Raw genomic sequence first — 121896 nt, 5'->3', positions numbered from 1 at the left:
CAATTCCACCACTGATTAGGAATACAGCTGCCCATTTTCAATAAGGAGGCTCGATTCTGTGTTATCTGAAACTTCTTACAGATCAAATGGTCATGATGGGGTCCATGACATTTAAGGATCTATACCAGGACAATGAAAGACAGCATGCATGTACATGTTTTTGTTAGTTTTTAGATTTGAGGTACAACACAAAAGACTTATGTACAATTTCAATCTTGATTCTGTATTTATCAACAACTGCACAATACCTCAGCTGTATGGTAATCCTTCCATCATTTACGAGGGCTATCCACAAAGTACATTACATTTTGGAATTAAAAATAAATAAAGTATTGGAATTTTTTTTTATTATATACAGATGAAAGCCACACTTCAATACTACTTTTCTACATAGTTGCCATTTAAATTAAGGCACTTATCCTAGTGATGGACAAGCTTGGAAATTCCTTCATCATAAAATTTGGCCACCTGCGCCTTCAACCACGTGGTTACCTCTTCTTGAAGCTGTCCATCGTCATCAAAACGCTGCATAGCCAACCACTTCTTCATTGCTGGGAATAAGTGGAAGTTGCTCGGTGTCAGGTTGGGACTGTACGGCGGATGAGGAAACAACTCCCACTTAAAAGATTCGAGAACTTCATGAGTGGCATTTGCCTTGTGGGCCCGGGCGTTGTCATGAATCGGGCAAGATCTTTGAGCCCAACTTTCCCCTGTGCTTGTTTTGTATTGCTCTTCTGAGGTTGTGCACAGCTTGGCAATACCTTTGAGAGTTTACTGTAGTGTCTCTTTTTCAGGAAATCCACAAAAATCATATTTCTACCTGTTTACTGATTAACCACGTGGTTGAAGGCGCAGGCGGCCGAATTTTACGACGAAGGAATTTCCAAGCTCGTCCATCGCTACGATAAGTGCCTTAATTTAAATGGCAACTATGTAGAAAAGTAGTATTGAAGCGTGGCTTTCATCTGTATATAATAAAAAAAATTGCAATACTTTATTTATTTTTAATTCCAAAACGTAATGTACTTTGTGGATAGCCCTCGTATAATAGAGCTCTAATGCTGCTGTCAAATCCTTGGATAATTTTGAGTGTAACAACACAAATAAATAACATGAAAAATTATGGATTGCATGTCATATTCATTTCACATTAATTACTTGTAATGTGGATCCACTGTTTCTATAATTTTTAATGACATAAATGTAACATACAGCACACAAAACATCAAATCAAATGGCAAAATTTCAAAACTGAAATAGAAAGGTAACAGCTACAAGTGAGTATTACATCATTTAAGAAATTAATTTCACAGCCTCCTTAGGAAGTACAGTAATATTTGTCCACAAGTTTCATTTTGTGTAAGTATTTTATAGTTTTTACTCGACAAAGGAACAGAAGACAAATATGCCCATAATAAAACACTGCTCCACCCAAATCTGTGAACACTTTCCTTAATGTGCATATTATTCATACTTTTGCATAAACTCTTCATGATAAGCCTTAAATTTCTTCATAATACTCTTCAGTTTATCTTGCTGAGGCAAAATAGTAGTTCTGGAAAAGTAAACATGCATGACTGTTAACCTTCCAAGAATCTATAATGCACCAGTAAACTAATGAAATACCTCTAGTTCAAATTTTAAACAATGGATACATGGTGAAAAATGCAAAGAAAATGAAAAACTAAATTGCTTAGAAAAACAGAGTAGAATTTCACACCTTTCACATTCTCTAAAAAATTCTGTCTGCTAATAACATGAATGAACAAGGAAAAAGGGAAATATGAACAGATGCTAAAAAGAATAAAATTTCAGTTACACCAAACCTCTGAAGGTGGTCATTGCTTTCTAATCATTTCTGCATCTCATGTAGCAACTATACTGTAATTAATCCTATTTCAGTGACTGGCAGGTAAATACTTCTCTCTTCCCACATACATAATTTACATCCAACATTTCATATCAGAACTGATAACTGATTTCATACCTGAAATGATAAGTTCCTGGTTTTTGCCCGAATCCTGATCCTGGTACAACAGAGATACCAGTTGCCTCCAGTAATCCCAATGCATAAAATGTATCTGGTGGTAAATTATTCTGTTTAGCTGCCTTTATAGCATTGGGTGGAAGATGTAACTGAAATTAAAGTTGATAACAGGACATGAACAATAAATAAAGAAGAATAAAAGAGTAAAAATTGGCTGTTTCACTACAGAGTAAAGGAGATACACTTGCTATCTGAATAGGGAGGAAAAGGGTTGGAGAAAGCTGGCTCCATTCAGCAAACAGGTTGCAATAGGGAATGGAGCAGCATAAAGATAACATACACTGACTTCTTTACTTCAGTGCTTAGTGATCTTCACCAATCATCTATGACAGTAAACAAGAGATGTGCTTTACTATGTATTTCAACTGTTGTCCTCCGAGGAATTGCAGCTAACCCCAACTATGGGCCTCCAATAATTTAATCACTCATTTTCAAACCAACAGTGCAACATGGCATTCACTACATAATGGTTTCTACAATGCTAGGCATAGTATTTTATCACTACTACAATAAGAAAAATTCCAGAAAGGGAACCATGACCAAAAATGAGGAAAGGTCTACCTCACTCACATGTATCTGACTGACGCAGTGTAGAGAGACATTTGATAGTAGAAATATTTTACTACATTTCCAAGCTCATGTATGTGCTTATGCTATAAAAAGAGCAAGTGGTAAACACTATAAAACATATTTTCCAGTTGCCACATATTTTAAGAGTGTTGGAGTTTTACCTGCGGGAATGCATACATGGCGCCTTGCACTTTGTTGCAGGACATCCCCTTCAGGCTGTTGAATGTTTCTACAACAATCTTTGCTCTTACACTAAGTGAGTTTAAAATAGCCTCTTTTTCTACAGCATACTGCTTGTATGATGGAGCTCCTGGCTGAGGTGGTTTGACTATGCAGTCGATTGCAACCTGTACACAAAATCACAATATATACACACACACACACACACACGCAAATGAACCACCCTTAAAAAAAGAGAGAAAGAGAAAGAGTGTGTGTGTGTGTGTGTGTGTGTGTGTGTGTGTGAGAGAGAGAGAGAGAGAGAGAGAGAGAGACTAATCATTACAGCATACTGCTAATTAAATATGAGCATCATTTTAAATGAAGTGATGAGTCCATTGTCAAAGTAAAACATACACTAACATGTGGCTCAATGACTTAGTGGCTAGGCATCAGACTAAAGATATACAAGTCTGATGTTCAACATTCTGACAGTTGTAGGATCTTTTCTTCCAGTTATCTCTTCTTTTACATTTGGCAAAAATTTGCACGTAGAAAATGCTTAGATGCACCATGATTTGAAGTCCACATTAAACTCTAGGTCCCCTTATAACTGGCTGGGTCAATCATTCATGGTAGGTTAGAAAGAGAAAACAATTCTGCTTCCAAAATGATTATGCAAATTAAAGTGGTATAGTGTTGAACCTTTGGATTGAGTACAGTTTTATCTTACATACTAAGCTAAAATTTAAAAAAAATTTCTTGTTAAACAGTCAGGCTGTGACAATTTCATGTGCAGAAATCTATGTACTTGCAAAATAAATTTAGAAATCGATTATCATATTTTATGAAAATATGTCATTGTGTGACCATTAAATATAATTATCTATTGCTTCAGTAATTATTACTGTAAAAAAAATTGTTCTTACAATGAGGTACTAGTGAGCTTTTATACTACTTACTTAAAATTTGTGTTTTATTTGGCAGGTTTACACTTGTTACTATTTGCATATTAATCTGTAAATGTAAAGCTGTGACCACCCCAAACCTGAAAGATGCTGATGTTAAACTGAAACTAAGAAACTGCTGAGTGACATTTTTGATGAAGTTCTAAATAAAAGAACAATTAACTTGATAAACCTTTAATTATAATGTGTAAACACCTACATCTCGCTCTATTTAATTTCCATTATGTTTCACGCAATTTATTGATGAATCTGCAGTTCTGAGCTTACAAGTTTAAGATACACAGTCCCAATAGGAGTCTCGTTGATACACTTGTAGAAGTGATTGAAATAGATTGATGAATGACAATATTATGAAAAGCATAGATTGTTACTCACCTTATAGTGGAAATGTTGAGTCACAGCTGGGCATAACAGAAAGACTGCTAAACAAGTAAGCTTTCAGCCGAAAAGCCTTTTTCTGAATTAGACAAAACAAACTCAGAAGAGGGCTTTTTGACCAAAAGCTTACTTATTTATCAGTCTTTTCATTGTGCCTGTCTGTGACTCAACAATTCCATTGTATGGTGAGTAGCAATCTATCCTTTTCATAATATTGTCATTGTTCTGTCCTGGATTTTCCATTGTTTGATAGATTGAAGAATGATACACGAAAGATGTTAGTGCTCTTTTCTGTGCAGTATGAAGGTAAGTACTTGCCAGACTTACTTTCTCTTTGTGAAATTGATACAAAAAGTTCACCATACACAACAACAAAATAGTGGACACGTAACAATCCATTTTTAGCTATACATTTGACGAGTAATATTGTTTTCTTAATAATAATTGCCACATTTAGTATATATCAGACAAAAATTACCTAAAAAGAAGCAGAAAGAAGGTAAATAACAGAAACTAGCAACAAATATTAATCCAAAAATACTGAACTGTATTCATTTCCTGTTTTTAAGTATAAAAGCACATTGTGGGCTCAGAATCTACAAATGAAAGTTGATTAAGTATTTAACACCCATTTAGCTTTCTGCTTCCCATGAGGGATAGCATAAACAATTGTATATCCAGTAATCTGTGGTATTAAATATGATCTCGCATTAAATTATGTTCTTGTACATAAATTAAAAAGTATTTCATCACGCAATTACTGTAAAATAAAATCAGTTAGCACTCAAAAACTTTTTCTTTTTAAGTAAGGGAGAGTACCTGTCCTGGAAGAGTAGCACCTGACAGGACACAAAAGCCTTTCAAGCACATTTCTTTCACGTCTGGATCTAGGTTGATCACCTCACAGTATCCTCCTCGTAGTCCACACTCACCCATGTATCCTGTAATAAACAACATGCCCTAACAACACTAATACTATTAAAGTTAGTTGAGGTATTATTTTGTACTTTCAGTACTAAAATCCATGACAAACAAAACTATGTCTAACTGAATATACATTTCACCTTTTGATGCAGACATGAAAGAGGCCAGCTCCATCTCACTATATGGTGGTCCCATTTCCATCATAACCTTTTTAAATGAATAGAATTTACTTTCTTCTGCATACACATTGTCCTGGTACACCTAAGGAGAAACACATTACAACTGCAACTGCAAAGAAAAGTAGCATGTTCTTCACACATGTATAGAATGTTAAGAATGCAATATAAAATGGCAGTCTCCTGGTTATTATAGTTCTTATATACAAAAAGGGTATTTATCATTTCAGTTTATTGTAATGAAGCCATTCCAGCAGTGAATGTTAAAACCTGCATCATTCTCCCTCTTAATTTACTCTTAGTTGTTTTAAATGTAACAGACACTGACTGTAGTAATATACTTGTATAGATGAAATATGTTTTAAAACGTGCAATCTGTTATGAATATTTGAAAATTCAAACAGATCTTTACTTAAAAAATATTAAAACTGAAATCACATTTGCCTCAAGAAATTTATCTGTTTATTATGTTTTGCATCAAGGCATACATATGACCTCTCACCCCAGCCAAGCTGCAGGACTGTAGTCCCAGCAAAGTGTATTCATCTGCCACAAAGCTGCAGTTGTTAGCTTTATTCCAAAGTTACATACATTGTACCAAGTAAAACTTCTTTGCTGAAGCATGCACTATATGTGAACCCTTAAGCAGGGGAAGTTAAGTAGGCAAGATATCTCTTTTTGTCTGCTAAATTTCTCTTGATTTTCAATCAAGGGCAACTTTCCCTACAGCCTTTCCTGCACACTAAAGCTATGTACTTCTGTTTATCTCTAACTCTTTCTTCTGTTCTGCCAGGAGCAATAGTCCTTGTTTGCAAAAGCTAACAGTTTTATGTCTTTCTGTGTTTTCATCTCCCGTCATTTGGTGAGTAGATTTTCTCTGTTGTACGTATAAACAAAATATTACATTAAACACTGGATAGATTGAAAGTACCATAAAATCAATGAAGTGCCTCCCCTTGAGAATTTCCTTTCAGAAAACTGGTAGGCGTTATTAACTGGTTTCTCACTGAGGGCAAAAATCACACTCTTATAGTGAATCTCTACAAATTCCTGGAACATGGGATTTTCACAATTTGCAAGATGAATATTTAATACAGTTTCCATTGCATGTTTTTCTGGAAAAAATGCAAGTCTCTTTCAGATCTTCATTTTATTGTGAGTTAGTTTCTTGACATCACTGGATAAGTGGATGTCATGTGGCTTAGAAAGCGGCAAAGTTTGTAAAAATCTAAGGCGAAGTGACATACAGTTTAAGTTTCCTCCATGTTCATAATTAACTTCATAAGGAGTAGATGCTTTGTGTGACTATTAATATGTACGTCTGGTTAAAGGCTCATCCAAAAGAAACTAAGAGTGGATACCCGATATTATTATCTCATTCTGGATACCAGATATTATTTTTATTACATACTTCTGCAGTATGAATACTCAATTGTGAATTGCCCCAGAACATGATGCCATAAGCCATCAGTGAATAAAACAAGAAAATTATAGCATTACTACGTATACATTGAGTTAGAAAATCACACGGAGCACATACAAAACAAATTGCCATCTACTGGAACTTATTGTGGAGCACCCAATGTGCTTTTGGTCAAAAAATTTTAGTCATCTGAAGATGGATATGGTAGCCTTAAACTAGTTATGAAACTAAAATAAAAAAAGCATGTATGGCTGATTGTGTCATTCACTCACTATCATTAACAGCTGCGGAGTTGACAAGATCAAACATTGCAATATTTGTTTGGGAAGTGAGTGAATTCTTTTGATCACTGCATGTGCACAGAGTGCCAGAGAGTCCCCCACCCCCACCCCCCTTTCCCCTCATCTACTCTGCTGAGGTTGTGAACTGCCTGATCAAGCATGAAAGTAGAGATTGTGCAAAAACACTCAAAAAGACATAATAATTAATATAATCCAAATTGTAGCCAAAATTGTTCAGAGGTAATAAAAATTCCAAATTCTGAGTTTGGCAGAGATTTATGTAATGGTTTCAGTGGAAACCAATGTTTTTTGTAATTTTTAGAGTAATGGGATATAAAACCTACAAACCTGAAATTCAGATAGCAAATGAATTATATCATAAATTCACCACTCTGAAGTTTCTGTTATGCTACTAATTATTATTTATTGAGTTACTGGTGAAAATATAAATTCTGGCCCAAAATAAGCTGAAGTGTTGCAGATTATCTACCACCTTAGAGATATGTTAGAAGTTCCTGTTATGAATTAATGAAGCTACAGTATCCCGAGAAAACCTACTTACAGAGTTTCAAGTATGGGGTTTAAATGATGACTCTAGAATTATACTACAATCCTCTAAATATCCACTTCTGTAGATATCATGAGGACAAGATGAGATTAATTACAGCATGGAAGGAAGCATTTAAGCAGTCTGTCTCTCCACGCTCCATATGTGAATGGAATAGGGGAAAAAACCTAATAACTGGTAAAATGGGATGCACTCTCTGCCTTGAACTTCACAGTGGTTTTCAAAGTGTAGATCTATATGTAGATTTACAAGATAATAAATGTAACATTGCTTCGTACAGAGTTGAGGAAATGGCAAATTCGGAGGAGAAAGGCTGTGAATAGTGCTATTAAAATTTTGTAAAAGACATTATTATAGGCTCCAAACTTAGAAAGTATATTATTGAAACAACTATCTAGTATAGAAAAAATTAGCAGCTAGAGAGAATCCCAGTTGGAAAAGATATTTGAGATTTGGAGTTGCACAAATAGGTTGACTGAGCTGGCAGATCCACTAGTCCTAAGAAGTCAAGTGTTCCCATCACCATCCACACCAAATCACAAAACAAGCTCTGTTATAGACAAAGAAGTCTGTCAGTGTGAGCGCTTCCCCATGGGGCAGTGGGGACTATGTTAGTATTTCATTTTTATTTCATGGATTTTAACTCTTTTTGTGCGAGTTTTACAAATGTCTAAAGAGATGAAATGGCTTTATTGCCTCAGATTTTTCAGTGTGTGCTGATTTTTATGTGCCATATATATAAAAACCAGCATGATGAATAGAGCATTAGCTTTTTAATGGGTGAGCAAAACGGCTTATGTTTAATACAAACAGTAACTGCTATTAACCTGTAACTATTATAGTGAAATTTTTGTTGCACTGCTAGTATTGTGGGGTCATGACCCAGTGTTATTTATATTAAAATTAGGTCAATGAAAATAAAGCTAACTCCTGTAATCAACTTAATAGGTATCAATAATTGTAGGTGAAAACATTGCAAAGAATTGAATTAGGACTTTACAACACACTGCAATGATTTTCTTGATAAATAAATATTTTAAAGTAACATAAATTCAGTGTACAAAATATTGGTGTGTGTTACCATCACAATATTATTGACACTCAGAAATGATTAACTGAATATAACAATAAGGATCAATGGTAACCCACTGGGCTACCACCTAAACATTGGGGAACAGTCAACATCTCCGACATTGGTCATAGTCACGCAAATGGCACATATGATGCAACAGTCACTCTGTGTCCACTGTTGTGAAGTACAGCCTCCAGGGGGAGGCACCCCACAGCCTGCTCATCATGCTATTTGCTGCACTAGCTAGAACTGTACTGTACCTGGCTTGCCTCATGGCTACACCATACATTGTATATGTTGTGAACTGCAGTCCTGTGAGATCATTAAATATACTTTATTTGTTATGTAATCATGGACCCTTTGCAACAGGCTACCTTACTGGGTGTGTTGATGGAAGTCATGCTACAGCAAGTTCTGCAACAGCAGTTAGAAGGACACAAAACATCAGGAAGCCACGCTGTCCAACTTACGATGAGATGGCAGAAGAGCAGTAAGCATACATAAGCTAACTCCTGTAATCAACTTAATAGGTATCAATAATTGTAGGTGAAAACATTGCAAAGAGTTGAATTAGGACTTTACAACACACTGCAAAGATTTTCTTGATAAATAAATAATTTAAAGTAACATAAATTCAGTGTACAAAATATTGGTGTGTGTTACCATCACAATATTATTGACACTCAGAAATGATTAACTGAATATAACAATAAGGATCAATGGTAACCCACTGGGCTACCACCTAAACATTGGGGAACAGTCGACATCTCCGACATTGGTCATAGTCGAGCAAATGGCACATATGATGCAACAGGCACTCTGTGTCCACTGTTGTGAAGTACAGCCTCCAGGGGGGAGGCACCCCACAGCCTGCTCATCATGCTATTTGCTGCACTAGCTAGAACTGTACTGTACCTGGCTTGCCTCGTGGCTACACCATACATTGTATATGTTGTGAACTGCAGTCCTGTGAGATCATTAAATATACTTTATTTGTTATGTAATCATGGACCCTGTGCAACAGGCTACCTTACTGGGTGTGTTGATGGAAGTCATGCTACAGCAAGTTCTGCAACAGCAGTTAGAAGGACACAAAACATCAGGAAGCCACGCTGTCTAACTTACGATGAGATGGCAGAAGAGCAGTAAGCATACATAAGCACCACTGGCAGGACTTTGCTGCATTCCGAGTAATGGATACAGCTTTTTCTGGCATGGATCTGACCGAGTACATACCAGGTTTTGTGCCAACTGACCCACCTCCCTGAACTGTTACACCTGACATTTGACAAAATGTGTACTCTCTTAGGTACCTACTTTCACCAACACTACCACATTATTGCATCCCGTGTGGAATTTTTTATCAGTGTTGTTAACAGCCTAATCAGTCACACTGCACATGGCTGATTTTTATGTGCCATATATATAAAAACCAGCATGATGAATAGAGCATTAGCTTTTTAAAGGGTGAGCAAAACGGCTTATGTTTAATACAAACAGTAACTGCTATTAACCTGTAACTATTATAGTGAAATTTTTGTTGCACTGCTAGTATTGTGGGGTCATGACCCAGTGTTATTTATATTAAAATTAGGTCAATGAAAATAAAGCTAACTCCTGTAATCAACTTAATAGGTATCAATAATTGTAGGTGAAAACATTGCAAAGAGTTGAATTAGGACTTTACAACACACTGCAAAGATTTTCTTGATAAATAAATATTTTAAAGTAACATAAATTCAGTGTACAAAATATTGGTGTGTGTTACCATCACAATATTATTGACACTCAGAAATGATTAACTGAATATAACAATAAGGATCAATGGTAACCCACTGGGCTACCACCTAAACATTGGGGAACAGTCGACATCTCCGACATTGGTCATAGTCACACAAATGGCACATATGATGCAACAGGCACTCTGTGTCCACTGTTGTGAAGTACAGCCTCCAGGGGGGAGGCACCCCACAGCCTGCTCATCATGCTATTTGCTGCACTAGCTAGAACTGTACTGTACCTGGCTTGCCTCGTGGCTACACCATACATTGTATATGTTGTGAACTGCAGTCCTGTGAGATCATTAAATATACTTTATTTGTTATGTAATCATGGACCCTGTGCAACAGGCTACCTTACTGGGTGTGTTGATAGAAGTCATGCTACAGCAAGTTCTGCAACAGCAGTTAGAAGGACACAATCATCAGGAAGCCACGCTGTCTAACTTACGACGAGATGGCAGAAGAGCAGTAAGCATACATAAGGACCATTGGCAGGACTTTGCTGCATTCCGAGTAATGGATACAGCTTTTTCTGGCATGGATCTGACCGAGTACATACCAGGTTTTGTGCCAACTGACCCACCTCCCTGAACTGTTACACCTGACATTTGACAAAATGTGTACTCTCTTAGGTACCTACTTTCACCAACACTATCACATCATTGCATCCCGTGTGGAATTTTTTATCAGTGTTGTTAACAGCCTAATCAGTCACACTGCACATGGCTGATTTTTATGTGCCATCTATATAAAAACCAGCATGATGAATAGAGCATTAGCTTTTTAATGGGTGAGCAAAACGGCTTATGTTTAATACAAACAGTAACTGCTATTAACCTGTAACTATTATAGTGAAATTTTTGTTGCACTGCTAGTATTGTGGGGTCATGACCCAGTGTTATTTATATTAAAATTAGGTCAATGAAAATAAAGCTAACTCCTGTAATCAACTTAATAGGTATCAATAATTGTAGGTGAAAACATTGCAAAGAGTTGAATTAGGACTTTACAACACACTGCAAAGATTTTCTTGATAAATAAATATTTTAAAGTAACATAAATTCAGTGTACAAAATATTGGTGTGTGTTACCATCACAATATTATTGACACTCAGAAATGATTAACTGAATATAACAATAAGGATCAATGGTAACCCACTGGGCTACCACCTAAACATTGGGGAACAGTCAACATCTCCGACATTGGTCATAGTCACGCAAATGGCACATATGATGCAACAGTCACTCTGTGTCCACTGTTGTGAAGTACAGCCTCCAGGGGGGAGGCACCCCACAGCCTGCTCATCATGCTATTTGCTGCACTAGCTAGAACTGTACTGTACCTGGCTTGCCTCATGGCTACACCATACATTGTATATGTTGTGAACTGCAGTCCTGTGAGATCATTAAATATACTTTATTTGTTATGTAATCATGGACCCTGTGCAACAGGCTACCTTACTGGGTGTGTTGATGGAAGTCATGCTACAGCAAGTTCTGCAACAGCAGGTAGAAGGACACAAAACATCAGGAAGCCACGCTGTCCAACTTACGACGAGATGGCAGAAGAGCAGTAAGCATACATAAGCACCATTGGCAGGACTTTGATGCATTCCGAGTAATGGATACAGCTTTTTCTGGCATGTATCTGACCGAGTACATACCAGGTTTTGTGCCAACTGACTTACCTCCCTGAACTGTTACACCTGACATTTGACAAAATGTGTACTCTCTTAGGTACCTACTTTCACCAACACTATCACATCATTGCATCCCGTGTGGAATTTTTTATCAGTGTTGTTAACAGCCTAATCAGTCACACTGCACATGGGCAGCTGAACTGCAGGGACTCAGTAGGAAATGCTGTTTCATGACTCCAGTGAATATAAGGAATCATATGCAGTGTAAATGATCAGGAACACTATCATTCAGGTGGCTCTGGATAAGGAGGTGCATCAGAAAGCTCTACAATTTGAGGACCCTTCTTTGTATTATGTTCTAACATGGGCTGAATCCTTCAAAATTTCCCAGGCTGTGGGCCGTTGATTAGAATACTGGAGTGAAGTGGTTATCATTGTGTCAGATCAAGGAGAGGGAGCCAATGTTGCCAACAGGCTCCCTGACCAGCACTTGTATCTGCAGTGCCTGTCCTGTTTTGAAACACATGCCAGTGTAGGTGGCCATGACAGGTTCTTACAGTGTGAGGTGTGATGAAAGGAAGGACATCCCACATCGGTCTGCCATACTCTGGACAATAAAATCTCATTTTGATAGGAACTGATGGATATCAATGTGATTACATCAGATTCTCACACCACAGTGATATTACCTAAGAAACTATTCATCACACTCAAGTTGCACTGTAAACAAGTTCAGCTACAGGTTGACACTGGTGCTTGTGTGCCCCTCCTAAGCACTGAAAAGTATCTCCAGCTAGGTGCACCACCCTTTCAATCCACAGCTCACTGCTGAGTGGCATATAACAAACAACACATTCCACTCAAAGGATAACTCACAATTGCGGTGATATACTAAAAAGTCATATGACATCTCACCTTCCTTGTGGTTCACAACACAGATATAGAAAGTCTATTCATCCTTGATGCTTTTTCACCTTTCACATTTGTCATCAATTGCTTGGTCCACCTGGTCTTAGAACAAGTACTGGTTTGGGACTTGGAAACCAGAAACTTAACAGTACACATTACATTAAGGAAATCAGCACGCCCTTGCTTCTTCCATGGATGACCCGTGCCCATCACACTGTGGGATGCCGTCAAGAATGAGGTAGACAATGACAGTCTTGGATGTAACTGAAACCATGTCTGCAAGTGAGTGGGCAATACCTTTGATTATTACAAGAAGGGTGTGATGAAGCAAGCTGGGATATTTTTACTGTCCCTCTTGTTTTCCCATCTGCCCCCTTAATATTCGTTTTTTTCAATTTTAACTAATCACCATTAACATACATAAGTATAATCTGCATTTTCATAAAAGAGAAAGGTTGGCCCTCAGTTTTAAAGCAAATAGCACCATATCTAATTTTGTGCCTAGTGTTATGTATGTAATTGATTTTCTAATTTATTTTGGCCATTCATAGTTAGTATCTTTCATTATAGGGAGAAATCAGTAATTGTTTTGTAACTTAAATTCTATTGTTGACGTATAAACATATATAAATTCTATATATCTAAAAACAAAGATGATGGGGCTTACCAAACAAAAGCGCTGGCAGGTCAATAGACACACAAACATACACACAAAATTCTAGCTTTCGCAACCAACAGTTGCTTCTTCAGGAAAGAGGGAAGGAGAGGGAAAGACGAAAGGATGTGGGTTTTAAGGGAGAGGGTAAGGAGTCATTCCAATCCCGGGAGTGGAAAGACTTACCTTAGGGGGGAAAAAGGACAGGTGTACACTCGCTCACACACACACATATCCATCCGCACATACACAGACACAAGCAGACATTTCTCTTGGAGAGTAAACTCTTTGCCTTTACAAATGTCTGCTTGTGTGTGTGTGTGTGTGTGTGTGTGTGTGTGGAGAGAGAGAGAGAGAGAGAGAGAGAGAGAGAGAGAGAGAGAGAGAGAGAGAGAGAGAGAGAGAGAGTGTGTGTGTGTGTGTGTACACCTGTCCTTTTTTTCCCCCTAAGGTAAGTCTTTCCACTCCCGGGATTGGAATGACTCCTTACCCTCTCCCTTAAAACCCACATCCTTTTGTCTTTCCCTCTCCTTCCCTGTTTCCTGAAGAAAGCTAGAATTTTGTGTGTTTGTTTGTGTGTCTATCGGCCTGCCAGTGCTTTTGTTTGGTAAGTCCCATCATCTTTGTTTTTAGATATATTTTTCCCACATGGAATGTTTCCCTCTATTATATTCCTATATAAATTCTGTACTAATTATAAACATTTGCAAGACAAAATGCTAGTATTCTTAAAGTATCTATTTGGCTTTAGTTGGAAACATGTTAGCAAAACCAGCCCTTCATTAATTCCAAAGTAATTAACAGTTTTGTCAGAAGTATTGTTTGCATAACTATATATGTAAATTTCATGATTTAAACAAATAATTTGGCTTAACCCTTGTTGTAGAAGAAACTATTAAAAAGAACCATTTTTTCAATGTATTCAGTTAATTTAATGAGTTAAGTTTTAATTGTAATTTCTGTTAATTTAAATTTAAACAATGTGTAGTTTAAGTACCTATTATTGTGATGATATATAAGGTCCTGATGTTTAGTCACAATACAGTCACTCTACAGCTGAGTTTCAGATGAGGAACCTGTGTTGGTTAGAACAACAACAATGCATCGACTTAACAGTGAAATAAGTGTTACACCAATAGGCCGTGTGTAAAAGCAATGACATTGTCTGTTTCCATACGTACCTGTTTATTCTTCAAGAACTGTGAATTATGTGGTTATGTTTTTATTGTGTGTTGATGTTCAACAGGAAACTATTGTAGCAGTATGTGGATGTGGGCCTGCAAACTAGTAATGAGGCTTATCAAAAGATGAACAATAGTGCACTCGTCATATATAACTGTGTATTATTGGGGGTTGTGAAAAATGAAAATAAAAGACTGTGAAATGCAACTGGGCATCTGTTGGCTACATCATTTTCAGAAGATAGTACTGTATGTCCATCCCCTATTTTTTCAGCCAGTATGTCGATGCCAAGGACAACAAATAAAGAAACAAAGGAGGCAAACTGCTACAGGGGGAAATAAGAAAAAAACAAGAAAAGAAAGAGTAACATTGGAAAACAGCACCTGTCTGGAGACTTACAGTCCTGCAGCAAAGGTACCTGAGAGGACTGCCCACTGACTCCAGCATTGGGCACTCTTCCTTAGCAGGTACAATTACAGAATTTCCTTCAGCAATACCACTCAGCATGCCGCTGACACCCTGTCCCATCTTCCAACAGACCTGAACACAGAGTTCTACCAAGATGAGGTTTTGTGCTCCCAGTTGGACGAAGAGGCTCAAAAGGCAGGAGATACTTTTTCCATCATGGTACCCAATGTGGCCATGGCCATGACCAAAGACATCATTTTACAACAAGCATGGTGGTACACACAACAGGGCTGGTTGGACGGCATTCCCAGTTGAGGCTCAAAACCATTGTAGAATTACTTGCACCTGTGTAAGTATTCTGGTGGATAGAATTATCTTACTAACCATGGATCAATGGTGTCCCTGGGTAGTCCCACCAGAATATATGCACCTGAAAATCCTACAGTTCTTATACCAGTTAGGCAGACCAGCAGATTGAACATCTTGTCCACAACTGCTCATCAGTGTGGACAACAACAAGTGGCTCCCTGCCAAATGTTCTCACCCTGCTGGATGCCCTCCCACCCTTGGGAGAATGTTCATATTGACTTTGCAAGCCCCTTCCTGGATACTGCCAGGTTGACTGTCCTTAATGCATACTCCAACTTTCCATATGTGGTCAACTTTCAGTCCTTAATAGCAAAGGTAACAGTCACAGCAGAATTTTTGGTATCAAGAGACATCCTCTCACAATGGTGTCAAAGAGTGGACCTCAGTTTCACTGCCAGGTTTTTGGCAAATTCTGCTGGAGAAATGGAATTCAACACCTTTCTCTCTACTTTTTCTCTCCCCATCAAATGGTGAGACTAAGAGAATCGTACAAAATTTTAAAATGCAGATGGAGAAATATGTGGCTGACACTCCTATGAATGAGGCTGTAACACTTCTTTTGAATCCTACAGGTTGTGCCAGTAGGGTGGAATTCCTCTCTCCCCATCAGCCTCGCATAATCCAATGCCTGTGTGAACATTCATGCTGCTACCTCCACACTTGTGGCTGTGCACCCACATGTGGACGCAGTGGCGTTCTAGGTTTTGGAGTCGGGAGTGTTAGATCCCTTACTCTGGTAGGTAACATAGAGAATTTAGAAAGGGAAATTCATACGTCAAAGGGAGATATAGTGAAAATTAGTCAAGTTTAGTGGCTGGATGAACAGAACTTCTGATGAGGTGAGTACAAGCTTTTAAACACAAATTCAAATATGGATAAGAGTAGGTCAAAAATAAATAAGAAAATATGAATGTGGCCCAGCAACTATGAACAGTATAGTGAATGCATTATCAGAGCCAAGATAGACAAGAAGTCAACACCTGACATAACTAGCTGTTCAGATAAAGAAAAACTGGGAAAATGTGTGATGAGACAAAAGAAATTGTTCAGATGGTTAAGAGAGAGGAAAATTTAATTTTGATGTAGTATTGGAAATCGGTAGTATGAAATGAAATAGCAGAAATATAGTAGCAGGAGAATATGGTAAGACAGAGATTTCAAAACAAGATTTTAAACTGTGACACATTTATAGGAGCCAATGTGGAATCAGACAAATTTATTGGTTTTGATCTCCAGATTAACACTGAAGAAATTACAACAGGGTAAGAAACAAGTAGATGGGACCTGGATAAGTTGAAAGAATCAGATCTTGTTGAGAGTTTCAAAAGGAGCAACCAACAGTGACTGACTGAAACAGGGTGAAGAAATGCAATAGAAATAGAAGTAACATGGATAGCTTTGAGAGATGAAATAGTGAAAGCAGTAGAGGATTAAATAAGTAAAAAGATAAGTCCTAGTAGATATATATTGATAACACAGCAGTCATTGAATTTAATTCACAAAAGAAGAAAATATAAGAATGAAACGTGTGAAAGGGCATACAGACAGCTGTAAAATGAGATTGACAGGATATGCAAAATTGCTATGCAGGAATGGCTAGGGGACAAATGCAAGGCTATAGATGTATGTGTAACTAGAATAAATGTAGATGTTGTCTATTAGAAAGTTAGAGAGACGTCTGGAGAAAAGAAATGCAGCTGTATCGATGTCAAAAGCTCAGATGGAAAACATTACTAACAATGGGAAGCCACGATGTTGGGATCACAGATTTACTTCAAACTTTGTATGCCTTTAGTAGGCTATTAAAACAACACAATGTGCAAATAGTAAGGTGCACTACTCTGGCAATTCTGAGAAAATGCAAGGGACGTTTTATATGTCTGTTACATGGCTTACATATTTTTGCGTAGGTGCTGGATGTAAGAGTTCATGGTGGTCAAATGATTAGCATTCAAGCTTCATAAAATGAATGTGTATGAGGGAATGGTTCGACTTCCACTCAAACTTAATTAGTAATCTATTCTTTTTTCATCACTTGTCATATTATTTAATTTGTATGAAGTTTTGAGAGATAATGTAATGAAAAAAGGTGTATTTGCATGAAGTTTCCATTTCTCTTTTCCATGTCTACATGACAAATACCACCCTGCAACATGTGATGTCAAGAGCACATCTGGCAAGTAATTGTACATTACTTTTGTGATCTGGAATATTGCGACTTACTATATTACTGATTACGGATAATATCATTTGCAGCATTATTTATCAAGGTTTGACTTGTTCCTTCCGTGCCTGTCCATCAACCTTGAAAATTTAATTACAAACAGTAAATAGTCAAATAACAAATGAAATTCACAACAACTTCATGAGAATGCATGTGGTTTTTTTTGTTACGTTACATCTCAAATGTCGTATTAATTAAATAATATGACCATTGATGAAAAAATATAGATTAAAAGGTAAATCAAAGCAGGATTTGAGCTGTCACCTTGTCTATGACCCACTTGCCAAGTGTGAACACTCACCACTTTACTGAAGTGACACATGTCCCTTCGCTTTGGTACCTCAGTTACGTAATAGATGTGTAAAACTTCTCTCTCAATTTTCTCAGAATTACCAGAGTAGTGCACCTTCCTACTTGCACATTATGTTGTTTTAATGGTCCACTAAAGATGTACAAAGTATGAAGCAAATCCATGATCCCAACATTGGAGCCTCCTGTTGTAAGAAAAGAAGGGAAGCAGAAAGGTGAAAGGGATATATGGAGGGACTAAAAAAGGAAAGTGATGTAAAGGCAATGTTATAAAAAGGGAACATGAAATAGATGGAAATGGAATGTGTAATATGATACTGCGAGAAGAATGTGAGAGGGTGCAGAAAAACCTATTTGGAAACATAGACCATGAAATAAAAAATATTCCCTCAGAACTATTAACACCTTTTGGAGAGCCAGCCAGGACAACACTATGCCACATGGTGTGCAGTATGTATGATACAGGCTAAATACTCTCATATTTCAACAAGAATGTAATAATTGCAATTACAAAGAAAGCAGGCACTGACAAGTGTGGATATTACTAAACTACCAGTTTAATAAGTCATTGTTGCAAAATACTGACACAAATTATTTACAGAAGAATGGAAAAACTGGTAAAATTTAACCTTGGGGGCGATCAGTTTGGGTTCCAAGAAATATAGGAACATATGAAACAATTAATTTTTAAATGTATATGGCTCTTTTGAATTTCCATGTTATTTGCTTATGTGCTTCTTTCCCTTAATAATGTGAACTTATTTAGAAATACATACATAAAAAAAAGTTTTGCATCTCCCCGGTTCCCAGAACTCCTGAAGGTAGATGTTGACTGTTGATATTTTATCACAGACACAGTCTCTTTGACTGTTCAGAGATCTCACTAAACCCACCCAAAGATGTAAACAACCATGCATAAGCAACGCCTAGCAGATGGAGGGGATCAGACAGCCTTTCAGTTCTAGTCATTCCACCAGGAAGGAGGTACATGACTTGTGTTATATGTAGTTCAACCATGCCAAGATGGTCAGTACCATGGTTTGATTGTGTCCACATTGTTACTTTGTGCCAGGAAGGTCTCTCAACAAGGGAAGTGTTCAGGTGTCTCGGAATGAACCAAAGCAATGTTGTTCAGACATGGAGGAGATACAGAGAGACAGGAACTGTTGATGAAATGCCTCGCTCAGGCCACCAGAGGGCTACTACTACAGTGGATGTCCTCTACCTACAGATCATGGCTCGGAGGAACCCTGACAGCAATGCCACCAAGTTGAATAATGCTTTTTTTGCAGCCACAGGACATGACTCAAACTGTGCGCAATAGGCTGCATGATGCACAACTTCACTCTCAATGTCCATGCTGAGGTCCATCTTTGCAACCATGACACCATGTAGTGCAGTATAGATGGGCTCAACAACATGCCGAATGGTCAGCTTAGGATTGGTGTCACATTCTCTCCACCGATGAGTATCGCAGAAGCCTTTGACCAGACAATCATCGGATACGTGTTTGGAGGTCACCTGGTCAGGCTGAACACCTTAGATGCACTGTCCTGCGAGTGCATCAAGGAGAGGTTCCCTGCTGTTTTGGGGTGGCGTTATGTGGGGCCGGCGTATGCTGCTGGTGGTCACGGAAGGCGCCATATTGGCTGTACAATACATGAATGTCATCCTCCAACTGATAGTGCAAGCATATTGGTGATGAATTCACCTTCATGGACAACAATTCACTCCCCCATCATGCATATCTTGTGAATGACTTCCTTCAGGATAATGACATTGCTCTACTAGAGTGGCCAGCATGTCCTCCAGACATGAACCCTATCGAACATACTTGGGACAGATTGAAAAGGGCTGGTTATGGATGATGTGACCCACCAACCACTCTGAGGGATCTACGCTGAATCGCCATTGAGAAGTGGGACAGTCTGGACCAACAGTGCCTTGATGAACTTGTGGATAGTATGCCACAACAATTACAGGCATGGATGAATGCAAGAGGATGAGCTACTGGGTATTAGAGGTATTGGTGTGTACAGCAATCTGGACCACCAACTCTGAAGGTCTCTCTGTATGGTGGTACAACAACATACAGTGTGTGGTTTTCATGAGCAATAAAAAGGGAAGAAATGATGTTTATGTTGATGTACTATCCAATTTTCTGTACAAGTTCCGGAAATGAGGTGATGCAAAACATTTTTTATGTGTGTATTATGCAGTTCTGAATTTTTCATAAAATATCCATCTATATGCTTTTCTGTTTCTAGGAATTACATATTTATTATATGAGCATTTGTATCATTATAAAATCACTCTCATAATAATTTTAACCATATATCATCTCATTTCCAATTTTGACTTGTCCTTTATAATCATGTGCTCCTCTGCACACAATGTATGATCTATAGGATAAATAAAATTACAATTACAATTACAATTACAATACTGCCTCTATGACTTATATTATAAAGGTAGGTTAAAGAAAGGCAAACCTACACTTATAACATTTGTAAACTTAAAGAAAGTTTTTGACAGTGTTGACTGAAATACACGTCTTGACAATCTGAAGGTCGAAGGGCTTAAATACAAGGAGCAAGATGTTATTTGCAACTTGTACACAAACCAGACAGCAGTTGAAAGAATTAGAGAGCATGAAAGGGAACCAGTAGTTGAGAGGGGAGTGAGAGAGAGTTGTAGCCTATCCCCAGTGTCCTTCTATCAGTTCATTGGACAAGCAGTAAAGAAAACCAAAGAAAATTAGGAGAAGGAATCAAAGTGCTGAGAGAATTAAGTTAGGAAACGAGACTCTAAAAGTAGTAGGAAAGTCTTGCTATTTGGACAGTGAAATATTTCTTAATGGCAGTGGCAAGTAAAGTGTTTGTGAATAACAGAAATTTGTCAACACTGACTGTAAATTTAAGTGTTAGAAAGTCTGTTCTGAAAGTATTTGGCTTTAGTATAGTCTTAGACAAAAGTGAAATGTGGATGGTTAACATTTCAAACAAGAAGAGAACAGAAGATTTTGAAATGTAGTGCTACAGAAAAATGCTGAAGATCATAGGTGTAGATCATGTGACTAACGAGGAAGTACCATAAATTGGGCCAACCTTGGTCATTTGGGAAACTTGGTCCCACATACAGTGAAAAGATGTTTTTTTCCTCCAGAGACTATTCTTAAGATGCTGGAAATCCACGTGTTCTATTCTCTTTTGCTAGTATGTATAGTCTCAACCAAAGCTGGTTACAAGGGAGTCCCCTCTTTTGTCATGGTAAAGTAGTACAACAACTTTCTTGTCTGTGGATCTCAATTTCACCCTTAAAATTCAAGTAACTATCAGTTTATTTACATTATTTAATGACATTACCTCATTAGTAAATTTCTATGTACTTTCTTCCAACATTTTGAAATTACACTTGATGTTGCAATGTAGGTTCTCTAAAACAACTTTGTTGTGGGCCAAAGTCACACTAGTTTCAAATAAGTACACTTACTCATGGTGCAAAACTACAAATGAAGAAAATATCTAGACTCTGCCTAAGGATGTGTTTCCAAAATTGCTTAAGAGGCTAGTGACAAAATCTCATTAAAGCAAAGAAGAAAACAGGGTTTCAGATTTTAGAGTTTATGTAGCTATCCTTTTGATGCAAATGCATTTCTGAAAAGACTGTCTGGTGCTGAAAGGTCTGTGAATACTGAATGCACCACTGAAGCATTCTTTGAAACAGCAATTAGTCTGAGGAGAGAGGCTACACCTGTTGTAAGAAAAAAATGGAAACTGGTAAATGTGGAGCCTGGAAAACGAATCACCCCTGAAGACATGGAAGTGCAAATGCTTGACTGACCTGTAAATGAGAGAAAGAGAAATGAGGGATGGCCATGAAAAAAATTACTGGTGTATTAGTTCCTCCAGTGATGAGTTTGACTTCAGTGTTGTTGATTCTACAAATGATAACCTGGAGGGTGGGCAGCAAGACTGTGACACTAATGAATACCCTAACTAAAAAAAATACTTACCACATGGGATGGGAAGAGTCCTAACTAAAAAAGAGGATAAATCATGCAAAGAAGATCTGAAAGAAAATGACTACATTGCAGTCAGTTATAACAGAAAACTCCATCCTGGCACAGAAGACGGAATGAAGAAAATTACAGTGATGTCCATGGAGAAAATTATGAGTTTCTGGAAGTGGCCACTATTAGAGAAAGAAGATGTAATGACCTGTGATTTTTCAGATATAAAAATGAGAATAAATGAGTCCAGACCAATTAGGAGAGGATATTACTGTGTTCTGAAACTGGCTAACTTCATTCTTTTCTCAACTCATAAATAAACTTGCCCTGTTTGTATTACACAGGTTTGTATAACATTTTCATTCAATAAAATGTTCAGTGAAGTATCAATACATAACTTTAACTACCTTTCTTCTACCTTACTTTAGGTTATAACCTGGATTAATATCATTTTTCATAACTTATGTAAAATTTTGAACAACTAATAAAAAATGTTTTCCAAAAAGTCAAACTGTTCTCCTATAATGGGGCAATATTAACTAATTTCAGATTTTTTTTCAAACAGTAATGATTAAATACACCTTCTGTGTCAATATGTACTCAGAAAATCATCACTTTTATTACAGGATTTTTTTGGAATTTTTAGAAGCAAAAATGAAGGACATAATAAATTTTAACCCTAAAAATCCGAAAAATGTGGTCCAAAGTTGGCCCAGTTTACAGTGTTGAATAGAACTGGGGAGAAATTAAATTTGTGGTACAACCTTATGAAAAGAAGTGATCAGTTGAGAGGATACATTGTGAGGCATCAAGTGATGACCATTTTAGTATTGGCGAGAAGTGGTGGGGGTATGAATTGTAGAAGGAGACTAAGACATCAATACAGTAAGCAGGTTCAAGAGGATGTAGGTTGCAGTAGTTATTCATAGCTGAAGGGACTCACACAGCTTAAACTAGCTGGGAGATCTGCAGTAAAACACTCTTTGCACTGAAGACCACAACAACAACAACTACTTGTCATGCAGCTCTGCAATAGACACCATTATAGAACATGTAGCAAGAAAATATTTCAGTCACTAAATGTAAATATTCAGATAATTTGTAGAAACAGGAGCTAGTGAAGAATGTTCTTAATTTTTTTATTGAAGCTCAAATAAAATGGTTCAAATGGCTCTGAGCACTATGGGACTTAACATCTGTGGTCATCAGTCCCCTAGAACTTAGAACTACTTAAACCTAACTAACCTAAGGACATCACACACATCCATGCCCGAGGCAGGATTCGAACCTGCGACCGTAGCAGTCTTTATTGAAGTGAAAGGGAATTTCTTGCTTTATGTGGGACAGGAGTGTGTTGAATATCTTCCCACAGGAGTATAAGATTCAATTCGGAATAATACACAAGGAGGCCAAGTCCACATGAAAACTGGTTTTGTTGTGTATTGTGACCATTAATCACAGTTCAATTGATATTAATTTCTATTAACAGCTACAAAAAAACATTAAGAAATAGGTGGTTTGGGAAGCGATCAAGAATCCCAAGATCCTTAAAAAGGCTTCTGCAAGAGATACACTAATCAACAATATCCAGACATCATCATGTAATGCGGAATTAACCACTATATGTCACAAGTGGCAGACCCACCAGCATAAAAAGAGGTGGGGAGTAATGTGCCATCAGTAGAAAAGCAGTAACACCAGAATGGGTTGATCAGAAAAGCTCAGTGATTTTGAACATGGACTAATTTGGATGCCACCTAAGTAACAAATCCATTATGAACTTTTCAACCCTTCTAAAGGTATGAGATTTACACTCTGCAGCAGAGTGAAAATCTCATTCTGGAAACATCCCCCAGGCTGTGGCTAAGTCATTTCTCTGCAGTATCCTTTCTTTCAGGAGTGCTAGTTCTGTAAGGTTCGCAGGAGAGCTTCTGTGAGGTTTGGATGGCAGGAGACGAGATACTGGCAGAAGTAAAGCTGTGAGGATGGGGTGTGAGTCGTGCTTGGGTAGCTCAGATGGTAGAGCACTTGTCTGCGAAAGGCAAAGGGCCGGAGTTCGAGTCTTGGTCCGGCACATAGTTTTAATCTGCCAGGAAGTTTCCTTCTAAAGGTGTTAAAGTGGAGTGTTGATGATGTGATTGTGAAGTGAAAATGTGAAGGTGCAACCACAGATAAATAAAGATCAAGTAGACCTCAGGTACTGACGGACAGGGACCGACAAGCATTGCGGAGGTTAATTGTAAGAAAACTCATGAAATCAGCAGTACAAATCACTCAGAAATTCCAAAGTGCTACCAGCAGTCCAGCTAGCACAATGACTGTGCATAGGGAGTTACAAATAATGGGGTACAATGGTGAAGTTGCTGTTCATAAGCAACATGTTTCTGTAGTCAGCACTAAACAGCCCTTGAAGCGGTGTAGAGAGTGACGATACTGGACAGTGGATGACTGGAAATGAGTGATTTGGAATTATGAATCATGCTATACACTGAGACAATCAGATGGAATGGTTTTTGGTTTGGGGAATGCCTGGAGAACATTCCCTGCCATCGCGCATAGTCCAACAATGAAGCAGGGTGTGGGGGTGTTTTTCATGGTTACAGTAAGGTTCTCTTATTGGGCTTAAGGAAACGGTTAATCCAGAAGGATATATGTATATTTTACAGCACTTTGTATTGGTTAAGGTACAGGAACAGTTCAGAGATGATGATTGTTTGTATCAGCATGAAAAGGTACCCTGTCATAAAGCAGCATGAGTGAGCCAATGGGTGGTGGACAAAACATTCCTGAAATTTGCTGGTCTGCCCAGAGTCTCAACCTGAACCCAACTGGAACACTCTTGGGATGAGCCAGAAAACTGACTTCACTCCAAACCCCAGTGTTCAACATCACTACTATATCTGGTTTCAGATCTTGAGGAAGAATGGGCTGCCATTCTTCCACAGACATTCAGACGCCTCACTGGAAGTGCCCCTGGAGAGTCCAAGCCATCATAAAGATGAAGCATGGACATAAACCACATTAAAGTTCACTAATAAGTGTCTGGATGCATTTGATCAGATAGTGTACACTTATTGGTATAAGGAAAGTTCTGGCATAATGTAACTAATTTAACAGTGAAGGAGACTACTCATCAAAACAAAGTGACACAAAATACTAATTGGCTATATTTTGTCATTTAATTTTTGTGTAACCCAATTCTTTACTTAAAAGATAGCATGCTTTGTGGAGAAATCCTTTTGAAATACTTAGTGAAACAAAGCTTCTTAATTTGGGTTAGCTGTGTTCTTGTGTACATAATTTTTTCCATTATTTTAAGGGGTACATGATGAGACATCTCAGTATTAATATCTGTCTTACTACATTTCTATTAAAGGGGAGCAGTCCTAGAATGTACCCTGTGAAAGTGATGTACTGCATATGTAACTGAATGTGAAGAAGAGCATTTGAGTAATTTACTTCACACAATAACTCCATGAGGGATTTGCTTCTGAGCGAATTATTTACAGTATATCCCTGACAGAGCATGAAGGAATTGCGATCTGGTTGTATATATGTTAATTGGTGTTGCTTCTTGCATATGTGCTATTGCTTTATCCCACAACTGTCTACAATACTGTTCTAAATTGATTCCAGGGAGCAACTAATAAATATGTTGGCTTTCTGACTGCTGTCATTTATTCTTTCACTGTATTCTTTATTACTGAAGTTCTCTCATTCTTTACTGATTTATTCCCCATGTAACTTTTATTATCTGAATTACAAATTTCAGACCTACAGAGGTTCATTTTTAATTTTTTCATAAGATATCAGAGTATTTATTTTAATCTGAAATTAGTCCTGCTTCTCTGTTTGTCTTAAATGTATCACATTATATCCTTTTTCTTGCACACAGTATTTTGATTCCTTCTGTAATACATGACTGGTGCATACTTTATTATTTTCTTTGGAAAGCAACTGTTAAAGACTGACAGAAATTTCTCTATAAATACATCAGATTTAGAATAGATCATACATTATACACATCAAACCATTCAGCTTCCTGTCAGACTGGCTGAAACTTTCTATTATCAGTTCATTACTTTTTTTGTTTTGTACTATACTACTTCATTCTAATCAGATGGATTATTCAATGTACACATTAAGTCGTTTGTAGAGAACAGCATGTCAGTGATGCACATTATGGAGGGTATTTCCCAGTGTACCACACTCAGGGTGTCCTGCCTTTGAGTATAATTAGGGATTTTTTTTGTATATTCCTTGATATATTCATTTGTCTGCCCGTTCACATTTTTCAGCCTTTCCAAGTCCCATGGGCCAAGGTAACCTGTGCTTGTATTTGTATACATTCAATGACTCCCCTTACTCCTATTTAGTATCGGTCACACAAACTTGAAGAATATTGTGAGAGAGGGCATGTAATCGATCTATAACCAGTTGCCTTTGTAGGCTGACTACGTTTTCAAGGGAAAATACCAATGAATTGAAGCCTACCACAAGCATTACGTGCCTCTGTGCATATGTTGTCTTCAATTTCCTGTCTCCACAAACTGTTCTCTCAGGTATTTGCATGAGTTGACTGATTCCACTTGTGATTCATTGACATTGTAGTCCTAGGATACCTCCTTTTCTTTGGTTTTGTAGAGTGAACAATTTTACATTTCTGAACATTTAAAGCAAATTGCCAGTATTCATATGACTTTAAAATCTTGTCAACACCTGTCTGAGATTTGTTCAGATTTTTTGCAGATTTCATTATATAGGATTTCCCAAAAGATGTTTTATAACTTCAGAGTCCTATAACTCAGCTTTTAATTAAGTTAGAGAAAAACAGTGAATTTTGTATGGTTCATCAATAAAAAAATAGTGAGGTCATGAGTAAAAATTTTGCCTTTCCAGGTGGCAATAGCAACTAACTAACTAACTAACAGAATTTTTTTTTTGGAGCATGGTGGTAGGAATTGACAAATAGTTTGTACAGGAAAAGGCAAGGTGTGTGGCTTGGTTCATTAAAACAAAGTCAGACATCCAAGTTCAGAGAAATTGCAGAAGGTGCTACGAAAAATCCTGACCTCTTCGCCATCTAAAAGAAAATAGCACAGAAACTTCATTGATAGAGGGAGTGTGAATTTGAAGCAATATACAGGCAACAAGATGATGCACTTCTACACTGAGCTTTGCCAGTGAGACATTATCTTACAGGACTCTCCCAAAACAATGGACTGGAAGAGCTGATCAAATTCCCTGGCCTCCTTGATCCCCTGACATTACACTCCTTGACTTCTTTGAGTGGGATTATGTCAGTGACCTAGTGTACTATGGCCCTAAGCATGATGTTGCCAGTTTGAAGGCAAGAATACTGGTAGATACTGAGACAGTTAATCTTGACATATTAGAATGGACTTGGACTGAGTTGGAATATTGTCTAGATACAGTATGTGGCATAAGGGTGGTGCATCTAGAGCTTGATCAAAGAATGATCAAAAAAAATTTTGAGCTGGTGCATGAAACAAACTTTTTTCTCTCTAAAATGGTTACTACAATTTGAGTTACTTGATACTGAAGTTGTAAAGTCTCTTTTGGGACAACCTGTAGATAACTGCATCTTCTACAATAAGCCTGAGGTTACTTTTAATATTGTCTGCAAAAAGATTAACATAAATCAGGAACAAAAAGTGCCCTGGTACATGCTACAATTTACTTCTAAATCTGTTAATTCTCAATTGTAGATAATATGCTGCATACTGTACCAAGAATTCTTCAATCCATTCCCAAATTACATTTGATATTTCACATTATTGTAATTTTGTTAATAACCATTGATGTGGTAGTGACTCAAATGCTTTTACGAAGTGAAGAAATACTGCATTCACCAGACTGCTTTGTTCCATAGCTTTCAGCATGTTATTTAAGAAAAGTGTGAGTTGGGTTTTGCATGATTGCTGATTTTGGAAACCATGGTGGTAGAGGTCGTATTGTTTGGGATACCCCATTATATTCAAACTTTGAATATTCTCTAGGGTTCTGCAATAGATGAATGCCAATGATATTGGACAGCAGATTGATGTAACTTGTGCTTTCCTCCGATTATTGGGCACAGATTCTTGTTTGAAGGATGTGTGATGTATTACAGTTAAAAGAGAGACTAACTCAATCACAAATTCTGAGTAATGGTTAGTTATGCATCAGGGCCAGGGAGGCCACTGAATTCAGATAAATATTTACATCATTGATTAAGTGTTCATTTACAAATATATTATCTATTAGTGTTGTATATTCTGTTCAGTTCTGCTGGGGAAATCAACTATAGAACTCAGGTTGTAAGTGTTAAGTAACATTTAAATTTTTTCCATGATTATTTTCTTTTAGAAAATTACTATTAAAAATATATAATTTGCTCTCTTTTGCATGCTTGGAGAGGCAATATGGCTTCAAATTTCTCCAAAAATATCTGAAAATTTTCTGTTGTAAATCTTTATACTGTGGTAATTATGAATGATTTTTGTTAACAACTAATCTGTAGCACAATCTTACAATTATTTATCTAAGCAGAAACTGCTGATTTCAATACCCTTAAATGTTTCAAAGCATATTGGTAAACTGACAATATAATTCATGAATCCACTCTTACATGCATCCACACTAACATTTCATTCATTCATCGTGTTCCACAGCTCCCATAATGCTTAATGCTATTCCCACACACATCATCTAAATTTAAGAAAGCAAATTAGAAAAAGTTGCTTCTTTTTAAAAAAAGCTGCTGCCTCCTCATTTTTATTATATAGGCTGCTGTATCTGCTATTAGTAGATTCATATGTACTTTATGAGAATGGTATTTTTCATATATATTTTCTATAAATACTTATCCCTATTCATAGTATATTATTACTTGTCATCAGCTTCTTTATAATGAGCACTGCTGCATACCATAAAGCTAACAGAATATTTCAATCCTCTATATTCAGATTGTTTGTATCAGTAGAAAGAGTGGCTAATGCATTATGTTTTTAATTTTGTTTTGGACTGGTAGAGACCCAAAATTTCTTGTTATATGTTAGACACGAGCTTGAATATCTTACCACTAGAGTACATAACTCCATTCTGAAACCTCAACAAGGAGGTAAAGTCTACATTAAAATTATATTTGTTTGCTGTGTTGTGAGTGCATGTATTGGAATTGTTGAATTATTTTTACTATCACCAGCAACAATCTCAGAATATAACTCATTCCTTAGATGAGCAATCAAGGACACTTGTGTAATTTGGTGGAAGTTCAAATGTGTTTTTGATTTCACAGAATTTTGCAAAGTTAATTGTAAAAACTCTTTCACTCCTAATGACAACCTACCATGGATCAGTGGGAGATTAGTGAGAGGGTGGAGAGGGGAGGAAAGCAACTTTTATGTGACGATGAAAGTCCAAGTTCACAATTTCATAATTTGAAGCTAATGGGAAATGGCCTAGTTCAGCAGTAGATTTTATTTTTCCCGTTTCATTTTTCTGTAGAGCTGTGCACTGTGTACTCCGAGTTGTTGTTGTTGTTGTTGTTGTTGTGGTCTTCAGTCCTGAGACTGGTTTGCTGCAGCTCTCCTTGCTACTCTATCCTGTGCAAGCTTCTTCATCTCCCAGTACCTACTGCAACCTACATCCTTCTGAATCTGCTTAGTGTATTCATCTCTTGGTCTCCTCTACGATTTTTACCCTCCACACTGCCATCCAATACTACAATTGGTGATCCCTTGATGTCTCAGAACATGTCCTACCAACCGATCCCTTCTTCTGGTCAAGTTGTGCCACATACTTCTCTTCTCCCCAATCCTATTCAATACTTCCTCATTAGTTATGTGATCTACCCATATAATCTTCAGCATTCTTCTGTAGCACCACATTTTGAAAGCTTCTATTCTCTTCTTGTCCAAACTATTTATCGTCCATGTTTCGCTTCCATACATGGCTACACTCCCTACAAATACTTTCAGAAATGACTTCCTGACACTTAAATCTATACTCGATGTTAATAAATTTCTCTTCTTCAGAAATGCTTTCCTTGCCATTGCCAGTCTATATTTTATATTCTCTCTGCTTTGACCATCATCAGTTATTTTGCTCCCCAAATAGCAAAACTCCTTTACTACTTTAAGTGTCTCATTTCCTAATCTAATTCCCTCAGCATCACCCGACTTAATTCGACTACATTCCATTATCCTCATTTTGCTTTTGTTGATATTCATCTTATATCATCCTTTCGAGACACTATCCATTCCGTTCAACTGCTCTTCCAAGTCCTTTGCTGCCTCTGACAGAATTACGATGTCATCGGCGAACCTCAAAGTTTTTATTTCTTCTCCATGGATTTTAATACCTACTCCAGATTTTTCTTTTGTTTCCTTCACTGCTTGCTCAATATACAGATTGAATAACATCGGGGAGAGACTACAACCCTGTCTCACTCCCTTCCCAACCACTGCCTCCCTTTCATGTCCCTCGACTCTAATAACTGCCATCTGGTTTCTGTACAAATTGTAAATAGCCTTTCGCTCCCTGTATTTTACCCCTGCCACTTTCAGAATTTGAAAGAGAGTATTCCAGTCAACATTGTCAAAAGCTTTCTCTAAGTCAACAAATGCTAGAAACGTAGGTTTGCCCTTCCTTAATCTAGCTTCTAAGGTAAGTCGTAGGGTCAGTATTGCCTCACGTGTTCCAACATTTCTACGTAATCCAAACTGATCTTCCCTGAGGTCGGCTTCTACTAGTTTTTCCATTCATCTGTAAAGAATTCGCATTAGTATTTTGCAGCTGTGACTTATTAAACTGATAGTTCTGTAATATTCACATCTGTCAACACCTGCTTTCTTTGGGATTGGAATTATTATATTCTTCTTGAAGTCTGAGGGTATTTCACCTGTCTCATACATCTTGCTCACCAGATGGTAGAGTTTTGTCAGGACTGGCTATCCCAAGGCTGTCAGTACTTCCAATGGAATGTTGTCTACTCCGGGGGCCTTGTTTCGACTCAGGTTATTTTGTAGATATCTGCACGTTTCTATGTCAGAAGGTTGACAGCTATCACCTGATAATATTAACAAACATGTAGCATGGCCAAGTGCAGTTCTGTGTCATCATTTCTTGCCAGTGTGTTTTTGGACCAGTTTGAGAAGACTGCTCTGAACTTAGTGCAATTGAATTCAACTGGTTTCCTTGACTACATTCAGTACTTACGTGGTGTGGTCACAATGGCCTGTAGAGATGATGACTTTTTCAATCACCTGAATTCTGTATATTTAAACATCAAATTGACGACAGGTGGTAGCAAGGACAGTATCTTGTGAATGGGGACAGAAGTTACAACATCATAGAAGTTTTAGACCCTACACTGTAGTTATTGCAAGCGACATGCAACTGATCCCAGATCCTGTATCAACAGTAGCTCATGGGGTCTGTTGCATAGTCCTTCCTGGGTGCAGATCAATTGATTGTATTTTTATGGATCCTAGAAATCCTGCTGTGTGTCATTACACATGGACATGGGACAAGTCATTATTACAATTTATATAAATATTACAATTAAGTCTTACTAACAAAAATGACAGTTACATCTCTAAGATGAACCTTATCAGCTAAAAGCCTACAGTGATAAAGAAAACACTAAACTTAGTTGTTTTAGAATAAAAAATAAGTTACATCTGCAACCCCCTTGTGCCTTACACTAATGTGTCCTTTACATAACCATTGATTAATTATAGATACCTCATTGGAATGATGGATCTGTTCATGTTGCATATCTATCTTTTAGAATAATATGTAAATTTGCATGAATAAAACACACTGTTTCAGGAACAGAAATGTAAGGCACAGATGTTTAATGTGGGAGGTTTGAAGCACATGTCATATTGTCTTTGCTATCCACTTTTGCATAGTAAATTTCTCTGTGTGAGATACTCCAAAGCGGAATATAATATGTGACTACTGTGTGTACAAGTGCAAAGTATGTACATTTTAGTGTTTTGGTGTCATAAATGAAACACTTACACCTAATTGCTAGCTCCTGTAATCATACCTTCTGATTTCAGGTGAAAGATGGTGTATCTGGAGTGGATACAAGAAGTTATTTATTGCAACAAAGTATCTGATGGCAGAAGGTCAAAATCTCCATCTAATTTTTTATACCAATGACTAATCCACATTTAAATCTGTTGCTTTGAGGCAAGAATACAATCCTGATGTTTGTTTCATATCTTCTAGCAATAATCTCCAGCCATTAGCAATCACACAGAGAGTTCTGTCTGACTTCCCACACAGTCAGCACTGTCCAGTAACACTGAAAGCAGGCTTACTCATCTCACTGGTAACTTCCATTTCCCAATGATACTGGAAATTTCAGAAATCAAACTTGTCCGATTTCATCAAAGACCTTGATAAGACCTCAGGATGGATTCCTTCCTTGAGCAATAATTGTGGAAGATTTGTGGGTGTGGTATTAAGCACAGGAAGAAAGTTTATTACCAGAGGTTACAGAAGGAGTACATCCCTGGACAATATGAGGTCAGTGAGAAAATGTATGAGGACATCCTCACAACTGGAGAGCAAGAAATAGCAGACAACTGCTGCATAGTCTTGATGCCATGGACTAGCAGAAGTGGTTGGACCCAGTTGAAAAACTAGGCTTCAAACAATCACCTCTCCTAAAGTGGTACTCCACTGCTCAACAAACCTCCACAACATCCTAGTCCACCCTTATGCCACTCCCAATCCTAACACCTTGCCACAAAGATCACATCCCTGTGGAAGGCCCAAGTATAAGACCTGCCTAAATCATCCACCCAGCACATCCTATTCTAGTCCTGACACAGGTTTATCCTAACCCATCAGGCACCAGGCCACCCTTGAAAGCAGCCATGTCATTTTTTCAGCTCTGCTACAATCACTGCACTGCTTTTTATATTAGTATGACTAACAACCAGCTGTCCACCAGGATGAGTGGCCACCACCAAACTGTGGCCAAAAGTAGCTCATCCTGTGGCACAAGACACAGCAGAACATAACACTCTTGATTTCAATGGCTGCTTCACTACCTAAGCCATCTGGATCCTGCCGTCCAATTCCAGTTTTTCTGAACTGCATAAATGGAAGTTATCCTTACAACATATTCTCCACTCCCATAATCATCTGGCCCCAATTTACAGTAGAATACTGTCCCCACGCCCTCCACCCATCAGTTTCCAACCACTTTGTTCTATCATCTCCTCCTCATTCTTGTCTCCCATCCTCCTTTTTTGGCACCCTCTGCTAATACATCTGCCCATTTTTTGTAGTTTAGTTCCTCTTCTTTCTTGCTCCTTTTCTCCTGCCTCACTGCCCCACAACCTCCTGATGCTCCACCTGTTGAATCCCTGCACAAACAGTCAGACAGCATTCCCTGTCCTCCCAACCATGTACTATTATTGCTTCCCCTTCCACTTCCCTGCCCGTCCAAATTGCTGCTTCCATCCCATGTGATAGTTGCAATCTGGCCTGAGATTTGGACTTGGTAGTCATGTGTGCATGAGGTGTGCTTACTTGTGCATATGAATGACATGCATTTATCTTTTGCTAATGAAGGCTGTGGCCAAAAGCATTGTGTAAATGTCTTTTAATTGTGCCTGTCTGCAACTTAATGTGTCGTCTTTATGGTAAGTAGCACTCTATCATTTCCTCAGTTGTTGTTTATGTAAAATGAAATTATTTCTACTGGCTGATCATTTTGTAGATGATACTGGCCCACAACTACTATAACAAATTGTCCAAATTTGAGTTTTCTTTCAATGGACACAAATCACTTCCAAAAGAAAAGAATACCAACAGTGTTTTTGCTAGGTTATGAAACATTCAAATTTGGTGTAATTTCCAATTGTTGATTGCAAGGAACAAAGGCTGGTGTATCAGTGTCTATCATGGATCATTGCTGAGAAATATTGTGATTAGTTTCAAGCAGGTTCCAGAACTGTAATGATCAACATTCAACTTTTCCTTAAATAGTTGTGTAATATATATTTTACTCAAAAATTCCAATGCACCCTAGCTGAGAAACAGACTGCTAATGTAGGTCTGGGATATCTTGTCTACAAACCACATAATGATTGTATAAGCTGCATTGTTATATCGAACTTTATTAGTTCTTTCCAGTTCAATATTAATTACTTGGTCACATGAATGTGAATACATTGAAATGAGTTTAGTACAATGCACTGCATCAGCATTCCTAAAGAGAACCATCCTACATTGTCTGGTTAGCCATCTTGGATGCCGCTTAATAGCATGATTAGTGATTTTCGCATAAACTGATATTAGAATTTTTTTAAAAAACTTACCTCATCAGCAAAAATAAATAACCTCTCCTGATGTGCAAATTTAATTATCTCTTCAATGTTATTTCGTGAAAGAACTTGGCCTGTAACAAGGAGAGTACAATTCACTATAAGGTAAGTACTCTGAAAACAAAATAACACAACTATCACAATCAGTGAATTGGAAAATAACAATTACCTCACACCTACCCAGAGTTAATGATCCTCTCATCTTTAAGACTTGTCAGTTTTCTGGCACCTAACTGAAATGGCCTGGTATTTTTTTTCCCTGTCTCTCAAGATATCACAACTGCTAGCTGTATTATTATGATAATGGAAAAACAAACAAAAATGATGGAGCATCTTTTGGAACATTGTTCCTGGGAAACAGCATTCAAAAATTAGAATAAACGTTTTCTAAAGAAGAACAGTCTAAGAATGCACTAAGTTGTTAAAATTTATTAATCAGGTGACCAGTTTTGATTTTGTTACAGTCATAATTAAACTATTAAACTCTGTGGAAAGAGTCATCAAACCATTAAAGTCTGTGGAAATAGTAATTCATAGTTTCAGAGGACAAAACTTAGGTATAAATGTAAATAATGTAACCAACTTAAAGCATGGTTCCATAGCTATTCACAATAATTACACTTTACTGCAACCTATTATGAAATTATGTCATAATCTGTAACTATTTGCTATAAATGACATTGTGTGGGAGACAGTGGGTAAAATCTCACCTACTTAAGTGCAAACAGCCGTACTTTGATGAGCAGTGTTTATCACTGTTACATAGTGGGCTGCTCTTTGCCACTCTCTCTACCTGTGATCATTGTTAGGTATGGAATCTTATATAAATTATTAACATTATTTACATTTATATCTAAGCCTTGTCCTATGAAACTTTGTATTACTATTATCACAAAGTTTTAATGGCCTTATGATATTGTACCATGATCAAAACCAGTCACCTGAGTAATACATTTTTTCATTTTAACAACTTACATGTGATCTTAGACTGTTATTATCTAAAAACTTTGTTTAAAAACAATGGATGTCTAAGACTCATTACCTAAGCTTCCCCTATTTTTATAGTAGAAATACTCTCCCCTCCTATTATCTCCAGAGAGCTTCTAGTATTCCTGCCTTATAGGGAAAGTGTAGCTCACCAGTACAAGAGACCATGTGTAGAACACTATTGTGACACATTCTTGAGTGTTCTTCAAGTGTTTGGAATACCCACCAGGTGAGACTACAGGAAGATATCAAGGCAATTCAGAGATGGGCTGCTAGATTTGTTACCAGTAGATTCGATAGAGATGTGAGTATTACAGAGATGCTTCGTGAACTCAAGCAGGAATTCCTGCATGGGAGGAGGTGACATTCTTTTTGCAGAACACCATTGAGAAAATGTAGAGAACCAGCATTTGGAGCTGACTGCTGCAGAACAATTCTGCTGCCACCATTGTACATTTAGCATAAAGACCAAGAAGATAAAATAAGAGAAATTAGGGTTCATACTGAAGCATGTAGATGGTTGTTTTCCTCTCACTCTGTTTGTGAGTGCATCAGCAAAGAAAGTGACTAGTAGTGGTATGAGATACTCACTGGCACCCACCATATGCTGTCTAGAAGAAATGTATGTACGAGTGTTGGAACTTAAATAGTGGCAACTATTTATTCACAACCAATGCAAAAGACTTCCATGTTTGCACCTATTACTGTCCTTAAAAGTAGTCACCAGCATTGTGTAGAACCCATTCCAGTGACGTGGAAGGTGTAGTGTACCGTTAGCAGAGCATGTTCTGTTGATGGTGGGAATGGAGCTGTCTACTGCCTGTTGAATCTCTGGAACAGTTCTGAAGCGAATGCCACGAAGCCAAAACTAAAATTCCAGTCCAACAATTGGCATCATTATGGGTCACCGCAAAAGTCAAAAGTGCATCAGAGCCCCAATATGGTGAAAGTTATGGCGATTCTCATGTATGACTGTGATGAGGTTATCCTAATGCACTACATTCCTCCATGGCAGACCATCAATGCACAGTATTACTGCTCATTTTTGGAGCATCACCTGTGACCAGCTTTGTGAAAGAAGCAGTGACACTTACTGTGTACCCCCCCCCCCCCCCCCCCCCCCCCCCCCAGGCCGTGGCTCCTCTGTTCAGTCGATGGGACTGGGAAGTACTGTACCATCCACCATACTCCCCGGACTTAAGTCCTCATGACTTTCATTTGATTCTGAAGATGAGGGAACCACTTCTTGGCATTCACTTCAGAACTGTTCCAGAGATGCGACAAGCAGTAGACCGCTCCATTCGCACCATCAACAGAACAGTCTCTGCTAATAGTGTACTACACCTTCCACATCACTGGTAATTAGTTCTACACAATGCTTGTGACTACCTTGAAGGACAGTAACAGGTGCAATCATGTAACTCTTTTGTATTGGTTGTGAATAAATAGTTGATACTATTTAAGTTCCAATTGTACAATGTAATTGTACTGATAAAAAATCTACTCACCAAAAGGTGGTAGGAGAACACACATATAAAGATATTTAAATTGCCAAGCTTTCAGAGCCAGTGGCTCCTTCTTCTGGCAGAAGGGTTGAAGGAAAAAGAAGTGAGAAAAAATACTGATAAGGTTTAGAAAATGGGGAGAGTTCAGAAAAGTTATCCAGAACTGTGGACCAAGTGAGACTTACCATAGGGGATGAGAAGGAAGGACAGATTGATGGAGACTGCACCTGATGCAATTTGAAAACCTGAGAGCTTAATGGTGGAGGATGGGTAATACACGAGACCGAGATTACTGCCAAAACTTTGTGCACAAGTTAATAAGAGTGGAAAGTTAAGTGCATTTTATGTAGTAGTGGCGTGGGAGGGGGGGGGGGGGGGGGGGGGGAGTAGGCAGGTCATAAAAGGAAAGACATAGAAAACTAAAAGGGATTGAAGAAAGGAATGGTTACTAAAAATATATCCCGAGACCAAAGAAATTAACGTAAATTAAGAGAGAACCAAGGACTTGGTGTAACACCAGTTACCATCTGTGTAGATCTGAGAAACTGGTGTGAGAGAGAAGAATCCAGATGACACATGTGGTGAAACAGGCACTCAGATCACAACTGTCATGTTGTAGAGAATGCTCTGCAATAATATTATGTATGTTGCTAGTATGCACCCTCTTCCTATATCCATACATCCTAACTAAGAACTTGGTGTATGTAAAAGGCTGAACAATGTTTACATAACAGCTGGTATACAACATGTGTCATTTCACATGTGGCTCTTCCTTTGATAGTACATGATTTGCCAGTTACAGGACTAGTATAGGTGCTGTAGAAGCGTGTGAAGGGCAGTTCTTATGATGGGGACAGTCACAGGAGTAGAAGCCATAGGATGGAAAAATGAGTGCAGAAGGAGCATAGTGTGTGCCATAGATGTTGTGGAGATGGTGATGAAAAACTGTTCATGGTGTGGTGAGCAAAATGTCAGACAGAATGGACCTCATTTCAGGAATGATTTAAGGAAGTCATAGCCTTGTCAGAGTAGCTGATTATTATCCTGGTCTTGAATGTATTATCAGCACAGTCAGTAGAGTGTTTGCCCACAAAAGGCAAAGGCACTGGGTTCCAGTCTTGGTCTGACATACAGTTTTAATCAGCCAGGAAATTTCAACAGGTATTTTCAGCCCTTTGTTCAAGGATGGACCACACAAAATTATTGCACCAGCATACAATAGTGCAGCTGCAATGAGTGGTCGTACAGGTGGCATGCAGGTAAAAACTAAAACAGTGTATCCTAACTGTTGTGCACACCAATTAAATTTGACAAGGGAACATGCTGCTTCACAAAATCAATTATCTACAGTGTTCTTTTTAAATCTGTCAGTTTTTTCATCCTTCTTTTCAAAGTCACTGGGACAACTTTCTCCAGTATAGGTACTGACAGCATGAAGTATTCCTAGTGGGTTAGTTAGTTGATGGAATTTTTAATCATGGATCACAAATGAGATTCACAATAATAAATCCTTGCTGATGGATGTTTACCAACACTGCAAGAAACAATGTCTATCCAAACTTGTTGTCAAGCAGTTTAGCTCCACCAGAATCTAGAAGATGAAAAATTCTTCTTTTGGCTATTGTCAAAAAGCAATGCCTCATGTGGATATCATGTACACTCAACTGCAGGCAAGATCTGTTGATGCTGTAAAGTAAAAAGTTCAGCATCCCATTTCACACAAGTTAGTAATAATATAAGAGCCTCAATTGATGACCATCATACCAGAGATACAACCACAGCCACCTCTCACAGCAAGTGCAAGATAAGTGTATGCTGACATTCTGAAGCAAAAGAACTCTGTGACAGGATTAACAGAGAAGTCCTTGATTGTTTCCAAGATCTAGATCATCCAGATGCAGCAATGTTGTTGGATTTCTCAAAGTTTGAAGAATACTCCAATGTTTTTCCCAGAGAGAGAAATTAATGCTGATATCCAGTTGTAGCCCATGTTGGAGATATGGACTTTAACCTCCATACCTCCAACATTGTTGGTATTGTACCAATGGCCACACTTAAGGAATATTGCTGGATCTGTATCATTACTCCAATTCATTTTGAACAACAACTGTTGAACCTGTAAGATGTTTTTCATCTTTGAACAGAATTAAGACCTTTCTTCAGAATACTATGTCAGAGCAGTAACTTAATGCCCTGCCAGTGCTCTCCATTGAAAAAAAAACATGGTAACCAATGTTGAGAGTACAACTCCAAGGTTATATATAAAGTCTGCAGCAGAAATTGGCAATGTATAGACTTCATTTTTCATCACTGAATAAGTACTACTTCTTATTTTAATATACTTTTATAAATCTGTTTATATTTGTAATATTGTAGCACATGGGTAAAATTTTTCATGAGCTGCCACTGGCTTTATCATTACCTGTCGGGTTTCCAGGATTTATAATGACTATAGCACGAGGATTACATACTTTTTTAGCTTCACCTATGGCATGTTGCAGCTCAGTTACATCCAAGCCCCAGCATCTTTCTTCGTCCAGATAATATGGTATCTAAAAAAATTGCAAATGCAGTTATTTGCACAAGTAATTTATGTATAGCTTACCAGATACAAAACACCCACACTGAGCGATTATAGCACAAGAAGACAAAAGTAAATGCGCTGACCTGTACCATGTTAAATTCTGAAAGAGTAGCAGAGTATAAAGGATACTGGGGAATTGGAATCATAACACCAGGTTTTTTTCCATTTATTTCTCCAATCAGCAACTTCAGCACTACCTGGAACATTAATAACATTCATAATAAAATATTTTCCACCTTTCAGTTCTTGTTTATCAACAAATATGTGTGTGTGGGTTTTGAAAGGGAAGGGTGGTCACTGTAGGTGGTGGGTGTGGGCATGGAGAATGTGCACTTGTGTGTGCTACCAAATTCTGTAATAATTTAATGACAGCACAAATAGCAGTTTGTTACCTTTATGCCTACAGTTGCACCAGATGTCAACACAATGTCCTCCCAAGAACTTGGGGCACCATCTCTCTTTTCTATAAATTCTGCTACATGTCTACGAATTGCTTCATTTCCAGCAGTTTCAGAATATGAACCTAGAAAATTTTTCAAAGTCCTTTGAAAAATACTGATGTGGCAGTGGTGTGCTGTAAGACAGTGAACTGAATAGCTTAAATGGTCGGAGTAAATAATTCAGTAGTGCAGTCATACAAACCAACACTGCCACCTGGACAACTAGCCAGGATCTCTTTAGCTTGATGTTTCACATCATAGGGAAACATGGGGTCATCTAGTAACATTGGATATGAAACCAGAGCAAGCACCTGAAATAAATACTGCAGTAAAATGAACTGTATATATGTATTATCATATATATATATAAAATAAAATACAATTTTCAAGGGAAATTCATTTTGAAATTTCTGATTATATGAACTAAAGTCACCTGTCTAATAAATGTAATAGGCACTTGTCCCATGGCATGGCAGTCACCGATGTTTGCTTTAATAACTTCTGTAAATGGTTTCTTGACACCCTAGGCAAAACAACCAAACAGTAACAAGTTAATGAAAAACAAGAACTCTTTTTACACTAACAACATATGTAGGCTTTACATGCCTTGAGCAAAAGAGGCACAAAAATTTAGTAAACTGTTTAGATTTCAGTCATTTGTCACACAGCCAGTGTAACACTAAACTAATGATGGGTGAGGCACTCACAATTAAACACAATAAATTCTCCAGCCACAGAGTTATAACTGACCAAACATAATTTTCATATCTGTGCAGTACTCAGCATGTCATCTGTAGTGATTCGAGAATTTCCACATAAATTCTGGAACTACTCAACCTTCTGCTGCCTTGAACACATGATGTTTTAAAGATAAGTGTGAGAGAGAGTCTATTTACTGTGTAACACGTGTCTGTGGATGTTGGTCATGAGAGGACAGGAGCTGCATGAGACAAGTGACACTGACAAGTGTTTGCCACTCATGCCATAGAACCTGTATGGAAAGTACAAGCAGTAATTACATGTTATTCCTTGGTGGTTGAATAATTGTAACTGTTACAGACAATTGAAACATGTTTTGTCTAGCGACTCTTACTTAATCTTGATGGTAGACTTGCTAGAAGCAAGACCTGTCTTTGAATTTCTGGTGGTTATTAAACCCACATATTGAATAGTATCTAATGGTTAACAATGCAGTTGACTTGCAAGAGTTTGTATGCTTATGTGAAACTTGTGGAAATGAAAATATACCTGAACAGAACTTAAAGTATTAAGAGAGTACCAAGTTATTTCAAGAAAGAGAGAGTATTTTTTAGTTCCTCTAACCAGCATTATTTCTTCAGAGAAGAAATTGTGGAGATTGACACAGCCGGGTATCCAAAGAAGAGGATCTTCTAAACGTTTCAAGTAAGTCAATTGTAGTAAGAGAAGTGTTAAGTTCACAATACAGTTTTGAACCGCTTCTCTTGTTGCTGAAACCATTAGACATCTGCAAAACAGGGGGCAGATTTCCACTTAAAGTTACAGTTACACTGATGAGCCAAAACATTATGACCACCTGCTTAATAGCTTATTTGTTCATCTTTGGAACAAAATATATCACTCATTCTGCACATCAGGTATCCAACTTTTTGTTGGTAGGTTTAAGGTGCTATGTGGCAGTATATGTTTATGCTCAGGTCATGTAATTCTCATAAATAACAGCCCACAGTTTGCATACACAGTGATGGCACCTGATAGCGACTCAGATGGGTGTTGAAAGGAGGGAGTACAATGAGCATCAACAAGAGCAAAACATGGATAATGAAATGTAGTCAAATTAAATCAGGTGATGTTGAGGGAACTTTATGTGATCGCTCTAAGCTTGTTGATACCAGTGCTTACCAATTTTAATTGTATATTACAGCACTGAGGATGGTCACGAAGTGACCGAAAATCGATTTTGCAGATAATAAAACAAAAAAAAATACGACCAATGCTGTTTCTCCTTCCAATTATCCTTTATCTGGCTGTGGTGCACAGAACACTCCATGGAATCCCCAATCAACTATTACATAGTTACAATAATCATGTTGTGCTGTCAGTTGGTTCATTTATTGTTATGAAACGATACCTCAGCAATTTTTGGTCAACTTCAAGAACCACTTACAATTTGGAGAAAGCATTTTCGTGATATATTTAAGCATACGTGATACATGTATCTCTGTTTTACTGTCATAGATGCATGGTACAAAATACATGTGTAGCTCGAGGACTAGTTGAGGCAGATACTGTTCATAAAGTCATCTCACAAGATGTAAACTTCTCCATATTGCGTCACATCTTAATGCTAGTATATGAAAAAAAGTGATTATTCTTAACTTATTCTTTTAACTGAAGGCATTGAAATATCTCAAAAACTACACATTGTATAAAAAAGTTATAATCCAATTTGTTAGTCTCAGAGCTTGACATCAAATCATACCACACTTGACACCCCACTGCACTCTATGCATGGGTGATGGGGGCCAACTTTGAAATCTTCAGTAGGAACCCCCATTTTTATTGCAGATTATGGTTGTATGGCAAAATCTACATACATTTTGTCTGAAACATTTTCTTTGTTTTACCACAGATGGTGCAGTAATAACAGAAATAGAAATGGGTACACAATTGTAATTTACAGCATACTACTCAATGGTACTTGAATATGCAATGTCATATGTGACCCCCCTCCATACTGTGAGGGTAGGAAAGGTTAATATCTTATAATTTCTAATCAGAAGCCCCATTTGCAATATTGCACTCCTCTGACATATCAAACAGGGGACTATTCATTGACATGCATGTGTAAATACATCCATAAAACTTTTTTGAGGATTGTTACAAATTTATTTCAATATACGCTGTCCACTAGTGGTTAAATATCAAATAAAATTACAGCGGTCTTCAAAAAATTACAGAAATGACTGATACACTACAAACACACTATTAACTTATAATTGCAAGCTACCATAACAAAGAGAACACAGAAATTGGTGTGCTTGATTTATTAGTATACATCACTAGTCTTATCCCATTCTACTTAGAATAGCAAAGGAAGTTGTTTTAAAAGCTGTTCCTACATGAATGGGTTAATAGGTGGAAGTTCATTATCTACTGCAATATCCAAGTGAATGCAGATTGTTTTCAATAGAATAATGCCTGCAAGAAAACTGCGTTACAAACATAAACATACATGGATTCTTACAGTTTTTACAGTTCTTATAATTACTTTACAGTAACTATAGTTGGATCATATACATTGTGCACTCATGAATGTTAAGTCATTATCTATAATTATTTATGATACTCATTCACAACAGAAAAGCTTTTACTTGATAAATACACTGCATAACACAAGTAAAGGGTCACTTTTTCAAACCCCATAAATTGTGTCCCATTACTAAGCAGATCTATGAAATTTGGCTCAAAGGTGCCTACAACCTTCCACTGTAATGATGAAACAGCATTACTCCCTATGATACCAGTGGGCCTGGTGACAAACCATTCTGCTGTGGACATGTCACATGTAGGGGAGGCCATCATGCCTACTCTTACCCAGATTTCACCCCTTTTTTGGCATCTCTTTGATAGAGGTCAGAACAGCAACACCCAAAGTTGAAATCATGCTGATTTTTATGGGTGGCTGAGGAAAACATTTCAGACACACTGCTGCTCACAATCAACACAAAAAGGCCTCAGGCGAGGGCATAAAGGTTGTCAGCAAAACCACCCATTTCCTTCAGGCGTTGATTCCCACACATTTCACTGTGGAGAATGACAGTTCACAATGCGATGAGAAGCAGAACGACATTCTTGACAAACTTTGTTACTGATGACTCCCTCAGACAATTCAACCCACTAGAGAGGATATTGTTGGCATGCTATCCCACTAAATGTAAACACACTCCTTTGTTCTGAAGTGAGACCACACTTTTTGCTCTGGTGTACAGTGTGGTACATTTGGGGACCATTCAAAACCATTCAACAAAATATCGACTTGATCCAATGCAGGACATGGTGCTTATTCTTTTTCAGCCATCTGTTTTGTGCCCTCCTGTGGCGTGACTGTGAGGGGGGGGGGGGGGGGGGAGGGGCAGCAATCTGACACGTGTGAATAAAACAGAAAAGTGTCTCTCTAAGGCTACCCAATTGAGCAACTCCTTTGGTGTTACCCACCTACCTTTTTTGAGCACCTTAATAATATACATGTACCAAAATGACACACAACAGACCCCTTGGTGCCTACAGACCTATACACTCCACCAATTCACCAATTCTGCATGTATGCTAGCAGGGGCTAAAGCAGAAGCGTAACTTGCTTGCAGGTATGTAGGACTCCAACATGTGTTGTTCAAAAATGGTTCAAATGGCTCTAAGCACTATGGGACTTAACATCTGAGGTCATCTAGACTTAGAACTACTTAAACATAACTAACCTAAGGACATCACACACGTCCATGCCCGGGGTAGGATTTGAATCTGTGACCGTAGTAGGCACACGGTTCCAGACTGAAGCTCCTAGAACTGCTTGGCCACAGCAGCCGGCTTCACATGTTGTCTCTTTACAGATAGAATGGGTGAGTTGTTCCATGTGTACGAACTCTGCGCATTGATTTATGACAACAAACAGAACAAAAAAGGTCTAATGGACTTAGGTCTGGAAATGTGTGGTTTCCATGCAAGAGATCATTTATTAAATCATACTTCATTCCAGAGACTGTGGTCTGATACACCCTGTACCATGGACCCACAGTCACAGTATGCATGGTTTCCTCCTAGATGATAGTACTGTTCCTCATACATCATGCCATAGCACCCTCTGCTGCCACAGTAATTGGTAATGTTGTGTCCAATTCACTTCTCTTGCTGACTCACCTTGTAGTGGATTTGACAGAGTATTGTAGACAATGCTTCCATATTCAAATTGAGGGCTTTCCATTATGGTGTTTACTTATGGAAAGGCAAATGGCAATGGGTGGAAGGCAGCAAGGTTGTATCATGAGATCTATCCCCGCCGACAACAATCACAGAATTCAATGTTTGAAACTGTGTTTCGCCATTCATCTGAGAGAAGGTCACTTCGGGAAGCAGGAAATCATGAAGGACATACTCAAAATGAAACTTCCTGGCAGATTAAAACTGTGTGCCCGACCGAGACTCGAACTAGGGACCTTTGCCTTTCGCGGGCAAATGGTCTACCATCTGAGCTACCGAAGCACTACTCACACCTGGTCCTCACAGCTTTACTTCTGCCATTATCTCGTCTCCTACCATCCAAACTTTACAGAAGCTCTCCTGCGAACCTTGCAGAACTAGCACTCCTGAAAGGAAGGATACTGCGGAGACATGGCTTAGCCACAGCCTGGGGGATGTTTCCAGAAAGAGATTTTCACTCTGCACTGGAGTGTGCGCTGATATGAAACTTCCTGGCAGATTAAAACTGTGTGCCCGACCAGGACTCGAACTCGGGACCTTTGCTTTTCGCAGGCATTCTGGAAACATCCCCCAGGCTATGGCTAAGCCATGTCTCCACAGTATTCTTCCTTTCAGGAGTGTTAGTTCTGCAAAGTTTGGAAAGTAGGAGACGAGATACTGGCAGAAGTAAATCTGTGAGGACCGAGCGCGAGTCGTGCTTCGGTAGCTGAATACTGAAAATGTTTGGACGCCAGACTTGGAGGAAAATGAGATTAACAGTGTGGAAGGCAACCACTGAGTCAGTATCAGGCAGTTGGCCCAACAGTGCAGGTTAAGCCAGACAACCGTCTGGAATTCTCTATCACAATTGTTACAACCCTTATCATCTACAGCATGTGCAGGGATTATTAGTTACAGACTTGCGGGTGACTTTGTCTCCCCTGCTGGAAGAAGTGTCATTGATAATTCGAAGGGTTATGTGACTGCTACATTGTGGTGCTCCATCCCAATTATCCATTAAAGTCCAGACACATCTCAGTCATGTAACCTGTGGTCAGTGGATCAGACGAGGGAGTCCAGTTGTATAGCCTGCCCATTCCCCGGATCCCAACCTGTGCGATTTCTAGTTATGGGTGCATCCCAAAAGTATTGTGTATGCAGAGCCCATTCTAGATGTGGAGACACTGGAACAGCGTATTGATGCTGCCTTTGGCACTGTTCGGAAGCAGCCTACCCGACGTGAACGTGTGAGACAGAACATGCTACGGCGCATACAAACATGTTTGAGGCGCATGGAAACCCTTTTCAATACATAATGTAACTGTGGCTGCGTGGTACAGCGCATATTAGAGCGCAGTCTCTGCAACAATGTATGACTGAATAAATTGTCTCTATCATGGAAACCATACATTTCTGAACATAAGTTCATTAGACCTTTTTTGTTCTGTATCCTCTCTTCGATCGATCCCAAGAAAGAATCATCCTGTATTTTAAGGTGCTCAAAAAAGTTCAGCAGGTGGCACTGAGGGTGTTGCCGAACTGGGTAAGCTTAGAGAGAATCCTTTACATCTCCGGCCCCCCTTGCGATCATGTTACAAGAGGATGTGAAACAGTAGGGATGAAAAAGCATAAGCATCCTTTGATGCAGGGCATCACGTTCAAATTTCGTAGAATGGTTTTGGACAGTCCCTGGCGGATCCATTTGTACGCCAGAGCAAAAATAGCGGTTGCACTGCACTCTAAGGGGGTCAGACCAGGTTCAGTGGAGTTGCTAGCCCACCATGTCCTTAGAGTAAGACTGGGTCGTCTCGGGAGTGTCACCAGTGTCAAAAGCTGTCAAGAACGTCGTCCTGCTTCTCATCGCACTGAGAAATTTTGTTTTAGACTGGGAAATGTGTGGGAATAAATACCCAAAGGAGAAGGACTGTTCCATTGACGCACTTTATGCCACCCTGTGACGCCTTTCCGTTTCGATACTGAGCGGCGCTGTGTCTGAATGTTTTTTCTCGGTCACCCATAAAAGACCGCTTGATTTTAACACTGCCTCCGTCGTAGAGGCATCGAAAGAAAGGGTGAAATATGGGTAAGAGTAGGTGTGACGACCTTCCCACTGTGAGACAATCCACGGTGTTGTTGTGCATCACCTGGTGAAATTTGGCGCCAATATGACATCATTAACCTACCTCAAAGCTATCATGAACTTCTGAACTCTAGCTCTTTTTCACATGTGCGGACACCATGCTATTTGAAGTATCACTGAGCCAGATGGGGACGTCACAGGGAGCCACGTTTTTCCATTATTGTAGAGGAAAGTTGCAGGCGTCTTTGAGACAAATTTCAAACTTCAAATCACGATGGGGGACAGTTACGAGGTTTCGAAGAACCGGCCCTTTATCTGAGTTGCACAGTGTTTGTTTTTAGTTGGCTAAAAGTATGAGCTTCATTTACAACTTCATTTTTCGGTGGTAGCCTGTTGTACATTTTGAGGCCGCTATATACACTCCTGGAAATTGAAATAAGAACACCGTGAATTCATTGTCCCAGGAAGGGGAAACATTATTGACACATTCCTGGGGTCAGATACATCACATGATCACACTGACAGAACCACAGGCACATAGACACAGGCAACAGAGCATGTACAATGTCGGCACTAGTACAGTGTATATCCACCTTTCGCAGCAATGCAGGCTGCTATTCTCCCATGGAGACGATCGTAGAGATGCTGGATGTAGTCCTGTGGAACGGCTTGCCATGCCATTTCCACCTGGCGCCTCAGTTGGACCAGCGTTCGTGTTGGACGTGCAGACCACGTGAGACGACGCTTCATCCAGTCCCAAACATGCTCAATGGGGGACAGATCCGGAGATCTTGCTGGCCAGAGTAGTTGACTTACACCTTCTAGAGTACGTTGGGTGGCACGGGATACATGCGGACGTGCATTGTCCTGTTGGAACAGCAAGTTCCCTTGCCGGTCTGGGAATGGTAGAACGATGGGTTCGATGACGGTTTGGATGTACCGCGCACTATTCAGTGTCCCCTCGACGATCACCAGAGGTGTACGGCCAGTGTAGGAGATCGCTCCCCACACCATGATGCCAGGTGTTGGCCCTGTGTGCCTCGGTAGTATGCAGTCCTGATTGTGGCGCTCACCTGCACGGCGCCAAACACGCATACGACTATCATTGGCAGCAAGGCAGAAGCGACTCTCATCGCTGAAGACGACACGTCTCCATTCGTCCCTCCATTCACGCCTGTCGCGACACCACTGGAGGCGGGCTGCACGATGTTGGGGCGTGAGCGGAAGACGGCCTTACGGTGTGCGGGACCGTAGCCCAGCTTCATGGGGACGGTTGTGAATGGTCCTCGCCGATACCCCAGGAGCAACAGTGTCCCTAATTTGCTGGGAAGTGGCGGTGCGGTCCCCTACGGCACTGCGTAGGATCCTACGGTCTTGGCGTGCATCCGTGCGTCGCTGCGGTCCGGTCCCAGGTCGACGGGCACGTGCACCTTCCGCCGACCACTGGCGACAACATCGATGTACTGTGGAGACCTCACGCCCCACGTGTTGAGCAATTCGGCGGTACGTCCACCCGGCCTCCCGCATGCCCACTATACGCCCTCGCTCAAAGTCCGTCAACTGCACATACGATTCACGTCCACGCTGTCGCGGCATGCTACCAGTGTTAAAGACTGCGATGGAGCTCCGTGTGCCACGGCAAACTAGCTGACACTGACGGCGGCGGTGCACAAATGCTGCGCAGCTAGCGCCATTCGACGGCCAACACCGCGGTTCCTGGTGTGTCCGCCGTGCCGTGCGTGTGATCATTGCTTGTACAGCCCTCTCGCAGTGTCCGGAGCAAGTATGGTGGGTCTGACACACCGGTGTCAATGTGTTCTTTTTTCCATTTCCAGGAGTGTAGCATACTATTCTGTGTTTTGACTTGTTTAGGCATAAGTAATGACTAGATCTTGTTTCGTGGTCATGCATTGAGCTGTTTGGTATACAGGTGAATATTTTTTTATTATGTACCTTAAAGTCTGGAAGATGTATTCACATGGGAGTGCTAGGATTTCCAACTTTTTGAATAAATCGGTACTGGGGTCCTTATTTTTAATGTTTGTTACCTACAGCCCTTTTCTATACCTTGAAGACAGTCTGTATGTTACCAGCACTTTTTCTCCAAAATATGATATCATAACTGTAGATTAAGTGCACATTTCAAAAACAGGACACTTTGTGGCATGAAATATTGCACACCGGTGGAGGTATTCGCAGCGCACAACATGCTTTGGATAATCTCTTTGCCAAAGCCTTTACATGTTCTGTCCACTTCAGCTGCCAGTCTGTAGTCAACCCCAAGAATTTGGTTTCCATTACACATTCTAATAAACCATCATTAAGTTTTGATCGAGCATCATTTTGTCTTTTATTCAACTGTAAGTATATAGCCCACAATTAGTTTCCTTACCATTAAACGTTACTTTATTTTTCAATGACCGGTTGTAGACATCTTTGAGGATTGAATTAGCCTTTTCCGTCAAGTGTGTTCAAGTTTTACATGTGATCACAGTGCTGCTGTCATCATCAAACAGTATTCTTTCTCCACGTCTGACACTCTGCACGAAATTATCAATACACACTGGTGTCCGAAATTAAAGCAACAAACCGCTCTTTCCCCGACCTGTGTCTATCACGATACAGTCATACAAACTGTCAACAGATGTCCGTAGGATCTTCTGCATGGAAGATGGTATTCAACGGACAACCACGCCAACAATGACGTCAGGGCACCTGTCAAACTGGGCAGTGTTTGCTACAATCGATGTGTGCACTGTCACAGACGGTGCAGAGTGGCACAGAGCGCCGTAAGGAAGAATGGAAGTAGGACAGTTGCAAACTGTTGTGGCCCGATGGCTTAATGTGAATCGTTCCGTTGTTTCTCGGATGTTGCGACAGATTATAGAGATCGAAACTGTGTCCCGAAGACCAGGGCAGAACCGACCAAGTGTGACATGAAAAAAGAGAGGACCGTTATTTGGCTGTACGGGCACTACATACGGTCTTAGTATTGGACTGCAACTGCCATCTGATCTCGGAGCACCCATTGGACGTGTTGGTCTAAGGCACTGCAGTCGTGGACTGTGAGGCTGGTCCCGATGGGTGTGTTTGTTTGTCCTTAGGATAATTTAGGTTAAGTAGTGTGTAAGCTTAGGGACTGATGATCTCACCAGTTAAGTCCCATAAGATTTCACACACATTTGAACTCTTTTTTTTGCGGGGGGCGGGGGGGGGGGGGGGGGAGCGGGGGGCGGGGCGGGGGGTGGACGTGTTGTACCGAGGTAAATGGTGTACAGGAGGCTTTAGCAGAGACCTGCTGTATTGTTTACCTCCGACGCTTCTTCACCGGCGGGAAGGTCTACAGTGGAGTCGTCAACACGCTACCTGGACGGTCGAAAAGAGGACCAATGTTCTCTTTACAGATGAGTGGCGATATGGTATGGAGAGTGATTCTCGACGGATTCGTATCTGGAGGGTACGTGGAACACGAGTTTGGGACTCAAAGATTATGGAGAGAGACCAATATCGAGGGGGAACCCTAATGGTGTGGACAGGGATTACGTTAACCACTCTAACGCTTCTTTATGAAACTGTGCGGGTGAATCGGCAAGGTTCACCTGCTGTGAGGTATCGTGGCGAGACCTTGAGACCGCATGTACGGTTGTTCGAGGTGCTGTGGGCTCAGACTTCGTATTCAAGGACTACAATGCTCGACCTCATGGAGCATGGGTGGCTGATGTTTTCTTGGAAACGGAAGATATTCGACGCCTGGCGTGGCCTTCTCACTCTCCTGATTTGAGTTCCATATGGCATGTCTGGGATGCACTAGGGAGATGGGCTGCATCACATTAGCATCCACAAATTAATTTCCAAGACATGTGAGCTGCTGTGCAAGAAGAATGGGCCTTGTTGCCTCAAAACGAGATTGTGACATCATTCAGAGCATGCCCCGTCGTTCTCAGGCCTGTACTCCCACCAGAGGTGGCCACACCTCATACTAGCTGACCGGTGTGGCCGAGTGGTTCTAGGTGCTTCAGTCTGGAACCGCGCGACCGCTACAGTCGTAGGTTCGAATCCTGCCTCGGGCATGGATGTGTGTGATGTCCTTAGGTTATTTAGGTTTAAGTAGTGCTAAGTTCTAGGGGACTGATGACCTCAGATGTTAAGTCCTATAGTGCTCAGAGCCATTTCAACTATTTGAACATCCCATACTGAGCACATAACCAGTTGTCGGAATGTGTCCACAAACCTGTTAGGTTGGAAAAAACGAAGAACATTTTTATCTACCGTTATGTTTGTTGCAGTTATGTTCTGTATCCTACACATTGTTCCTACTTTACTATCTCTTGTTTACAGTGTTATGTGGCAAAATAATTGCAACCTTGCAAAATGTCCGTTTGTTGTTTTAATGTTGGACACCATCGTAAATACGAATAAGGATTCGGACTAATACACTCCCCTGTGGGAGCCTATATTTATATATTCTGGGTCTGATAAGTCTTTTACCAGAAACTCTTATACAGTATGTCAGATCTCAACAACACTTAGACTATTTTGTTGTTAATACTTCAGTAAGTCAAAATGTAATCTTAACAGTATCTTCCTCTGATTTATTAGCACACCAAACAGCTATTCTTCACTAAATCGTTACAAATAACAAATACTACTCACTACCAAAGGGACATGGAAGTTAAAACCAATACCAAAATGTTTCCTATGAATATCTGTGTTTATATTTACTGAGATAAATTAATTGATTGAAACACAAAGTAAGGTCACAAAATGAGAAATAATGCCTAATATAGTATTTCAAGACAAAACAGGAACAAAAAGATGACGTCAAGGAAGTCGGCTTATGTACGAGGTCTGTTCAAAAAATTTCGGAACATTCGTAATTTCGCACCAATGGTGAGTTGCAACGAAATGCAGTTTGAATCCCTGCACACGCCTGTGTTTAATGTGTACCTGCCGGGAGTTTCATTGTTGTGTGTCTGTTACGTACTGTTCAGTGCTTATTGAGTAGAACGTTGTGTCGCGCAGTTTGCGAATTTCGAGACGGTAGAGTTAGAGGAGCAACGCACTTGCATTAAATTTTGCCTGAAACACAATAAAGCTTTAACAGAGATCACCAAATGCAGGAAGCCTACGGTGCTGAGTACTTAAGCCGTACTCAGCGTTACGAATGGTTCACACGGTTAGAAATGGGTGAACGGAAGTTAAAATGACCCTCCTTCAGCACTCTCGTCGACGTCTACCGACGACGATCATGTCAAGAAATCAGCGAAATTGTGCGTGCCAATAGAAGCCACACTATCCGACAGATTGCAGAAGAATGTAACATTTTAGGTGGATCATGTTATGAAACACTGACACAGCATCTTGTAAAGCATTGTGTTGCCACCAAGTTCGTCCCACGGCTCACGAGTCAACACCAGAAGGAAATTCGCCTTGCAGTCTGTGAACAGTTTTTGGATTGCGCAAATGAGAACGAGATGTTCCTTAAGAGAATCATAACTGGTGATGAGTCGTAAGTCTGCGGTTATGATGTTGAAACCAAGGTTCAATATTCACAGTAGGTCGGGAAAGGTTCTCCAAGGCGAGAAAGACATCATCAGGACAAACGCCAAAGCCATGCTGGTACTTTTCTTTGACTTTGAAGGATTAGTTCATCATGAATTGGTGCCACAGGGGCACATTGTTAATCGATGGTACTGTCGGGACGTGTTACGACGCCTACGAGAAAATGTGACAAGAAGCAGCCTGAAATTTGGCGGGATCATTCATGGCTCTTGCAAAACGATAACGGACCAGCACATTCACCTCTGTTGGTGTGTGACTATTGCACAAAGAACGAAATAACTCTGCTGCCTCATCATCTGTACCTTCTACACCTGTTACTGCGGAGCCTTTTGTATTTCCAAAGTTGAAAATCCCTTTGAAAGGACCAAGATTTGTAACGGTAGACGAAATAAAAGAACATTCGCAAACAGCGCCTCGCCCGATCCAGCAAGAGGCATATCAAGACTATTTTCGGAAGTGGAAACGGCTTTGGGATCGGTGCATCGACTGTGGAGGGGAGTATTTCGAAGAGCATGCACAATAAGTAAAATGTAAGAGTTGAAAAATTTTGTAGACAAAGTTTTGGAATTTTTTGAACAGACCTTCCAAGTATGAACGTAGACGTAGGCTACAAATGTGAACTGCAAACGAAATCTAGTACTTATTGACCCAAATTCGGGTCTCACTTATATGAGATTTTCCTCTTTCTTGTACATGCAAAACAGTATATTCTTTTAGAAAAAAATGAGCATTTCGTTCTCATTCATTGTCTAGACATATCCGAGAGGAGTTCAAACAGTAAGTTACACGTTATCATGGCAGGCCAGGTACCTTTTACTGGCTGCCGCTCTACATCAACACTAGCGGTTTTACCACCATGATTAAAATCAACATTAATAGTTTCCACAAATTGCGTTCACCAACGACACATCTTCCCCAGGGTACCTTTTACTGGCTGCCGCTCTACATCAACACTAGCAGTTTTACCACCATGATTAAAATCAACATTAATAGTTTCCACAAATTGCGTTCACCAACGACACATCTTCCCCAGGGTAATAGACGATGTTATACGCGGCCTCCTACGACTCCACAGTCTCTTCCTGCGAATAACACGACGCTTCAGCGGACGACATCTCCCATACCAGCGTCTCCGGACTACACGGGGCCGACGAAGTGCCAATCTCCTCCTTCACAGACAAACAATGCCCGATATGGCAATTAGCATGAACAATATTTAGATGAGATAAAAGAGCCTCATCACCGAGGGCCATTTCATTGGACACAAATACAGGGTGTTACAAAAAAGTACGGCCACACTTTCAGGAAACATTCCTCACACACAAAGAAAGAAAATATGTTATGTGGACATGTGTCCGGAAACACTTACTTTCCATGTTAGAGCTCACTTTATTACTTCTCTTCAAATCACATTAATCATCGAATGGAAACGCACAGCAACAGAACGTACCAGCGTGACTTCAAACACTTTGTTACAGGAAATGTTCATAATGTCCTCCGTTAGCGAGGATACATGCATCCACCCTGCGTCGCATGGAATCCCTGAGTCTCTACATTTCGTACCGGGATTGCGTAGACAAGAGCTTTCAAATGCCCCCATAAATGAAAGTCAAGAGGGTTGAGGTGAGGAGAGCGTGGAGGCCATGGAATTGGTCCGCCTCTACCAATCCATCGCTCACCGAATCTGTTTTTGAGAAGCGTACGAACACTTCCACTGAAATGTGCAGGAGCTCCATCGTGCATGAACAACGTGTTGTGTCGCACTTGTAAAGGCACATGCTCTAGCAGCACAGGTAGAGTATCCCGTATGAAATCATGATAACGTGCTCCATTGAGCTTAGGTGGAAGAACATGGGGCCCAATCAAGACATAACCAACAATGCCTGCCCAAACGTTCACAGAAAATCTGTGTTGATGACGTGATTGCACAATTGCGTGCGGATTTTCGTCAGCCCACACATGTTGATTGTGAAAATTTACAATTTGATCACGTTGGAATGAAGCCTCATCCGTAAAGAGAACATTTGCACTGAAATGAGGATTGACACATTGCTGGATGAACCATTCGTAGAAGTGTACCCGTGGAGGCCAATCAGCTGCTGATAGAGCCTGCACATGCTGTACATGGTACGGAAACAACTGGTTCTCCCGTAGCACTCTCCATACAGTGACGTGGTCAACGTTACCTTGTACAGCAGCAACTTCTCTGACGCTGACATTAGGGTTATCGTCAACTGCACGAAGAATTGCCTCGTCCATTGAAGGTGTCCTCGTCTCGTCGTTCTAGGTCTTCCCCAGTCGTGAGTCATAAGCTGGAATGTTCCGTGCTCCCTAAGACGCCGATCAATTGCTTCGAACGTCTTCCTGTCGGGACACCTTCGTTCTGGAAATCCGTCTCGATACAAACGTACCGCGCCACGACTATTGCCCCGTACTAATCCATACATCAAATGGGCATCTGCCAACTCCGCATTTGTGAACATTGCACTGACTGCAAAACCCCGATCGTGATGAACACTAACCTGTTGATGCTGCGTACTGATGTGCTTGATGCTAGTACTGTAGAGCAATGAGTCGCATGTCAACACAAGCACCGAAGTCAACTTTACCTTCCTTCCATTGGGCCAACTGGCGGCGAATCGAGGAAGTACAGTACATACTGACGAAACTAAAATGAGCTCTAACATGGAAATTAAGTGTTTCCGGACACATGTCCACATAACATCTTTTCTTTATTTGTGTGTGAGGAATGTTTCCTGGAAGTTTGGCCGTACCTTTTTGTATCACCCTGTATAACGAACCCAGAACGAGTAATTGTTGGGCCTGGTTTATTTTTAACATTAACTGTTACAGGCATACCTTCAACAGTTCTCTCTAAAATGCCTGAATAAGGCTTCCATCTACACCAATCAAATTCCTCAAACAAAATTGCTGAATGTATTGATGAATTATAGCTTCAAATCCAAATTCGGATCAGTAAGGCATATACACCTCTTGTTTACGGCCTAAATTTTTTTTAGTCAATGTTGACTTGCCTATCTTTCTGTTACCAAACAAATACAATTGTGGTTTCCTCATCTTCGAAGACTGAAAGGACGCATTGTACCAGACTATAACTTCCTTAGCCCAACCGGAACACAACAAATCACAATGCGATAGCTCGCGACGTTCCTTCCGATTCTGCTAGAAAGCTTCCCAATACTTCTCAATAAACTTTGCACGTGAACAATGACTAACCAAAAACGGACCGGTATAATCGAACTTCTTAGTACGTTTGGCTCACCTACGCAAACGAATATTAAATGACATAGCAGACTCATTACAATTTGTACATGCAAAACGGTATATTATTTTAGGAAAAAAATGAGTATTTCGTTCTCTTTTATTGTCTAGTAAGTTACACGTTATCATGGCTAGCCAGGTACCTTTTACTGGCTCTGCTCTACATTTCAAAGTGACACAGATACAGGACACTATTTTCCAACATAGTCACCAAGTCTCTGAATAGCAGCTGGAGCATTCTATCAATTGTTCAATTCTTCGACGATAGAAATTCGCTCCTTGCTCACAGAGCCATTCGAGAACCGCTGTGTCAACGCCCTCATCATTGGAAATCTCTGATGTCCTTTCACTTTGCCGAAAAGATGTAAATCGCACGGCACAAGATCTGAACTGCATTGCAGATGTCTCCAAACCCCCAATGTAAAACGTTGAAGTAAAGCTTGTGTCGTACGCACCGTGTGAGCCGTTGCATTGTCGTGCAGGAGAACAATACCCTTGATTCGTTTTCCACGCCCCTTGTTCTTTAAGGAGTTGCGTAGACTTCAAACCAATCATGAACAATTGTGTCCTGGAGACTCTGCGCATTATCATCCGTAACAGCCGGCCGCTGTGGCCGAGCGATTCTAGGCGCTTCAGTCCAGGACCGCGCTGCTGCCACGGTCGCATGTTCGAATCCTGCCTCGGGCATGGATGTGTGTGATGTCCTTGGGTTAGCTAGGTTTAAGTAATTCTGAGAACTGATGACCTCAGATGTTATGTCCCATAGTGCTTAGAACCATTTGAACCATCATCCATAACATGTAGTCCGTGAATGGCTGCAAATGGTCTCCAAGTAGCCGATCATTGCTAGTTTTAATGATCAGTTCATTTGGATCAGAGAATCCAGTCCATCCCATATAAACACAGCCCACTCCATTATGGAGCCACCATCAGCTTGCACAGTGTTATGTCCCATAGTGCTTAGAACCATTTGAACCATCATCCATAACATGTAGTCCGTGAATGGCTGCAAATGGTCTCCAAGTAGCCGATCATTGCTAGTTTTAATGATCAGTTCATTTGGATCAGAGAATCCAGTCCATTCCATATAAACACAGCCCACTCCATTATGGAGCCACCATCAGCTTGCACAGTGCCTTGTTGATAACTTGGGGCTATGGCTTCATGGGGCCTGTGCCACACTCGAACCCTACCATCAGGGCTTACCAACTGATGTCTGAATTAATCCGGCCAGGCCAAGGTTTACCTGTCATCTGGAGCTCCAGCTGATGTGCTCACGAGTCCAGGAGAGGCGCTGCAGGTGATATCGCACTGTTAGGAAAAGCAATTCGCGGCGGTCGTCTGCTGCCACAGCCCACTGACACCGATCTCGTCGCACAGTTCTAACAGGTACGTTCGACGCATGTCTCAAATTGACTTCTGCTGCTATTTCACGCAGTGTTGCTTGTCTGTTAGCACTGACAACTGTACACAAACGCCGCTGCTCTCGGTCGGTGAGTGAAGACCGTCGGCCACTGCGACGCGTGTGGCCGTGGTGAGCGGTAATACCTGAAATTTAGCACTCTTGACGCTGTGAATCTCAGTATACTGAATTCTCTAACTATTCAGAAATGGAATGTCCCATGCGTCTAGCTCCAACTACCATTCCGCGTTCAAAGTCTGTTAATTCCCTCCGAGCGGCCATAATCACGTCGGAAACCTTTTCACTTGAATAACCTGGGTACAAATGACAGCTCCACCAGTGCACCTCCCTCATATACCTTGTATGCGCAATATCACCGCCATCTGTACATGTGCATATTGTTATCCCCATAATTTTTGTCACCTTAGTGTTATTTGTTGCACGTATGAAGTGATGACCCATGTCTCATCGCCCATAATGGTGCGGCGCAGAAAATTATTGCCTTGCACGCAGTAACACTCGAGGACGTCCAGAGACGCCGTAGAATTTGCGCCTTTGTGTGCAGGTGACAGCTGTCAGTGACAGGGAAATTTTCTATACTGCAGACGATCTCGAACGATGCAATGTGTACTGCCTATTGAGATGCGCAACTGCTGAGCAACTTCCCTGATAGTCACTCTGGCACTGCCACGCATCAGTGCCTGGAGTGCCTGGACAGTGTCGCCTGTGGTGCCTTCTCCATCCACCAACCATCTCTGTGCCGTCTTTGTTAGATTGACGGTGCCATTTCACGACGGTTGGACGCGGCATATAATGTTTCTAGCATTTGTAGACGTAGAGAAAGCTTTGGACAATGTTTACTGGAATGCTCTGTTTCAAATTCTAAAGGTGGCAGGGGTAAAATACAGGGAGCGAAGGGCTATTTTCAATTTGTACAGAAACCAGATGGCAGTTATAAGAGTCCAGGGGCACGAAAGGAAAGCAGTGGTTGGGAAGGGAGTGAGACCGGGTTGTAGTCTCTTCCTGCTGTTATTCAATCTGTATATTGAGCAAGCAGTAAAGGAAACAAAAGAAAAATTCGGAGTAGGCGTTAAAGTCCATGGAGAAGAAATAAAAACTTTGAGGTTCGCCGATGACATTGTAATTCTGTCGGAGACAGCAAAGGGCTTGGAAGAGCAATTGAACGGAATGGACAGTGTCTTGAAAGGAGGACATAAGATGAACATCAACAAAAGCAAAACGCGGATAATGGAATGTAGTCGAATTAAGTCGGGTGATGCTGAGGGAATTAGATTAGGAAATGAGACACTTAAAGTAGTAAAGGAGTTTTGCTATTTGGGGATCAGAATAACTGATGATGGTCGAAGTAGAGAAGATATAAAATGTAGACTGGCAATGGCAAGGAAAGCGTTTCTGAAGAAGACAAATTTGTTAACATTGAGTATAGATTTAAGTGTGAAGAAGTCGTTTCTGAAAGTATTTGTGTGGAGTGTAGACATGTATGGAAGTGAAACATGTACGATAAATAGTTTGGACAAGAAGAGAATAGAAGCTTCCGAAATGTGGTGCTACAGAAGAATTCTGAAGATTAGATGGGTAGATCACATAACTAATGATGAAGTATTGAATAGAATTGGGGAGAAGAGGAGTTTGTGGCACAACGTGACAAAAAGAGAGGACCGGTTAGTAGGACATGTTCTGAGGCATCAAGGGATCACACATTTACAATTGGAGGACAGCGTGGAGGGTAAAGATCGTAGAGGGAGCCCAAAAGATGAATACACTAAGCAGATTCAGAAGGATGTAGGTTGTACTAAGTACTCGGGAGATGATGAAGCTTGCACAGGATAGGGTAGCATGGAGAGCTGCATCAAACCAGTCTCAGGGCTGAAGACCACAACAAAAACAACAGTGTTAAGATTTCACGTCGAATCTTCAGTCCAACTTACAAGTAAACACGACGAACTTGACCTCAAATTTTAAAGAGATACGGCATACTTGCAAGATATCAGCCCCAGAAATCGATTCCGAGCAAAATTTAGACCATAATTCTGATGATACGCAGTTATGATCTTCTGAAAGTACAGCGTCAGTCTAATAGAAACAGGGGTGACACTCTTCGATTTCATGTGATTGCAGTTTCCCGTCTGCATTGCATTTGCTGTGACTATCAACAAGGCGCAGAGTCAATCACTTTGTACGGCATCATTAACTTGGACATGCCACGATTTTCACATGGCTTCCACAAGAGTCGGCACGCCGGATAGCTGTGTTTACCCTTCAGATGGACAAACGAAGAGCATTGTGTACCATCAAGCTTTACGACAAGAATTTTATTTTACAGTTTTATTCGAGCTATGTAAAATTATATCTTTGCTGGCTGAAAGTACACTTTCATTGTGTTTTCGTGAAAGGAAAATTTCGCAGCTTGCAATGTAGAAACTGTTAAATCGGTAGGACTTTTCAAGTAACAGGGGTTTATTCAACCCCTGCTGACTGATAATATGTAATGAAATTGCACAAAATATTAATAAACGTATTAAACATTTAGGGTAAATGTACCAAAGAGTGAGCAGTCCCAAAGAGAGCGCAGCTTGTATTCCTGATAGTTGACTAAACTGATTAGCTCGCCACTGACATAGTGGTAGCAAAAACACATCGTAGAAGTTGTATGAAGAAATCCTGTGTTTCTGAAGTGATACAGATAAGAATCACTTTTTAGCTTTCTTAGTCAAGTTCTCGCCTCTGTTACATAAGTTATATACAAAATACACGAGCAATAGCATTTAATTCTTGATTGTATTTTGAAAGACTGTCTTGCAAATGTGACGTGTTCATTTCGCTTGGAACAATTGTCTCTGTACGAAAGAGCGCGCATATGACGTCCCCAAAGAGTGCGTGCTTTCTCTTTAGGGCATAAATGCAAATTTGTACTTCTTGAGTGTGTTGTGGAATCGGAATGATAGGTTTTGTTTCTGAATCTCTTCAAATTAGGTTGCCGCTGCTCTTGGTACGAAGGAATTTACTTTAAGGAAAATACTGAAAGCTGTGATTAGAGAACATAGAGTTCGGCGTTTCCAGAGGACTGGATCCAGTGCATTGAATGTGGGAGATGGTGGCACGAACAGTGCTCTTCATGTGGGGGTGATACTGCATTCATCTGTGACATTTGCTAAATGTATTCTTTTTGGGCATATTTTGCATAGTCTTAAATCCAGGTGAACGAAAGAGTGCGCTTTCCTGTTTTTTGTATTTTTGAAAAGCCGAATGAAAGTATTACCTCTCTTCTGCTGTAGTTTTCTGAACGTGTAGATTTTCAGTTAATAAATATAAAACTAAAATGATTTTGTTTTTCTACTGATAATAACCGATATATTTAAGGATACTCCGTAACTGCGAAGTCTTTGGTATGTTCCCCTATTCATTAAGCATAAGCACATATTTTTAAAGTAAACGTATTTCTCGCAGAAAATTAGGTGCATTAAAATGATAAAAGTATGTGTTTTACAATTAGATTTTGGGTACACTATGTGTTACAGATATATTACTATAATTTTTAATTTAAAAAGGAATCAAAGCATAATCTATGATGTAATGCCCATCATTAAACTTTTGACTTGAAATTTGTGTATATTTGCACAAGTCAGAACTGGAAGCCTAGATCGAGATTTTTATGATGGTTAAGGTGAGGATGTATTCATTCGTCGCATTTCGCTGATGGCCACTCATTCAAATATGCCCTTCGATTTAAAGCGATTGCAACTTCCCATGTGGCTTGCATTCGTTATGAGTATCAACAAAGCACAGGGCGAAACACTTTGTGTGGCATATATGTTAAACATCCCTGATAACGACGGGAACTACAGCTAGTTACATATAATTCTTCAGTTGGTGAAGGTTATTCATTGTGATTACTTTTCGAAAACATCCACAAGTCACACTTTGTAGTTTTTTTATTATAACCATAATAATTTCATCTTCGGCGCTGTCAATGTCACATTTACTACTCTACTATAAACGTACTTTAAACGTAAGTTTGCCGGCCGCGGTGGTCTCGCGGTTCTAGGCGCTCAGTCCGGAACCGTGCGACTGCTACGGTCGCAGGTTAGAATCCTGCCTCGGGCACGAATGTGTGTGATGTCGTTAGGTTTAAGTAGTTCTAAGTTCTAGGGGACTGATGACCACAGCAGTTGAGTCCCATGGTGCTCAGAGCCATTTTTTTAAACGTAAGTTTAAGTACTATAGTACTGCCAAATCAATCTTTAGAGCTGTCATCCAGCTGTAAAGGCATTATTTAATACTTTCAGACAACTTTAAACTGTATATTCTGTTGATGCTCTTGCTCATTTGAAAAGCAAACCGGTCATAACCAAAAATACAAAGCGCGACTTGTGGCTGTTTTCGAAAGCTTAGTTTTAACATTCGCTCCCCCTGCAGACAATGCGTGCTCTTGGTTTATTCATTTTAGTTCTTAGGTTCAAATGGTTCAAATGGCTCTGAGCACTATGGGACTCAACTGCTGTGGTCATTAGTCCCCTAGAACTTAGAACTACTTAAACCTAACTAACCTAAGGACATCACACACATCCATGCCCGAGGCAGGATTCGAACCTGCGACCGTAGCAGTCGCACGGTTCCGGACTGCGCGCCTAGAACCGCGAGACCACCGCGGCCGGCTTAGTTCTTAGGCGTATATATATACAGCGAACAGCCAAAGAAACCGGTAAACCTGTCTAATATCGTGTAGGGCCCCCGCGAGCACGCAGAAGTGGCGCAACACGACGTGGCATGGAATCGGCCTTGTCTGAAGTAGTGCCGAAGGAAACTGACACCATGAATTATGCAGGGCTATCCATAAATCCGTAAGACTACGAGAAGATGGAGATCTCTTCTCAGCAGCATATTGCAAGTCATCCCAGATATGCTCAATAATTTTCGTGTCTGGGGTGTTTGGTGGCCAGCGGAAGTGTTTAAACTCAGAAGTGTGTTCCTGGAGCCATTGTGTAGCAATTTTGGACGTGTGGGGTGTCGCATCGCCCTGCCGGGATTGCCCAAGTCCGTCGGAATGCACAGTGGACATGAATGGATGCAGGTGATTAGACAGGATGCTTACGTGCGTGTCACCAGTCCGAGAAGTTCCAGACATATCAGAGGTCCCATACCACTTCAACTGCACATGTCACACACCGCCTCCACCAACTTGAACAGTCTCCTGCTGACAAGCAGAGTCCATGGATTCATGAGGTTGTCTCCATACCCGTACACGTCCATCCGTTCGGTACAATCCGAAACGAGACTCGTCCGACCAGGCAGCATGTTTCCAGTTATCAACAGTCCAATGTCGGTGTTGACGGGCCCTGGCGAGGAGTAAAGCTTTGTGTCGTACAATAATCAAGGGTACAAGAGTGGACCTTCGGCTCCGAAAGCCCATATCGATGATGATTCACACGTTGATACATGTTCATGGTCCAGCATTGAAATCTGTAGCAATGCTGACCTCGTCTGTACACGTTCAGTATCTGCTGTCTGTCCTATTTGGTACGGGTCCCACACACTTGAGCAATATTCTAGGACGGGTCGTGCGAGTGATTTGTAAGCGATCTCCTTTGTAAACTAATTGCACTTCGCTATTATCCTACCAATAAACTAAAGTGTACCGCCTTTCTACTAATAACTGAGCCTATGTGATTATTCTATATCTTATCTCTACAAAGTGTTACACCCAGGTGTTTGAACACGTTGGCTGATTCCATATGTGACTCATTGGTATTATAGTCATGGGATACTACAGTTTTTTTGTTTTGTTACGTGCACAATTTTACATTTATGTATTTTTAAAGCAAGCTGCTAATCTTGGTGCCACTTTGAAATAGTGTCAAGATCTGACTGAATATTTATACAGCTTCTTTCAGAAAGTGCTCCTTTATACATAATTGCATCATTTTCAAAAATTACTATCAGTATCGCCCGCAAGGTAATTAGTGTACACAGTGCTAACAAAAGCCATGGGATACCTCCTAATATCGTACTGTACCTCCTTTTTCCCGGCATAAGGCAGTAAATCGACGTGGCATGGACTTAACAAGTCGCTGGAAGACCGCTGCAGAAATACTGAGCCATGCTACCTCTATAGCCGGCCATAATTGCGGAAGTGTTGCGGTACAGGATTCTGTTCATGTATTCACTTCCCGATTATTTCTCGTAACTGTCCGACGGGAATATTGTTGGCCGATCTGAGTGTCCAACCAAATAATTCGCTCAAATTGTCCAAAATTACTTCAAACTAGTCGGGGAACAACTGGAGCCCTGTGACCTGGCGCACTGTAGTCCATTAAAATTCCATCCTAATTTGGGAACATGAAGTCCATGAATGGCTACAAATGGTCTCCAAGTAGCTGAACATAACAATTTCCAGTCAGTGCTCGCTTCAGCTGGACCAGAGGACCCGGCCCATTGTAAACACAGCCCACACTATTATGAAGCCACCACCAGCTTGTACAGTGCCTTCTTGACAACTTGGGTCCAAGGGTTCGGGGTCGGAGCGACACTCGAACCCTACCACCAGCTCTTACCTACTGAAATCGGGAACCATTTGACTAGGCCACTGTTTTCCAGTCGTCTATGTTCCAACCTATATGCTCAGAAGCCCAGGAGAGGCGCTGCAGGCGATACTGTGCTCTTAGGAAAGACACTCGCGATGATAAACAGAAGGCAGAAATTCTAAACCTAGCTCGTTTGCGGTAGAGGACTGCAGCACCATTCCCCCTTTCAATTATCGAACAAACGCAAGGATGGCTGCCATGGTGTTTACTGTATCTGGGACAGTAAAACAGTTAAAATGCTTAGACACCAAAGCGGCATCTGGCCCAGACGGTATTCCCGTAACATTTTATGCTGACTATGCTACAAATATAGCACCATTCATATCCATAATCTATCAGAGATCATTGGAACAGATGAAAGTTCCACGGGAGTGGAAGAAGGCCCAGGTCATAGTAATCTATAAAAGAGGTAGAAAATCGGATGCACATAATTACCGGCCAATTTCATTGACATGGATTTGTTGTAGAATCATGAAACATATTTTGTGCTCACAAGGGGAAGGCATCAGACACGGCCAACCGATTCGGCTCAGATTTGGTAGGTCGCCTGTGTACAGCCAAAAACGAAGGAATCTAAGATATTTTGGGTCAACACCCCCGCGTTTTTGAGAACATCACCCCTAAAAGTTATGACGACCGATCGACTCAAAGTTGGCAGGATCGATAAATAATTGTAAATAGAGCATTTTTCATCACGAGGTATGCGGTCCCAAAACGCATACTTTTCCAGAAATCGAGGTAAGAAACTTTTACAACTGCCGCGTGTGTACCCACATGGTTAACGCCTGTCGCCTACAGCGCCAATAGTTGCCGGGACGGTAGCTCAGCATGTTCGGTCAGAGGGCCACCTGCCCTCTGTAACAAAACAAAAAAACTGAGCTACTGGATGACCAACGAACTGAAACGGGTGTCTTTCGACGTCCGCCTAGAGCAGATACAACGAACAAAAAAACGAACAAAATGAGATTTAACAAACAAAAAAAAAAAAAATAGCGCAACGGCCAAGGTAACTGACTGGGAATCGGAAAACCCGGGTTCGTATCTTGAAGAAACCTAGCGGATGTTATTCTTTTCGTTTGTATTTTTCCCTATCTCAATTGATAGCCTTGTCACATGAAAACAACTCCAAATAAAAGTGCTGCGACTTCCTCACGAGGGATCACAGATAGGCAACCGCGCGACGCTTGTTTCCAGCGAGGCACGGGATAGAATGCACGCGGGGAGAGTTATGTTGCCCCGGTTGCCTCCTCGTCATATCATAGCGAAGGAACAGTGTAGCTGTCGAAAGATTGCATTCATTAGATGCTCTTGGTGCCGTGAGTATATTTGTTTCAAATTTTTATATTGACTAGTACCATCCATATAGTTGTTCGAAGAAAAGTGAGGACACGTAACAGAGACTGGAAGGTTTGAGAAATTTATTTGCCTACCTTATTATCATTCCTTGTTGATTTACTTACCTTCTTAACCCTCCTATCTCTATCAATTGAGATGTGGAAAAATACAAACCAAAAGAATAGCTTCCACTACGTTTCTTCGAAATTCGCAGCCAGTTACATTTTTTTTTCATTTTATTTTTATACAAATGGATAAAAGGAAGGCCGTTCCTCTTCGGCTACATAAACAGAATAATATGAAGCCGTCCCGTTACGACAAAGGATGCTCCATACTACAGCCCGCTGCGAATTTTTCGATGACTGTCTTCTCGTTGCTGTGTTGTTTCCGTTGTTTCTTCAATCTCATAAAAAAAAAAAGGAACTGGGAACGGGTGCTGTGGTTATCTTCTCATGTCATCGATAATCCAGCTGCGAGGCGGATTATGGAATGCGCTCCAAAGGAAATTAAAAAAAAATATTGCTTATATTTAGGGTTCTTGACGATCGCACAATGTCGTTCGTTGAGGTAATACCAAAAATCGGGTACTGTCTTTTTGCCATTACCGAAGAGGTAGTGAACAGCGTGGCCGCTGATCCACGTCACAGAGTTCGTTTTTGCTCTTGGGAAATAAATCTTATCGGGGAAAAGAAGTGATCGGGTAGTTATCCTATCGGGAGTCGTGCGTGTGAGAAAAGCCTATATCTGAAGCACCAAATACCATACATCCTTTGCCGACCCGCATTCGAAACGATGTTCATCTGTGTCAATCACTTGGCATGTGGCACACAAGGGGGAATCAGCGAGGTGGATGTGATGTAGGCGGGACTGGCACAACTGTTTCCCATTAACAGTTACGTACCATGCAGATTGCACCTCAGTATCAAGGGTGTTGGCATTCACTGCCTGCCACACAGCGCGCCACTTTGTATTGGGGTGTTTGCTTTCAATCAAATTCGGCGTCATGTTCATTTGCATGGCAGCATATATCGCCCTCGTCATCATCAAGCGTGTGGGTAGTAGTGCAGTGCGGATGTAGCTTAATTCAAGGAAGAATTGGCTAATGTAGAAGAAAGGTGCAGGGATGTCCGATATCATCACAGGGGGTGCGAGTGAGATTGGTCGTAAGGCTTCCAGTAAGAGACTTGTGAGGCACGTCGGACTTCGTCGCCACAGTTGCAGGTGACAGCTGACGAACAGGGCCTTCGCTCTGTTCTGAACATGACGAAGGCCTAAACCCCCTCTGCTCCTCGGGAGGGTTAGGGACTCGTAACGAATCTTAAATAACATGCCCGTATTAACAAAGGATCCCAACACCGCCAACATGCGGTGAGCCAGGGTAGGTGGTATGGGGAGTATCTGTGCAAAATGGGGGATACATGACGCCAAATAGACGTCAGCATATCGTGTCCGTTGCAGGAGGTCTAGATGTCTCAGACGGTGGTCACTTATACCTGCTCTCATCTGATTCAATAAACGTCTGTAGTTAAGGGCTGTTGAACGCTTCATGTCAGATGTGAAATCAATGCCAAGGCAGCGGATTGTGTCACTGATTCGTAGCGGTGCGACGCTCTCGTCGGGTAGGCCTCTGCCTATAGACAGAGCGAGTGATTTGTGGAGACTGAGATGGTTCCCCGATGCCGCGCCGTTGGTCGCCACTCACGCCAGTGCTGCACGAACATCGTCATTATTGCGAAGAAGGAGTACCAGATCATCCGCATAGGCAGTGCAGCAAAAAATATGTCCACCAAGGGACATCCCAGTCAGGCGTTGTCGGAGGCCGCAGAGTAGTGGTTCCAAGATGAGGACATACAATATCGGCGAAAGAGGGCAGCCTTGTCGCACCGATCGCTGGATCTGTATCGGCGGCGTAAGACGGCCATTATATAACACCTTGGACGTCGGGCCGCGTAGGAGACGCATCAGTACATTAACTATGACGTCCGGATACCCCATGTGTCGCAGTACCTCCATCAAAAATGTGTGGTCGACTCTGTCAAAGGCCTGGCTAAAGTCGAGTGAGGCCAAAACTCCTGGCAGTTGGCGAGCTTTGGCTAGCGCGATCATATCCCTATATCGGCACAATGCAGTGCGAATATTATGGTCACCACCTAACGATGCCTGGTCCTGCGACACAACACATCGTACTGATCGCTTTAGGCGTGCCGCCAGAAGCCGGGTGAAAATCTTCAAGTCACTGTTGAGTAAGGTCAAGGGCCGATATTCACTGATCCTGGATCCGCCTCGTGGTTTGTGTATAGGCACAATCAGTCCTTCTAGGAAGGCCCCAGGTATCTGCGTCGTGGGAGACATAAGATCGCGGCAAATATCAGTCCACGCTGGTACCAGCAATTGTTGATACGTCCGGTAAAATTCCAGAGGAAGGCCATCAGGTCCCGGGGACTTATGAGCAGCCCCAGCCTGTATTGCTTTAATGATTTCCTCTTCCGTTACATCTGCAGTCAAATCCGCCGCCGCTGTCGGAGAGATCGAGCCATAAGTGAGTTGAGAGACTTCGGCGATCACCTCTGCGGGATGTCGATGTTCCGAGTACAGCCTAGTGTAGTGAGCATGAAGGGCGTTTCCTATGTCGCGATGGGTATCAAGATGTCGTCCGTCTTCCGTCGTGATAGCTTGGATCAGTGTCCTGCGTCGGCGCCGTCGTTCTGCAATGACGTGGTACATGGATGGTTCTTCCTGGGCCACTCTGTCTTGAGTGCGCGCTCTGACGATCGCACCCTCAAGGTGGCAACGTATTAATCTGATGATCTGTGCCTTGGCACGGTTCACCGTCACCTGCCGTGCAGGTGAGTACGGTAGTGTTGCACATTCCCTTAAGATGCTGTAGTAAAAGTCCATGGTATGTCTCTTCCATGCTGCAGCATCTCGGCCGTAGCCTATCAAGGTCTTCCGGAGGGCTGGCTTGGCGCAGAGTAACCACCACGACAGTGTAGACCGTTAGGTGCCACGCCGGCGGCTACAAGAGTCCCACGTGTTCCCTATAAGACGGCGGCATTCCTGAGAAGCTAGGTGGGCGACGTTCAACTTCCAAGGACCATGGCTGTGCCATATCTTCTGGCGGCCGAGGGTAATAGCGCAGATGTAGGCCTCGTGGTCAGAAAAAGCTGTGGGCCAAACTTCGGCAGCTCTTGTCCCCACAGCTATGGAGCGCGAGATGTAAATCCGGTCGATGCGGCTGGAGGAATGGCTGGTGTAGTGAGTAAATCCGGGCCGATCGCCACAAACATGTTCCCACGAGTCCACCAATTGAAGATTATTTATAATTGTCGTAAGTTCTGCGCAGGGAGAATAATGTGGTAACTGATCCTTAGGTGCTTGGCTACAGTTGAAGTCCCCTCCCATTATCAAGGCGTCCTGACGGCCCATAAAGAGGGGCGTGATTGTATGAGCGAAAAAGGTGGATCGTACGCGACGCCGACCAGATCCTGACAGTGCATAGATGTTAATAAGTTTGACCCCTTGGATAGTAAGAGCCATGCCTTGGCGTCAGGGAGATACATGACGTCTTCTGCGGATATACCTTCGCGGAGGAGGATCGCCACACCACTGCCATTGGCAGACGCATGTGAGACCCAAGTCTGGCAGCCATAGAGTCCCTTGAAGGAGCGCAATGTCGATGTCTGCTGCGTTGAGTAGATCCTGTAGCATCGCTAGTTTATGTCGGGCACGTATGTTGTTGATGTTAATCGTCGCTAGACGGTATGTTTGGTCAGCCAGGTCGGCAACAGGGTTGTGTAGGGGGCCAGGTGTGGAAGGCAGGGGCGGCCTCAAGAGGCTGACGATACAGCCGTAGTCACTGCTGTTGGCTGGTGCTGGGTACAGCCGAGGGAACATCTCTACCTTCGGCATATTCCTGGTGCTGTGGCTCATCCTCGACATTATCCGTCCAAGAATCAGCAATTGGTAACTGTTGATTAGTGCTGCCAGTAGAGCGCTTGCGCGTATGTTCAGTAGCAGAAGTGATGTTGTCAGACCGAGGCTCAGAAATTGTATCCGCCGTAGCATCGTGATGGGAAGGTTGAGTTGTGGTGGTAGAGTCCTGAGCGTCGTCCGACGCCGGATTTCGTTTGGGTCACACATCCGAAGCAGGCAATCATCGGATGGCGTATGGCGCCGTTTCTTGCGTTTTCGAGGGGACCGTTGTTTCCGGACATGTTGTTCTGTGTCAGAGTGCGGGCGACAATCATCTGATGCGGTCTCCATTGGTAGGAAGGCAGAGGTCGGGACAATTTTAGTTTCTACTTCCATCTTCTCTTTAGGCTCGTCTTGGTGGCACAATTGATCACCGTCTTGAGGCAAGTCTGCCGATGACGCCGTAGAGGGGGATATGCTGTCCGCCACACTGTCATCGACCACTGACTGCAATATGGTGTTACGATCCTGGGCAGGAACAGCTGTTGCGCTTGCAGCCGCTGCATACGTGATGGGGAGTGAAGTAGGCGTCGCTGGGGTTGGAACTTCACCAACCGGTGTCTGAGTCAGTCGGCGTTGAATGCAGGCCGATCGGACATGTCGTTCCTGACATGACAATGGCTCTGCAGCCGCCAATTGCTAGATAGGATGGCACATGCTTCGTCAGTTCAGTCTTAATTTGTCTCACTCCATTTAAGACGGGGTACGTCTCAAACGTTTGCCATTTTTCAGCCAAGTGGCTTAGCACGTTGCCGTACGGTTTGAAAGCTGTCATCAAAACATCCGGCGGGACTTAGAATGGCAGCTCAAAGACCCTCAGAGTGCGAAGGCCTGAATCAGCGTGGTCGATCGTGACTGTTCCTATGTGATAATCAGAATGTTTAAATTTAAGTCCATGAGCGTGTCGGCACACAACATCAGTGCACGCCACTTCATTCATCATTTTTATGTAGACGACACTTGGGTTATAGAAAAGTGGATCCCAATGATGTGTTGAGGTGCAATATGAAGTTCTTCTCGGATGAAACGTTCAATGTCAAGTGCTCGAGGCCTTGCGTAGTCCGCTTGAAATGTGATCTTAATTGTGGACTTGCGATACGAGTGCGCCATGGCACTACCGAGACACGGACGCGTGACACTCGCCGCAGCGGAAGGTAAACAGTAAACACTGGCGCGCGCGGTGCGCTAACAGGGGGACACAGGCACGGCGACCTCGCCCCACCGCTGCTAACAGCTGACTGAGGTTACCTTGGCCGTTGCGCTATCGGTGCTGTCGGCGAAAAGCGTTGACCATGTGAATACAGGCGCGGCAGTTGTAAAAGTTTCTTACCTCGAGTTCTGGAAAAGTATGCGTTTTCGGACCCCATACCTGGTGATGAAAAATTCTCTATTTACAATTATTTATCGATCCTGCCAACTTTGAGTCGATCGGTCGTCATAACCTTTAGGGGTGATTTTCTCAAAAACTCGGGGGTGATGACCCAAAATATCTTAGATTCCTTCGTTTTAGGTTGTACACAAGCGACCTACAAAATCTGCGCCGAATAGGTTGGCCGTGTCTGAGGCCTTCCCCTTAACAGACATAATGACCTTCCTAGACTCTGAGAAGCTCAGAAACAAGCACGGTTTTAGGAAACAGCGGTCATGCGAGATACAGCTGGCCATCTTTGTGCATGATACACAACGGGCTCTAGACACCGGCTCCCAGGTTAATGCCGTATTTCTCGACTTTCGAAAGGCGTTCGACTCAGTTCCGCACTGACGCTTGCTCCAAAAAGTGCGCGCTTACGGTCTATCCGATGACATATGCCGTTGGATAGAAAGTTTTCTAATAGACAGAGAGCAGTATGTCGTCCTGAATGGGGTGACTTCAACAGAAACAAGTAACTTCAGATGTGTCCCAGGGCAGCGTAATAGGTCCTCTGCTTTTTACGATTTACATAAACGATCTAGTTGATGGTATTGACAGCGGCATTAGACAGTTTGCCGATGATGCTCTAGTCTACAGGAAAGTAGTATCACAGAGAAGTTGTGAACACATCAATGAGGTTTTGCAGAAAATGAGCGAGGTATAATGACTGACAGTCAGCTCTCAATATCAGTAAATGTAACCTACCGCGTATAACAAGACGAAAATCCCCATTAATGTATCAGTACAAAATAAATGCCCAGTCTTTGGAAGCGGTAACGTCCGTCAAGTACTTGGGTGTGACTATTCGAAATGATCTCAAATGATCAGATTACACAAGTAACGGGTTAGGCGAACTCTAGATTGCGATTTATTGGTAGAATTCTGAAGCGATGCAGTCCTTCCACAAAGGAAATAGCTTACAACACGTTGGCTCGTCTAGTCTTGGAGTATTGTTCGTCTACGTGGCACCCTTACCAGTTGGGTCTGATTCAAGAGACTGAGAAGGTCCAAAGAAGAGCGACAAGATTCGTGACTGGTACATTTAGCCATCGCGAGAGCGTTACAAATCTCATAGAAAGTTTGAAGTGGGACACTCTTGCAGATAGACGGCGCGATAAGCAGAAGGGGCTGTTCACTAAATTCCAATCTTCGCCGAGAATGTACAGCATATATTATTACCACCAACTTTCAAATCACGCAATGATCACCATCCAAAGATAAGGGAAATTAGAGCTCGTACTGAGGCGTTCAGACAGTCGTTTTTCTCTCGCGCGATCCGCGAGTGGAACGGAGTTGGGGGGAATTTGACTTTAGCGCGAATTGTACCCTCCGCCACACACCGCTTGGTGGCTAGCGGAGTACATATGTAGATATGTAGAAGTAGAGGTCTCTGTTATCATAGCCCTATAACGCCAGATGTCGCCGTACTGTCCTAACGGATACGTTCGTCGTTACGTGCGACATCGATTTCTGCGATTGTTTCGCGCAGTGTTGCTTGTCTGCTAACCCTGATAACTCCACGCAAACGCTCTCGACCGTTAAGTGAATGACGTCGTCCACTGTGTTGTTTCTGGTGAGAGATAATGCCTGAAAATTTATATTTTCGGCACCCTTTTGACACGATGGATCTCGGAATATTGAATTCCCTAGCGATTTCCGAAATGGAATGTCCCACGCGTCTTGCTCCACTACCATTCCGCGATCACAGTCTGTTAATTCGCGTCATGCGGCCATAATCATGTCGGAAATCTTTACACATGAATCACTTGAGTACAAAAGGCAGCTCCACGAACGCACTGTCGTGTTTGTGTTCGCGATTCTATCTTTGTCTGTACATGTGAATATCGCTATCTCATGTCTTGTCACCTATGTGCAACATGAACAGCCAGTGACCCAACATATTTCCCCCAGGCCACGCGCAATGTTGCTTCTACGTCTGTCGATGATTCTCCATTCAAGACAGTTTGCTATGTCATGCCTACCAAAAAATCCTCAATCCGACCACAAATTTCAGTTGACACCCCATATAATCATACTTTCGATACTAAGAGCATGTGGGTCAAATGCTTTTCCAAAGTCATCTACGTGACTACCTTGATCCACTGCTTTCAGGACGTCATTTGAGAAAAGTGGGAGTTCGGTTTCACAAGGTCTATGTTTTCGGAGTCTATGTTGTTTGGCATACGAGGACATTTTGTTCAAGTGATATCGTTACATTTTAGCTCGGAATATATTCTAAGGTTCTACGACAAATCGATGCGAAGGCTATTTCACAGTAATTTTGTGGACCATTTCTGTTACTAACATTGTAGATGGGCGAGAACTGGGCTCTCTTCCAACTATTGGGAACTGCTTTTTGTTCTGGGAATCTACGCTAGGTTATAGTTAAAAGAAGAGCTAACTCAGCCGAAAATGCAGTACAGAATCTGACGGAGGTTCCGTCAAACCCTAGAGCTTTGTTCAGTTTTAACGATGTCAGCTGTTCCTTAACGCCACTGACACTGACACTTATTTTTAGCGATACGAGTATTAAATTGGAACAGTTCTCCTGGGTTTTCAGTTGTGGACGAACATTTGAAAACCGAGTTCAGCATTTCTGATTTTGCTTTGCTACAATCTGAGTTCCTGTCTGGACCGTGACTGAGTGGATACTAACTTCATAATGTTTCACTGCTGAGCACAGTACCACTATTTCGATCATCGTAGTGCTGTTAATTACTGTCTATGTTCGCCTTCTGCCCGAGAGATTTGGGATCATGTGCGACAGAAAACACAAGAACGAGGGGTGTCACGGCTTTCACATGCATGCATGTTTGTCCGAAGAACATTGTATCGTAATTCTAAACAACACAAGCACTGCAATATCGTATTTATTCGTCTACACCGGACAGGCGACTTTCAGTTAAAATGCCTCTACTGTACGGTAATATATTCGTACATAATGGATGTAAGAGTGCAAGTTGTAGATACATGGTTGGCGGCGAATGGAAGTTTTGATCTGGCCGTGAAGTGTGCTCGGATAGGCTAATGGTAAGGCCTCGGCTCGCGATAAGCGAGAAATCCGGGTTCGAGACCCACTCAGGCACAAATTTTCATTGTCGTCTTTCCATTATAAGTTGATGGTTATGCATATTCGCAACTGCAAAGACATTTCATGCCTTCACTATAGGTACCCCTAGGACGCTGCAGCCTGTATTCTGTGCCAGCCTGTGGCAGTTTCCAGAGAGCGGGCATGTCCCCTTATGTCGGCACAAATCAAACACTATCCCTATGCATTTATAACAGAAATTTATGAGGAGGCGACCACGCTCGTAGCTTCGCTGTGTCTGTTGATAATACTTGTCGCGAGCGACCAATGGCAGATAAGCTGGCGGAACAGCTGACGCCTCTGGCTGACTTGTAAAGCTAATGACGTAACATGTTTTCGTTTCGAACCCGGGGATGTAAATAGTCTATTTAACGCAACAGCAGTCCGCCCCCGTAGTTGTGTGGTCAGCGAGACAGAATGTCACTCCTAAGGGCCAAGATTCGATTCCCGGCTGGGTCAGAGATTTTCTCCGCTCAGGGACTGGTTGTTGTTTTGTCCTAATCATCGTCATATCATCCCCATCGACATGCAACCCGCCGAAGTGCCTTCAAATCGAAAGACTTGTACCCGACGGGAGGCCCTAATCACACGACATTTACATTTAACGTAACAGCAGCCCCAATATTAGTGTTGTAGAATCCAACTTCGGAGAGATATTATGCAGACCGTCTGCAAACAAGCTAATACGCAGTAATAATTTATACCGAGTTAATTCTCTGCTTCTGTCACATGTTGACATTTCTGTCATCGATGGTTCAAATGGCTCTGAGCACTATGGGACAACTTTTGATGCTATCAGTCCGATAGAACGTAGAACTACTTCAACAGAACTAAGGACATCACACACATCCATGCCCGAGGTATGATACAAACCTGCGACCGTATCGGTCACGCGGTTCCGGACTGTAGCGCCTAGAACCGCTCGGCTACTCCGGCCAGCCAGTCATTAATGTATAAAGCAGTTTTGTGCTATTTACACTACTGGCCATTAAAATTGCTACACCACGAAGATGACGCGAAATTTAACCGACAGGAAGAAGATGCTGTGATATGCAAATTATTAGCTTTTCAGAGCATTCACACAAGGTAGGCGATAGTGGCGACACCTACAACGTGCTGACTTGAGGAAAATTTCAAGCCGATTTCTCATACACAAACAGCAGTTGACCGGCGTTGCGTGGTCAAACGTTGTTGTGATGCCTCGTGTAAGGAGCAGAAATGCGTTCCATCACGTTTCCGACTTAGATAAAGGTCGGATTATTGTAGCCTGTCGCGTTTGAGGTTTATCGTATCGCAACATTGCTGCTCACGTTGGACGAGATTCAATGACTGTTAGCAGAATATGGCATTGGTGGGTTCAGAAGGGTAATACGGAACGCCGTGCTGGATCCCAATGGCCTCGTATCACTAGCAGTCGAGATGACAGGCATCTTATCCGCATGGCTGTAACGGATCGTGCAGCCACGTCTCGATCCCTGAGCCAACAGATCGGGACGTTTGCGTTCAACAACCATCTGCACGAACAGTTCGACGATGTTTGCAGCAACATGGACTATCAGCTCGGAGACCATGGCTGCGACTACCCTTGACGCAGCATCACAGACAGGACGTCTGCGATGGTGTACTCAATCACGAACATAGATGCACGAATGGCAAAACGTCATTTTTTCGGATGAATCCAGGTTCTGTTTACAGCATCATGATGGTCGCAACCGTGTTTGGCGACATCGCGGTGAACGCACATTGGAAGCGTGTATTCGTCATCGCCATACAGGCGTATCACCTGGTGTGATGGTATGGGGTGCCATTGGTGACACCTCTCGGCCAGCTCTTCTTCGCATTGGCGGCACTTTGAACAGTGGACGTTACATTTCAAATGTGTTACGACCCGTGGCTCTACCCTTCATTCGATCCCTGCGAAACCATACGTTTCAGCAGGATAATGCACGACCTCATGTTGCAGGTCCTATATGGGCCTTTCTGGATACAGAAAATGTTCGACTGCTGCCCTGGCCAGCACATTCTCCATGTATCTCACCAACTGAAAACGTCTGGTCAATGGTGGCCGAGCAACTAGCTCGTCACAATATGCCAGTCACTACTCTTGATGAATTGTAGTATCGTGTCGAAGCTGCATGGGCAGCTGTACCTGTACACGCCATCCCAGCTCCGTTTGACTCAATGCCCAGGCGTATCAAGGCCGCTATTATGGCCAGAGGTGGTTGTTCTGGGTACTGATTTTTCAGGATCTATGCAGCCAAATTGCATGAAAATGTAATCACATGTCAGTTCTACTCGTAGTATAATATATTTGTCCAATGAATACCCGTTTTCATCTGCATTTCTTCTTGGTGTAGCAATTTTAATGGCCAGTAGTGTGTACTGAAATACAGTGAATAATGGCTGAAGCGTTTTAGAGGCACCTGTTGGGGAAAAAAAATAATGAATTTGTCCGAAACACGGAATCTTAGTTGGTGTGACGGACGATAGGAATTAGTTCGTGTACAATGTTTAACTTGATACTGCTGACAAACTTGTACAAATTATTCGTTTTGTGTAGACAGCCCTTATCTCACTTATCGCTTTTGCCGCATACAGGCCTTTCTATTATCGATATATAAATCACTTGGACACTTTTTATGATGAATGTTATTACGACTTCACCTTAACAAGGAATCTTCGTTGTGGAGATAATTATACGGAATGCCCTCATAGTATGGGCGGTTCCGCGAAAATAAATTCAACAACGGTGCAGTGGGAACGTGAGGTTTTGCAAGTACTGCAGGATCTGGACGCAAGTAGGCAGTCAATAATGGAAAATGGTATTAACATTCTCGCAGTTGTCTTAAGACTCGGGCTGCACTATATATGAGTCTGTCAGCACAAGCTAGAGTCGCCAACCTCACGTAGATCTCGATCTACGCTACAAATAATCACATTCAAGCCGTAAAAAACGAGTCCTGGTATCTTGCAGATGACGGTAACAACGATACACTAACCTCTCTACCTCTCTCTCAGAAACAAAAGCATACACCGCTGTATAATCAAGTAATTACTATCAGCAGTGCATAAGGGCAGGCAGACAAATGAGAGTTCACACTACAGCTGTGGAACTGGGGGTGCTGCAAAACTGCACTACAAAATTGCGAATTAAGTCAGCTAAGGCAAAATAACAAAACAGACCTGGCGGCTTTTATACGATGGCAACTGCGATAAACTGCAGTCTTTCACAAAAACAAAAGTGTAAGCTGATACACAAGCAATGAGAGTGAGTCAGTCGCACTGCGCACTCGCAGAAAGTCATAAGTGACACACATCTGTAGTACCAGTCTGCTTCTTGTTTGTCACTTGTTATACTGTTGAGTGAAACAAATACATAAAACTTTCTACGATTTTAACAAAAACACTAGCCCATATATGATTATTATATATACGTAGAAGAAACAGCAATCCGCAGCTGTCATCTTACCTTTTCCAGTTCCTTTTCGATCTCCGAAGCACGATTCTCGAGTAGTCCCCTAACCGCATACTGCATCTCTTTTATGCACGGGTTGAGTGTTTCCAACGTCACACTCTTCGCTCGCTTGCTAGGACGATGCCCGCTCGAGTTGTTGACCGTTACCACAGTGCGAGATAAATAAGGGGAAATTCGTACGGTGTCCATAAACGGTATGGCAGCAACGTTCACACGTTCATTTATCGGCATGGCGTTGCGTCCAATAAGGATCCGCACAGAGTGAAAAACACTGCTTCCTGCCATGGCTGCTCTTGAAATTTCAATGTGTGTTCGCTAATTCGAAATTACCGAGATCAAGAGTAAGGAATCTAGCTGAACAGTGAATTGTAGACCGTGTCGTGCGCTACATAATGTTATATAAGGCTTTAGATAAGAGCCGAAGTACAGCCACGATTACTAGTAACTGTCCGATCAGCTTAGTACAGAATTCATAGAAGCACGCACAATGATGGAGAAACAACGCAGCAACAGCTCAACCGGTAAACGAACGCGCCAGGTCCACTACTCTAAAGCCCGTTTGAAGAACGAATCTCCTACGACTAGCTGTGCGTTCGCCGACTGTCCGAATGCTTTCAGGTCGGAGGGTCGTTGATAAAGCGCTAGTCTATCGTTCCGCACACTGACCTCGCCTTCATACTTGCCAACCAGCTGGCCTGCGGTTTTTGGCTGCTGTTCATGTTGCGCCCTCCTAGATCGCAACATGAGCGATACAATACTAGAGAGCCTGTATACAGAGTGAGTGCCCATAGGTGAAGTTGCCCGTGATTGGTTGGTTAGCTTCGGCAGAAAAATGGCGCCAAACGTCTCTCGCTCTTCCTATGTTCGCCGTGCTTTTGAGTTGAAGTTCAGAGGACTTTTGGAAACGATTAAAAAGTATTTGAATTATTGATAGACGTGCTATGCGTTGTGCATGCGTCTTCGATTTAGTTGTATATCGTTTTTAGTACGTAATTAGCGTTTGCGATCTTAAATACGAGATTAAATAATGAAGCGTTTTGTGATTAAGTCGGTTGGCCTACATGTTTGAAGTAAACACGTTAGTAATTGTACAGTATTGTTTTTGACATCTGTAATTCGTTCTGCAGACGTTCGTAAACGATGCCAGGTTGTGCTGCATTTGGTTTTCCAATAGAGGCGAAGATGGATTTCGCATGTTAGCATTACCGCGCAATGAAAAAAACACGAAAGCAGTGGACAGTTGCAGTCAACAGGGCTGACATAAGTCAAACAGGAGCCTTGTAGAAACCAACCAAGTACTCTTATCTATGCGAATTAAGTCGTTTTTGCTTTTTACTACATATAAAACAACTTGCAATACATATAGTTAAATTTGAAAACAGACCTGTAAATTGGCAGTGTGAAAATTATTATAACACATTATTCTTATAAACAAAGGCATTTAACGAATGATTTCGCCATATTGTCTTGTGCTTTTGTAGTGTGTGTGTGTGTGTGTGTGTGTGTACTCCACTACTGGCCATTCAAAAGTCCCGCCCGCAGTTTGGCAGAAAAATGGCCGCCGTATCGTCCGGTTGACCACTCCCTCCCTATACAGGCGCTCTATACAGTCCTTACATCTTGGTCCGAACCTAGGGTTCGGGTGGGGGAGGGAGGGAGGGGGCGCCAAGTTCGTTTATATTCCTGAAGAAAAAAAATCTTGTTTCACAAAGTGCCTATCATCCATCGCACGCTGGTTTATCGATTATTCATATGATTTTGAAATGAATCCCTGTTCGTGTTTTCAACATTTTTGAACAGATTCCAAGCTGATTTCTGAACGAATCATAAGTCGATTTTTGAATGCGTACATAATGTACGTGATGTCTCTGCCAGGGGAATCCCGATCGCATCAAAAAATTTAAAAAAAATCCCGCAGATAAAAGGGGGTGTGTTTATACGAGCTGAGCCGAATAACCCCGAACGGATGAATACCAATCGCTGGTTGTTTATGCGGTTGACTGGTTGCGCGAATGGTACGTATTGTTATAATTATTAGCGAAGTCCATTGTCTCAGACTACCAGAGTAGAAATAAACGACTAACAGGAAGATTACATATTATCTTTTCGTTGTATCCAAGAAAATGAAATTTTGACAGAAAATTTTTGCCAGATCGCCGCACTACTAAGGTCTAGTTGTACAGGCCCCAGTTAGCAGATGCTGAAGTTCTTTTCTCGGAATAGCGCGGAAAACGCGTTGTACGAACACATAATAAAGCCTAACCGGAGAATAAACGCGGGATAACTAAACCGGCGATTCTGGCAGCGTTAGTGAAGTTGACAATGGCAAGAATAGTTACAGAACTAATGATCACAAGATTTTTTGTTAGTACGAGGACGGATAGGAAGTGGGGACGTCATACAAATTTTATGGAAGAACATGACGATTCCAAATTTATATAAAAACTTCGTACTAACTACTATTCGATTTCATGCTTGAGAAACTGGAGTGTATAAATGAAATGTGAAACTATTTCCTAGCATAAAACTTTTTTGCTTGTAGTAGGCCTAATACGCATTTAATGTTAGTGCTTCATGAATTATATTCTGAGGTGTTCTTTATGTATATGAGGTAGATAAAAATGAACATTTGTTCCAAAACAGTTTCGCTTATTTGGCGTCTCTTACAACTATTGCAATATTATAAAGGCCTATTTCGTTTTATCAAGCAGAAAGTGACAAATTAGATGTAATCAAATCGAGAAACCACACCAGACTTGAGTACTATTCGTATTAACAGCTTTTTCAGCATTAGAAACATTTTAATTTTTCATGTAGCAAAACGTTCGACGAACCCTGATGAGGTAGCAGATTCTTTCAGAAAGAAAAGTACGCTGTGTAAAGCCGTAGCAAGATTAGAAAGAAAAACATTCTGCAACCTAAGGATTGAAAAAAATGTGTACTGTCGATTCTTTCAGAAAGGAAAGTACTCTGTGTAAAGCCGTAGCTAGATTAGAAAGAAAAACATCCTGCGACCTAAGGATTGAAAACAATGTGTTCTGTCTTGCTTGTCTCTTGTCTTTGCTGATTTTATGTTTCCTGTATTTAATTTTATGTCTCACAAGAGAGAAAGCTTTTAACTAATATGCAATAAGGAGCGCAAATTTTCTGAATAGTTCTTATTCTCCTGGTCACAAATAATGTCGCACAATATTAATCCTTGGTTTTTTAAAGGGCAGCAGGATGTCAAACCGGACCCACTGGGAGTAAGAGAGGTGCCACAGGACATTTTAATTTCCAGTGGAAATTAAAATATAGGTTTGATAGCTTATATAGGTTTGATGGCATCCATTACAAAACATACACGTTTGAATTCCACAGAGCGACATACAGTGAAGAGAGAAGAAGACTGCTGTGTGAAGAGGCGTGGCACTGCACTTTCACACACTTACGACCAAATAACAGGTCTTACATTTCCTCGAATATCTATGTTTTATATATCAACCTCTTCAGAAAGGTGTGCGCTACAAAATGAACTTACAGCAGAGTCCCGCTAATCCGGACCTCAGTAATCCAAACTTTCGGTTTATTCCGAACCTGAAAAATGACAGTGTAAGTATGGAAAACTGTGCGGTAAACTGCTGTACATACACACTGTTTTAATTTAGACAGTACAGTAAACATGCATTAGAAAAATTGGCAAGAAAACATTAGGTTTAAACAATACATAACAATGAAAGAAAAGCTGTCAAACTTACTAAAATACAGCGGACATTTATCCCTACTTTTTAGATGACAAAAACTCAGTCATTGTTTTTTGGCGTAATGAACTCAGTGTGTTATGTGACACATAGTTTCGACATCGTCTCATAAACATCACATCAGCTGGTGTAGCAGTGGGCTGTCTCTCCAAATAACGTAGGGCAGGGTCAGTGGCTTCTGCTGCGTCACTGTGTAGCAGCAGCTCTCCTCTGTCGCTTTCAGGCTCATTGTCACTTCGTCACAGCAGTCCACTTCAGAATGGTTCAAATGGCTCTGAGCACTATGTGACTTAATATCTGGAGTCATCAGTCCTCTAGAACTTAGATCTACTTAAACCTAACTAGCCTAAGGACATTACACACATCCATGCCCGAGGCAGGATTCGAACCTGCGACCGTAGCGGTTGCACGGTTCCAGACTGAAGCGCCTACAACCGCTTGCCCACGACGGCCGGCACAGTCCACTTCTTCCTCGTCTTGAGTCACAGCAGCAACTAAATCAGCGTCTGTAAGGTTCTCCACATGTGCCCCATCCGCTGCCATACATTCATCTACGTCTTCATCACTAACCTGTAGTGGTTAATAAAAAAGAAAAAGAGTAGAAAAGAAAAGAAAGGTTGAAAATGTGGGAAGAAATCGTGAGTGAAAAGGTTTTTTTTTTAATCGTTAATGATCGTGAAAAAAGGGAAAGAAAGAAAGAAATGCAAATCGGTCTTCGTATTACAGAAAAGTTATCGGGCTTCGCGATTCGGAAAAACTATTGTTGGGGTGGTCCTTGTGGCGTTTTTGAGCAAAAGTTAAACCAATTTCCAATACAAAATTTTTTGAAAAAGAACAGAGACTAACAAAATGTAACTGACAGGGGGAAATGGCGTAGATAAGAGTGCATTCTTTACCAGGTTAAATGTCTTCTTTCGTGCGGCGTCCAGGCCTTCAAAAATCTCCTTCATTTCTGCGTGAAAAGTCTGCTCCGAAATCTTGCGATAAGTTTCATTGTCCAGGAATTTGTAATGTATCCAAAACCGTCTTGATATTAAATGCAATTTATTTTAGTTGCTTCTCTCCATCCTCCGAATTTCATAACAACTTCCACAATGTCTACACATTAATAAGTTTTTTCGTCTTAATCAGATCACGTCTGCATTAAGCGTCCGCTCTCGAGAGACAATGAAGAAACTGATAGAAAACAAAAAAGAGTTACTCTCTGCCGTCGAGCGCTCATACCGCTGCGACGGTGTAATTTTTATCTGAGGGAACGAGTGTAGCGCGGCGAAATTCAAAGTCCCGCTACAAGCTTCTTCACATCCAGGGATTGTCTGTATCATTTGCAGTAGATTTTCCTCTTAATTTTCAACAAGGTTAGAGATGTCCACAGTTTTCTCAACGATTTTCTCAGAGTATTTTCTGAAATATTCTGTCATGTTTCAGCTGCCCAATAAACAACATCCTTCACATTGGTCTCTTTTATTTTGTACGCTAAAGGAATGCCATCATCTTGCATCAGCATTCTTAAAAATGGTTTTGTGTAAATATGTTTTAATTTTGCAGTACGCCCTGGTCCACCGGCTGTAGAAGTCGTGTAACATTCGGGGGCAAAAACTCCGCCACAATTTCTCCATCACATAATTCATCAGTGCTGCGGTGAGATGGTGCGTTATCAATCAGAAGGATTGCACGGGGAGACAAATGATTTTCCTTAGAAAACCGTCGAACAGAGAGAACAAGCTGGCCGTGAAATCATTCTTTGAACAGCTTACCATCCTGACAATGTTTTTTTCTGGTTGCGATAATACGACTATACGGGCAGGGACTTCATGTTGCAGTTTGGGCCTAGCAGATTTGCCGATCAGCATTAAAGTCAGCTTGTGATTACCAGCACGTTTTAAAACCAATAGCATGGTCTTCGGCTTTTGATGCCAGGCTTTTTGTTGGCAATGCCCTCGAATTAAGGCCAGTCTCGTCAGCATTACAAATTTGTTGAAGAGAATACTTTCCCTCTCTTATCATTTTTTTCAAACTCACCTAAGTATTCCTTCGCTGCATCACGGTCAGAAGAAAGCTTCTCTCCAGTTATTGTTAGCTGACGAATTCCATGACGTTTTTTGAATCTCTCCAACCAACCCGTACCCGCACTAAGAGACTGGTCACTATTCATTAACTTGTTCAGGTAACAAGCATTCTCCTGAACCAGTTCCACTCAAATGAGTTTCCCTTTCTCTTTCCTGCGTAAACCAAAGGAAAAGAGCTTCATCCACTTTATCGTGCTGGAACTGTTTCAAAGTCGGCCGAATTTCGAGTGTTTTTCCCGAAGACGTTGCACTGAACTGTTCAAGCTTCACTCATTTCTTCTTCCAATCATAAATGGTTGCTTTACCAACACCCAGTTCCGTTGCCAGTTTAGATACATGCTCACGACGGTCTATCTGTTTCAAAGCATTCCGTTTTTCTTTGCGAGTTAACGTTGTATAGTTCCGTTTACTCATGACGAAAATACGTACACCACTACACGTGAACGAATACAACTGTTGCGCGTGCCAACGATCGATAACTACCATAACCGAGGGCTTTGCGAGCCAACTGGCAGTGCACTGACCTCAGATACTACAAAGGTCTCAACAATTCACAACAACAAGGGCAGAGGGTGAGAGTGAGCTATCGTTCACGCACTTTTTCCTATTTGTTACCGTGGTGTACCTACTTATCTTCTTGGTATACTTCATTCTAGAAACTCCTCACCATAATGCCGGCTAATCCGAACAAATCGGTAATCAGAACAAGGTCCGGTCCCAATTAGTTGGGATTAACGGGAATCTGTTACATTTTTGAAAAATCGATTTCTTAAGATTTTTGACGTCTTAACTCAAACTGTCGATTGGGAGGGATTGGGAGGGAGGGGGGGGGGGTGCACCAGTATCAAGTTTTTGCCCCTGTTCGGAAATATCGTAGATCAGGGGCTGCTACATACACTGAAGTGACAAAAATCATGGGATAGCGTGACATGCACATATACAGATTGCGCGAGCATCACATACATAAGGTATAAAAGGGCAGTGCATTGGCGGAACTGTCATTTGTACTCAGGTGGTTCATGTAAAAAGGTTCATGACGTGATTGTTACCGCGCGACAAACTTTGAACTCGGAATGGTAGCTGGGGCTAGACGCATGGAACATTCCATTTCTGAAACAGTTAGGGAATTCAATATTTAGAGATCCGCAGTGCCAAGAGTGTGTCGAGGATATCAATTTTCAGGCTTTACATCTCACCACAGACAACGCAGTGGCCGACGGCCTTCACTTAACGATCGAGATCAGCGGCGATTGCGTACAGTCGTCATTGCTAGCAGACAGGCAACACTGTGTGAATTAACCGCAGAAAGTAATGTGGGATGTACGATGAACGTATCCATTAGGGCAATGCTGCGAAATTTGTCATTGACGGGCTATGGCAGCAGATGACCGACGCGAGTGCCTTTGCTAACAGCACATCGCCTGCAGCGCCTCTGTGGGATCGCCACCATATCGGCTGGACCCTAAACGACTGGAAAACCGTGACCTGGTCAGAAGAGTCCCTATTTCAGTTGGTAAGGCAGCGTTCGAGCATGGCACGAACTCCATGAAGCCTTGGATCCAGGTTGTCAACAAGGCACCCGGCAAGCTGGTGGTGGGTCCATAATGGTGTGGGCTGTGTTCACATGAAACGGACTGGGTCCTCTGGTCCAATTGAACCGACCATTCACTGAAAATGATATATTTTCGCTACTTGGAGACCATTTACAGCCACTCATGGATTTCATGTTTCCAAACAATGATGGAATTTTTTGTGTGCAGGTCACAATTGTTCACGATTCTAAGAACATTCAGGACAATTCGAGCGTGTGATCTGGAGACGCAGATCGCCCGTCATGAATCCCAAAGTACATTTTTCGGACATAATCGAGAGGTCAGTCGTCCACAAAATCCTGCACCGGCAACACTTTTGCACTTTCCATGCCAAGTCTAGATACTGCACTACGCCAGGTAAAATGAGGTCAGACACGAAATTAAAAGATGTCCCGTGACTTTAGTCAGCTATGTGGACATGCTCTGCAAACCACTGTGAAGCGCATGGCACAGGGAATTATCGAACTACCAAATGTTAGTGTGTCTCCCCGTTTCAATATCAAGCCGAGCGCGACAATAACGAATGCTTAAATGCGTCAGTGCGTCCTATGGTTAGCCTAATACACCACTGGCCATTAAAATTGCTACATCACGAAGATGACGTGCTACAGACGCGAAATTTAACCGTCAGGAGGAAGATGCTGTGATATGCACATGATTAGCTTTTCAGAGCACTCACACAATGTTGGCGCCGCTGGCGACACCTACATCGTTCTGACATGAGCAAAGTTTCCAGCCGATTTCTCATACACAAACAGCAGTTGACCGGCGTTGCCTGGTGAAACATTGTTGTGATGCCTCGTGCAAGGAGCAGAAATGCGTACCATCACGTTTCCGACTTTGATAAAGGTCGGGTTGTAGCCTATTGCGATTGCGGTTTATCGTATCGCGACATTGCTGCTCGCGTTGGTCGAGATCCAATGACTGTTAGCAGAATATGGAATCGGTGGGGTCAGGAGGGTAATACGGAACGCCGTGCTGGATCCCAATGGCATCTTATCCGCATGGCTGTAACGGATCGTGCAGCCACGTTTCGATCCCTGAGTCAAAAGAAAGAGACGTTTGCAAGACAACAAACATCTGCACGAACAGTTCGATGACATTTGCAGCAGCATGTACTATCAGCTCGGAGACCATGGCTACGGTTACCCTTGACGCTGCATCACAGACAGGAGCGCCTGCGATGGTGTACTCAACGACGAACCTAAGTGCATGAATGGCAAAACGTCATTTTTTTTCGGATGAATCCAGGTTCTGTTTACAGCATCATGATGGTCGCACCCTTGTTTGGCGACATCGCGGTGAACGCACATTGGAAGCGTGTATTCGTCATCGCCATACAGGCGAATCACGCGGCGTGATAGTATGGGGTGCCATTGGTTACACGTCTCGGTCACCTCTTGTTCGCAATGACAGCACTCTGAACAGTAGACGTTACATTTCAGATGTGTTACGACCTGTGGATCCACCCTTCTTTCGATCCCTGCGAAACCCTACATTTCAGCAGGATAATGCACGACCGCACGTTGCAGGTCCTGTACGGGCCTTTCCGGATACAGAAAATGTTGGACTGCTGCCCCGGCCGGCACATTCTCCAGATCTCTCACCAATTGAAAACGTCTGCTCAATGGTGGCCGAGCAACTGGCTCGTCACAATACGCCAGTCACTACTCTTGATGAACTGTGGTATCGTGTTGAAGCTACATGGGGAGCTGTACCTGTTTACGCCACCCAAGCTCTATTTGACTCAATGTCCAGGCGTATCAAGGCCGTTATTACGGCCAGAGTTAGTTGTTCTGGGTACTGATTTCTCAGGATCTATTCACCCAAATTTCGTGAAAATGTAATCACATGTCAGTTCTAGTGTAATATATTTGTCCAATGAGTAGCCGTTTATCATCTGCATTTCTTCGTGCTGTAGCAATTTTAATGGCCAGTAGCGTATGTGAAAAAAACGTTAATTAGTTACAAACTACGGCGTGCACGGCAGACTCAACAGGTAAAAGTCACTACAGATATTCGGATTTAGGTGATGTTATGTTCGATATGCCTGACATCATTGGAGATGATGTGGCGCAGACAGATACGTTATTCTGCATGACCCGCTGAAGTGTCGGAACATCGACGCTGTCGATGACCTCTTGAATGGCTTTTTTCAGCTCAGTAATAGTTTTGGGATTATTTGTTTTTGCCCGCATCTCGTGGTCGTGCGGTAGCGTTCTCGCTTCCCACGCCCAGGTTCCCGGGTTCGATTCCCGGCGGGGTCAGGGATTTTCTCTGCCTCGTGATGGCTGGGTGTTGTGTGATGTCCTTAGGTTAGTTAGGTTTAAGTAGTTCTAAGTTCTAGGGGACTGATGACCATAGATGTTAAGTCCCATAGTGCTCAGAGCCATTTGAACCATTATTTGTCTTTAATATAGTCCCACAAAAAGGAGTCGCATGTGTTCAGATCCAAAGAATATGGCGGCCAATCGAGGCCCATGCCAGTGGCCTCTGGGTACCCTACAGCAAGAATGTGGTCCCCCCAAAGTGCTCCTCCATGACATCAAACACTCTCGCAGTTCAATTGGGTCGAGTTCCGTCTTGCATGAATCACATCTTGGTGAAATCAGGGTCACTTTGGATAATGGGGATAATATCATCTTCCAAAACCTTCACACACTGTTCGGTAGTCGCGGTGCCATCAAGGAATATTGCACTGATTATTCCGTTACTAGACATTGCACACCATACAGACACCCATTGAGGGTGAAGAGACTTCTCGATCGCAAAATGCGGATTCTCAGTCTCCCAAATGCGCCAATTTTGCTTATTGACAGACCCATCCAAACGAAAATGGGCTTCATCGCTAAACCAAACTATATTCACATCCAAGTCATGTTTGTGGATTCTGTGTACAATAGTGTTGGCGAAACACAACCGCTGCTCCATTGCCATGGGGCTTAATGGCTGATGGGTTTGCATTTTGTATTGGAAGAGATGCAGATCTTCAAAAACAATTTGTCACAGTGTCTCCTGGTTGATTCCCACCTGTCGTACAGCTCGTCTGATCGATTTCCTGGAGCTGGTTTGAGACACAGCGTTTGTCTTCTCAGTGTTTTGAGGCATTTTCACCGCTTTTGGACGACCGACATTACCAACACTCTCATCACGAACACTACCCGTTCTCTCAAACTTGCGAATCAGATTCTTGATTGTTAGCACTCTTGAACCGGTTGTTTTCAGCTTGAACTCGGTCGCAGGTGAGCCGTTACTGCTCTCATAGTAGGCCTCCGCAAGCGCTAAACGCCGAGACAAGCTGTACCGTTACATTTTCACGTGCAAATTGCCTACAACAACAAGAAGCGCGCGCATGCATATACTAATTCCCTTCAAATCCCGCGGCCAGCCGTGCAGTTTGAACGTCCTAACGCAAGCCGCTCAGAAGTTATAACGATTTCATTTCACATAGCTCAATAATTGCCACTCTGTAACCAAGAGAATGCAGAAAGTTGTGTTTAATAATATAACCAGTGTAAGCAGGGAAGATTCTTTCGACTTGGGAGAAATGACTCAAGGGTTCAATTAGGCCCATTATTGTTTCTCATACACGTGGCGTTAAAAAAGTGTGGAATATTTTGAGAGATGGTAGTACACATAAAAACAAGGGAAAAAGTTCAACAAAGTTGGGTCCTGAAACGCATACTTTCTGAGACCACTAACTTGTCCATAGTGGCTAAAGACGTTCGGTTCTGAATATGCCCACCTCCGTGTCCGACAATGTAAACACCGAGGAAAAAATACAAAATGGGCGTAGTCATTGCTTTGGTATTCCGCCAACAGGATTCTCTACTATATATGTCTCTGTGTATGGAAGTGCTGTAGTGTAAAATAGGGTTCAAATGGCTCTAAGCACTATGGAACTTAACATCTGAGGTCATCAGTCTCCTAGACTTAGAACTACTTAAACCTAACTAACCTAAGGACATCACACACATCCATGCCCGAGGCAGGATTCGAACCTGCGACCGTAGCAGCAGCGCGGTTCCGGACTGAAGTGCCTAGAACCGTTCGACCACAGCGGCCGGCTACTGTAGTGTACACATCAGTCTAAGCATTGGTGATTCTACAGGTAGTCGTGCTGTTTGCGTAGTCTTGTAGGTAGTGTAGTTTCAGTCTTGTTAGTGCGTGTTATTGTGAAGTACATTACTTGCAACTCTGAATATGTAATAAAATGTTGTACGAGGCGTGTTTTTTAAATGAGTACTGTTTTGAAATTTAAAAAAAGGTGTGCTAAGATATCTCAATAATTTTATTTTCACATGAAAGCCTGTACCTTAATCTACTTTTGTGCATAATTTCTGTCAATATTGAGGCACTTGTCATAACGTTGTACCAGTTTTTGAATATCCTTCTCATAGAAGTCTGCCACCTGACTTGTTAACCACTGCATCACCACTGTTTTGAAGTCGCTGACGGCCCAGGTGTTTCTTCAAGTGCAGGAACAGATGGTAGTCACTGGGCGCAAGATCGGGGTTGTACGGAGGATGATCTAGAGTTTCCCATCGAAAAGATGTGGTGAGATATTTGGTCTAATTGACCACATGCGCACAAGCATTGTCTTGCAACAAAACGATGCCCTTGCTCAACTTGCCACGTCTTTTGTTCTGAATTGAACGGCGCAGATTTTGCAATGTCTTACAGTAAGCTGTTCCATTGATTGTCTCGTTACGAGGCAGAAATTCCACAAGCAATACTCCTTTTCTGTCCCAAAAAACTGTGCACATCATTTTCCGGGCAGAAATTATTTGCTTACACTTCACTTTTCTGGATGAATCTAAATGCCGCCAATCCATGGAATGTTGCTTTGATTCTGGTGTGACACAGTCCACCCATGTTTCATCGCCCGTAACAGTTTGACTTAAGAAAGCATCACCGAAGTTGTGGTACCGCTCAAGGACAGCCAATGCACTGTCTAAACGTTTGGTTTTATGCACATCCGTCAACATTTTCGGTACCCAACGTGCTCACTATTTTCGGTAATTCAAGTGCTCGGTCACAATGCCATAAAAACACTACGAGAAACATTAGGAAAGTCATCCCACAAGGAGGAAATCGTAAAGCATCTGTTTTCTCTCACCTTATTGTCCACTTCCTGCACCAAACTTTCATTAACGGCCGAAGGACGCCCACTCCGTTGTTCACCATGTACATTTGTTCGGCCATCTTTAAATGCTCTCACCCACTTTCTTACCATTCCATAACTCATAATGTTTTCTCCGTAAACTGCATGGGTCTCACTATGAATATCGATCGCTTTTAGGCCTTTAGCACTAAGAAATCTTATAACAGCCCGTACTTCACAGTCGACGGGACTCACGATTATCGGAGCCATCATAAACACTCAGAACACAATGTAAACAAGGAAGAATCAGACTGTAATGGCGTCAGTGCGTAGACCACAGATGTAGGTACCCAGTGCGCATGCGCAGAACGCCGACCGCAGCGGTGCGGCCGCAGTGTGGCAAAACGGTACTAACTTAAAAAACACGCCTCGTATCTAATTGTTATGTTTACTGTTATTGTGATGTATGTACTGTCCGGTAAACAAATAATTCCGTACATTTTATTTTATTTTCCACGCGTCAGCAATGGAAGTGATATGACTTTCTGGTACGGGTTACGCGCTGGAAGTAGCCTGCGAGTCTGTGCCGCCTTCGCGGAAAAATATCGACGTCGCAATGTACCATCCGATAAGCTGCTGGTCGCCTTTTCAAGCGTGTTAAGTTCACAAGTTCTGCAGCACCCCACAAGATGAACAGTGTAAGCCCACAGTCAGTCTGCACACCTCAGATGGAGTGGCAACTGCTTCATTTACTGTGTGAAGGACCTGGAACCAGTGTGCGTCGATTGGCAGCAGCAGAATACGTGACTAATCCTCTTGTCTGGGCGGCACTTCATGAACATTTACTGTGTCCATACCACATCCAGCGCGTCCAGGCACTACAGCCAGAAGACCGCCGTAGCAGACTGCAGTCCTGTCAATGATTCTAGCAGAAGTCTGCTGCAGACCCACTGTTTTCGTGGAAGAATTCATTCACCAACGAGGTACAGCTCGCAGGAGACGGTATTGTGAACTTTTATAAGCAGCAAGTGCGGGCTGATCAAAATCCCTATGCATTGGCAGAAAGAGGGTATCAACATCGTTTCTCCATCAATGTGTTCGTAGACGTTGTTGGCGATAAATTACAGGGGCCATACATCCTGCCACAAAGGTTAAATATGGCTCATTATCATCAATTTATTGCTAACGGATTGCCTACCTTGTTGGAGGACCTGCCATATCAGAAAAGACTACAGATTTGGCATATACACGCTAGCGCACCAGTACATTTCCTCCATAGTGTATGTGAACATTTGACGCTGACATTTCAGAACCGCTAGATTAGTAAGCGAGGCTCCACACCTTGGTCTCCCCGTTCCGCAGACTTCAGTCCCGTAAATCTTTGGTTACAGAGACACTTGAAGACGTTTCTCTACGCCACCCCCAGCCATCGATGTCCAGACTCTACAAGATCGCGTCTTCAGTAAATGCCAGCAGTTACAACAACAATAAGAACAACAACAAAAATCAGGTGTGCGATTCCTTGCGCCGAAGGGCAGTGGAATGCATTGCCACGCCCGGACGTAAAGCTGAGCGCCACCTGTAACATGTGTAGTAAATGGACGTTAATCAGAATGCTTTTCTGAGCCCATGTGTAATAACCTTTTTTTCATGTTTTGATGTTTATTACTACCTCACTCAATATTGGACACTTTTGTTTTCAACCACTACGAGTAAGTGTACAGCACTCAAAGAGCATGCTTTTCTCGACCCATGTTTATTGTACTTTTTCCTTGTTTTGGTGGTCACTGCCACCTATTGAAATATTCAACACTTTTTTTTTAACACCCAGTATGTAAACGACCTTGCGCCTAAATATACTTCAAGCGAAATTGGCTCATTTAGCAGATGACACTACTACTATAGTCAGTCTAAACATAAGGCGCAGCAACAGAAGACATGGTAAATACACTGACGTGACAAGACCCATGGGATACCTTCTAATATAGTGCGGATCTCCTTTTGGTCGGCATAGTGCAGCAACGTTCCCTGACGTGGATTCCTATTCAAAATATTATGTACTCACTCTCCTCTACACGTCACAGAAGTGTGTAACGGGATTTTCCGAACACCCTGTATACTCCTCCCATCTATCAGCTTTCTTCCCTTCTTTGCTTAGTACTTGTTTTTCATATGACCTCTTGACATTCATACAGCTACTTATCTTTTCTCCAAAGGCCTCTTTAATTTTCCTGTAGACGGTGTCTATCTTTCCCACAGTGAGATATACTTCTAAATCCTGACATTAGTATTAAACCCGTAGGTATCTGTACATCATATATTTCGAGGGGCTTCATTGGCAGGGTACTGAGAAAACACAGTCAGCCTGCAAAGGAAATTGCGCGACTCATCTGAGAATCTTGCTCAAGTGCATGAGACCCGCGCCAACTACGCCTAACAGGTGGAACTGGACGTGTACAAAGGACGGCACAGATAACCACGGATTTATTTGACTTGCGAGAGAGCGTCACGAAAACCTGAACTGGCAGACTCTTGGAGACAGAAGTAAATTATCCCGCAAAAGCAAATTTTCAAGAACCAGTAGTGAGAGAAGAACTCAGACACATAAATGAGCCCCTTACGTATCGCTACCGTAGGTTAGTTAATTAGTGGATTATTTGCACGGTTAATTGTAATGATGAGGAGCGGGTCATTTTGCATCCACATTACACATTCATGCGTAAATATGGCTACTGCCGACCGCTGCCAAGCTGCTTTTCTTTAAATGCAGTTTTATTAACTAGTAATTCTTACCTACCACCTTTCTAAAAGTTACAAGAATAGATATTCTGCTGCGGAATAGAAGGAGTTGGCGAGGCCAAACTTTTTCAGTTTGTTTTCAAATCCCACTTTGCTATTTGTTAGACATTTTATGCTATTGGATAACACTACGCAAGAAAATAATTTTTTCCCTGATACTGGATTGAAAATATGTTCCTTGTAATAATTCAAATGCGCTGAATACAGAACTGCAGTCGGATTTGCCCTGGTACGTCAGGAAAAAAAGTTGTGAGCTTGTAAAGGTTATCAAGGATAATGTTCTAAGCTACTTTGAATTGCAAGTGTGAGACATTTTTGGGAAGGAGCGTATTTTGGGGTGAAAAATTAAATTTTATAACTAAGAAGTGAATTATAAATGTTTATTTTTTCTGAAATTAGTCAGGGACCTTGTAGGTATGTATATTGTATGTATTTAACTGAGAACTTAGAAACGACGGAGAGCCTCCGTCCCCTCTGTAGCCCTCAGTGGTACACAATCCCACAACAGGGTACAGCAGTCCACTTACCCTACTGCCGCCCCACACCGAACCCAGAGTTATTCTGTGGTTCAGCCTCCAGTGGACCACCGGGAACGTCTCATTCCAGACGAGTGTAACCCCAGTGTTTGCATGGTAGAGTAAGTATGGTGTACGCGTAGGTGGAGACAGTGTGTGCAGCAATCGCCGACATAGTGTGACTCAGGCGGAAGAAGGAGAACCAGCCTGCACTCCCAAGGTAGATGGAAATGGAAAGCAGCCTTAAAAACCATCCACAGACTGCCCGGCACACCGGACCTCGACAGTAATCCGTCGGTCAGATTCGTGACGGGGACCGATACGTCTTCCCGTTCGGGAAGCAGCGCGTTAGACTACACGGCTAGCCGGGCAGGCCAAGGACCCTTAGTTACACTAAGAGTGACAATGGCTTGGTTTAAAAGCTTGTAGAGCTTCTTGCTTTCCGCCTGTAAGCATCTTCTGTTGCTCTCTGCAAAAACTGTCAGTAATTCTCCATGACGTTTGGACTGAAGCTGCGTTGATATCTTGCTCCCATGGTGGAATCTTTCACAGTGATCGTCCCTGACAGCTCCAGTATTTGACTGAAAGAAAGTGACATGTGAATGCAAGAAATGCGTCTTTAGTGACACTCGGCAACCGAGGTGCTGGAGGCTGTTAGCAAGCTGTCCACAATTTCTGCATAGTTGTCTGCTCTGTGTTTCCCAAGAAAGCTGTTCGCGACAAGCGCAAATGCGTCACAAGCTGATAGTTCTCGTTCCGTGTGCTTCAGTCTAAATTGTCGATCTAAAATCAACTTTCGTATTATTTTCTAGTCCAGCGAAGACCCAGTTTGTTATGGAATGGATGTGGGTAAATCTTGTTACGATCTACAAGAGGAACGTGTTGAACGTTGTGCTTTCCGACTACAGCTAAATTTCAGAATGGCCAACTTTCCACTATGTAGCGATTCTTGTCGTCGTGACTCTTCCACAGGCAAAGAAACCAAATGTCCTTTGTATACCCAGTCAGCATTCCTAACAGGAGGACTACAACCTTCAAATCACCACAGATGTTCCAGCTATGCTCAGAGTACTTAATCAGCATCAGGAGAGTGTTCATTGTGTCATAGGATTTCTTCATTCCCACGGCATGACCAATAGGAATTGATGGTTTCTGGTTGTCATTGCGTAGCAGTGCAGCTTTGAGACTGCTTTAGCTGCAGTCAATAAAAAGTCTCCACTCTCCTGCTAGGTATTACTTATCTAGTTCCTTTATGAGTCCTGTCACATGTTGGCAGAAGCAAACACCACGATCAACAGCGCAGTGTCCTGCGAATTTCATGTTGCCATCTCGAAAGTGCGTAACTGTAGCACCTCTATCGAGTAAGTTCCGCTGCTTCAGTCTGGAACCCAGCAGTTCAGACTTTGCTTGATAGATTCCCGGGAATCACGCCAGATAACATTATTAAAAACCGCACAATATTTCTACATCTACATCTACAGCCATACTCCGCAAGCCACCTGACGGTGTGTGGGGGAGGGTACCTTGAGTACCTCTATCGGTTCTCCCGTCTATTCCAGTCTCGTATTGTTCGTAGAAAGAAGGATTGTCGGTATGCCTCTGTGTGGGCTCTAATCTCTCTGATTTTATCCTCACGGTCTCTTCGCGAGATATACCTAGGAGGGAGCAATATACTGCTTGACTCTTTGGCGAAGGTATGTTCTCGAAACTTCAACAAAAGCCCGTACCGAGCTACTGAGCGTCTCTCCTGCAGAGTCTTCCACTGGAGTTTATCTATCAACTCCGTAACGCTTTCGCGATTACTAAATGATCCTGTAACGAAGCGCGCTGCTCTCCGTTGGCTCTTCTCTATCTCTTCGATCAACCCTATCTGGTACGGATCCCACACTGCTGAGCAGTATTCAAGCAGCGGGCGAACATGCGTACTGTAACCTGCTTCTTTTGTTTTCGGATTGCATTTCCTTAGGATTCTTCCAATGAATCTCAGTCTGACATCTGCTTTACCGACGATCAACTTTATATGATCATTCCATTTTAAATCACTCCTAATGCGTACTCCCAGATAATTTATGGCATTAACTGCTTCCAGTTGCTGACCTGCTATATTGTAGCTAAATGATAAGGGATCTTTCTTTCTATGTATTCGCAGCACATTACACTTGTCTACATTGAGATTCAATTGGCATTCCCTGCACCATGCGTCAGTTCGCTGCCGATCCTCCTGCATTTCAGTACAATTTTCCATTGTTACAACCTATCGATATACCACAGCATCATCAGCAAAAAAGCCTCAGTCAACTTTCGATGTCATCCACAAGGTCATTTATGTATATTGTGAATAGCAACGGTCCTTCGACACTCACCTGCGGCACACCTGAAATCACTCCATTGAGAATGACACGCAGCGTTCTGTTATCTAGGAACTCGTCAATCCAATCACACAATTGGTCTGATAGTCAATATGCTCTTACTTTGTTCATTAAACGACTGTGGGGAACTGTATCGAACGCCTTGCGGAAGTCAAGAAACACGGCATCTACCTGTGAACCCGTGTCTATGGTCCTCTGAGTCTCGTGGACGAATAGCGCGAGCTGGGTTTCACACGATCGTCTTTTTCGGAACCCATGCTGATTCCTACAGAGTAAATTTCTATTCTCCAGAAAAATCATTATACTCGAACATAATACGTGTTCCAAAATTCTACAACTGATCGACGTTAGAGATATAGGTCTATAGTTCTGCACACCTGTTGGACGTTCCTTCTTGAAAACGGGGATGACCTGTGCCCTTTTCCAATCCTTTGGAACGCTACGCTCTTCTAGAGACCTACGGTACACCGCCGCGAGAAGGGGGGAGCAAGTTCCTTCGCGTACTCTGTGCAAAATCGAACTGGTATCCCATCAGGTCCAGCGTCCTTTCCTCGTTTGAGCGATTTTAATGTTTCTCTATCCCTCTGTTGTCTATTTCGGTATCTACCATTTTGTCATCTGTGCGACTATCTAGAGAAGGAACTACAGTGCTGTCTTCCTGTGTAAAACAGCTTTGGAAAAAGACATCTAGTAATTCAGCGAGACAACCGCCTGCCATCTTCAGGTACTACTGCCACGTCGCTCGCCAATTTATATGTTGGCTTTCTAGAACAGCGCAGACGCCAGCGGGGATATAACGTCATCGAAGACCAATCGTAGACGGCGTCGAGTACCAGAGCTCTTTGCTGGAGAAACGGGTCGCAGTCTGCGGAAGCGCGCCGCGGCGCGAGGAAATGCGGCCGGGAGCGACGGATCCCGTTCGCAGGCGCGAGCTGTTGGATCGCGATTTAAACATCTGCGCTAAGGTTTCCCATCTGCGTTGACTTGGTGCTGTTGCTAATCTGCGGCTGACGATTCCTTAGTGCCGCCAAGGCTGGCTCCCAGGCTTTGCTCACGTGCAACTTCTGTATCCCGCCTGGGAGACGGCGCATGGGTATGAACGTGAAAAGGACAATTACGTCGGTACTGCTAATACAGTTAAAACACCTTTCCTAGTGGATAAACAAATGCAAACATATTACATAACTTGCAAATGGTGCGAAGTTGAAGCGAAGTGTCCCGGCTGGCTGCATCTGATGAAATTGGCTGAAGCAGTCACGGAGCTCGTTGACCTCAACAGTGCCGGCTAGAGGGTGATGTCGTCGGTGTCTCTCGTAGTGCCAACCTAGCAGAGCGGAACTGCGGTATGGCATCGTAGCTATCGATACCACATCCCTCCTTCCTGAAACGCGCCGTCGTGAAGTATGGTTTCTGGAGGCGGGTGGAGGGACCCAAGGGCGGCGCAGCTGACGGGGTGGACAGCGGAACTGTTGGGCGCGCTGTCCACTTGGAACCCCGAATTGCTCGAAAGGGGGTGAGGAAAACGCCCCTTGGAAAACCTGCCCAGGCCCGCACCTCTACTGGGTATGTTGGGAGGAGGAGGCAGAGCAACGACCTCCATGGGCGACGACGGCGGCGGCGGCGTGACGACAGCCTCAGCGTCCATCGGTTATGGCACCCTGGAAGAACGCAGCGGCGGCGGCAGCGGTGGGAAGCGTCCGTCCGGTGCATGTGACCGGACCGGCAGCGGCGACGACTGGAGGCGCGCCGGCTGGGGAGGCGCCGTCGGTGGAGTCGTGGGCCGCGGCGGCGGAGGCAGCGAAGCCTCCAATTCTGCCGGAAAACAACCAGCAGCAGAAAACCGAGGACGGCACAAACGAATCTGGTTCCGGTGTCGCTTGACAGTGCCGGAGGGACCAAAATGACAGATAAGGCGCGGACAAGCTGGCGATGAATGCGCCCCTGCTCCCAGCGCCACCTGCCAGAGAAAACGCGATAGAACACCAAATCATGCGGCGCCAAGCCAGAACGAGGCGAAGCAGCAGGAGCGCGTGGGGGCGGGTGCAAGAGCTGCAGGAGCGACCGATGGGCGCGGCCGTGTAGCAATTCCGTTGGGGAATGGGTGCCGCTCGCCTGAGAGCGATAGGAAGCAAGGAAAGTCCAGAACGCTCGCTTGCGAGAGTGCGTGGCGAGCAACTTGCTCATCTGTGACATAAACGTACGCATAAAGCGTTCAGCCTCGCCGTTCGACTGGGGTGGAATGGGGCTGAGGTCAGATGGCGAATTCCATTAGCAGCACAGAACGCTTCAAACTCTGAGGACACGAATTGGGGGCCATTGTCGGAGACAATAACTTCAGGAAGGCCCTCAATGCAAAAGAGCCTGAGTAGTACTGGCAGATGACATAGGCACAACAAAAGGAAAGTTGCTGTACGCGTCAATGACAATCAACCAGTGGATGTCCCAGAAAGGACCCGCAAAATCAATATGAACATGCTGCCAAGGCGCAGTGGGAATTGGCCACGCAAAGAAGTGCTGATGGGGAGGAGACTGATACTCCGCTTCCTTCTTTTCTGGAACATCTGAACTCCCTCTATCCAAGCATCTGTTTCACCATGGGGGTAGAGAAAGATGGTGAGCTCCCGTTTCTGGATGTTTTAGTTTGTAGAAAAGAAGACGACGCCTTGGGTCACAGTGTGTTCTGGAAGCCTACGCACACAGACTTGTATTTACAAGCTACGAGCTGTCATCATCCCTCACAGCGCAGCGGTGTATTACGGACGTTAGTGCATAGGGCTAGAGCCATCTTAGATTAGGACAGCTTATCGGCAGAGCTTAGCCATCTCCGCTCTGTGTTTGCCCAGAATGGGTACTCCGAGAAGCAGATCTGGAATGCATTTCGACCAGCACGCTCCAAACCTCAAGAACAGCCTGAAGAAGCAGAGAAGGCTACGGGGTTGGTTTTCCTACCGTATGTTGGTCGCATGTCTTTTAAGATGGGCAGAATTTTCAAGAAATACCGGATTTAAAGTATTTTCCGGCCCCCGCCACTAATGCAATCAATGCTGGGCTCTGTTAAAGACGACCTCGGCTTGAGGAGATCAGGAATATATAAAATCCCGTGACACTGTGGGAAGTCTTATATCGGCCAGACGCGTCGTACGGTTAAAGACAGATGCGACGAACATGAACGTCACACGAGGTTGGGTCAGCCAGAGAAATTTGCGGTTGCTGAACACTCCCTTGACACGGGACATGGCATGAATTATGAAGAAACCAAAGTCATCTCGTATGCTTCCACATACTGGGACTCCATCATCAAAGAGGCGGTCGAAATACGTGTAGGTAGTGACCTAATAAACAGAGACACGGGGTTTTTACCTGAGCAAAGCCTGGGAACCAGCCTTGGAGGCACTAAGGAATCGCCAGCCGTAGATTAGCAACCGCACCGAGTCAACGCAGATGGGAAACCTTAGCGCAGATGCTTAAATCGAGCGCTAACACCTCGTCTGCGCGAACGGGGTCCGTCGCTCCCGGCCGCATTTTCCCGCGCCGCGGCGCGCTCCCGCAAACCACGACCCGTTTCTCCAGCAGAGGGCTCTGGTACTCGACGCCGTCTACGATTGGTCTTCGACGACGTTATGCCCCCGCTGGCGCCTGCGATGTTCTAGAAAGCCAACATATAAATTGGCGAGCTTCTCAGCGACGCGACAGTAGCACCTGAAGATGGCGGGCAGTTGTCTTACTGAAATATTGTGCAGTTTTTATAGTATTATCCGGCGTAATTCCCGGGAACCTATCAAGCAGATGCAGCGCCGGGAAAGCCTCAAACAGCACAGCTCAGACTTTTCTTTCGTCAGGGACAAATCTGGTCGCCCAGCTCGCCTTGGCTCATCAAATGCGGCTTTTTGATGTCGTTATCGGGCTCATTCGTGTATTCCGTAGCTCCATAACACGGGCATTACCTTCAGTATTACATCCTTCGTTGTTCATTGCACTGGATGAAGGAGGAATTGGTCCTCAGTAATCTGTAGGATATGCCACAGGCTTTAGAGCAGACCGACAACCGGATACTCGATTTTTGACGTTCTTCTTGGTGTACCCACATATGTTGGTGAAGCATAAATAGCAATCCGAGTGGTGATCTTTCCCGGCAAATCATGGGATAGCAAAAGGCATTGGATTTCCCTTACCGTTTAACCACTGGGTTACGCCGGAGTAACAGACGGTGTTACAGAGATGAAGAGCGCAGCATTTTGCTGATCTCCGATTTCACTTGCGAAGTAATAGTTGTAAGCTATACGTAGCTTTCTGGTCATATTCTTCGCTGGTCGGACGTCGTCTACCTGCGGAAATGCAGCAAAAGCAATACGAACAATTCACACAACTGTTCCTGTGGCGACTAAGGCGGTCGCGCGGCTGGCAGCCGCGATCTGCTGACAAGCGCAAGTGTCAACTAGGTTCACGTGTCTGCCGTGAGGAGCGCTGGCATTTACTTACTCCTAGAGAGCAAAGAAGGGAACGCAGTAGGGTGGAAGGAGTATATAGAGGATCTATACAAGGGCGACGTACTTGAGGACAGTATTCTGGAAATGGAAGACCTGAGTCGAAACAAGGCCCCGAGAGTAGACAACATTCCATTAGAACTACTGACGGCCTTGGGAGAGCCAGTCCTGACTAACCTCTACCATCTGGTAAGGAAGATGTATGAGACAAGTGAAATACCCTCAGACTTCAAGAAGAATATAATAATTCCAATCCCAAAGAAAGCATGTGCTGACAGATGTGAAAATTACCGAACTATCAGTTTAATAAGTCACGGATGCAAACTACTAACGCGAATTCTCTACAGACGAATGGAAAAACTGGTAGAAGCTGACCCCGGGGAAGATCACTTTGGATTCCATAGAAATACTGGAACAAGTGAGGCAATACTGACCCTACTACTTATCTTAGAAGAACGATTAAGGAAAGGCAAACTTACGTTTCTAGCATTTGTAGACTTAGAGAAAGCTTTTGACAATGTAGATTGGAATACTCTCTTTCAAATTCAAAAGGTGGCACGGGTAAAATACAGGGAGCGAAAGGCTATTTACAATTTGTACAGAAAGCAGATGGCAGTCATACGAGTCGAGGGGTATGAAAGGGAAGCAGTGGTTGGGAAGGGATTGAGACAGGGCTGTAGCCTCTCCCCGATGTTATTCAATCTGTATATTGAGCAAGTAATAAAGGAAACAAAAGAAAAGTTCGGAGTAGGTATTAAAATCCATGGAGAAGAAATAAGAACTTTGAGGTTTGCCGATGACATTGTAATTCTGTCAGAGACAGCAAAGGACTTGGAAGAGCAGTTGAACGGAATGGACAGTGTCATGAAAGGAGGGTATAAGATGAACATCAACAAAAGCAAAACGAGAATAATGGAATGTAGTCGAATTAAGTCGGGTGATGCTGAGGGAATTAGATTCGGAAATGAGACGCTTAAAGTAGTAAAGGAGTTTTGCTATTTGAGGAGCAAAATAACTGATGATGTTCGAAGCAGAGAGGATATATAATATAGACTGGCAATGGCAAGGAAAGCGTTTCTGAAGAAGAGAAATTTGTTAACATCGAGTATTGATTTAAGTGTCAGGAAGTCGTTTCTGAAAGTATTTGTATGGAGTGTAGTCCTGTATGGAAGTGAAACATGTACGATAACTAGTTTGGACAAGAAGAGAATAGAAGCTTTCGAAATGTGGTCCTACAGAAGAATGCTGAAGCTTAGATGGGTAGATCACATAACTAATGAGGAGGTATTGAATAGAATTCGGGAGAAGAGGAGTTTGTGGCACAACTTGACAAGAAGAAGGGACCGGTTGGTATTACATGTTTTGAGGCATCTAGGGATCACAAATTTAGCATTGGAGGGCAGTGTGGAGGGTAAAAATCATAGAGGGAGACCAAGAGATGAATACACTAAGCAGATTCAGAAGGACATAGGTTGCAGTAAGTACCGGGAGATGAAGAAGCTTGCACAGGATAGAGTAGCATGGAGATCTGCATCAAACCAGTCTCAGGACTGAAGACCACAACAACAACAGTGAGCCTATATAGAGGGAGAGAGTGGCCAATGATGATAGCGTCGCTGATTGGCTACGAGCCGAGGACGCCATGTTTTTACTAAACTGACTTTGACTTGGTACGAGTATAAATAAATACTGTGTGTGATTCTGTACCATTGGTTCTCTTCAACGCTTCGAACGCCAGTTCCATTGTACAATTATGTACAGGTAGTAATACGGTAATATTGAAGGACTTTGGCATGTTATCTGTCGGTTCTATTTACGTAAATTATCTTACAGTCACTCTGTTGATCAGATCTATGACGATACTTTTAGAGCTTCAAAGCAATTTTAGAGGCAAAATTTTTATTTAAAGTGATGTACTGAGCGTCACTGATAATATGAATTACAAAAGCACCAACGACAGTCAAGAGGAATGCCTGATTGCTCCGCTGCTGCAAAAACCGAAGTGAAGATGGATACATGATGCTCGTTTCCCCAAGAAATGAAGAAACTGTTAGAAAGCTCGTTTAGTTTCTTTGTGTATCGAAGAATCAATTTCTTTCTATTTGCTTATAACGCCTACAAAACGAAATTAAGAAATTACAGAATAACATTTTTACTGATACATCCCCTCCATGAAAGTAAAAGTATATGGACACTGCAGTACTACTAACGTGGCCTTGTAGCACAGGTGTAGAGTTTTAACTTCGTAGTCCATAGGTTGTGAGTTTGAATCTTTCTTAATCCAGGTTTCTTTAAACGTTATTTTCTAGACTTTTAATGGTTCTAGGGTGACAATTAATGCTACACGATGTATTTTAACATGTATACGGAACCCTAAGTTTACGTAATTCCGACTGGCGACTCGCACTTGGCTCTGTAGTCTTGGCTACTCACATTCCTGTAAATTATAATTATCATGTGGATATTCAGTTACCTATTTTGAATTACTTTTGAAACGTCCCCTTAGAAAAATTATACATGACTGTGCTTAAACTGACACACAATATACACTCCTGGAAATTGAAATAAGAACACCGTGAATTCATTGTCCCAGGAAGGGGAAACTTTATTGACACATTCCTGGGGTCAGATACGTCACATGATCACACTGACAGAACCACAGGCACATAGACACAGGCAACAGAGCATGCACAATGTCGGCACTAGTACAGTGTATATCCACCTTTCGCAGCAGTGCAGGCTGCTATTCTCCCATGGAGACGATCGTAGAGATGCTGGATGTAGTCCTGTGGAACGGCTTGCCATGCCATTTCCACCTGGCGCCTCAGTTGGACCAGCGTTCGTGCTGGACGTGCAGACCGCGTGAGACGACGCTTCATCCAGTCCCAAACATGCTCAATGGGGGACAGATCCGTAGATCTTGCTGGCCAGGGTAGTTGACTTACACCTTCTAGAGCACGTTGGGTGGCACGGGATACATGCGGACGTGCATTGTTCTGTTGGAACAGCAAGTTCCCTTGCCGGTCTAGGAATGGTAGAACGATGGGTTCGATGACGGTTTGAATGTACCGTGCACTATTCAATGTCCCCTCGACGATCACCAGAGGTGTACGGCCAGTGTAGGAGATCGCTCCCTACACCATGATGCCGGATGTTGGCCCTGTGTGCCTCGGTCGTATGCAGTCCTGATTGTGGCGCTCTCCTGCACGGCGCCAAACACGCATACGACCATCATTGGCACCAAGGCAGAAGCGACTCTCATCGCTGAAGACGACACGTCTCCATTCGTCCCTCCATTCACGCCTGTCGCGACACCACTGGAGGCGGGCTGCACGATGTTGGGGCGTGAGCGGAAGACGGCCTAACGGTGTCCGGGACCGTAGCCCAGCTTCATGGAGACGGTTGCTAATGGTCCTCGCCGATACCCCAGGAGCAACAGTGTCCCTAATTTGCTGGGAAGTGGCGGTGCGGTCCCCTACGGCACTGCGTAGGATCCTACGGTCTTGGTGTGCATCCGTGCATCGCTGCGGTCCGGTCCCAGGTCGACGGGTACGTGCACCTTCCGCCGACCACTGGCGACAACATCGATGTACTGTGGAGACCTCAAGCCCCACGTGTTGAGCAATTCGGCGGTACGTCCACCCGGCCTCCCGCATGCCCACTATACGCCCTCGCTCAAAATCCGTCAATTGCACATACGGTTCACGTCCACGCTGTCGCGGCATGCTACCAGTGTTAAAGACTGCGATGGAGCTCCGTATGCCACGGCAAATTGGCTGACACTGACGGCGGCGGTGCACAAATGCTGCGCAGCTTAGCGCCATTCGACGGCCAACACCGCGGTTCCTGGTGTGTCCGCTGTGCCGTGCGTGTGATCATTGCTGGTGCAGCCCTCTCACAGTGTCCGGAGCAAGTATGGTGGGTCTGACACACCGGTGTCAATGTGTTCTTTTTTCCATTTCCAGGAGTGTACATTGTAGAGACTTCATATTCAAATGTGGCCACACACTGTACTGTGAAACACACTGCTAATAATTCATCACAACTCACTGTTACTTTGCAAAGATTAGCAGCCATATAACTCCGGCTTCAACTGGCAACACCCGAAAGGCGGAAGGGTCCACTTCTTTAGCGGACAAGCAATACACCCTCTTAGGTTTATGTTCTGAAGGTGGGAGAAATTATTGTGATGTCATTTCGTGCCGTTCGAAGTCTGTTGTTGGTCAGGTTCCAGTAAGTTAAAAGACTAAAATTCTTGATTCAACTAAGATATTGCACTGGTGCCAAAAATTAAACCAACAAAGCGCTATTTCCCCGTCTTGTGTCTAATTCACGCTATTATCATACGAACTTCCAAAGATGTCCACACAATCGTGTTCTGCACGGAATGTGGCATTCCGGTCAACTGACAACCATGCAAACGATGATGCCAGGGCACCTGTCACATGGGGTGGTGTGTGCCGGGTAGTCCCACAGCCAAAATAACTGTATATACATTCACAGACGGGGCGGTATAGCACAGAGAAGACACCTACCAAACCCTCTGCGGCGGAGGGCAATAAGAAGAATGAAGTAGGGCAGTTTCAAACTGATGTGGCCCGATGGCTTTATGTGATTCGTTCTGTCAGTTCTCGGATGTGGTGACAATTTATAGAGACCAATACACTATCGCGAAGACCTGGGCACGCTCGACGACGTGTGATATCAGAAAGAGAGGAGTGTTATTTGGATGTACGGACATGATGGTACCGCCTTAGTACTGCACAGCAACTGGCATTTGGTCTCGTAGCATCAAAAATGGTTCAAATGGCTCTGAGCACTATGGAACTTAATATTCTGAGGTCATCAGTCGCCTAGAACTTAGAACTACTTAAACCTAAGGACATCACACACATCCATGCCCGAGGCAGGAATCGAGCCTGCGACCATAGCGGTCGCGCGGTTCCAGACTGTAGTGTCTAGAACCGCTCGGCCACCCCGGCCGGCTCTCGTAGCATCCACTGGAAGTATTGTATCGAGAATAACGGTGACAGAAGGCTTCAGCAAAGTGCTCTTTACTGTCAGAGTCCTGCTGTATGTGTGTGTCTGACACGTCTTCACAGACGGCAACGTCTAGAGTGGAGTCGTCAAGATGCCATCTGGACGTCGAACAGTGGGCCAATGTTCTTTTCGCAGACGAGTCCTAATTTGGTCTTGTGAGTGATTCTCCAAGCATTCCCATCCGGAAGGAATGTGGAACACGACTTCGGTACCCAAGGATTCTGGAAAGAGACCGGTATCGAGGAGAATCCTTAATGGTGCGGGTAAGGATTATGTTGACCACTCAAACACCTCTTCATTAAATTGGCAAGGCTTAACTGCTGTCAGGTATCGTGGCGAGATCTTGGGACTTCATGTGCTGTTGTTGCGAGGTGCTGTGAGCCCAGACTTCGTACTGATGGTCAATAATGCTCGACTTCATACAGCACAGTAGGTTAATGTTTTCGTGGAAAAGGAAGATATTGCACACATATTAGATTAGATTAGATTAGATTAATACTTGTTCCATAGATCATGAATACGACACTTCGTAATGATGTGGAACGTGTCAGGTTAATGAAAGATGTCTGAACAAGATATTACATTACACATAATATTGCATCACACTAATGCTTAAGTTAGTTTTTTTCCCTCCCTTAATTTATATCTAAAAATACAGCCAATGAGTAGAAGGAGTTGTCATCTAGAAATTCTTTTAATTTATTTTTAAATGTTGGTTGACTATCTGTCAGGCTTTTGATGCTGTTTGGTAGGTGACCAAAGACTTTTGTGGCAGCATAATTTACCCCCTTCTGTGCCAAAGTCAGATTTAACCCTGCATAGTGAAGATCATCCTTTCTCCTGGTGTTATAGCTATGCACACTGCTATTACTTTTGAACTGGGCTGGATTATTAACAACAAATTTCATAAGTGAATATATGTACTGTGAGGTTACTGTGAGGATCCCTAGATCCTTAAATAGATGTCTGCAAGATGACCGTGGGTGGGCTCCAGCAATTATTCTGATTACACGTTTTTGAGCAATGAATACTTTTCTACTCAACGATGAATTACCCCAGAATATGATACCATACGAAAGCAGTGAATGAAGTAGGCATAGTAAGCTAATTTACTGAGATTCTTATCACCAAAATTTGCAATAACCCTAATAGCATACGTAGCCGAACTCAGACGTTTCAGCAGACCATCAATGTGTTGCTTCCAGTTTAACCTCTCATCAATGGACACACCTAAAAATTTTGATAATTCTACCTTAGCTACAGACTTCTGTTCAAAGTCTATATTTATTACTGGAGTTGTGCCATGTCGCGGTCGCTCGCTCTGCCAATTTGAATACTATAGAACATGTCTGAGATGCATTAGGGAGACAGGTTGCATCACGTCAGCATTCACCAACCACTCTCCAAGACCTTCAAGCGGCTCTGCTAGGAGAATAGGCGTTATTGCCTCAACACGAGGTTGACATCATTCACAGTATGCTCCGTCGTTGTCGGGGCTGTATTGCTGCCACAGGTGGCATACTGACCACATTAACCAGTTGTTGGAATGTGTGCAAAGGCGTTAACTTGGAAATAAACGAAGAACATTTTTGTCCATCGTTATTCATATAGCAGATATTTGTGTTGTGTATTCTTTGCATTGTTTCTGCTTTACTATCACCTGTTATACTGTTTCGTGGCAAAATAAACGTGACCTTTCAAAATTTCTGTTGTTGCTTTAATTTTGGACAGCAGTGTCTATAACTTTTTCGAACGTTTCATGGAGGCCTAGGGATCCCTTGAGCTTGCGGGCTGTGAGGCACTGCCCCACTTAGCCCTGTGGTATGAGGGCTATGCTGAAAGTTTTTAGCATAATGTATGAAAAAAATGTATTTGCAAAAAAAGTTTACAACTTTTCAAAACACTCTCCATTAGCATGTATATATTTTTCCATTCTCTGAAACCATGTAGAAAATGTGTCGGTCCAAGCTTCTTTTGGGATGTCACTTAGTGCACTCTCGTACGCTGCAATGGCCTCTTCATCTGATGAAAACCGCTTCCCTCGAATTTTTTCCTTAGTCTTAGGGAACAGAAAGAACTCACATGGGGCCAGGTCAGGTGAATAGGGTGGATGGGGTAACACTCGCACTTTTTCCTTCTCTAGAATGTCCATCGTTCTGGGAGCCCTGCGCACAGATGCATTGTCGTGTTTCAGTAGTAGGTGCCCACTCTTGGACTTTGGATGCTGTGACTTCCATGTGGCGATGACTTTTGGAAGACAATCGTTCACGTACCATTCAGCAAAGACTGTTAGTTATGTGTCCAAGGTCACTGAGGTGAGATGCCCGATCTTTGTGAAAAAAGTTGCCACCATCTTATTTCCAGTGCTCCGACTTCGTCGGACTTTTGTGTGTGGTTCCTCCTCTGGAAAGCACCAGACAAAAGACTGTCTCTTCGTTTCATGGTCATAGTGGTAGACCCACGTTTCACCACCTGTGACGATATTGTAGATGACTTCCCTCCATTGAATTTTTCGAGCATGAAACGACACCAGTCCACTCTCGCCTCCTTTTGGCTTTCTGTCAGGGAATGTGGCACCCAATGGGCACATCTCTTAGTATGGCCTAAGTGACTATGAACTATGGTCTGTGCTGCTGTTGATCCAATATTTAGGGTCCCTTCAATGTCGCAAAATGTAAGCTGTGGATCTACTATGATCATTTTCCTCACAGCATCGATGTTTTCAGGAGTCACAGCTGTTGCTGGCCGACCGGGACGAGGATCATCTTCAATTGACTGCGACCCCTCGAAAACTCGAGGAAACCAATTCCCAACTGTGGGCCTAGAAGGGGAAGCATCACCAAAAACACACAGCAAAGAAGAATGTCATTCTTCGGCACTTAAACCCTTTTTAAAATTGTAAAAAAATCATGGCGCGAAAGTCGCGGCGCGACAGGACCATCCTGAACCGCCTCTGACTCAGCACTTCCTATGCTTTCTTACCGCGCTGTGGGGGAATCACCAAGGGGCTGCGCGCTCACGTCCCAAGGTCGAAAAACATCGCTCTTTCGAATGAAAACAACACCATTGTCTTCCACCTGGTTTACGGACTGCTAAAAAGTTTCGCCATAGCCCTCGTAGCTACGCCACTGACAACAACAAAAGTACTACCGCAGTTGTAAGTCTGGCATAGTAGCAGATTTTTCATGCTATTGATTGTGTAAGAGCAATACGGGGTTTCCCTTTTAAAAGACATAAGTTTGTGTTGAAACTAACATTTGCTTACGTTTTAGAATGTCGCACAGTATTTATTTTCATGAGCTCCTGTCTTACATTCATACCAGTGAAAATCGTTTTCCAATATCCATTTTTGTTCCAGAGATATTATCGCTGAGACGTTTAAGTGGGCCACCCTGTATAAAGGAGAAGATAGTAAACAGACCACACTTCCTTAGCAATCACTCCTTCACAGTGGAATCAGCCTACATCGTCATATCTCAAATATCAGCCCACAACTGTCGCAAAAATAAACAGTTTCTCAGTCGATGACCACGAGAAACGTACCCAGAATTAATCAAGACTAACCACGTCCTCAGGAACGATGAACGAAATTAAAGTGGTCGCTCTACACTGAAAGGAACGCCATGAGCAAGGCGAAAGAAACCTCAGGCACAACAAAAATAAATTTTCATAGGTCAGTTTTGGGTCAAAACGGCATATTAAAACCTAGTTTACGTCAAATATCTGCTCCTTAAAATTCTTCAAGCTAACTGTCTTGTGTAATATTGTGTAGGAGAAGGAATTAAATCTGTCTGTAGAGTAATATCAAAATCGGATTACTTATATGGTTTTAAAAATACAAATTCAGTATTACTTTGTATTATTATTATTATTATTACACATGTTTGCCTCCAGGACAGTGGTTACATGATTTTCATTTTTTAAATTGTTTCCTTCTTCTTCTGTTCCCAAAACCTCTTCATTCTTTGGCTGTGTTGCTGTTCCCTTTGCTCTGTCTATGTTTCGCCTGTTAACAGATTACCGGATGAGTTAATGACGGTAAGCACTGCCTTCAGTATCTTCACTTCCCTTACCCGCTCTTTTCCTAACTAACATGCTTTCCACCTGGCTGTTAAAGCGCGTATTTCCGAAGTTTTACCGTATTTTAATTCATTGTCTTAATTTTTTTTGTCGGTTGTCGATTCTACAAATTATCTGCAGGTGCTCACATACCTATGATATAGCTGACACGGATGACCTGTGAGCGCAAATGTCCATGGGGTGAGATTCTTTCGGTCTTCCGACATTACAGAACAACTTGTCTTATTATCATCTTACTTGAGTGTACTGCCAGGCGGGTGTGGCCGAGCGGTTCTAGGCGCTTCAGTCTGGAACCGCGCGACCGCTACGGTCGCAGGCTCGAATCCTGCCTCGGGCATGGATGTGTGTGATGTCCTTAGGTTAGTTACGTTTAAGTAGTTCTAAGTTCTAGGGGACTGATGACCTCAGATGTTAAGTCCCATAGTGCTCAGAGCCATTTGAACCATTTGTGTGTACTCGAGAGGGGATGCCTGAAGCTCCACGTAAATGACAGATCGATGAGGTCACAGCAAATGCAGTTACAGGGTGCAGGACCATTTCCTGAAGATCCCCACCAACGTACTATGTTTCAGTTTCTAAGTATGAACAGACGGACCAGTTAATCGTTTCTGGCTTTTGTCATTCCAAAATTATAGATGCTACCTATTGTCACCCTAACTGGTTGTCTGCATCGCAAAAGAATAATTTACGGTGTACAGGTGATCCGGACTGGAAGCACTTATCAGAAAGAATTAAAGAAAACAGTTTCTCGAGTGACCATACGGAAGCAGGCGCTGTGTACAAACTTTGAAAAAAGAATGACACTATCGACAAGTAAGTTGAAAATGAAGTTCGTAAGGAAGCATCATTTTGGAAAATGCTTCTTACAGTGTTATTTGATGTCATACTTAACTCTGGCAAAAAGTTCATCGGATTTCAGAGAACATCAAGGAAACTGAGGTCAGGAGAAAGAATACCACGGCAATTTTCTCTCCGTTGTAGAGCTTGTCACCCGATATTGTCATATTTGGCGGCACGTTTTGGATATGCCCAAAGGTAATCATTTTCACATCTAAAATTTTTGTACATTTTATTTTTATTATTTTTTCAATTGCTTACGTTAAAAAACATCTTTGAAATTACGCCTTTTTGATTTTAGGATCTGCAAGTTATATCACTCAAGCAACTCAAAATGAAATGATTGAGTGCTTAGGGAACAAACTTGAAAATAAGTTGCGTAGTACAATTAGAGCATCACCGTTTTTCGCCTTCATAACGGACACTGCACAAGATATATCTAAGGTAGATCAGCTAAGTATTTTTCTGAGATACGCAATAATAATTGTGGTTCATGGTGTGGGTTCCTGTAGTCATGTCCTAGTTCGTGGACAACGGGCAACATATGAGTGGCCAAGTAAGTGGTCCCTACAGTTGGGATACCAGTTACTTTGGAAGAAGGCTGGGCATCTCGGACATATTCTGAGACGTGGTCACCTTTGTGCTCATACGGCAAAGACTACCAAATCCACCGGTTAGTCCCTCAACCGTTAGGGGTAAAACCCAATGGGACTCGGGGCAAGCAAGACTAGCAACCTGCTTCCCTGGTACTTTAAATATGATGCTGGCAACAATCAGAGCAAAATGCCTCAGACCTTTGGAGGCGACAGAGTCCCACCTCTAACTGACAAACCAGGGACTCCTAAGATACGACTTGGCAAACAAATGGTAATGAGATGGGGAGCTATTAATATCAATGGGGGCTACTCTGGGAAGAAGGTAGAGCTGGCAGAGGCTGCAAGTAAGATGGCGTTGGACGTTTTAGCTGTTAGTGACATTCGGGTAAGGGGTGAGAAAGAAGAGGAAGTGGGAAAATACAAGGTCTACCTGCCAGGAGTCAAAGAAGGAATAGCACAATGGAGTGTAGGGCTTTACATAAGGAAAGAAATGGAGCCCAGCGTAGTTGCAATAAGATATGTAAAATTAGGATTATGTCAGTATATTCGCATTGTGAAGGGGCAGATCACGATAAGATGGATAGTTTTTATGAGGCACTCAGTGATGTAGTTGTTAGAGTAAAGGACAAGGACAGTGTTCTGCTCATGGGTGATTTTAACGCCAGGATTGGAAATCGAACAAAAGGGTATGAAAAGGTTAAGGGTAAATTTGGAGAGGATATGGAGGCCAACAGAAACAGGAAACAAATCTTGGATTTCTGTGCCAGTATGGGCTTAGTAATCACAAACTCCTTTTTTTAAACATAAGAACATTCACTAGGGAATGCACGGGAACCAGATCTGTCATTGACTATATAATAACAGATCAGGAATTCAGGTAGGCTGTGAGGGACACAAGTGTATTCAGGGGATTCTTTGATGACACTGATCATTATTTAATCTGCAGTGAAATTGGGGTTGTGAGACCGAAAGTGCAGGAGGTCAGGTCCATATGTAGGAGGATAAGAGTGGAGAAACTTCAGGATAAGGAAATCAGGCACAAGTATATAACAGCGATCTCAGAAAGGTACCAGTTAGTTGAATGTAGTCAATTACAGTCATTGGAAAAGGAATGGACAAGTTACAGGGACACAGTACTAGAAGTGGCTAAAGAATGTCTTGGAACAGTAGTGTGTAAAGGTAGGATGAAGCAAACAGCTTGGAGGAATGACACAGTCAATGAAGCCTGTAAAAGGAAAAAGAAGGCGTATCAAAAATGGCTACATACTAGAACTCAGGTAGACAGAGAAAGTTATGTTGAAGAAAGAAACAAAGCCAAACAGATAATTGCAGCATCCAAGAAGAAATCTTGGGAAGACTTTGGAAACAGGTTGGAGACTTTGGGTCAAGCTGCTGGAAAACCATTCTGGAGTGTAATTAGCAATCTTCGAAAGGAAGGTAAGAAGGAAATGACAAGTATTTTGGACAGGTCAGGAAAACTGTTGGTGAATCCTGTGGATGCGTTGGGCAGATGGAGGGAATATTTTGAAGAGTTGCTCAATGTAGGTGAAAATGCGATTAGTTAATGTTTCAAATTTCGAGGTGGAATGGGATAGGAATGATGATGGAAATAGGATCACATTTGAGGAAGTGGAGAAAATTATCAATAGATTGCAATGCAATAAAGCAGCTGGGAACTCATCAAATACAGTAGAATGTCAGGTCTTAAATGGCTACACAGGATAATTGAAATGGCTTGGGAGTCGGGACAGGATCCATCAGACTAGACAAAAGCAGTAATCACACCAATCTTTAAACATGGAAACAGAAAAGATTGTAACAACTACAGAGGTATCTCTTTAATCAACGTTGTGGGTAAAATCTTCTCAGGTATTGTTGAAAGGAAAGTGCGAGTATTAGTTGAGGACTAATTGAATGAAAATCAGTGTGGGTTTAGGCCTCTTACAGGTTGTCAGGACCAGATGTTTTGCTTAGGGCAAATAATGGAGAAGTGTTATGAGTGGGACAGGGAATTGTATCTATGCATTATAGATCTAGAAAAGGCATATGACCGGGTTCTAAGGAGGAAGTTATTGTCTGTTCTACGAGATTATGGAATAGGAGGCAAACTTTTGCAAGCAATTAAAGGTCTTTACATGGATAGTCAGGCAGCAGTTAGAGGTGACAGTAAATTGAGTTCATGGTTTGGAGTAGTTTCAGGGGTAAGACAAGGCTGCAACCTGTCTCCACTGTTGTTCATATTATTTATGGATCATATGTTGAAAACTATAGACTGGCTGGGTGAGATTAAGGTATGTGAACACAAAATAAGCAGTCTTGCATATGGAGATGACTTAGTTGTGATGGCAGATTCGATTGAAAGTTTGCAAAGTAATTTTTCAGAGCTAGATCAGAAAGCTTACACATAGGTTACAGAACGGTGGGCAAGAAAACAGTTGACACAGAAAGGCAAACACGGAGCCGTTCACACTCGACGATAGTCTACACTTAAAACTGTTCACACGACGCACAAACACGGAAGACGGCGATGGCACAGGTGAACGATGGACTGCGACGGCACACACGAGACACTGATGGCGATGGTCTCCGGCGCGCGAAAGTCCACATAGCGTGTGCAAGTCTGGGGACCTGCCAAGACGGGAAGAAGGGCGGGAGGGGGGGGGTGGAGAGGGAGAACAAAGACGCCATGGCTGAGGAGATGGGAGGAGGAGTAGAGGGACAGGGGAGGGGAAGCCTGGGGGAGGAGTGGGGAGAAAGGGATGAGGGAGGGAGGGTGCCCAAAGGAACAGAGACAGGAAGAGGGAAGGAGGATCAAAGTTGGTAGGAGGGGTATATGGAGGGAAGGAGGACATCATCAGGGAGGGGGAGCTGGCGGAAGCCACCTTGGGAGAGGGTAAGGAGGGTAGAGAGATGGAGACCGGGTGGGACGTGGGAATACTGGCGAGGCAGCAGGCGGGGGCGGGAGAGGATGGGCGAGACAAGCGGGTGAGGAGGATAGAGTTTGCGGGAGGTGTACTGGATCCGTATCCCCTCAAGGAAAAGGAGGAGGTGGGGGAATGGAATGAGATTGTACAGGATCCGCGTGGGGGAGGGGAGACGGATGCGATAGGCGAGGCAGAGAGCATGGCGTTCAAGGATTTGTAAAAGGTAGTGAGGGCAGAGATCCAGGCCGGATAGGCGTAACAAAGAATAGGGCGGATGAGGGATTTATAGGTGTGCAGTATGGTGGAGGGGTCCAGACCCCACGTACGACCGGAAAGGAGTTTGAGGAGACAGAGACGGGAGTGTGCCTTGGCTTGGATTGTCCGGAAATGTGGGGCCCAGGAGAGTCGACGGTCGAGGGTGACGCCAAGGTACTTGAGGGTGAGGGTGAGGGCGATAGGATGGCCATAGACGGTGAGATAGAAGTCAAGGAGGCGGAAGGAAGGGGTGGTTTTGCCTACAATGATCGCCTGGGTTTTGGAGGGATTGACCTTGAGCAACCACTGGTTGCACCAAGCGGTGAACCGGTCAAGATGGGATTGGAGAAGGTGTTGGGAGCGCTGCAGGGTGGGGGCAAGGGCAAGGAAGGCGGTGTCATCAGCAAACTGGAGAAGGTGGATGGGGGGTGACAGCGGCGGCATGTCCGCTGTATACAAAAGGTACAGAAAGGGGGGAGAGGACGGAGCCTTGGGGCACACCGGCGCAGGGAAAAAAGGTGTAGGAATCTGTGTTATGGATGGTGACGTAGGAAGAACGATGGGAGAGAAAGGAGCCGATCAGATGGACGTAATTAATGGGAAGGGCGAAGGTTTGGAGCTTGAAGAGGAGACTGGAATGCCATACACAGTCATAAGCACGTTCGAGGTCCAGGGAGAGGAAGATTGCAGAGCGACGGGAATTAAGCTGTTCAGAAAGGAGATGAGTGAGGTGAAGGACAAGGTCGTCGGAAGAGAAGGATGGCTGAAAGCCACACTGGGCGATGGGAAGGAGGCGGTGCTGGCGGAGATGCTGGTGGATGCGGCAGGTGAGGATAGATTCCAGGACCTTGCTGAAGACTGAGGTAAGGCTGATGGGACAGTAGGAGGAGACGGCGGATGGCGGTTTACCAGGTTTAAGGAACATCAGGATACGTGAGGTTTTCCACAGGTCAGGGTAGTAACCGGTGGACAGGACTATATTGTAGAGCCTGGCCAGGGTGGAGAGGAAAGAGACAGGAGCTTCACGAAGGTGGTGGTAGGTGACACGATTGTGACCAGGAGCGGTGTTGCGTTTGGTGCGGAGTGTAGCAATGGGGTCCTGTGTAGTGATAGGGGCATTGAGTTCTGTGTGTGCAATGTTGTCCAAGTACTGGAAACCAGGCGCTAGGGGAGGGACAGGGGTATCAGTTCGATCGCGGACATCCGGGAAGAGGGAGGAATCGAACTGGGGATCGTCGGGGATGGAAAATACATCCAAGAGGTAGGAGGCAAAGTGATTGGCCTTATTAAGGGTGTCAGGGAACGGGTGATCATTATGGAGGAGAGGATAGTAGGGGGAGGGTTTAGTTCCGGTAAGGCAACGGAAGGCTGACCAGAACTTGGAAGAGTTGATAGGTAGGGTAGCATTCAAACGGGTGCATGTCTGTCACCAGTCCCGGCGGTTCTTGGCGGCGAGTAAATTACGAATGTGTCGCTGGAGTTGCCGGTGGCGTCGGAGTGTGTCCGGGTCACGCTTGTGGAGGAAGGCACGGTAGAGACGATGGGATTCACAGAGGAGGAGGACAGCCTGTGGGGGTAAGGTAGGACGCTGGGGGTGGATGGCGACAGTAGGTACGTGGGCCTCCACAGACAAGGTCTGCTGGAGAAAGGAGGCGGCATAGGTTACATCGTCAGGGTGGCGGAAGGTGAAGGGGTGGCTATCGACCTGGGTGGAGAGGGTATCCCGGTAGGCATTCCAGGTGGCACAGGAATAGTCATGAGATATACTTTGGGGGAGGGTCATTACGAGGGTCAGGGCGGGGGCGACGACCGTCGGAAACGGTGAGGAGGACAGGGAGATGGTCGCTACCAATAGGCTCCAGGACATCCACCGTTATGCGGCCAAGGAGGTTAGGGGAGGAAAGAATAACATCGGGAGTGGAGTAGGATTTGGGACGGGTGTGCTGGGGGATGGGGATGAGGTCCCATTGAAGGGAGGAGAGGAACCGACACCACCGCTGTAACTGGGCGGCGGAACGACTATGGATGTTGAGGTCGGTGGCGATCACGTAGGAGGAGAAGGTACGGTCAATGTGGGAGAGGAAGTCGAAGGGAATAGGGACGTTAGGGCGGACATAGATGGTGGCGCAGGTGACGGTAAGGCCAGGGAAGAAGAGACTAAGGATCAGGTGTTCAGTGAAGTTGGGAAGGAGAGGTTGGAGCTGTACTGGGATCTGGCAGTGGTGACCAATGGCAACTCCACCACGCGCAATCGGGAGGGGATTATCGGAGCGGTGAAGGAGGTAGGGTGACGTGTGGGCGGTGTGGTGTGGAGGAAAGTTTCACTGAGGAGTAAGGCATCCACGCGGTGGGTGGCAAGGGTGTGCAGGAAGAGGTTTTTGTTGGCGGGAAGGGAGCGGATGTTGTTGAAAAGGATATGGTGCTGTCGCGCCACGACAGGGATTTAGACAAGGGTGTCAAGATGGGAGAAGGTGAAATGGGCCTGGTTGTTGGAGTAAGTGGCATACATTTTCAAGTGGAAAATGGAATGGGCGGCGAGGGAGACCTGTTGAAGGGTGTGAGGGCGCTGGAAATGGTGGACGTTTTGTAAGACAATGGTGAGGAACCTGATGATGTCCTCAGCGGTGGGGGGGGGGGGGGGGGGGGGAACGAAGGGAATTGCCAGGAGGGGTGGGAGCATCCAGAAAACTGACAGGTACAGTGAGTTCAGGAGTGGTCGGAGGGGGTCGGGCTTTACACTTTTGGGAGTAGGTGGGATGGGGGAGATTGCAGGTATTGCAGGAGGGAGGGGATTGTAGGTTAGGGCACTGCCGGAGGAAGTGCGTTTGTTTACAATGCGGGCAGGTGGGGGCCTCGTGGCACTCAGCTGTTGGGTGTGCATTATAGCGCAGACACCTCTGGCAGTGCAGGGATTGAGGAGGGGAATGGGAGGGGACCTTATAGCGCTGGTGGAAGAGGAGGGAACCCTCCTTCAATAGACGGTCCATGGAGGGGGCGTCCTCGGAGGAAACCCGCATAAGGCGGGTGGGGCCGGACGAGTTGAAAATGCGGCGGACTGCCCGCACCTCAAGTGTGGGATGCGCCTTGAGCTCCGCCAACACCTCCTCCTCCGTGATCGTCGGACTGAGCCGAGTGATCACAGCGGTGAGGGTCGGCGGACGACGCAGGGGTTGGGGCTGGTGGGTTGGAGATGGAGAAGGAGCAGGGGTGAGGGAAGCGTTGGGGCCAAAACGGGTGATGGGGAGGTGGGAGAGGATGTCAGTATGGAGGGTAGGCCTGGGGGAGGAGATGAGAATGGAATCCTGTCTGGGAGTGAGGAGAGAGACGGGGGCACCAGGGTCGTGTTGACAGAGGAGGAGGGAGAGATTCCGGGCCTCGAGAAGCGAAGGATCCAGACGGGAGAGGAGGTATTTGTATAAAGAAGGGGGGGAGGAGGAGGAGGAAGCGGAGGGAGCAGGGGCAGGTGGGGAGACATCCATGGCATCCTGGGAGGGGGCAGGAGGATGGGGCGGGGCCTTTTTGTGAGCAGAGGAGGTGGCGGTGCCACTAGGGCGTTTAACGGCGGCAGAAGGGTGGGTGGTGACATGAGGGATGGGAGCTATAGGAAGGTGGCGGGAACGGGCAGGTCCTGGCGTGGACGCAGCAGACGGCGCCAGAGATGGTGACGGTGAAGGCGACGGCGGTGGCGGTGACGGTGAAGGCGATGGGGAGAGTTGGGCATGGGCAGTGGCACGACAGGCCACCACCCTAGCTGGAGCTGCAGTAACAGGCTGGTGGAGTGGGGGGAAAGGATCAGAGGGAGAGGAGTGGTAGGAGGAAACTGGAGAGGGGGCGACAAAGAGCGAAGGCGAAGGGAGGGTGAGAAGAGGAGGGTTGGAAAGTCGGGAGTGTGACGGCACACCATGTAATGGTGGTGGTGGCGGAAGAGAGGGACATGTAAACTATGGCTGTGGTGGTAGTGGTCGTAGTGGTGGTGGGGGCTGACATGACGACAAGGATAAACAAAAAGACACAGGACAAAAAGGAAAGGGGAAGAAGAAGAAGAAAACTGGGGACAGACGAAGACGGACGACGAAGATGGACGACGACCAGAGTCCCACGCTGCTGGCGCGGAAGCTGAAGCTGACGCCGACTGGCAGGAATGCCGCAGCTGGCGCCGCTGCCGCGGACGGGGCCGGGGCTGATGCTGCTGCTGCAGCTGATGCTGCTGGAGGGCGGGCTGGCTGGACCGCTGCTGCTGGAGGGGTGGCTGGCTGCTACAGGCTGGACCGCTGATGCTGGTCGAGACCACTGCTACTGCTCGGCTGTTCCGCTGGCTGGCTGGCTGGCACCTGCAAAATTAGTACTTCGATTAGTGCTGGAATGGCACAACCGAAGGGTGGTAACCTTGCGGAATACCGCCGGAGAGAGTGGATGCTCCAGCGCTCGCTCCATCCTTTTAAACTAGCGGACCGCGCCACTGCGCATGCGGCCACAGATAAACAAGGCGCCAGTGATGTTGATCGGCGGCAAAGACGTACAATATGCATGAATTACGTCTGTGGCTGCGCATTCGATCCATGCTGGGAGGTCGATGTATTACTGGGAGCTGAACTGTAGCGACATCTTTGTAAGTTCAATATTGAAAGTGCCTGATTACATGATTTATCTAATGTGAAACCGCTGTCTCTATTAATTAAATTCTTCGTCAAGCGGATTTCAATGGCCTCTTTTACTATGGAGTCCCAGAAAGATGAAACAGAAGTCAGAATTTCGACATTTTCATATACCATAGAGTGACCAGAATCAATACAATGCTCTGCCACAGCCGATTTACTGGGTTGTAAGAGCCGAGTGTACCTGCGATGTTCCGTACACCTCTTTTGGACTGTACGATTCGTTTGTCCGATAAATGAAAGGCCACATTCACATGGTATCTTGTAAACTCCAGGCTTGCGGAGTAGTAAGTCATCCTTAACGGAACCCAGGAGTGCAGCCGTTTTCGCCGGTGGACGAAAAATCACTTTTACTTTATGTTTAGTGAGGATCCTTCCTATTTTGGATGAAAGGCTTCCCACATACGGCAGGAAAGCCATGGATTTAAATGTTTCCTCGTCATCTTCTGCATTCCTTACGGACATCTTAGGTTTTATTTGTAGTGCCTTACCTATCTGTCCTCAAAAACTCTCTTCAGATGTAAAAGTTCATCTTTTAAACTACTTTCATCAGATATGACGTGTGCTCGGTGTACCAAAGTTCTTAGAACACTACTCGTCTGCGAAGGATGGTGACAGCTATTTGCATGTAAATATAAGTCCATATGGGTCGGTGTCCGATATACTGCATGACCCAAAGTGTCATCTTCTTTGCGCCGTACCAAGACATCCAAAAATGGAAGACATCCCTCCTTTTCCACTTCCATTGTAAACTGAATTTGTCCATGGATGGAATTCAGATGGTTTAAGAAGTCCTGCAATTTGTCCTCGCCATGGGGCCACACTACAAAGATGTCATCAACCTTTGTAGTGTGGCCCAATGGCGAGGACTTTGAATAAACTCTAACGCTCGCTTAGGTGAGACAGGCAGTCATCCCAACCATTCGCGATCTGTCGACAACCCAACCGACAGACAGTCAATGGACCCACTGACAAGATAACCTCCGCTTCACCTGTTGCAGCACACAACAGGGAGTTCAATGGAACAACGTAGAAAATATTGGCATCCACAATAAATTATACATTGAGCTGTCAAACTACACACCATGCTGGACAGCGACAACACGATGAGGAAAATACATTGCCTGAATTTACATCAATGGTCAGGGCAGGTAACCGGAACGTTAACGTCCACAAGGCAGAAGATTCCGCTGGTGCACTTCAATTCAAATAACCAATTACAGTTAAACTCCACTGGAGGGTGGCTGAAATTTGCCAACTTCAAAACGCATGTTGTTCCTCATGGGAATATCCCAACAGCCGACAACGAACTCCAAACGACACAATGTGAACAGTCATGACTTGCTGGTAGATTAAGTCAAAACTCAACTTTCATGTTCAGGATCAGTGAGCCACGAACCTCGTAGTAACAGGAACAGCACCACACAGTCCATCACCGCATAGAGGCCGCCAGCGGGCCCAGTCAAATTACGCGCCACGGAGGTTTCCTCACTGCTCCACACTGACCGAACAATTGCCCAGGCCTGGAAACGGTGAAAGGACCAAGTACACATCGGCTACTAAGATGACCAACCGAACGGCCAACCAACGGCCATCCCGCTCCAATCTCCCTCTGTCGGACAGGTCACGTGTGTCGCCAGTGGTTGGCGAGCACTGGCTGTCGATGCCTCACTGGTGCTAGGTCCCCTGACTTCACTGCTGCTGTGTCCCGACTGCACTGCTGGACTCTCCCAAACTGACTGCCAGACACACGACGACCTGGAAATAGTATCAGTCGCTCCACAGATGGTACAACAGTGCACTTATCAATAGGCACTGCTACTGTCGCTCACGGGCAAGAAAGGTGTGAAGTTAGTGACACCAGAAAATGGAATAAGAAAACGAGGTGGCAGTACCGTAATAGAAGATGACAAACAATAAATGAGATAAATTCGAGCTGTGCACGGCTCAAGCATAAAGGGAAAATATTCGTGATAACTGCTTACCTCTGAATATTTGGTTTCTACAAAATGAAGAAGTACAAATCCTTACTATAGGTGTGGCAAAATTTGCACAATAGATAGTAAAACACAAGAGTCACAATTTCAATGCTCTAGCATTATTCGGCCATATTTGTTTCACAGTCTTCTAAATGCTTCAAGAGAGTAGGGTATATGTTGCAAACTATAATGGCATCCTGACAGTCATAGATTTTATATGATCAGTTGATCACTGTATCCCACTACTCTCTGTACCCAGTCTCCCCTACTGATCATCAAAAGTATCCACCAATCGGAAGACTTCACATTGATTGTTGCTTCTTTCAGATAGCTGCCACCCTCAGTGGCCCGGAAGCTGTGACATGGTAATTTGCCTCATGAAGTGTCATTGTGTTATCTGTGTGATTAATAACAGTAACCATACTTATATTTAAATGGCTATGCCCTTTTTCTTCTTTTCACTATGTTGTCTTGCAACATCCTTAATTTAATTTAATACTGCTTGGCACAAATATGCACAATGTTTGAAGACGACCATCTCTTGAACACGCATTCTGTATCCACGTTGCTTCCGTCTCAAAATTTATACCATATCATCCAATCCGTGTGAGCCGCAAACACCAATGAACTGTCAGTACTGGAAGACAAAACAATAAAACCTTCCCCCTCAAATACTCTAGTCCTGCAGTGGCCAGGCTAATTACTGCTCTGCCCTTGAAGTAAACAGGCAACAGGGAATCAAGCCTGCACACAGTGCAAAGGATTCGGAGATGTTGGAGGAAAAGGAGCAGGTGGGGGAAGTGTATGGGATCATACAGGAGCCGTGTGGGGGAAGGAAGGCAGATACGGAAGGCAAGGCAGAGTGCATGGCATTTCAGCATTTGGATGGCCTTCTAAAAGTTGGGGGGGTGGAGATCCAGGCAATGCTGGCATAACAGAGGATAGGACGTATTAGGTATTTGTAGGTGTGGAGGATGGTGGAAGGATGCAATCCCCATGTCCAGCCAGACAGAAGTTTCAGAAGGTGGAGGCAGTAATGGACTTTCTGCTGGATGGTCAGGAAGTGAGGGGTCCAGGTGAGGTGACAGTTGAGGGTGAGGCCAAGGTATCTCAGGGTGGGGGTGAGCTGGATGGGATGACCATAAATGATGAAGTAGAAATCATGGAGATGGAAGGAGCAGGTGATGCAGCCTATGGTGATTGCCTAGGTTTTATCGGGGGTGAGCTGAAGGAACCACAGGTTGCACCAAGTGGTGAGCTGGTCAAGGTGGGTTTGGAGGGCGCATTGGGACCATTGAAGAGTAGGATAGAGAGCCAGAAAGGCAGTGTCATCAGCTTATTGGAGAAGATGGACAGCTGGGGGTGGTTTGGGCATATCTGCAGTGTACAGAAGATAGAGAGGGTAGAGGACATAGCCCTGGCGGATGCCATCAGTGAGATGAAAGATATGGGAGTTGGTGTTGTGGAGTGTGGTACAGGAAGGATGGTGTGAGAGGAAGGAAGTGACCAGATGGACAAAACTGATAGGCAGGGCGTAGGTTTGGAGTTTAAAGAGGACACCGGGATGCCATACGCAGTCATAGGCATTTTGAAGGTCTTGAGAAACAAAAATGGTGAAGCGACGGGAGTTAAGCTGGAGGGAGAGAAGGTGGATGAATTTTTGGAGTTGGTCTTCGGCGAAGAAGGAGGGTCAGAAGCCACACTGGGTAAGGGGAAGGAGGTGGTGTTGGTTAAGGTGCTGATGGATACAACAGGAGAGGATGAATTCGAAGATCTTACTGAAGATG

At 43.1% G+C, this 121896-nt stretch overlaps 1 protein-coding gene across 2 annotated transcripts; it reads right to left on the bottom strand.

Annotated features, from left to right (window-relative positions):
* Positions 1-1164: 1164 nt before the first annotated feature.
* Positions 1165-77703, bottom strand: LOC126355139 (alanine aminotransferase 1-like). Of its 2 annotated transcripts, XM_050005325.1 has the most exons (12): positions 77066-77703; positions 40361-40450; positions 40130-40238; positions 39880-40010; positions 39571-39684; positions 39326-39455; positions 34406-34485; positions 5187-5307; positions 4942-5063; positions 2779-2964; positions 1988-2136; positions 1165-1555 (listed from the first exon to the last, which is right to left on the bottom strand). In XM_050005325.1, the coding sequence occupies exons 1-12, from the start codon at positions 77354-77356 to the stop codon at positions 1465-1467; spliced, it is 1614 nt and encodes a 537-aa protein (XP_049861282.1). In that variant the 5' UTR covers positions 77357-77703; the 3' UTR covers positions 1165-1464. The 2 variants fall into 2 exon arrangements, with proteins under 2 accessions (XP_049861282.1, XP_049861283.1); XM_050005326.1 differs by lacking the exon at positions 2779-2964 and having other exon boundaries at positions 77066-77665.
* Between the last annotated feature and the right edge of the window lie 44193 nt (positions 77704-121896).

Source organism: Schistocerca gregaria, chromosome 3, assembly GCF_023897955.1.
Source record: "Schistocerca gregaria isolate iqSchGreg1 chromosome 3, iqSchGreg1.2, whole genome shotgun sequence".
Taxonomy (NCBI): Eukaryota; Metazoa; Arthropoda; class Insecta; order Orthoptera; family Acrididae; genus Schistocerca; species Schistocerca gregaria.
The sequence above is the reverse complement of the archived record's forward strand: the minus strand, read 5'-3'. Positions and strand labels throughout refer to the sequence as shown.

Bases quoted from the DNA above. Each gene is read 5' to 3' on its own strand.
- LOC126355139 (XM_050005325.1), bottom strand. From the start codon at position 77,356: ATGGCAGGAAGCAGTGTTTTTCACTCTGTGCGGATCCTTATTGGACGC. The intron at 39,685-39,879 runs GTAACAAACTGC...TTAATGTTCCAG, and splicing joins GTGCAACTGTAGGCATAAAG to GTAGTGCTGAAGTTGCTGAT. The intron at 2,965-4,941 runs GTACTCTCCCTT...TTTTGTGTACAG, and splicing joins GTGCTACTCTTCCAGGACAG to GTTGCAATCGACTGCATAGT.